The 121,896-nt window shown below is 36.9% G+C and overlaps 2 protein-coding genes across 6 annotated transcripts; one reads left to right on the top strand and one right to left on the bottom strand.

Annotated features, from left to right (window-relative positions):
* The first annotated feature begins 260 nt into the window (after window positions 1-260).
* On the top strand, window positions 261-36,105 carry SERINC1 (serine incorporator 1). Of its 2 annotated transcripts, none has more exons than XM_045865470.3 (10): window positions 261-399; window positions 17,474-17,635; window positions 20,713-20,882; window positions 27,542-27,621; window positions 27,853-27,990; window positions 29,961-30,130; window positions 30,237-30,327; window positions 32,216-32,360; window positions 32,469-32,699; window positions 34,524-36,105. In XM_045865470.3, exons 1-10 carry the CDS (start codon window positions 361-363, stop codon window positions 34,657-34,659), a joined length of 1,362 nt encoding a protein of 453 aa, XP_045721426.1. In that variant the 5' UTR covers window positions 261-360; the 3' UTR covers window positions 34,660-36,105. The 2 variants fall into 2 exon arrangements, with proteins under 2 accessions (XP_045721426.1, XP_045721427.1); XM_045865471.3 differs by lacking the exon at window positions 261-399 and adding an exon at window positions 19,418-19,458 and having other exon boundaries at window positions 17,497-17,635.
* Window positions 32,459-74,638, bottom strand: HSF2 (heat shock transcription factor 2). Of its 4 annotated transcripts, none has more exons than XM_045865469.3 (13): window positions 74,431-74,638; window positions 60,426-60,534; window positions 60,161-60,288; window positions 59,234-59,358; window positions 57,218-57,293; window positions 54,019-54,080; window positions 53,009-53,096; window positions 51,302-51,450; window positions 50,647-50,886; window positions 49,932-50,037; window positions 45,485-45,538; window positions 42,411-42,495; window positions 32,459-39,537 (listed from the first exon to the last, which is right to left on the bottom strand). In XM_045865469.3, exons 1-13 carry the CDS (start codon window positions 74,521-74,523, stop codon window positions 39,533-39,535), a joined length of 1,320 nt encoding a protein of 439 aa, XP_045721425.1. In that variant the 5' UTR covers window positions 74,524-74,638; the 3' UTR covers window positions 32,459-39,532. The 4 variants fall into 4 exon arrangements, with proteins under 4 accessions (XP_045721425.1, XP_064454132.1, XP_045721423.1 ...); XM_045865467.3 differs by lacking the exon at window positions 32,459-39,537 and adding an exon at window positions 40,959-41,969; XM_064598062.1 differs by lacking the exon at window positions 45,485-45,538.
* Window positions 74,639-121,896: the final 47,258 nt, after the last annotated feature.

Genomic DNA, 121,896 nt, shown 5'->3' with positions numbered 1-121,896 from the left:
CACCTCAGCCTCTACTAAACCCAAATTCTAATAAACATTAAGTAATGGTGAGTTTTTCTCACATCGTTTCCTTAATGTGGCAAACTACGGTCAGGCTGCATTAGCCAGAAATTTCCGCCGGGGCGTTAGAGAGCTCCGCTCCGAAACCTGCCTCAAATTCCAAGAACGCGCACGCGCAATCTCAACACGACACCCTCCCCCACCCCACCCAACATGGGCCTCAATGGAAGTGACGCAAAGCTGAGGGGCGGGGTGGGCTATGCGCCGGAAGTGGCTCGCAGATAGTAAATAAGGCCCGAAAGGGCGGAGAGGTGCTGTCTCCATCTTGTCGCCAGCGGCTGCTCCTGCGACGTTGCCGAGATGGGGAACGTCTTGGGACTGTGCTCCATGGCGAGCTGGGTAAGGAGGTTTTTAGTGACCTTCAGGGTGCTAAGCATAGGAGGCGAAGGAGAAGGGAACCCGAGCCGGGCTGGATGCAGTGCGTCGGTAACTTGGTACCCCACCCAACAGGGAGTGCCTTCCGTCCCCATTTTCTCCCTATCTCCCGTGGTCATGCCAACTCAGCTTTAGGGCCCTGAGTCTTGCTAAGAGCTGACAGCCGTGGCCGTGAGGAGCAGTGGAGATGGAAAGAAAACCCTGATGGGAGAAGCAAAGACAAGACAGCTGTAGTTTCCCTCCCCCAACCGTGTTTCGTGAGTAGCTTTCGTGAAAGCTACTCCATATTCTTCCAAGTCCCTTTTTGTTGTTTTTTTTTTTCCTGTGTCTGCGTAGGCCGTCTCTAGAGAGGTTTTAGGCCCATTCCGTGGAGTACCCCATCTCTTCTCGTCCTGTTGCCAGCGACCTCAGAGTCTGCAGCACTGTCATCCTGGGAGGCATGTTGGCCTCTTTGTTCTGTCGGGCTGACTGCACTTAAACGCCCGCTATTTGGGACAGCCTGGCGGTAATATTTACTAATATTAGTAAATATTAGCTCTGTGGCTGGGTCCTCGACCTTCATGCTATGAAGAAATTACTGTATTTCTCAAGCAATAATATATGTATCTGTAAAAGCTGGTCAGTTCAATGGTATTACAAATCTTGTATCTTGACAAAAGTATGCTTCTGTAATCTGAAATTTCATGTTTAATTAGGTGTAGGTTGCATTTTAATTAGATAGCGTCTTTAGAGTGATACCATTTTTCATTATAGTGGTACAATTTCTTTATTCAGGTGGTGCAAATAAACTTCAGTTTAAGATAAGCCCCCCAAAATAGACAACATATTAACATTACAGTTAATAAAGTTATTTGTAATTTTGGGCGAGGTATTTGGGTTAAAATCATATTTCTTTAATCCATGATTTCTAAATTCCACTTCTAACGCTTGTCTGATTTCCCAAATGACTCCATCATATACAGGAGTCAGAATTTTTATTATTTTACATACCTCACTTTTTTTAGAAAGTTCTGATATTGCTTGAACTGTGTTAAATTTTAATAAAATAATACCTGGAGGTTGTTACTTCAGAGATCATTCTCTTGATTATATCTCTTCTTGTAGTTGGACATGGAAACCAAGTATTTTTAATCTCAGTAAGAAAGTGGAGAATCCACTTGAGTCTGTTTAATACAAAAGAGGCACAGTGTAATAAATGTATTACAAAATAATAAATGTTAAAACATTGCTTTCATTTTTTGGGGGGGGAATGTGTGATTTGTGAAGTCAGATTTTGTCCATTTATCAAGTAGGCATGTTCTTTGTATATAGTAAAGACTTAAAAGGAGGGATTCATGTTTCCAGTTTTGTTCTCTCCAGAACCATGGTGAACACCTTTTTTGCCACAAGAATAATTATGGCTGGGGGGGAGAGGGTGTTAAGGATTTTTTTAATATATATGTGTTTTTTTATTTATTATTATTTTTTAAAGATTTTATTTATTTGTCAGCACAAGCAGGGGGAGCGGCAGGCAGAGCAGGCAGAGGGAGAAGCAGGCTCCCCGCTGAGCTAGGAGCCCGATGCAGGACAGGATTCCAGGACCCTGGGATCATGACCTGAGCTGAAGGCAGACATTTAACTGACTGAGCCACCCAGGCATCCCTATATTTATGTGTTTTAAATCAGAAAATCGCTTTAGTGAACAATATGGAAAATTATATTCCTATTAAAGTTCTTACAACTTAGTTCTTCAGCTTTATTAATAGACTAGAAAACTGATAAAATTGACACTGCATTTTAGTCACTGTTAATAACAAGGTATATTGGAAAGGTAGTAACAAGGAGGCAATTTTCTTATCCTCCAATAATTAGATCTCTGGCAGATAGACTAGGTGGCCAAGGTTGATCTTGTGTGCTAGATTATTGTGGCCGGTCTAGGAATTGACTCTGTAGTATGCAGTTCTAGTCATATTTTCCCCTTTCCTTCTTGGTGCTTCTGTCTCCGTGAACTGTTCGATTTTGGTGTAGTTTGTTAGCAGCTGAAGGGGACGTTGCCTTGTAATATATGTCCATTTTTTCAACAGTCTTAATAGTCAGTATGTTTATTTACTTAAAGGTTTTGACAAATTCAAAACTTACTCAAATTTTCAAAAGTATTCAAGTCATTAAATTAGAACAGTTAAACCACATTTAAACAAATCTTATTTTTTACTCAGGTTTTTTGAGGCTTAATCTATTTCTGTAAAGTTTTTTTTCTGATTTATAAAACAGCTGTAGAAAATTTCTGAACTAGGAAAACACATAAAAGAAAAAATACATGTAGTACTGTTGTGCATTGGAGTTTTAATTTTTGAGCTTCTTTGCTAAGTGGCCTAGAATTAGATTGATCATAAATCTTGGTTCATGCGGCTGTCTCTTTGATCAGTGATTACATTAACCACTTAAATATCTGGATCTCCCACCTAATCCTGTAACTACATTACCAGAAATTTATGCCTACTTCAGTGCTTTCACCCCAATCTCAACAATGATATTAATTACTAGAATTGATTTTTTTGAATTATTGGGCTTTATATACAATAACTATCCCCTTTTTTTTGTCCAAGATACTTAATATACTTAAGAAGAAAGAGCTAGTGATTACTGCCTACCTATTTTGTGTCAGCCTCTGCTAGATTTTTATTTTTTAGTACAATGACTTGTCTTTGCAGAAATGATTCATAGGCACTGAACAGTCAAGCATAGCAGAGTACAAAGTTAAAATGTCACAAAAAAAATGCCACCACCAATAACATTCCTTCTCTCAATGTATATATACATGCATGGATGAATGGACAAAAATATATTTTAGGAATGGTAGCATGCTAAACATGTATTTTTAAACAAAGCATTAAATCTATTTTTTCCTGAGTTTAACAAAAGGAAAATAAAAATAAAGGAGCTGTTGAATGTTAAACATTTCTTCATCAGGAGAGTTTCCTAAAAAGATTCATCTAAGGAGATGTTTCTATAGCAGTGGTTCTCAACTGGGCACATTTGGCAATGTCTGCAGGCATTTTTTGCTGTCCATTTTGGGGTAAGAGGTGCTAATAGCATCTAGTAAGTAAAGGCCAGAGATACTACTAAACATTTTACACTGCACAGGATGGCCCCCAGCAACAAAGAATTTTTTGATCCAAGATGTCAGTAGTGCCAGGCTTGAGAAATTCTACTTCATCCTCTTCAATTGGCCAGAGCAAAAAATGAATGAAATAGTCTTATATATAATAGAGTAGACTGTTATATATATAATATATAATAGACTGCTATAAATAGCAGTCTTAACTGCTCTTTAAAAAAGCTTTTAACGAATTCTATCTTTATCTCTACCTTCTGCCTCAGGGAGGCTACCTGGTGCCACCAGTTCTTGATCTGTTTGGGAATTCTACAAATTTTATTGCTTAACTTTTCCTTTGATGGCTTATAATTCAACTTTTTAGGCCTTAAAAGGTCAAAAAGAACAGGAGAAAAAATCCAGAAGTCTGACCTTTTAAGTTTATTCCTAAGTTTGTTCATTTTAAGTGTACTCCTAATTCCTTTATTTTTTTTTATTTTATTGGGAGCGTGGGTAAATTCACATATTTAGTCTGCCATCTTTAACCAGAATCTCTTTGTATATGTGTTATTTTTTATATGTGACCATTGTGTTTTATAACCATAATTATTCTAGTTGTTTAGTCTTAGAACTAAACAAGTCATTCTTGAAGTGTGTTTCGTGGACCCCGTAGCATCAGCATACCAGGAGACTTACCGGAAACACTGACTAAGGCCCAGCACTCTGTTTTAATAAACCCTCCAGGGGCGCCTGGGTGGCTCAGTCGTTAAGCGTCTGCCTTCAGCTCAGGTCATGATCCCAGGGTCCTGGGATCGAGTCCTGCTCCGGGCTCCCTGCTCCGTGGGAAGACTGCTGTTCCCTCTCCGACTCCCCCTGCTTGTGTTCCTGCTCTCGCTATCTCTCAGTCTGTCAAATAAATAAACTCTTGGAAAAAAAAAAAAAAAAAAGCCCTCCAAGTGATTCCGATACCTGCTACATTTTGAGAACCACTGCTCTACACTTTAAGTGGTTTCAAACCTCAAAGCACTTTTTATTTATTTTATTTTATTATTATTATTATTTTTTAAAGATTTTATTTATTTATTTGACAGAGAGAGACACAGCGAGAGAGGGAACACAAGCAGGGGGAGTGGGAGAGGGAGAAGCAGGCTTCCCGCGGAGCAGGGAGCCCGATGGGCGGCTCGATCCCAGGACCCTGAGACCATGACCTGAGCAGAAGGCAGACGCTTAACGACTGAGCCACCCAGGCACCCCCTCAAAGCACTTTTTAACCATGGCTTCTCCCAGTTTTTTTTTTTTTTTAACTTAATGTCCTCTCCTAATTGACTAAGTTTTATAATCCTGATAGATTTTTGAAGAATTCATGGATGCTGAAATATTTATAAATTCTTTTATATATAAAACTATCTTTTACATTTCTGAGAGGCATTGTTTACCAGTTTAATAATATACCCATTTCCTTCAGAACTTAATAGTCTTTTCTGTGAATCCTGTTTTGTCTAACACTGTGGTATCCACTCCCTCCCAACACATCTCACATGTTCTATTGACTTGTTTCCTCTGCCTGGATATCTGAAGAGTTTTTACTTCTCTTTGAAATTAACCAAATATGTCTGACTTTAAATCTTTTATCACATTTTTCATCTAGAAAATAGCGTTCTTTTGGGGCACCTGGGTTAAGTGTCTGCCTTTTGCTCAGGTCATGAGCCCAGGGTCCTGGGATTGGGCCCGGTGTCGGGCTCCCTGCTCGGTGGGGAGTCTGCTTCTCCCTCTGCCTCTCCCCTGGCTTGTGCCTCTCTCACTCACTCTCTCTCAAATAAATAAAATCTTTAAAAAACAAAAAAGAAAGAAAGAAAATAGTGTTCTTTTAGAAATACAGATTCACTTCTTCCTCTAAGGAAGTTTTTCTTGGATTCTATCTTTGAATGTCCTTTTTGTTTATTTAGAGGATTCTCTATTTTAAGGACACCAGTTAACCTTCATAATACATTGTCTTTGTTTTCCTTACATATTATTTTTCCATATTTTTGTCATTTTTTTAGTTGATATAATTTACCTGAAATTCACACTTTGTAATATACAGGTCTGTGAATTTTGAGAAATCCTTTAGTTATGTAACAGCTACAGAACAGTTAGCACCTTAAATTATGTCATCCTAATTCTTGGCAACCCCTGTTTTTTCTGTCTCCAGGGTTCGTTCTTTCCAGAAAGGCATATGAATAAATCATACAAAATATGGCCTTTTGAGTTTGGCTTTTTTTACTGAATATAATTCATTGAGATTTATTCATGTTGTGTGTATTAGTGGTTTGTTCCTTTTTATTTTTGTATAGTATTCCATTGCTTGGATAAACCACAACTTACTATCCATGCATCAGGTGAAGGGCATTTCCAGATTTTGGTGATAAAATAGCTATAAGCATTTCCATAAAGGTACCACAAAGGTTTTTTGTGTGACTCTTAAGTTCTCTTTTGCTTAGGTAAAATATCTAGCAGTGGAATTGCTGAGTAATATGACAAGCATACATTTGACTTGTAAGAAACTAGCAAGCTGGTTTCCAAGATAGCTGTACCAGTTTTCAATCCCAACAAAGAGAGTTGTTAGTACTTGGTATTATGAGTTTATTTGATTTTAGCCATTCTAACGTGTGTGTGGTGGTTATCTCATTATGCTTTCAGTGTGCATTTCCTTAGTAACTGATGATATTGAGCACTTTTTCATGCACTTATTTGCCATCCATATATTTTCTTTCTTAAAATGTTCAAATAATTTGCCCAGTTTTTATTTTGGTTGGTTGGTTTTCTTAAGTTTTAAAAATTCCTTATATATTCTCAGTACAAATCATTTATCAGCTACCTGATTCCCATATATTTTTTTCAAGTCTGTGGCTTATCTTAATTCTCTTCAGGGTGTCTTTCAAATTGCAGAAGTTCTTAATTTTGATGGGACCTAGTTTATCAATTTTCTTTCTTCTGTGGGTCATGCTTTTCATATTGTATCTAAGAAATCCTCAGTTAATTTTGATATATGGTTTGATTGTGGCTTAAGGTTCTTTTTTTTTTTTTTTTTAAGATTTTATTTATTTTATTAGATAGCAGGAGTATGGTAGAGGGAGATGCTGAGCAGGGAGCCTGACCTGGGGCTCAATCCCAGGACTCTGGGATCATGACCTAAGCCAAATGTAGACGCTTAACCTACTGAGCCACCCAGGCGCCCCTTAGGGTTCTTCCAGTTATTTCAGTACTGTTTATTAAAGAGATTGTCCTTCCCATGTTGATTTGCTTTGGCACTTTAATCAAAAACCCTTTTACCATATTTATGTAAGTCTATTCTGAACTTTATTCTGTTTCATCTATTTGTGCCTATACTGTTGCCTAAACCCACCCTATTTTGATTACTGTGGCTTTAAAATTAATCTTGAAGTTAGGTAATGTTGTCTTCCAGTATTGTTGTTTTTCAAAATTCTTTGGGCTATTCTAGTTCCCTCACCTTTCCATATAAATTTTTAAAGCAACTCGTTTATTTCTACCAGCCTCCTACTGGGATTGTGATTGGAATGTGGTTGACTCTATAGACAAGTTTGGAAAGAATTGACATCTTAAAATATTGAGTATTCAATTTATGAGCTCAGTTTTCCTTGCCATTTAAGTCTGATTTGTTTCATCATTGTTTTCTAATTTTCATCATTTGGGATCTAGTACATATTTTGTTAGATTTATACTTTAGTATTTTTGTTGGTTTAATTTCTTTTTTGTTGGTATGCAGGATTATGATTAATATGTGTATAATGACTTTGTATCCTGGGACCTTGTTAAACTCCCTTGTAAATCTAGTAGCATTTTGTAAGTTTTTTGGCATTTTCCATGTAAACAATTATTTGTGAATGGAAAAGTTAACTTTTCCCCTTGCTGTGTATATTTCTTTTCTTTTTCTTGTCTTGTTGTATTGACTAGAATCTCTAGTGTGAAGTTAAGTATCTGTGATGAGAGCAGATATCTTTGCCTTATTTTGAATCTTAGGGGAAATAGACTTTAACCATGAAGTATGGACGGCAGCTGTAGATTTCTTGTAAATGCACTTTATCAAGTTGAGGATAATTGTGTTCTTTCTTTGCAGAAAGTTTTGTTAGATTTATCATGAATGGCTATCGAATTTTGTCAAGTGATTTTCCAGCATCCGTTGAGATGACTGTAAATGATTTTTCTTTAGTCTGTGAATATGGTGAATTGCATTGGTTGATTTTCAAAAGTTCAATCAGCCTTACTTTCCCTGACTAAGCCCTACTTGGTCACAGTGTTTTATATCCTTTTATTTTATTTTATTTTATTTATTTATTTTATTTTTTAAAGATTTTATTTATCTGTAAGAGAGCAAGCGCACAAGCAGGGGGAGCTGCAGGCAGAGGGAGAAGCAGGCTTCCTGCTGAGCAAGGAGCCCAATGGGGGACTCCATCGCAGACCCTGGGACCTTGAGCTGAGCCAAAAGCAGACGCTTAACCAACTGAGCCATCCAGGCATCCCATATAGCCTTTATTTTTAAAGGCTTTTTTTTAGGGGACCTGGGTGGCTCAACTGTCTGACTCTTGATTTCTGCTCAGGTCATGATCTCAGGGTCATGAGATTGAGCCCCATGTGGGGCTCTGCACTAAGCATGGAGTCTGCTTAAGATTCTGTCCCTCTCCCTCTGTCCCCCCCCCCCCCACTTGAACACTCATGTTCTCTCACTTAAAAGGGGGGGGGGCTTTCTTTAGAGTAGTTTTAGGTTCATAGAGAATTGAAAGATAACAAAGATTTCCCATATATCCCCTGAATCTACACATGGATAGTCTCCTTCCTTATCAACATCCCCCACTAGAGTGGTACATTTGTTACAATTAATGAACCTGTGTTGACACATCATAATCATCCAAAGTCTGTAGGTTACATTATGGTTCACTCTTGGTGTTGGACATTCTGTGAGTTTGGGCAAGTGTATAATGACATGTAGCCACCGTTATAGTAGCATACAGAATATTTTCACTGCCCTTTTTACTCTGTGCCTTGCCTATTCATTCCTGTACCCACTCCAGCCACTGATCTTACTGTCTCCACAGTTTTGCCTTTTCCAGAATTTCATAGTCAAAATCATACAAGATGTAGTCTTTTCACATTGCCTTCTTTCAGTTAGTAATACCCATTTAAGGTTTCTCCATGTCTTTTCATGGCCTGAGAACTCCTTTGTTTTCAGCACTAATGTACCATTATTTAGATGTACCACAGTTTATTTGTTCATTCACCTACTAAAGGACATCTTGGTTGCTTCCAGGTTTGGGCAGTTAGGAATAAAGCTGCTATAAACATCCATGTGCAGGCTTTTTGTGTATATGAGTTTTAATATGCATTTTCCATATGCATATGAAATATGTGGAACAGTTTTTCATATGCTTATTTGCCGTCTATATATCGAATTTGGTGAGGTGTCTGTTGACCCATTTTTTAATCTGATTGTTTCTTATTGTGTTTTAAGAGTTCTCTGTGTGTTTTGGATAACAGTCCTTTATGATCAGGTGTGTTTTTTGCAAATATTTTCACACAGTCGGCCTTCCTTTTCATTATTTTGATGTTGACCTTTGCAGAGCAGAATTTTTTAAATTTTAATGAATATCAGTTTATCAGTTATATTTTTGTGAATCATGCTTTTGATGTTGTATCTGAAAAGTCATTGCCACACCCAAAGTCATTTAGATTTTTTCCTGTGTTATCTTGTACTGGTTTATGGTTTTAGGATTTACATTTAGGTTTAAAATCCATTTCGAATTAACTTTGGGAAAGGGTGTGAGATCTGTGTCTGTATGTCTAGATTCATTTTTCTGCATATGAATGCTCAGTTGTTAACAGTACTATTTGTTCAAAAGACCATCTTTGTTTCATTGAATTGCCTTTGCACCTTTGTCAAAGATTAGTTGATTGCATTTATGTGGGGGCTATTTGTGGGCTCACTATTCTTTCTGTTCCTTTGATTTGTCTTTTCTTTTTGACAGTACCATAGTGACCTGTTATTGTTGCTTTATAAGTCTGAAGTCCAGGGACACCTGGGTGGCTCAGTTGGTTAAGCGTCTGCCTTCGGCTCAGGTCATGTTCCCAGCGTCCTGAGATCGAGTCCCACATCGGGTTCCTAGCTCAGTGGGAAGCCTGCTTCTCTCTCTGCCTGCTGCTCTCCCTGCTTGTGCACTCACACGCTCTCTCTCTCTCTCTCTCTCTCTCTCTCTCTCTCGCAAATAAATAAAATCTTTTACTGAGGGTTGCTGGAGTGGGGGGTGGGGTGGGAGGGATGGGGTGACTGGGTGATAGACACTGGGGAGGGTAGGTGCTCTGGTAAGCGCTGTGAATTGTGCAAGACTGTTGAATCTCAGATCTGTACCTCTGAAACAAATAATGCAATATATGTTAAGAAAAAAAAAAGAAGAAGAAGGTAGCGGGAGGGGAAGAATGAAACGGGGGAAATTGGAGGGGTAGACGAACCATGATAGACGATGGACTCTGAAAAACAAACTGAGGGTTCTAGAGGGGAGGGGGGTGGGAGGATGGGTTAGCCTGGTGGTGGGTATTGAGGAGGGCACATTCTGCATGGAGCACTGGGTGTTATGCACAAACAATGAATCATGGAACACTTCATCTAAAACTAATGATGTAATGTATGGGGATTAACATAAGAATAAAAAAATTTAAAAAAAAATAAAATAAAATATTTAAAAAAAAAGTCTTAAGTCTGATAGTGTCAATCCTTCAACTTTGTTCTTCTTCAATATCATATTGGCTATTCTGGGTCTTTTGTCTCTCCATATGAATTTTAGAATCAGTTTGTCAATATCTACACAATAACTTGCTGGGGTTTTGATTGGGATTGCATTGAATCTATAGGTCAGGCTTGAGGGATTGACATCTTAACAACACTGAGTCTTCCTAATCCATGAATGTGGAATATCTGTTCATTTATTTAGTTCTTTTTTTTTTTTTTAAGATTTTATTTATATTTGTCAGAGAGAGCTCAAGCAGGAGGAGTGGTAGACAGAGGGAGAAGCAGGCTCTCTGATGAGCCAAGAGACCGATGCAGGACTCGATCTCAGGACCTGGGATCATGACCTGGGCTGAAGACAAACACTTAACTGACTGAGCCACCCAGGCATCCCTGTTTAGTTCTTTTATTTTGCTTATCAGAATTTTGTGTTTTTTCTCATATTGATCTTGTATGTACTCTGTTAAATTGATACTTAAGTATTTTGGGGTTTTTGTTTGTTTTTGGATGCTAACATAAATGGTAATGTATTTTTAATTTCAAGTTTTACTTTTTCATTGCTGATGTATAGGAAAGCAGTTGACTTCTGTCTGTTAACCTTGTATCCTGCAGCCCTGCTATAATTACTTATTAGTTCTAAGATTTTGTGGGGGTTGTTTTGGTCACTTCTTTTGAAATTTCCATGTAGATGATAATGCCATCTGTGAATGAAGATAATTTTATTTCTTCCTTCCCAATGCATATACCTTTTATTTTCTTTTCTTGTCTTAGTGCAGTAGCTAGAACTTCCAGTACAGTGTTGAAAAGGAAGGATGAGAGGAAACATCCTTGCTTTGTACCTGATATTAATTGGGAAGGCTTCAAGTTTCTCACCATTAAATGTGATAACTGTAGGTGTTTTGTTGGTTTTATTAATCAAGTTGAGGGAGTTCCCCTCTATTCCTAGTTTGAGAGTTTTTATCATGAATGAGGTTGGATTTTGTCAAATATGTTTTCTGGGCATCTACTGATATCATCTTTGTGGACATTAACTGATTTTTTGAATGTTGAACCATTCTTGTATATCAGGGATAAAACCTACTTGGTCATAGTATATAATTTTCATATATTGTTGGATTTGATATGCTAGTATTTCGTTGAGGATTTATGCATCTGTGTTTATGAGAGCTGTTGATTTGTAGTTTTCATTTTTTATAATGTCTTTGGTCTAGTTATATTGTTAAAAGTAATGCTGGTCTCATAAAATGAGTTAGGCAGTCTTCTCTGCTTCTGTCCTCTGAAAGAGATTTCAGAGCACCGGTATTTTGTTTCTTTAAATGTTTAGTAGAGTTCACCAGTGAACTCATCTGGGTCTGGTGCTTTCTGTTTTGGAAGGTTATTAATTATTGACTCAATTTCTTCAACAGATACTGGCTTATTCACATTGCCTATTTCTTGTTGTGTGAGTTTTGGCAGCTTGTGTCTCTCAAGGAATTGATTCGTTTTATCTAGGTTTTCAAATCTGTGGACTGTTGACAATATTGTTTTATTATCCTTTTGATAATAACGTTGTGGTGAGGTATTGAGAAAGGAGAAGTGTTCCACAACCCTATGATTAGGTCTTAGTCATTTATTGAACCTGTGTCTCTGGACTGTGAACTCACAAGTGTCTCTCGGGCTTTTTTTTCCTCCTAGGTGGAAGAGGATGGCTAATTTGGGCTGGAATTGAGTATTTCCCTTTCCCTGCATTATTGTGACACTGATAATACCCCAGCAGGTTAGGGTCTGCTTAACTAGTTTCTCCTTAGCGTAGGCATTGTAAAGAACAGAGTGTTCTGGGTATATTTTTAAATGGTTCCTTTTCCCCTCTGCTGCAAGAAGCATGAAGGAATTTCCACAGTAAGTTCCAGCAATTCTTCAGTTAAAGTTTAGGTTCTCCTTCCTGGGCGTTGGTTCCTAAGTTGACTTCCACTTGGGATTCTCTGCTCTGGTAAGGCACGGCTCCCTGTATTTGCCTATCTGTCTCCAGTCTGGGGGCAGTGATTTACCCCGTATCCTAATCTCTCCTATGGATCCTAAAAGAGTTTTTGATATTTTACTCTGTTCAGCTTTTTACGGGTGAGGACAAGAGTGGTGACTGCCATGCTTCTTGCATGGGCAAACATGTACTAGAAGTCTTCATATATTTTTTACGTTATTGATTTTGAATTGACAAGATACTAGAAAATTATGTTCATGAAGGATATTGGTCTGTTCTTCTATAATGTTTTTGGCTGTAGTGTCAAAGTAATTCTGGCCCACTAGAAAAGAGTTCTGAAGTGTTTTGCCTCTTCAGTTTTAAGTGCTTAATAGAACTCACCCAGTGAAACCATCTATGCCTGGGAAGGTTTGTAACTACAAATTTAATTTTTTAAAATAGTTATAGGGCTACTCTGTGTGATATATATATATATATATATATTTTTTTTTTTTAAGATTTTATTTTTAAGTAATCTTTACACCCAACATGGAGCTTGAACTCACAACCCTGAGATCAAGAGTCACATGCTTTACCGACTGAGCCAACCAGGCTCCAACATTATATATATTTTTTATTGAATGATTTCTGGCAGTGTGGGTTTTTCATAGAGTTTGTCCATTTTACCTAAGGAATTAAATAAAATTGTTCATACTTATCCCTTACAGTTTTTTAATGCTTCTAGGATCTGTATTGGTGTCTCTTCACATTTCCATAATTCATGATTGTGTGTTTACTCTTGCTCTTTTGCACTTTTATATCCTGATCAGTCTCTTTCTCAGTTGTAATGGTCTTCTAAAACTGGTTTCACTGATTTTCTTGTTCTGCTTTTTACTTCCTTGATTTCTCTTCTTTGTTATTTTCTTTATTTTTTGTTTAATTTGCTTATTTGATTTTTTTAAGGTAGAAGCTCAGATTGTTGATTTGAAATCTTTATTTTTGTCTAATCATTTGATACTGTAAATTTCACAAATGTGACATTATTTTCATTTTGTATAATTTCCTTTTGATATCTTTTCCCTGTGGATTGATTAGAAGTCTGTTAAAATTTAGTTTCCAGATGTTTTTTCTGTTACTGATGTCTAAATTCCATTGTGGGCCAAGAATACATGGTGGTCGTTTGATTTGAGACATTTTGTATGTTTATTGCAATTTGAGATTTGTCTTATGGCCAAGAATATGGTCTGTTTTGGTTAAGTGTTCTGTGCATTCTGGAAAACAGTTTGTGCTCTGCTCTGTTTAGATTGAGTATTCCCTAAATGTCACTTAGGCACAATTAATTGATAATATACAAATTTTCTATATCCTTACTGATTTTTGTTTTGCTACTTAATGAGAGAATATAAATGTGAATTTGTTATATTCAGTTTTATTAGTTTCCCCTAATGCATTTTGAAGTTCTCTTACTAAATGTAGAAACATTTAGGATTATAGGTCTCCTCCATGAATATCTCCATGTATGTCCCCTTTTCATTATGAAGTGTTCCTCCTTAACCCTAGTAGAATTCTTTGCTCTGAAATCTATTTTGTCTGGTACTGCTATAGCATGGTATTTGTTTTTTCTTTCTTTCACTTTTAACCTATTTGCATTTTTTTTTTCCTATTTATTTATTTGACAGAGAGAGACACAGCGAAAGAGGGAACACAAGCAGGGGGAGAGGGAGAGGGAGAAGCAGACTCCCAGCTGAGCAGGGAGCCCAGTGCGGGGCTCGATCCCAGGACCCTGGGATCATGACCTGAGCCGAAGGCAGACGCCTAACGACTGAGCCACCCAGGCGCCCCAACCTATTTGCATTTTTATGTTTAAGTAGGATTCTTGTAGAAGAGATAGAATTGGATTTATCTAACAGTCTCTGCCTTTTCATTGGAAGTGTTTATGCCATTTACATTTAGTGTGATTATTATGTTTGGGCTTAAATCAACCATCTTTCTATTTTCTGTTTGTCCTATTATCCCTTTTGTGTAGTTTTTTTTCCCCCCTTATTTTGCATTAATTGGCCATTTTTAGTATTCTTTTATTTCCATTGGCTTACTAGCTATACTTCTTGAATTTCTCAGAGGTCACTTTAGGGTGTATAGTATTCATTTTTAACTTACTACAATCTGTCTTCATGTCCAGTCATACCACTTATTTATAATATTAGAACCTCGCATTAGTGTATAGTTGAATGTCTTCAATGTCTCCTCTTACATACTATTTGCAATCACCATATTTTTTTTCCACCTTCGTTATAACATAGGCCCACAATACATTGCTATTATTTTTGCTTTAAAAGGATAATTATCAGAAGGGCACGTGTTGTGATGAGCACTGGGTGTTATATGCAACTAATGAATGATTGAACACTACATCAAAAACTAATGATTTACTATACAGTGGCTAAGTGAACATAATAAAAAAAGGATAATTATCCTTTAAAGGATTTCCTTATATTTTGCCATTTCCATTGTTCTTCATTCCGTTTGTATAGATAGCTGTCTGGTATAACCTTCCTTCTGTTTGAAGGATTTCCTTCTAACATTTCTGGTAGTTTAGGTCTGCTAGTTTGGGATTCTTGTGTTCTTTTTATGTCTGAAAATGGTTTTATTTTGCATTAGTTTTTGAAAGAGACTTTCACTGAGCATAAAATTTTATCATTTGGTTTTTTTTAAGTGCTTACTTTTGGCTTGCAGTTTTTTAATTAAAATTGATACCTTTCCTTGTTTCTTTTTATATAATATGCCTTAATATTTCTGCCTGCTTTTTAAAGATTTTTCTGCTTATGGTTGTTTTTAAGCAGTTTGTGATGTGAGTTGGTGTGGTTTCCATGTTTTTTTTGCTAGAATTTCATTGAGCTTCTTGAATCTGGGAATTTATAACCTTGATTAAATATGGGAACATTTTGACAATTATTTCCTCAGTAGGACTCTTCTGGTCATCTCCTCTTTTGAGAGTTCCAATTTCATTTACATTAGGCTGCTTCAAATTGTCTACACTGATCTTCTGTTCATTTTTGTCCTAGCATTTTTGTCGCATTTCTTTTGCTGTGTTTTTGGGCTCATTAATCTTTTTTGCGGTGTCTTAGTATTTTTTGGTTTAGTTACTTTATTTTTCATTTCTACAGGTTTGGTATAGATCTTTTATGTTAATCTTCCATGGCTCTCCTTAACATGCTGATGGTTTTTTTTAATCTTGAGAGTATGAAATATAGTTAAAATAACACTTTTATGCCATTATCTGTAATTAAGTCATCTGTGTTATTGGGTTGATTTTGATTTATTTTTCCATTAAAGCTTGTATTTTTCTACTTTCTTGCATAACTATCAAATTTTTATTAGATGTCAGACATTGTAAATTTTACCTTGATGGATGTATTTTAAAAAGATGATATTCTTGGGCAAAGGTGAGTTACTTGAAGAAAATTTGACCTTTTTGATGTTTCCTTTATGTTTTGTTAAGTGAGGCTGGAGCAGCCTTTAATCTTATGGCTGATTTTTTTTCTAAGCAATAGCCTATAACTCACTGCCTCCTGGATTACAAGGTTTTTCCACTATGGCTGGTGGCAATACCAACTCTTCCTACTCCTTGGGTATTTTATTCAAATGCTTGACATGATCAGTGCTTTGCTGAAGATTCAAGTTGAAGCCTCTGCAGATTTCCAGAGCTCACTTTGTAGCTTTCTTCTCTCCAGGATTCTGCCCTGTAAACTCTAGCTGCCTTTACTTCTCTCAGTGACCAACTCTGTTCCAGCTCCCAGCTATCTCCTTAATTCGGGTGGACTGCTGGCCTTTGCTTAGATCCTCTCCCTATATTGGAAGCTCTCCCCAGGCAGAAAGATGGGTCAGTCATGGAGCTCACATCGTTTCCTCTCTCAGAAATTACTGTCCTGCATTTCCTGTTGCTAATTGTCTGAAAAACCATTGTTTTGTTTAATTTTTTTCATTGATGAAGGCAGTAGGATATGTCTGGTCACTATTAACTGCATCTTGACCTAAGTTTATAATAATTATCTCAAGCTTTTTTCTGTTAGTAGTTTTATTTTCAGCCGTGTCTGTTTTGTTCCTTGATAATTATTAAGTTTGACTTTCTCTTTTCATTATCTTATTTTATTCTTTTCCCATTTCATTTTTTAACTTTTCATTTGCTTTTTGTTATATTTCTGTAGTTCAGGTGAAGCACTTGTACAGAATTTCCTTTTCTTACTGAGTTATGTTTTGTTTCAGACTGGATTCTTCAAATGTCTCTTCCTCACCCTTTTTTTTTTTTTCCTTCCCTCTGAGGGTTGTGCTCGCTTATTTATTTATTTATCTATTTATTATTTATTTATTATGCATGCTAGAGTTATGTTTGCATAGTTACCATGACTTTTTTTCTTTCTTTCTTAAGTTTAGTATAAACAGCTTTGTTCCTGTAGTATATTGGTTACTATGGTGTGTATGACTGCTACCATACTCCCTTCCCTTGGTTTCTGAGACTTTTCCCCCAGAGCTATCACTGTAAGACTGGAATATCCTAGTCTGTCCAGCTTTCTGAAGTCTGACAGTATGAGGGAGCTCAGCCTAGGTTATGGTGAGTCCTTGTGAGAACCTTAACGCTTAACCTTTCTGAACTCTTGGCAGATTGCTTTATCAACGTTCATCTCTCCTGGTGAGGGAATTATCTTGTTCCCCTAGTGTAGTTTACTGTGGAGTTCCACTGGAGAAAGTTAGCTAGCCTGAGTTTTTCACTTTTTTCACTACCACCATCTCAGAAGAGGAAAAGATAAGGATGCCAGTTCCCTTCTTTTTCTCTTCTGGGGTGTTTGAGAATTCTCAGAATTTTGTGAATTCACCAGTATCATATTTGGGGGCTAAAGGACAGGAGCCAGAGATGGGCTTGTTATTATTCCAAGGTTTTTTCTTTGTTTGTTTTTGCTGAACTCTTTGCTGCTGGTAATTTTTTTTTTTTACTTTGTTATTTTAACTGATTTGATTTATTTTAACTGATTTAGAGGTCAAGCGCTTTTATGTTTGACTTTGGTCCATCTTTACACAGAAAGTACTAAGTTTTATTTGTGAATAATTATTGTGAACCAAATAGATTTTGTTCCTTGGTAATTGCTTTAACTTCAGTCCTGGGTTGTTTGTTTTGTTTTGTTTTGTTTTGTTTGAGTGGATGAAACAAATTTTCAGTATCATTTTAAACTATACTGATTTTTAATACTCTTTTTCCCAGATTCCATGTTTATGTGGCAGTGCCCCATGTTTGCTGTGTCGATGCTGTCCTAGTGGAAACAACTCTACTGTAACTAGATTGATCTATGCACTTTTCCTGCTTGTTGGAGTGTGTGTAGCTTGTGTAATGTTGATACCGGGAATGGAAGAACAACTGAATAAGGTTAGTTTTGTTTTTGTTTTTTTTTTTAATTGATCAACTGAACCTATAATGAGTATGCTTAAAACCGATTGTTGGGTTTTGGAAATTGTAATGTACAAAGTAAGATAACATGTAATTCCAGTTTTAGTAATCCTCATAATCTTTTAGGAAAGAAAGAATATAAGACTTACATAAGCTTAACTTTTCTGATGGTGGTACAGATAATATGCTGTGGTAATGAAAAATAAGTAATTCTAACCAGTTAAATGTCAGAACTCAGTAGGTCTCATGGAAAAAGCAACATTCTAAGAATGAGTAGAATTTTTGTATGCAGAGATTGAAAAATAGGAAGCAAAATGAGGATAAAGAGCTTGTTGAGCGGAATACGTATACTTTAGGAAGACTGATCTGATAATTAGAAGTCAAGTAGTTAAATGTGGAGGCTCTTTTAATCGTGTAATCAAGAACTGTATAGGGGGCCTGCAATAACTTTTCTGAATATAGAATTAACTGAATCTGGATTTAAATATTGGCAGTGATAGAATCATACATAATACCCAGGTTCTGATTTTAGACAATTAGCAGGAAACTGTTACTGTTAACCGGGGAGGGGAGGTGTTTTATTTTTTAAAAAAAAAATTTCAGGGAGTCAGGTTGTAAAAGGAGATGGATGATTCATTTAGTTTATAAAACATTGACTTAGGGATAGTGCACTACATACATGTGTGAGAAAGTGTGTGTATCTAACAGGAAGTAGAAAACACGGTATGTAACAAAAAAGAAATCCTAGCTAGAGGTGTTTTGGGAATGGAGATGAAAGTTGAAACCATGGCAGCATATGCTGAAGAAGACCATTCAAAGTGTGAAGACTGTAACTTTGACAAAAGCTGTTATTGAAGGGGTTGCTAGAGAAAAGGGAACCTCAGAAGGAACAATGAAAAAGGGTGAAACAAGTGAATGCCCTATTGTGCAGACCTTAGGAAGAAAGTATTTGACAGCCAGTACATCATTAGTGTCTTGAAAAAGTGATTTCTTTAGAGTGCTGGGATCAGAAGTAGGAGAATCAAACAACCGTGAGGAAATGTATCCAGTAGGTATAAACTGCTGATTTGAGAATTTATGTAACAAAGATGGTAGTCTTAGAGGGCAGCTGAGTTAAGGAAAGGATTTTTTAGGATGAGATTTAATCATTTATATTTTGAGAGGGGTTAAAGATATGGGCTTTAATCTGTATGAGGGAGGGAGGGAGAAGGTGATCAAGAGAAGGTGGAGAAGGTGATCAAGAGAAGGTATAGAAGTTGGCTTTCCACCAAGACAAAACAAATGACAACAGATAATTTGAGATTGAGAAAGAATATGGCAGTTGACTTCCATTTTAAAGCACAGTATCTGCTCGATGTTGGCTTTGGGGTAAGGAAAATGAGATTATTATGATTGTGAAAGTAACTGGCATTGCACATGGTAGTTGTGGATGACCAGTTAATGTTACTCAAGTCCTTGGGTATAAGCAAAAGACATACTTGTATGGTTTTGTCATGGATCCAGTTGACCATGGTTATAAATAGTTTAGTTGGTGGATATTAATTCTCAACACCAAATATTTCTGCTTCTCTGCTTTCTGAAGGTCATCAATGGTTTGCATTTCCTAGAGTGCTGTGAGATGTAGGGCCATGTCTCTAGTACTTACTGATCAGTGATTTGTGAGTTGAAGAAATACACATCAGCGTCTGCTTACTGATACAAAATTTCCTTTTTTATCTGTCACAACATGTACATCATTTGAAATGGTGGCTTCCCCAACAGCCTGGACTCCTGAAATGACTATCAGAATCAGTTCTGTACAGGTACAACAGGAAGAACTATGCCTTCGCTGTTTTAAGCCACTGATATTTGGGGGTTGTTACTGAACTAGCCTAACCTGACTAAACTAGGTGGTTGAATTAACTTAATGATGGGAATTCTCCAGGTGTGTCCTGCTCTCATACAAGGGAGTGGGATAATTAAGGATGCCTAGTTGAGTACATGTTGCAAGTGAGTATAGGTAAGTACATACTGCCATAGGGCTTAAACTGGGTTGGAAAGGTGAGATTTAAGTGAGACCAGGAAAGGGTTACAGACCATGTAGGAACTAGCAGAAGGAAGTAGTGCCTCCCCATTAGCTTAAATACAATTGTAAGTTCTTGGTTTTAAAGGCACAAATTGTCATATTTTGGCATATCTGTTTGCTTTAACATTTTCTAGAGGAAATAATTCATCCTCATATGTAGGAGTAGTGTATGTAGTTCTGAGGACTACTCCCATTTGTTTCACTAAAGGTTTTTTGTTTTGTCTTGTTTTGTTTTTTTGTGTTCTGATTCCAGTGTGACTTTCTGTAATGGCCATCAGTCTTTTTCAGATTTGTAAGTTAAAAATAAAATCAGTGCCAGCTATTTGTTAATCCAAATCCATTCATTATCAGAAGTAACACTTGTAGGGATGCCTGGGTGGCTCAGTCAGTTAAGCATCTGCCTTCAGCTCAGGTCATGATCCCAGGGTCCTGGGATTGAGCCCCACATCGGGCTCCCTGCTCAGAGGGGAGCCTGCTTCTCCCTCTCCATCTGCCTCTTCCCTCTGCTCATTCTCTCTCTCTCTGACATACATAAATTCTTAAAAAAAAAAAAAATAACACTTGTAGAATAAGACCTCAAAACTCAAAATATATTTAGGTCACATTGGCTTTGAGAAGCCATCATTGTCCTCTTCAGTATTTAGAAGCTGACTTACTATGTAATTTCTTAAGCTTTTATTGATTGTATTTCTCTCTTATACAGGTAATTCAGCATATCACAGGAGAATGCAAGTTTTAGAAAATTTAGAATAAGTCTGCAGGTCAGAATAAACATCCAGTTTTGGATCAGCATTTGTAGTTTATCATGGGCTCAAAGTAAAAAGAGAGTTAAATGTCTATCTGAGGAAAATGTTCCAGACTTACCTTGCTTACATATTCAGCATAAACTGTAAAGCAAATTTCTGTTTTCTAAACCTTAAACTATTTGATTACCTAGAACTTTCATTTTTACTTGAAAAAATTCTACATCATAAACTCTTTGTTTTTCTAGATTCCTGGATTTTGTGAAAATGAAAAAGGCATTGTTCCTTGTAATATTTTGGTTGGCTATAAAGCTGTGTACCGTCTGTGCTTTGGCTTGGCTATGTTCTATCTTCTCCTCTCTCTCCTAATGATCAAAGTGAAGAGCAGCAGTGATCCAAGAGCTGCAGTGCATAATGGGTATGTCTTTGAATAATACAAAAGTCTGGGTAGCCTTTTCTCCGTTATTTTGAGTTTGTCTAAAGAAACTAAAATAGTTACGCAATTTGCAGGTTTGTTATTCATGAATGACCAGGTAAAAATATAGTCTTGTCTCTACTGAGAATATGAGATTTTAGAAATATAAATATTAAATAGTAGCCTTGGGTTACTTATTGGTATAATCTCTGGTGCATGATGTTTTATAGTTCATCATAAAAAGAGGATCAACCGGGGCACCTGGGCGCCACAGTCAGTTGAGCATCCAACTCTTGGTTTTGGCGCAGGTCATGATCTCAGGGTGAGATTTAGCCCCACCTCGGGCTCCACACTCAGTGTGGAGTCTGCTTGAGATTCTCTCTCCCTCTCGCTCTGTCCATCCTGCTTGTGCATTCTAAATAAATTAATTTAAAAAAAAGGGTCTACCATATCTGTTAACTAATAACGAGGAACTCATTCCTCCTCCTCTTAGCTCTTGGTAGATCAGTCTTACTACATGAAACTGAACTTGGTTACTTAGACCCACAGTGCAACCAAAATGAATAACTAATCCTCAGCAGGGTGATTGATTGTCTAAATGGTTGGTTGTACTAGACAATCTAGAAAGAAACTTCAGGGTCCCTTTTATTAATATCCCTTAATGTAGAGCATCACTTCTGGTACTTAATTTGAATGTTCTGAGTTTTATCTGTTCTTTTTTCCCCATAATTAAATAAAAATTTTTTTGAGTATCTGCTATTGCTTATTTATTATTATGCTACCGAAGACAGGAAGGATGAACAAGTCAAATACAAATATTAGTGAAAAATATGCTGTGACCAGTTGATTTGTTTTGTCCTTGTAGTCATTGGTATTTGTTTATTTGCACTTTTACAAATATATTTATTAAATGTATTTTTAAACACTTCTCAAAATGCATCACAGAATGACTGTGACAATTATTCCCTGAGATAACACTCTAGTCAAAGTAGCATGCATGTAGCACTCTTAAGCACACATGTAACATCTTCGTTACATGTGTTTTCTTTTTAATTGAGATAAAATTAACATATAACATTGTAGATTTAGCATATACAAAGTGTTGATTTCATACATTTGTATATTGCAGTGTGATCGCCATTGTAGGGGAAGCCAACACCTCAGTCATGTCACATAGTTATTATTTCTTTCTTGTGATGAGAATAGTTAGCAACTTTGAAGTCTGTAGTACAGTTTTGCTGCTTATAATCACTCTGCTGTGCATTAGATCTCCAGGACTTATTTACTGGTTGCAAGTTTGTTCCTCTTAATGACATCTTCCAGTTCCGCCCCCCCCCCCCATGTACCCCATACTCTGGTAACCATTTTATTCTCAATTTTTACAAGCTTGGCTTTTTTAGATTGCACATATGAGTGATACCATACGGTATTTGTTTTTCTTTGTCTGGCTTATCTCAGCGCAATGCTTTTGCAGTTCATCTATGTCCTTGCAAATGGCAGGGTTTGCTTCTTTCTCGTGGCTGTATAACATTCCATTGTGTATCTGTACCACAGTTTCTTCATTCATTGACACACACTTAGGTGGTTTTCATATCTTGTGTATTGTGAATAATGCTGTAGTAAACATGGGAGAGCAGGCATCTTTCTGGTATCCTGTTTCCATTTCCTTTGGATATAAAACTAGAAGTGGAACTGCTAGATCATATGATAGTTTCTATTTTTAATTTTTTGAGGAACCTTTATACTGTTTTTCATAGTGGCTGAACTAGTTTCCATTCCCACCAACCGTGCACAAGGGTTTCCTTTTCATGCATCCTTGTCAACCCTTGTTACTTCTTGTCTTCTTAATGATAGCCATTTCATTTTAATAGGTGTGAGATGATACCTCATAATGGCTTTGATTTACATTTCCTAGATGATTAGTGATATTGAGCACCTTTTCATATACCTGTTGGCCATTCGTATGACTTCTCTGGAAAAATATCTGAGTTCCTTTGCCCATCTTTTAATTGGATTTTCTGTTTCTTCTTGATTTAGTCTTGATAGGTTGTACGTTTTTAAGAATTTATCCTTCTGGTTATCCAATTTGTTGACATACAATCCTTCAAGCAGTTTCTTATGAATGTATATATTTTCATAGTATCAGTTGTAATGTCTTCTCTTTTGTTTCTGATTTTGAGTATTCTTTTTTTTTTTTTTAGTCTAGCCAAAGGTTTGTCAGTTTTGTTTATCTTTTTGAAATACCAGCTCTTAGTTTCATTGATCTATGTTTTTTCTGTTCTGAAGCATGTTTATTTCCACTCTGATCTTTGTTATTTCCCTGCTTCTGCTAACTTTGGCCCTCTTTTTTCTGGTCTTTGAGGTATACAGTTAAGGTTATTAGAGATCTTTCTGTTTTCTTAATATATGCATTTATCACTATATATACTTCCTCTAAGAACTGCTTTTGCAGCGTCCTGTATGTTTTATTTATTACGTTGTGTTTCTGTTTTCATTTGTTTAAGAGATAATTTCTCTTTTGATTTCTTTGATCTCTTGGTTTTGCAGGAATGGGTTGTTTAGTTTCCACATGCTTGGAAATTTTCCAGGTTTCCTTTTGTTGATTCTAGTTTCATTCTGTTGTAGTTGGAAAAAATACTTGGTATGATTTCAGTCTTCTTAAATTTGAAAAGACTTTTTTGGGTCCTATCATATAATCTGTTCATACTGGAGAGTGCACTTAAGAAGAATGTATATTCTGTTGCTGTTGGATGGAATGTTCTATATATGTGTTAGGTCCATTTGGCCTAACATACGGTTCAAATCCAGCATTTCCTTGTTGATTTTCTGTCTGGAGGATTTATCCATTGCTGAAAGTGTGGGGTACTGAAGTCTACTACTGTTTAACATCTGTTAGTATTTGCTTAATATATTTCAGCGTTCCGATGTTGGGTTATATTTACAATTTATGTATTTACGATTGTTGTATCTTTGTGGAGAATTGAGTTGGCCCCTTTATCATTATATAACAGCCTTCTTTGTCTCTTGTTACCTTTTTTTTTTTTTTTTTTAAGATTTTATTTATTTGTCCGAGCACAAGCAGGCAGAGCAGGCAGAGGGAGAAGCAGGCTTCCCGCTGAGCAGGGAGCCTGATGCAGGGCTCGATCCCAGGACGCTGGGATCATGACCTGAGCCAAAGGTAGACACTTAACCGGCTGAGCCACCCAGGCATCCCATTGTTACCTTTTTTGTCTTAAAGTTTTTTTTGTTTGATATAGGTATGCTAACCCCACTTTCTTTTGCTTTCCAATTGCATGGAATATCCTTTATTATCCCTTCATTTAGAGCCTGTGAGTGTCCTTAAATCTGAAGTGGGTCTTGTATGCAGCATATAGTTGGGTCTTGGTTTTTTATCCATCTAGCCACACCATGCCTTTTGATTGGTAAATTTAGTATATACACATTTAGGGTAATTATTGATATGTAAGGCCTTAGTAATGTTCTTATTCATTGCTTTCTGGTGGTTCTGTATTTCCATTGTTTCTTTTTTCCTCCATTTCTGCCTGCTTTTGTAAATTGGTGTTCTCTGGTTCTTTTGTTTCCCTTTTTTCTTTTGTGAATCTACTGTAGGTTTTTACTTTGTGGTTACTGTGAGGCTTACATAAAACATCTTTTAGATAAAACAGTCCATTTTAAGCTGATAGCAACTTAACTCCAATTGTATACAAAAGCTCTTATCCATTTACTCCTTCCCTTTTGTAGTTTTGATGTCACAGTTTACCACTTTTTATATTATGTATTAACCTAGTATAGTTTTTTAATACTTCTTATTAAGCTTTATAGTTAAATATTAACATGTCATCATATTATAGAATTAGTTTCCTAGATCTTACTGTATATTTTCACCAGTCTGTTACATACTTTCATACGTTTTCATGTTACTAATTAGCATCTTTTCATTCAAGCTTGAACTTTGACCATTTTTTGCAAGGTAGGTCTATTAGTGGTGAACTCAGCTTTTATTTATCTGGGAAAGTCTTTATTTCTCTTTCATATCTGAAGGATGACTGGTAAATAGAGTATTCTTGGCTGGCAGTTTTTTTCTTCCACAACTTGGAATGTGTCATTCCCCTCTCTCCTGGCCTGTAGAATTTCTGCTGAGAAATCCACTGATAGCTTAGTGGGAGATCATTTGTAGATTAAGATCCTTTTTTCTCTGGCTGCTTTTAAGATTCTCTCTTTTTCTTCCATCTTTCACAGTTTGTGTTTTAGAGAAGGTCTTTTGCATGGAGATAATAGCATAATCTATTTAGAGTTGTGAACTCAGGTGTATAATACTTCCCAAGCTTGGGAAATTCTCCGTTATTTCTTTAAATAAACTTTGCCCCCTTCTTTCTTTCTCTCTCCTCTGGAACGCTAATTATTCTAATGTTCAGATACCATAGATCAAATGGGCTTTCTTCACTCTTTTTCATTCTTTTTTCCTCTGTTCACTGCTATCGGGTTATTTCAAAATTTGTGTTCTCTAGGTTGCTGATTCTGTCCTACATTTGATCTACCCTGCTGCAAGTGCTCGTTTGCATTTTTCATTTCTTTCATCAAATTCTTCGGCTCCAGATGTTGGTTCATTTTTTATGGTTTCTGGCTTTGCTAAATTTCTTGTTTTGTTCATGTATTTTTTTTTCCCGATTTTGTCTTTTTGTGTTTTCTGGTAGCTCATTGAGTTTCCTTAAAGCAGCTGTTTTCTTTATTCACTAGATTGCAAGATTCCGTGCTTTTGAGCTCAGTTGTTGGATTATCATCTTTTGGTGTTGGAATGTTTTCTTGTTTTCATGTTCCCTGTAGTTTTGTGTTGTTGCTTGAGGTAGCAGATACCTCAGGTCTCTACTGGTTGCCCTCAGATGGGGTATACTCTTCTTGATCCTATTAATATATGTCTGGGGTTCTCTGTGATCTTGTATTTATACACTTGCTGCACACTTCTTGCTTCCTTTTGTGGAAGAAATCTTAAGATTTTATGACTTCTCTGCTTCTTAAAACTCACCTTACTGGCTACCGGAACTCTTTTTGTTTCCAGGTGGCGGCAGTACGGCTCAAGTTTGTGGTTTCTCCCTTATCTACAGATCATGGAGCACTCTTATTACTGGATTGGCTCTTTCTGCCACACTTGGGAGCACAAAGAACTGGCGGCCCAGTGGGAGGTGTGGGTTTAGTACTCCAGGTGTTTGGGGTCCCACATAGCCAGCGGAGATATCCTTCGCTGAGGATCTCCCAGAGACTTGTGAACATACTTCCTGCTTAAGTCCTGAATGTAGTTGGCAGAAACTGTGTTCCTTTAATGCTTTTTGACATTCTTAGCTGCTGCTTTCTGCATCTCCTATCTCCCCTTAGTCATGGAGGTCCTGCCTCAGTAATCTGGGTACTTCTGGAAAGAAATGGGTTTCTCCAGAATTGTCCCACAGAGTTGGGGTAGCTGTCACTCACAGCTCTCATTTTGCCCCATGGGAGAGGTTGCTGCCAGATTGTGTCCATACTGTATTGCCGTGGTGTAGGGGCAGTGCTGACAGAGTTCCTCTTCTCTCTGCTGACTGAAACTCATCTCCCCACCCCAACCCCTGATACACACACACGCCATGCAGGAATCTTACCTCAGAAGGGCTAGACTTCTATAAAGTGTCTCCAGTTCATGGGTATTTGCCCACGTCGGCACTGTAGGTTTTCCCCAACTGGGAGAGTCTGGGAGGGGTTAGGGAAGTTTATTGGTTCTGCAGCCCATACCAAAGTCTGTCTGCCTATCACCAAATACACAGGTGTGGAAGACTTTTCCTGGGTCTCTTGGCAAATGTTTCTGGATCTCACATCTTCCACAGAGGCACTTCTGTTGATGGATGCCTAATTAGTTGTTAAAAACAGGGGAACCAAAAAATAGGGACTTTCGCCATCAAGCTGCTGATGTCCTAAAAGCTGGGTTTTTTGTTATCATCACAGTTTTTTTTTTTTTTTTTTTTTTAGATTTTATTTATTTATTTGAGAGAGCGAGAATGAGAGAGAGTACATGAGAGGGGGAGGGTTATCATCACAGTTTTGGATGGAGCATTTATCATGTGTTTGTAAAACTATTCATTTGTACAGTGCACCTTATATTGTCACATATTACCCCATTCTTATTTTTAATTTCTTCTTATTCATGTAAAATTGACATACAGTGTGTTAACATTAGTTTCAGGTGTACAATATAATGATACAACAATTCTTTATATTTCTCAGCATTCATCAAGAGACGTGTACTCTTAATCCCTTTTATCTATTTCACCCACCTCCCCTCTGGCATCCACTAGTTTGTTCTCTGTATTTAAAGTCTGGGGGTTTTTTTTGTTTGTCTTTTCTTTGTTCATTTGTTTTCTTCCTTAAATTCCACATATGAGTGAAATCATATGGTATTTGTGTTTCTCTGACTTATTTCACTTAGCATTATACCCATTCATTATTTAAAATCAACCTGTGAATAGAGAACTGATATTCTCATTTTCTCATAGTGAATTAGTTATAAATCTGTCTTTTCCTAAAACTGTCCTAAACAGTCACATAAACTGTGTTTTTTCAGATGCTCTTAAATGATTTCATATATGAAACTATTTGTTGAGTGAATATTTATTAGTAAACTATATTTCTATTTCTTTTAGATTTTGGTTCTTTAAATTTGCTGCAGCGATTGCTATTATTATTGGGGCTTTCTTCATTCCAGAAGGAACTTTTACAACTGGTAATAAATCTTTTCTTAATTGTGTGATGTTGATGTTTTATAAAGAAACCGACATAATTGTTACCTGGGACTATAACACTACTTGTTTTATTATTATTATTTTTTTTAACCGCAGTTGGCAAAATCAAGGCATTTGTGTAAAACTACTCTCCCTTTCATGTATTGTATGAAGATGAAGTAATAAAAAGTGAACCAGCCACTCAATTGTATGTGTTTTTTTCTTTCTTTCAGTGTGGTTTTATGTAGGCATGGCAGGTGCCTTTTGCTTCATCCTCATACAGCTAGTCTTACTTATTGATTTTGCCCATTCATGGAATGAATCATGGGTTGAAAAAATGGAAGAAGGGAACTCAAGATGTTGGTATGCAGGTAAGCTTTTGTCTTACAAAGCATCTTCAAGATAGATGAACTCTGAAGGTGAGAACATATATGTAGACTATAGGGAAATCAAGATTTTTATGATGTAAGTTTTTGTGAAGAGGTGTTTACTTGAAAAGTTTGTGAGTGGCATCTTATCACATTGTGTCAACAACTTTACTTGTTGAGATAGCTTTTAGGGAATCAATTAGAACATACCCAAGAGCCAGGAAATAATCCAAAATACCTTGAATGGCTAAAACAGATGTTGCAAAGGCTACTGCTGACAGTATGTACTTTTTACAGCCTAATTTCCTATTCTAGAGCAGGTTAAAAATATTAAAGGGACTAGGACTGCTAGAAATAAACAGTGGCATTCATAAACATCAGCATGCAGAAAAAATATGAAAAGCAACTCTAGAACATTTCATTTTATATAAGTAGAAAGATGCCTTTTTGTGTCAGTAACACATAAGGGGATTCTTGTAGTAGTGTGACTGTTTGATTTGTATGATGAGCTTGAGTCCAGTGGTTATACTGCAGAACAGGGATCAGAATTCATTGGCTTGCCCCAGATGATGAAAAGGAGGGAAGAGACTTGGGTTAAGTGCATAGTCAGTCCTTGTGCAAACAGAACTGTAATGAAGACCCTAATTAAGGTGTGCATAGCTGCTGCTCAGTTTCATATAGTAGTTGCCTTGTGGAAATGTGGGCTCAGTATTGCTTAAATTTTTTTCTGATTTCTTTCAAAAGAAGCCATAAATCTAAATTTTTATGTGAAATGATCTGAGTTTCAGCTAAATATTTTCAATCAGATTGAAAGGTATATCCATTGTTATCTGCTAGTCTGGTATTTCTCTCACAGCTAGTTTGTGGTATTTGATCTCGGTGGTTAAAATAGAGTTTAGTATTCAGGGCGCCTGGGTGGCTCAGATGGTTGAGCGTCTGCCTTCGGCTCAGGTCATGATCCCAGGGTCCTGGGATCGAGTCCCGCATCGGGCTTCCCGCTCCTTGGGAGCCTGCTTCTCCCTCTGTTTCTCTCTGTCTCTCATGAATAAATAAATAAAATCTTTAAAAAAAAAAAAAAAGAAAAGAAAAATAACACTAAAAAAAAAAAATAGAGTTTAGTATTCAAAGAAATAAGCTTTAGTCATTTGGGAAATTCACTTTTATAGAACACCTCGTTCTTTAATGCACATCTAATGCAAGAGTTTCTGTTTTGTTCCCTGCTGTATCACCAGTGCTTAGAACTTTGTAGGCATTTAATAAATATTTGTTGGGTGGATCCCGTCAGGCACATCTGCATAAACACCTGTATACTGAGCACATATTAGCACAAAAACAAACACATTGTATGTGTTTTAATTTACCTAGAAGAAACTTGGGTTGTCTTATTAAATAATAATGATTTACTGTTACATAATAAGATATTTTTAAAAGATAATTAGTTAAGGGGTGCCTGGGTGGCTCATTCAGCTATGCGTTGGGACTCTTGATCTCATCTCAGGTCTTGATCTCGTGGTTGTGAGTTCAAGCCCTGTGTTGGGCTCCACACTAGGCATGGAGACTACTTAAAAAAAATATTTTTAAATAAAAAATAAAGATAATTAGTTAATGCAGAAAAGCATTGTTTAGTGGGCTTAGCATGAAGTAAGTTTCCTTTTATTTTTCTGTATTTTGAAAATTATGGCTAATGTATGTGAATGTGTTTGTAATGGAGCTGTTACTATTAATAAAATATTTAATATGTCACCTAACTTACTGTCCTTGAAAATACTATAGTGAGCTATGTGTGAAGACTATAAAATCACTGTGATAAAGTTCAGAAATATTCTTCTCTGCTTTTATAGCCTGCATAATGCTGACAATGGTAGTTGCTTAAAATACATTTTGAATAAAATGATTGTTTTTAAAATGGGCCCTATGCCTAATTCCTAATATTCGTGATAAATTCTAATTGTCCAATTATATTTCTTTCACAGCATTGTTATCAGCTACAGCTCTGAATTATCTGCTGTCTTTAGTTGCTATCGTCCTGTTCTTTGTTTATTATACTCATCCAGCCAGTTGTTCAGAAAATAAAGCATTCATCAGTGTCAACATGCTCCTCTGCCTTGGTGCCTCTGTAATGTCTATACTGCCAAAAATCCAAGTATGATCTTTATAGCATTAGTTTTTATGAAACTTCCATTTTTCTAAGTTTTCCCTAAATCTTGAATGATGTCAGAATATTTATTCGTCTTAATTTTTCTTTGTAGGAATCACAACCAAGATCTGGTTTGTTACAGTCTTCAGTAATCACAGTCTACACAATGTATTTGACATGGTCTGCCATGACCAATGAACCAGGTATGTTTTGTTTGCTTGGGTTCTTTTTAATGAATTCTACAACTTTTTTTTTTTTTCAAAGATGGTCATTTTGAGAAATTAAGCTATTTAAAAAATAAGCCTCTAGGGGTGCCTGGGTGGCTTAGTGGGTTAAGCATCTGGCTCTTGATTATGGCTCAGGTCATTGATCTCATGGATCCTGAGATCATCCCTGGGTCACTCAGCAGAGAGTCTGCTTAAGATCCTTTCTCTCCCTCGGATCCTCTCCCCCCCCCCACCCCCACCTCCCACCCAATGCTCTCTTGCTCTTGCTTTCTTTTCTAAAGTAAATCTTTAAAAAAGAAAAATAAGCCTCTAGAGGAATAAACAGTATGGAAATAATACCATTTTCATGTTTGATGTACTGCTATGTATTTTTTCACTTTGTTTCTTTCACTAATAAATTATAAGAAATTAATGTGAAAGTTATAACAAATACACCTAATTTGTACAGTCGTATTTATGATAGTATATATAGAAAGAAAAGCTATTAAAATGCTCCTTGATTCATTGTTAAGCAGTATAGTTTGTTTTTGTTTTTGTTTTTTTACTAATTAAGATATTTTTGTCTGTGAGTACCTTGCAAGTGAACGTAATTGGGCTTTCTAATGAATCTGTAGGCCAGTTACACTGCATTCCATGAGATTAGAAGCCAATATATATCATTTGGGGTGAAACAAATTAGCGAGAAATTACTGATTTTGAAAAGAAAATGTTCCCTTTCACTTAAGAAAATTATGAAATGTCATCTGAATCTGATTTCAAGTTTATAAACTCAATAGGTACTTTATGAATAGTTGGAGGAAAGCTGTTTTTATTTTTTTTTATTTTTATTTATTTTTTTTAAAGATTTTATTTATTTGAGAGAGAGAGAATGAGAGACAGAGAGCATGAGAGGGAGGAGGGTCAGAGGGAGAAGCAGACTCCCTGCAAGCAGGGAGCCCGACGCAGGACTCGATCCCGGGACTCCAGGATCATGACCCGAGCCAAAGGCAGTCGCTTAACCAACTGAGCCACCCAGGCGCCCCAGGAAAGCTGTTTTTAGTATTAAATAAAGATTATTTTTGTTCAGGTGTTAAGTGGTTAGAAAAAAAAAATTTTATTAATTTGCTTTAGAGCTTACTCTTAATCTGAATAGCTCTAAGATAAGAATCATTTTTTTTTTCTTGTTTGTTTTTTCCCCTAATTAAGGATCGTTTCATTAATAAGATGGTAGTTGATATATCTGGCTTTGTGGGAGAGAAAAACATTTGGGTACTTCAGTGAATACAAACCTTACTTTTTCTTACGAAAGTTAAATACGGATTAGGTCATTAAGAGTTATTTGGACATTTCCACAAAGCATTTGTTAAAATTCTAGTAACTGGTAATTTTATGTATAAGCTACCTTGCTTACATAGCAACATACTTTGACAAGTTTATAAATTTCGTAAAGTCACTGTTGTTCTCTTACAACGTATATTAGGAAAAGCCACTGTATTTTCGTTTAGAACACCTGAATTTTATTCCTAAGTGCACTAGAGTTTTATTATACTTAGGAGAGCTCATCTAAATTTCACCTATTTCTTGATCAGTAGAAAGCTTAATAATATCTCAGTTCTCGAGGTTTAAAATGACATTACTTGTTTTTTCTGGGCACTTCTATAAAATTAGCAGTATGATGTTTAAAAGGTCTCATTATCAATAAATACAGGTTGTTTCAAAGTATTTTTTTCTTATATTTGTACCTTTTTCCTGGAAAATTTTTTGAATATGCAAGGCCATAAAGAGTTAAAAAAAAAAAAAAAAAAAACTGTAACTAGGCCCCCCAAAATAAATTATTTTTTATACTAGTTCTCACATTTTAATTTGACCTTAATTTACATTACAGAAACAAACTGCAACCCAAGTCTACTAAGCATAATTGGGTACAATACAACAAGCACTGTTCCAAAGGAGGGGCAGTCTGTCCAGTGGTGGCATGCTCAAGGAATTATAGGACTGATCCTCTTTTTATTGTGTGTGTTTTATTCAAGGTAAGAAAAATTGTGGATTTTTTTTTTAACAAGAAATCTAGCCATTCATTTAAAAATCATTTTTTTTAAATACCCTTTTTCTTTCTTCCTTAACTGTCTTTTATGCAGCATCCGTACTTCGAACAACAGTCAGGTTAATAAATTGACTCTAACAAGTGATGAATCAACATTAATAGAAGATGGTGGAGCCAGAAGTGATGGATCACTGGAGGATGGAGATGATGCTCATCGAGCTGTAGATAATGAAAGGGATGGTGTTACTTATAGTTATTCCTTCTTTCACTTCATGCTTTTCTTGGCTTCACTCTATATCATGATGACCCTTACCAACTGGTACAGGTAATTATATTTCATGTGCATGTGGAAATTTTGATGCTTTTCATGATTGCATTGCAAAGCATGTGGTATGAAGTACTTTTTATCCTCCAGTGTATTCCAAAATTTACATCTAAATGAATAATGAGATCAGTATGAGAAATGCAGACTTTCCTTCCTTGCTTTGGCATTAATATTGAAATACTTCCAAATCTTGAAGAAATTAAAATCGGAAGCTTCATGAAATTAACACATTTTTTACAGAAATACCATGTTAATAGTTGATTCAACACAATGCTTTATTTTTTTGACACTGTAACCAATCCCTGACATGGTGTAAGATAAATTATCTTTTTCTCTGTTTTGTTCAAACTATTGTTAAAAGCACTTAAGTTTTCAGAATTGAGAAATACATTAATGTAGATTAATATAAAGAATATGGCTACTCTAAAATTGGATCCTTAGAACTCTCTGTAGCTGTAATTTATGCTTTTTTATCACTTTACAATTTATAAATCTTTTTCTGGTAATAGGAAAGTAGTTATTTTGTTTTCAAAAAATTTCTAATTTTGTCAAAATGGTTACTGAGAGATCCAATTTAAGATTCAAGTTGAACTATATGGTTTGGAAAGTTCTGTTTTTAATAATTTTTAAGCAGAATACCCTTCACAACTTGTAAGAGGACTTTGAATATCAGAAAAAGATGTAGAAAAAAGATTATTCTTCATTTTAAGAGCAGACTTTACTGGCATTTACTATTGAAAAATAAGTATTTTTTAAAATTCCTACACTGCAGCATATTAAGTGATAAGAATCCATGTAGTGTTCAGTAATTCACAGCTTTGGCTGTCAGATAATATTAAACGTTAAGACTTCAGATTGGGGCACCTGGCTGGCTCAGAGGAGCATGTGACTCTTGATCTCAGGGTTGTGAGTTTGAGCCCCATGGTGGGTATAAAGATTACTTAAAAACCTTAAAAAAAAAAACCCAAAACTTTAGATGAAAAATATTTTTGGTATGTTTCATTTGCACAAAAAGTAGGTAAATTTGGGATGTATTCTGAATCTCTTAAATCTGAAAAGGCTGAAGGTGGGAGAGCAGTTCCCATATATATACACTTTGAACAGATTATACTTTCTAGAGAGGATAGGATTGAGAAGTCTTTTTCAATCCCTTTTCCCCGGGGGGGAGAAGCAGGCTCCCTGCTGAGGAAGGAGCCCGATGCGGGACTCGATCCCAGGACCCTGGGATCATGACCTGAGCCGAAGGCAGACGTTTAACCGACTGAGCCACCCAGGCGTCCCTAGGATTGATAAGTCTTTTTATAACAGTATCTTACTTATCCAGGCATCACACTCCATTTCTCTGCTATCTCTGACTACTAAGCCAAAAATACAGGTTCCCCCCTACTTTGTTATAGTTTGTATTACGCTACTTCATTTTTCTGACTTATATTAGTACCTGCTTTTGTTAACTGAAGAAACCCAAAGAGAAATTTTGCTTTTAAGAAAAAAGCCATTTACCTTACTCACGTAGGTATTTTGTAAAAGCAGAGTGGCCTAACAAACTTTCAGAAAGTGAGGACCTGTACATAAAGAGCCTCTGAGTATTAGTAAAAGGGCTACTTCAGAGGCCAATGTCCTTTACTCTTTTAAAGGAAACTGATTTTTACCTTCACATTAGCTATTAAAGTAGTATGGCAAGTAGGGCAACAGATTATTAGCTCAGCAATTGTGTATCTGTAATCACAAACTGTATACAAAGAACACCTTTGAAGTAAAGCTAAATAAGTAGCATGATAGCTGATAATCCAACCCTTTCCCTTTCATTTTTTTCTTAAATTTTAGGTACGAGCCTTCTCGTGAGATGAAGAGTCAGTGGACAGCGGTGTGGGTGAAAATCTCTTCTAGCTGGATTGGCATTGTGCTGTATGTTTGGACACTAGTGGCACCACTTGTTCTTACAAATCGTGATTTTGATTGAACGGGACTTCTGGCATGAAAGTCCCACTTTGATCATTGCTTGAGATTAACAGTATTCCCAACTTTTGTAAAGTTGTGTATGTGTGTGCTTCCCATGTAACTTCTCCAGTGTTCTGGCATGAATTAGATTTTATCGCTTGCCATTTTATTCATTGTATTCTTGCCATGCACATTGATACGTGTGTTAGAATGAATTACAAAGGGAGAGATTTAGGAGTCTGGTGGTGAGTTAGGAAAAGTGGACATTGTTAGGTTTATCCTTAGCTCTGTGCCTGTGAAATTAAGAGTAAAAACAAAACTGACAGTTTGATTTTTAAATTGTGCTAGTCCCTAAGCTGTTTTAGAAAGTATAAAAGGAAATGTATGGCTGCCTTTTGAAATATTTGATGCCTTGCCCTACAAGAGACTGCAAAGAACATGGCTGTTGTAAAATTGTATAAACAAGTTGTCTGAAAAATCTTTTCAGGTTTTTCCCTTGATGTGAAGATAAGGAATGTATACAGGTAGGGAGTGTTTGATGGACAACAGTGTAAATTATGATGGAGATTAAGAGACAGAGGCTTCATAGAAAGATTGGTGGTGGTGGGTTACTAATTTGAATACCCAGTTAGGCTGTAATCTTCCCTGGGTAGGGATGGCCTTTCATACCAACATACCAACTTTGTTTTAGCCGTTACAAACACTTGCAAAAGTATAGGTTCAATGGAGATGTTAGGAACTCTGAAGGATTTAGACAAAGCTTTTGAAAAATTCAGGTAATCATGGGTTAGAAGGGGCACTTTGAAAGTTCATTTTGAAAATCAAAGGTGGTAAACTTGACAGGACGAAACTGTAATATACTAAGCCTCAGGAGATACTTAGGTAAAATCTAGTCCAATCCTTCATTTTAAAAATGAAGAAAACTGTAGCTAATCAGTGACCAACCTGGGAAATCCCAAGTTTCCCCAAAATAGCTGGCATTCTTTTGGCATTCTAACTTATATTCAAAATCCATGCATAATAGGTTATACACCTCATTAGTGGTGGATAATTTGTTATGTGATTTGCTGGTGTCCAGCTTGCCTTCTACCCATAAACTGAGGCCAGGAGAATGATGGAATGCTATAGAATATAAACTGCTTATAGTACACTCTACAGTTCAGAAGAGGTTTAAAATGCTTTTGTATTTGCTGCCATCTAATTGAAATATAGTTTATTATAATTACAATTGTTCAACCTGAAAATCAAGCAGTATGACAGTTAACTTAGAAACTTAGTTACTTGTACATGTTATTAGTGTCTTAATCTTAAAAATCTACATTTGCTTCTTTTAAGGTATTTATTAATGTAAATGAGAGAGAACAATTCAACTTAAACTTAATTCCCCAACTTTATTCTGTGTGTTGATACTGTGTTCCATCATTTTGAATGGCTGTGTTCTATCTCCAAATAAATGAATTGAGAGAAAGTGTGTGGTGTATTAATTCTTTAGCAACTCAAATTTAGGTGGCTGTAATACTCAGACCTACTTTTTTTCTCTGTGTATGAAAGAACCTGCTGAAACAGGGTTAACTGTCCATTTGTGTGCTGAAAACCTGAATTGTTTTAAAGGTGGCAGTTACACCCTTTTGGTCCTCTGTAAGTAACCCCTGAAATTGGATCTCAGGTAATTAAAGTGACGTTGTCCTAAAGAGCCTTTAGTAGATGGGCCAGTTTAGTTTGGAGAATATTTTTAATTCATTTGATAAATATTCTATATCTGTGTCCTGTAGGCATTTTTCCTAAGTTGCAAATGGATGCTTTCTGACACAAGATGACATAAAAAAGTCCCTTAACAACAAAAAGTAGTAATGAAGTACTCTATTCCATATGAGTTAGCAAGGGTTAGTGTACTTTATTCAATAATTTAAAATGGTATGATTTCTCCAATATTACAGGCAAGACAATGGCTATGGGCATTTACTCAGAAAAGTCTTATGTTCACACAATCTGTACAAGAATGTTCATTGCTTTATTTGCAATAGCCCAAGCTGGAAACATCCCAAAAGTCCTTCAACTGGTGAATGTTTAAACACACAGTGGTACATCTATACCATGGACTACTAAACAATAAAAGAATGAACTTTTGGTACACAAACAACTTGACTGGATCTCCAAGGAAGTATGCAACTGTATTAAAAAGCCAATCCCAAAAGGTCACATAGAGTATCATTACATTTATTATAATATGCTTTCAGTGATGAAAATAAAGAATCAGTGGTTCTTTGGAACCAGGGATTAGAAGAATCCTTGTGGGTGGGTTAAATGATTAGTTCTGTAAGAAACTGCCATCTTCCAGTGTTTTCACACTATCAATGTATGAACCATTCGGTTTCTTTGCATCCTTGCCAGCATTTGGGGTCACTAATTTTAGCAATTCTGATAGGAATACTGTGTTACCTCATTCTGGTTTTATTTTTTTTTTAAGCAGAGCAGGAATACAAGTAGGGGAGTGGGAGAGGGAGAAGCAGGCTTCCCACTGAGCAGGGAGCCCGACGTGGGGCTCGATCCCAGAACCCTGGGATCATGACCTGAGCTGAAGGCAGACGCTTAACGACTGAGCCACCTAGGCGCCCCTCATTGTGGTTTGTTGTTTTTTTTTTTTTTAAGATTTTATCTATTTGACAGAACACAAGTAGGCACAGCAGCGGGGAGAGGGAGAAGCAGGCTTCCTACTGAGGAAGGAGCCCGATGCAGGGATCGATCCCAGGACCCCGAGATCATGACCTGAGCTGAAGGCAGACCCCCCTCATTGTGGTTTTAATTTGCCTTTCCCAAATGGCTAATGATGTTGAGTATCTCTTCATTTGCTTTTTTGCCATCTATAGGTCCTCAGTAAAATATTCGTGCCTTTTGGCAATTTTGTAACTGGATGGTTTTTTATTGTAATTTGTTGAGTTTTGATTTAATATATTCTAGATACACATCTTTTATCAGATAAATGGTTTGCAAATATTTTCTCCTAGTCTATCTTTGTCTTTCCATCTGAACAGGGTCTTTTGCAGAGCAAAAGTGCTTAATTTTGATGAGCTTCAATTTATCAATTTTTAAAAGACCTAACGTTTTTTCTCTGTTGTAGTTCCTTTATATTAAACTTGTCACTACTTGGCCAGCTCAACACACTTTTTAGTACTGCCCTGTAACAGCTCTGAAAGCATCCCCATTTACTGGGCAGATGCTCCATTCTTACACCCTTGATTTTCTGTGTTCTAAGATGTAAAATAAAGAGAAATTTTTGTTCCTTACTAGGATTCTCCAGAGAAAAAACCAGTAGGATAAATAAATGGTGAAAATGGCACTTCACCCCTGTGGTCTTTCTTACCCCAAACCCATTAACTCCTGTCTAATCATGGGAAAACATGAAATCCAAATGAAGGTCACTCTACAAAATATGATGCCAGTACTCAGGACTGTAAAGGTCTGGTTTATTTGTATTGTAGTTAGTCTGTTTGATACCAATTTCATGAAATTTGTTCATTTTATGGCCTAATATACAACCAATTCTCAAAAAATATTTCATATGTGCTTGAAATGAATAGGCTCTTAATTTTTTTTTTTTAATTTGAAGATTTTTATTTGAGAGAGAGAGCATGAGATGGGGGAGGGTCAGAGGGAGAAGCAGACTCCCTGCTGAGCAGGGAGCTCGACGTGGGACTCGATCCTGGAACTCCAGAATCATGACCTGAGCTGAAGGCAGTCACTTAACTGACTGAGCCACCCAGGCACCCTAGGCTCTAATTCTTAAACGTAACATTCTATGTATGTTCATCACAATGAATATCATTTTGTCATCTTCCCAGTCTGAAGACTTTTCACATTTAAGCCTTTTATCACTTGAGTATACCATCCCTATGAAAAACAAGGTGACACACCCTAAGGGAACATACAGCTGTCCTACGTGATTTCTGGTGGCAATACTTATAACCGGCCCCCCCTTAAGTGAAAGTAAGTTATAAAGCGGATGAAGATGGGGGAGCAGTCTCAAAATTAATGGTCTTCATACTGTGGTACTTGTTTTCCAGACAGTACAGAGACTTCCTCTGGTAAACAAGAGTTTTTAGAGAAATCAGTTTCCAGATCTTCAATTTCCTTATTACTCCTTCCTGAACTTGGATCTGCCTGAAAAGATGCCTTAAGGACATCAAGGCATCGTCCCTCTTAGCAATTACTTCCCACATTTAACAAAGATGTACCTCTTACACATTCTAAATCTTATCAAGGCACTTCGGATAAAATCTCCAACACCCAATAAAGACAAAATTTTAAATACTGGTGAGAAAGAATGACACTAGGGGGAAAAAAATCCTGTTGCAATTTAGGTAGTTTCTGTTTTTTCACTTTCAAGGAATCAAAAGATGATCTAATTAAGTCACCAGCTGGTAAGTCATTAAAAAATAAAATAGTTCTAGTATATAATTCTGAAGGAGTTCAAAGGACTGAGTGATAGTGCTGTAACAAAATTCCATTTTTTTTTAATTATAAAGTTTTTAAGAGTTGTACACTTATGAAAACAAAAAGGAATGAAACTGATGCTCTTACAGTGATAACCTTCACCCTCAGATACAAAAAAATTGGAGAAGTACTCTTCCCCCTGCACCGAGACCTGTTCACTAAAAATGTTATTTCTGATAAAATTTTACTGTTTAATGTCTGCTAGAATTTGAGTATTAGCGAACAGTAAGATCAACCCCCCCCCCCCAAAAAAAATCCAAAGGCAGAACATAGTTTATTCTCCACTCACCTGAAGTCTACAATAGGTGTCCAAGATTGATGGTGGCTCTCTTCTAAGCAGTGATTCGGGAAGCCAAATTTCTTCCTTCTTGTGTGTATACTCAGAAGCCACATACTCCTCTGCATCAGGCTAGTGGAGGGGTAAAAGAGCAAGGAGGATTGCAGAGGGGAGGTTTTCACAGACCAGACCTGGAAGTTCTGTACATCACTTCCAATTTATTTATCAGAATTCAGTTACACAGCCACCCTGTTTACGAGTAGAAATAATCTAACTGCATGACAGAGAAAATGGTTTGGATAATTATACTGTTTTGATGAACTGTGTGTAATTGGCCACAAACTTCTTTAATGCTTAGAATCTTAAGGTTATAGGAAACAATTTCAAATTTAGTTGCAGAGAAGTGTGACAGTATCTTTGATGTATAACTTTCACACATAATAAAAGTAGGATAAAATTCTTGGGAGAAGTGGAATGGATGATGACGGATATCAAATCAATATGGTATTTAGATTCCTTTAGATACATTTTAAAAAGCATATAACTATTTTTAAACTAACAATTTTATTTTTAAGTGGTAGTATTAACAATACCCTAAATTCCTTCCAACTAAAGATGAAAATTTTTAAATTCAACTTAAAAAAGTACTAGAAGGTATTAAATTTTTCAAGATTTTTACAAGACTTCTAAAGCCCCAAAATGTCCCCCAGGAGAAGAAACTTAATCATATTCCACCACACTGAAGAAGAGAAGGGAATAATCTCTAAAGTTCTCTCTCTCAGCCTCTAAATTCTTGTTCTCACTTTAACAACCTCTAGGAAAGTGACCTCTATAGCTTATGTAGAAACTAACTTCTGGGGACTTGAATTAGTTCACCAAGATGCCACTGTCAGAGCCAAATGTTTTAAGATCTGCGAAGGAAGGGTTTCCTCTCTCTCTCTCTCTCTCTCTCTCTGCTAGGCTTTACTTTGAATATTTACATCATAGTAAGAGAAATTCCAGGATATAGAGAGACAGAATATGGCCAAGAGGAAGGCAAAATTTGTAATTACTCATTAAATGGCCCTATAAAATATTCAGATATAAACTGCTCTGCTTCCAGCCTTCTGCCTGAAGGTAAAATTCAACTTGATAAAAGAGGGGCCTGCCTTGCATTATGCCTCTATAAGCCTACTGAGCAACTATTCCAAAGGGAGGAAGTGTTACTGTTTCATCTTCTCTAGGGGCAAAAATTACAGGTCTCTGGGCGGCATCCAATGATAATGTTATCTCATTTGGGACAATGAGAGGCATACTTCTCTTAGTCCTTTATTAGAAATATAGAAAGCAAGCCAATATAATTTTTAACACAGAAGAACTTTAAAACACATTAAGTTTAGAGACCTCTATGTTCCTTCCTTCTTGTAATACACAGTCTATCTTGAGATGAGGCACAAAGATCTTGATGTGACTCAATAATGGACAACAGTTTACAATTAAAGTCTACTTCCTATAAAAAGGAAAAATTTTTACATGTGGTGTCACCTCTAAAGAAGACACATAACAGACACTAGTACGCAACATTCATTATATTTATTTTACTAAATAGTATGGTTCAAAAAAAACACAAACAAATCAGAAAACTTTTACTTAAAACTAGTCCAACGAGATGGATGGGGCTGACACCATCCCATCCCCCTTCTTTTTATGTGTATGGAGCTGGAGCCCTATCTGACAGCAAGCACTCATGTATACTTTGCCTTTCCTTTGAACATGAATGAACTTCTCTAAACAAGAGAGACAAATGAAGTTTTACAAGATACAGGCACTTTATGTTCCCAGTTTTAAAAATAAGCCAAGTGAAAAATATTTGATAAAAGTAACTGGAACAGACAAAGGTTTAAGAGTTTTACCATTAGTTCTAGTGACTTACACTCAATGCAAACAGACAGCATCAAACAAGTAAAACAAACAAAAGTTTAACTGGGGTTAATGGGCATATATGTAAAAAAGAAATCCAAGTTACTACAACTGGAGAAAAATGGCCATTTGAAGCCAACTTAAAGATAATGCCAACAATGTGCATTAAATTCTGTGTACCTACGTAGCCGAGTAACATCTGAAAGCTTTGCAAGAGTGTGTAAGTGAGAAAAGCAAAAGGTGCTTTTGATTCCACAGTATCTGATTAAACAAAACAAAGCAATTTACAAAAAAAAGTACCAAATGATACTTTAAAATAAATAGTTCATCATTTTGATGAATATATACATGTAGAGTCCACTTCTTGGGGATTTAGCTATCTAAAAGTGGCATATCACTATCCAGAGGTGCAGGAGCAAGTTCACATAAATAAAACAGTGTGGCTTCACTAGCTTCGGCTTCAGTCAATGGCTCCAGGCGAACAAGCTTACTCTGGGTTGGCTCTGGATCTAGGCTGCTATCCAGAAGCTCATCAACTTCTATGGGTTTATCTACAGAGGACATAACTTCTGATGATGCTGTACTCCCCTGTTCAACAGTAGAAGCAGGGTTCCCATCGAGGAATGCAAGAAGTGGAAAGGCAGTGTACTGGATAAGCTGCTTATCTATAATAAAGATTAGAAAAATGCTCTTTTATCACCAGCTTTTACAGAGTTCAAGCTGAAGGTGGAAAAAATGGAAACAGCTGTGCATATATGCAATCACGACCCTTATACACCCAAACAAGAGATATGATACTTTGTGTCAGTAAATTTTAAAATGTACTAGTCAGAAGAGTTAAGTCTTTTATTCAACAACTAAGAGAGTTCTTTCAGTTCTCCTAAAGTTAAATTAAAAAAAAAAAAAAAAACTTAAAGAACTAGTACCTCACCAATTTAATTTTTTCTATAAGCTGAAACCTTGATACATTATGCATAGAACTGAGAACAGTACATTCTGTGTTCAATTGTTAAGTATGGCAAAGACTTTTCTTGGCTCACATTAGTTTCTATGTAGTACTCTTAATTTTAAAAATCTGTAAAAGCTAATACTACATTTATACCTACCTGTTTTGGGTTTAGATTTTCTTCCCTCTTCTGAAACTGGCTGAACTACATTGTTCTTGGTAGTTTCTAATCCTTTATTCTCAGACTAAAAGAGAAAAAATAATATAAAAAATACTTGTTTCACATTTTATATATTCCTAAAAATAGCAAAAAATTAAAAAAAAAAACTGGTACAGTATGTGAATATTGGTATATTATCTGAAATAAAGGGGAAAGGGGAGCACCAGGAAAGATGAACTAGAGAGAGAAAGAGATTTGAATAGGTAAGACTGGTTAAGACCGGTTAAGAAAACTATTGCTATCATCAGTGGCTGAAACAAAGAACCTAAACTAGGATGACAGTTAAATATGAAAAGAGGGGGCATTTCAAAAGAACAGACAGAATTTGTTACAGGTAAAAGATGGGAATGAATCAAAGATGGCTGGTTTCAATCTTTAATCAATTAAACGCAAACAGTTTTGATTAAAAGTGTGTATTATTCATTTCTCTTCACTCACAAACAGAATACTTAGCATAAGTGAACATATTTAGAGTAGCTCAGGATGACATGGTGATATCCTTAAAACTATTATTTCTGTATTTGGAAGCCTCAAAGTGGAGGTGAAGTTTCTTCAATTCCTTTTTGAGACCCTTTCAAGTTCTTTTCTGTCATTTAAATTGCTTCTTTGAACCAGTCTTCTCTCCTCACATCTGATTGTAAAGGGGATTAAACCTTTAATGCTGTTTAGTTCTTCAGTGCTCTTTTCAAAGATGTTCAAACTGAGGTGCTGAGGTTCACAATTTTCCCTAAATAGCTTTAAGTCCCAGACACTTGCATGCTCGTTAAGTATATACGGTGTAAAAAACATACTAATTCCTATGATTCCCCTGATATTCATCATAAAATGAAGCAGTGCAAGTTTCCAGATTCAGAAATAATGGCCCCAAGATATAATAAACTAAACCTTTCCAAAAATGTACATAAAAACATTTCTGATTTAGCAATCGCAATAAACAAACATTAATGCAATAATACCATCATTATTTTTTACTTTTTAAAATAGGCAGTTTTCAAGGATGCCACTGTTATTCTAAAACATATGAGAACCAGGATGACAAAGGGGATTCATCTCCCGTACAAATTCTTATTCATTAGTAGTGACCACTTAGATGGCTCTACTACTAAAGAGTACAAGTATATCCTGATTTATTAGAAAAAAAGTGTTGTAATCTATGTTAATACAATACTTGTCATGAGCAAGGGAATGACAGCTGATGTGCCAATTATTTGAAAACATTAATCTAGATTTTAGAACTATAATGAAAAGTCATTTTCTTTTTATAGCACTATAGAACAATATGCAATTTGCTGTTTAACTGTATTCCTGAAAACTGTAATAATTAAGCTATTGGTTTTGGAATAGAGAGGATAATCCAAGAATAAAGAATGATTCAATGTGTAGCAATAAACAGTGTAGCACATTCACTAAATGAATGCATGATATGGGTTCATTTACCTTAAGACCTAACATTTAATAATACCATATTTACTGAAACCCAGTGTGTTGAGGTGATCCATAGAAACTTACAATATAAATCCAGGCAAACTGTGGTCCACACGCCAAATTCAGCATGCTGCCTGTTTTTGTAAATAAAGTTTTACTGAAGCACAGCCACACTCGTTCTTTTACGTATTGTCTACGGCTGCTGTTGCACTACAATTACAGTGTTAAGTAGCTGTGACAGAGAACATATGGCCTGCAAAACTCAAAGTGTTTACCAACTGGCCTTTTTATAAAAAGTATGCTAACCCGATAAAAATTATCCAAATATTCGGGTCGCCTGGGTGGCTCAGTCGTTAAGCGTCTGCTTTCGGCTCAGGTCATGATCCCAGGGTCCTGGGATCGAGCCCCGCATCGGGCTCCCCGCTCTGCAGGAGGCCTGCTTCTCCCTCTCCCACTCCCCCGCTTGTGTTCCCTCTCTCGCTGTGTCTCTCTCTGTCAAATAAATAAATAAAATCTTAAAAAAAAAAATTTCAGGTGTTATTTACTTAAAAAAAAAATCCAAATATTCAATGTATAATCAACTTGTTAATTCAAAAACTCACAAATTCTTTCAACTCTAAGTTACCCAGGCTGGAAATTTGAGTATGTAGAAAATCTGGTCAGGCTATCCTCACACATGACATTAGAAAAATTCTACCCCCTCACTCTAATCACTTATATCTAAGTGTTCATTTTTAGACGACAAAGAACAAAAACCAAAATAAAATTTTAAATTCACTAATCTAGAACCTGTACAAATTTCAGAGGACTTGATTTACACCTTTGTATTCAATAAAAAAATAGGATTGAACAGTTTGGTATAAATGCAAGATAAACAGAGTATACACCTATTGTAAAAACACCTATCGTATAAGCTATATACAAAGTAATAGAATGATTCTAATCACTTGCTCTTAACAATGTCAGATTGTCCTTATTACTCATTAAAAACCAGTTCTAAAGAATTTCCTGTCAACATTTGCTAATCCCAACTGGAACTAGGAAAATAACAAAACCATTACTTTAAAAAAAAAAAGTCCAAAATCCATACTTCATCATTTCAACTTGCCGTACCTACAATTAGTACAAATTAGTTCAAATCCCTGAGCTTTTATGGCATGCTAATAAAATGAAGGAACTTATTTAAGAATATGGGTACCAGTGAATTTCCAATAAAAAATGCTGAGCTGCTTATAGAAGGAGTAAGAATGTAAACTGAAGCACATAAAACATGAAGAAATAATATTTTAATAATTTATTTCAGTGATACACCTGAACATGCCAAGTTTAAGTCAGCTGATCTCCCAGCACTTTGAGGGCTCATTTCGTACTGATAGTTAATCAAACAGTTGCCTGAAGAACTGGGCAATGACTCACCCCATAACCAAAAGCTATTTTTTCATCTAGAATTTTACTATCTTGATCACACATATAAGGTAAGAATACAAAATGCTTTTTGTAACTGGGAGTGATACTGCTCTCTACTTACTAGGACTTTTTTTTCAGATTCTTACAGCTATGGGTCCTGAGCAACATGAATTAAAACTTACTTTTGTATTATTGATGTAATCTGTGGGATTCATCTGCACAGAACTAGTGAAAAGCTGAAAGACCAAACAAGAAAGATGATAAGTTTAAAAAATATTAAAAAAGAATTAACTGTGTGTTCAAAATTTTTATACAGCCATGTTGGGTGAAGAGATGTAGCTCCTGCACTAGGAAGTTTTCATACAGTAAAACAGTTTGAAAGAGAAAAGCAGGAAAGCAGAAAGAAAAACATACAAAAGCGGAGCAAGCTAGCCCATGCATCAGCTGCTGAAAGAATTTCTCTATAAAACACTGAGGCAAATCACTTAAGACAAAGAGTGGTTTGCCCAACTTCTCCTCTCCTTCATTTCCTTATTATTTTCTCTCTAAATGCCTTTGGCTTTAAGTGGCACCCAGGACCAAGTTCCTAGCCCTGACAGTAAGCCTTCACTGCTAATTATGTGAGAAATTTATAGAATCTGCTCTATGACGGTGGCTCCTAAATTACACCTCAAACAGAGCCCTCTGACCAAACGGCATACCTCCTTGTTGGTTTTCACCTCACCTAGCAACAGAAGACGTAAATGCTAAGACCACTGCTTACTGCATGCCTCAGTCCAGCCAGTTTACAGACATAACTTTTAAGTCATAAGCTTCATTCATTCCGTAAGGATTTATTGAGCATCTAAGAAATAACTGATATCATGAAGAATACAAGATGAAGACACTATTCCTGCTCTCTAGGAGCTTACAATCTAAAAGAAAAGAACAATACCAAATAGCAGTATATCAGATACAATCCATTATTATAATACTAATGGATGGTGGGCGTCAAAAGTACTAAGAAGAAAAAGGAGAAAATCGTGTGTGTGCATGGATGCACGCGCACGCACACGCACACACACAAAGATGAAACAAAAAGTCTTGATGAAGCTATCCAACACATATCAGTCACTGAAGAATGGTTAGGACTTGGAAAGGAGAGAATGGAGGGAAGAATAAGTTATAACATTAGCAATAATAGAGAAGGAATGATTGGGGGGAGGGGAGGTAAGTTCTAGCAGTAGACAAGATGATCAGTCCAAATAACATAAAAGTTCTGAGTGGAATAGTAAGTTATATGTGTAAAGTTCAAGAAGTAAAGCCAAGGCCGGTCAGAGCATAAGGCCACATTCTGTCAGCAGTAAGAGCCTTGGAAAAGGCCTGAGCAAGGAAATACAGTGATGAAAGCATTTTAGGAGAATGAACACACCAAATGGTTACCAGGCTAGAACGAAATGCAGATAGATCACTCCTCCACAGTCTCTAGACATTTGATTCCTCTCCTTAAAGTTCCATTTTCAAAAAAAAAAGTTCCACTTTCATGATAGCCCTAAAAATATCCCCAGCTCTTTTCTTTTGTTAATTTCCCCCCTTTCATACTATCTACTAATCCATGAAAAGGAAGAGACTCAGATCCTTTAGAGTAGATAGCTTACATGACCGCCAATCTAATCTCTGCCAAGTTCAGCTTGTCACTGCCTCTGAGACCTGACCAGATTTTGTCCCTACTGAAAGTGGTATCTGTAGAGTATAAGCTCCTCACTCCTTCTTTGCCCCATCCAATGTCACCCACTAAATCAGGGATAATGGGGCGCCTGGGTGGCTCAGTCGTTAAGCATCTGCCTTTGGCTCGGGTCATGATCCCAGAGTTCTGGGATCGAGCCTTCCATCGGGCTCCCTGCTCGGCGGGAGGCCTGCTTCTCCTTCTCCCACTCCCCCTGCTTGTGTTCCCTCTCTCGCTGGGTCTCTCTCTGTCAAATAAATAAATAAAATCTTTAAAAAACAGTAATAATAAATCAGGGATACCTTCACAGAAGATGCACAGTGTGAAGCAGAAAAAAGTAGACCATACATGAGGAGTTGACACAGTTGGTTGAATCCTAAAGCCAGGCCTCTCCTGCTGACTCTACAGTCACTTAGAACTGAACTCTGCAGAGAACCCATGAACTCAGCATACCTATTCATGTTCTTACCATCTTTGCCATCTCAGAGAACAAGGCAACCTATGGGTGATTTTTACAATCAGCATAATTCAAGGATGAAATAATGAAGGTCTTAGATGAGGGAGGCAACAGAAAGGGATGATCTGTGAGTGCTATTTTTGAAAATACACAGGACTTGATGAACAGTGAGCTAAAGATAAGGAAACCAAAATGACTCAGTGATTACCCTCCTGGAAGTCTGATACCACTACAGAAAATAAGAAAGCTGAGAAGTGTAGCTCATTTAGAGAACAAAGAGAAGTTTGGGGTTAAACACAAATAATCTAAGGCAAGATCTTAACTGATGATCCCAAAGGCATGGAATTAGAATTCAAGCAAAGTTTACTTTAAAAAACTATTAAGAGCTGGAGATATAAATTTGAGAGCAATCCTATAAGCCAAAATCCCTTCACAGAGGAAGGATAGAAAAAGAAGAGACATAGAATAAAAAGATAAAAGAATGGGTACCTTGGGGGGGTACTCACAGATAGGAAACAGGAAAAAGAAAAGCTCTTAGAGTAAACAGAGAATAGTTAGGAAGACAGGAAAAAAAACAAAGAAGTTCAGTGCCTCTAAAATCAACAGAAGTTCCACTGTCAAAAATAACCAGTATTAAAAATAATAGCACTAATTATTTATAATCCCCACAAGAGCCCTTCATATTAGGTATTAGCCACATTTAACAAATGGGGAAACTAGGCAAGAGAAGTGAACTTTCCCAAAGTTAAATAGCTAGTAAGTGACATGAGCCAAACGAAACCCAAATCTGTCAATTCAAAACAAACCTACTAGCCCAACGGCTTGATTTTTAAAAAAACTGTAGCCTACTCACTATGGATAAACCAAGGCAGCACAGGCTTACAGTAAATAAGCAAGACAATGCAGGGTTTCAAAAGAAATATAGAGTAAAAATAAACTAACAAAGCCACTCATTCCTAAAGTTTTGTAGTACAAGAATTAGAGAAGCAAAATGGTAAATGATCAGAGCAACACATCAAATGTTTAAGATGGAGATCTGTATTCACTGAAGCGAGATGGGAAAGATCAAGGACAGAGACAGAAAAACAGAGAGGCAGAGGGCAGGTGTACAAATAAGCTTAAAAGAGAAAGTAAGCACTTCCTCTAAGAAAAAAGAAGATGAGATTCCACAGCTTATGAGAAAACCAGGGCATGGTGATTATCCTCTGTGAATAGGGAAGAGTGGGCTAGATCAGGTCTTGAGGACAGACAAGTATAAATGTTCCAAGGTTAAATTAAAATAATCTAATTGAAGACTGAAAGGATTTGTAGAGGATCAGAATTACAGAATTTTATTTCCTTCTTATGACCTAAGGGACAGCTATTCTAAAAGGTCCCTCAATTCAAGGTGGGGACAAAGACTGACAGAATCAAGAAGGGCTGACGAATTACTATTAACAAATTAAAGTAGGTCATTAACATGGATGTTGAATTCACTTAGGATGATAACATAGGCCAGTATGGAAAGGAAATCTTCAAAGAAAGTGAAATACATCCTGTAATATACTGATGATTTGGAAAGGATAATCAAATCATGGATATTGACAAAGACTGAGAGGCAGATGGGTAAGGTGGTAAATTAATAAGACTGAAGAGTAGGAAAGGACTAATTCCTTTTAGCCTCACTGAGAAGCTCTTAAAAGGACAAGACTACAGAATATTTTGATGTGAGAGAGCTGCATTTTAAGGCAGAAAATGCAAAAAAAAAAAAAAAAAAAGGAGCAACAAAACTTTTCAGGATAGAGAAACATATTTACAACAGAAAATGGAAATCATGGAGAGAACAATATTCATCTGGATGGGACCATTCATCTGGATGGGACTAAGCCACATAAGGGAGAGAGGAGTGGTAGGAGCAAGAGGGAAGAGAGCAAGAAAGATAGTGCCAGAAATGGCAGATAAGGATTCACAGTGCAGATTAACACTGGAGTCATGTTCATGTAGGTGGTGGTGGGGACTGGAACAGAATAACCTTAGGACTCAGGACATAAAACTTTTAAAAATATAGCAAATATAATAAAATATAATTCATTTGAGTGGAAAACATTAATTCCCAAAGTATCAAAAAGTGTCTCCATGCTGTTTCCTGCCCAAGTAACTCTATTACTTAATTTCCACCAATTTCTATTCAGTGACAATTTATTCTAGAGCAAAACAAATACGGCAACAAGTCCAGAGAAGACCTGGATTTAGTAGTACTGTTGAACAGAATTGATACGTTGCTATAGGAGGATTAACTGAATTGCTATTCAGAAATGGGTAGTGATCACTGTCCTGAACCCATCTGCTCATTGTTTCTGATAAACAAAATCATTTAAAAAAAGAAAATGCAAAAACATGAGAATACAAAAAATGATGTACTGATTTATAAACAATATACGTAAATACACAAACTGCCAGTACAGCAAAGATTATTCAAAGTACCTACATCAACCAGGAGATCTGGGTCTATGCTAAACTGTCTTCCTGACAGCATGGCTTGGAAGTCCTCTAAGCTGCAATCAATACTGTCAAGATAATCCAACAGCTCAACCCTGAGGAAAATAAGATTAAAAAAATATATCAAATATTAGGTTTCCTTGTTTTTACATTTAAAATCACATTACAAAATTCTTAACCTTAAGAGATCCTATTCAGTATTTGAGATTCCTGAAAATGTGGTTAACTGAGAACTCACAGCCTTTATACAAAACTTTAGTATTTATAGAAAATAGATTGTGCAACACGGTCTGATTTATCTTTTCTCCTCTACACTATAAATTATAAAATGTTTAACTTATTACTGATTAATGCTACTAATTTCTGGTTTCCTTATCCTATAAAGTAAGTCCCTTAGTGGAGATTATGTTATTCCACAGTCCTGATAAAAACACAAAATACACATACACACACGCTTTATGGACATTTAAAACAAGTATCTCATTAAAGAAATCTAAGGAATTGCCAAGAAAATCTCAAGACTGCTCCTGGGATGATTAAATCCTTCTCAAAAAAACATTTGCAGAGCTCAGCCCTGACCAAAAGAAAGAAAGATAGATTACATGGGTTCATAACCTGAAAGGAAGATCATTCAAAGAGAACAGAACATGTGAAGTAAACAAAGAAAGCAAATAAACTCAGATAACATCTACATGAGCACTCACTTTCCCAAAAGATTGATGTTATCATTTAAAATGGAATCCATCATGGTCACAGGATCTTCTGTGGTCAGACTAGATGAGCCATTTAGCTGGACAGCACTAGACATAAGAGGACTGGTGCCATCACTGCCTGAACTTAGGGATTCTCTGGCTGGTTCATTCTGATCTCCACTCTGAATGACAGGTGCATACTCATCTTCATTGTCATCTTCAACAATGACAATATCAGGGTACTGGCTACAGCTAAATCAGCAATATGAGAAAGAACCAATTACATTTTCAAATGCATTCAATAAATTCATTCTGTCCATTCATTCTCCATGGAAGCTTTCTCCCCAAAACGCATATTAAAAAGCTTAAATTTCCTTGGGTGAGTAGCTTAACCACAAATATTGATTCATCCTGTGATACGAGACCACAAAGGATGAATTAAAGATGTTTAACTCCAAAACTAAAAAATCAGAATTCTCATTACTTTTTGTTGGAAGTCTTTTTGCTGAGGGGAGAACATCTGGTTAAATAATTTGGCTTTTTCAGTTTAATAATCCAAATATGAGTTACAGAGTAGTTTATCATACAGTGAAGTGGTTTTGAACTTAGCTCTTTGATAACAAAAGTAACCAATATTTTCACAAATTTTACTTCATAATTTCCTTACTTGGAGGGATCAGATATAACATCCTCATTAGTTTCTGGAATAACTGGGATATTTTCTTCATCTGCGTTATCATCAGTTACATCATAAATAATGATGTCATCTGAAATCCGCTCCCTTGCCTTTAAACCTTCAGTCCTACTGTGTGGAACCTAAAAAAAATCAGAGAAAAAATATATCAAAAATTGAAATTATATTGACTACCAAACAATATACCATTTAAAAAGTGCTAATTGGAGACCCATAGTTTACTAAATGTTAAGGAAACAATTTAGCTATGTCCTCTGCCCTAAGAGGACTCACAGTAATTGGTATTCGTATGAATTCACAAAGGTATGAGGTGTGTTGCTTTATTCTACTTAACTATTTCTTTTACTGTAAGGAATCTTGAAGGTGGCATGCCTCAGAATGATTCCATGGAAAGATCTTCACATTTTAAAGTACTTTTTATATCCAAAGGGTTAAAAAAAAAAAGTCTTAAAACTTCACCAGGAATTTCAAGCATAACCAGATGGCCACTGTGCTGATGAGAATAAACCGTATGTCAAATAGTGAAGCTACTCTATTTGACATATGGTTTATTCTTTCTTATTAAATGCTTTCATTAATAGGAAATGCTTTCATTAATAGAAAAAAAAACTATTACAAGTATTCCACAGTTAAAAGTCAGCCTGAATTTTTAGCAATAATTTTTTTTTATTCTGCCACAGATATATTCAGATCATAGGTACCTAAATAAAAAAATATTCAATTCGCTAAAGCAAATTAAACTATTATAATGCAAAAATCCATAAATCTCAACAGTAGATAAATCTGAGGTAAAATATGTAAAGGACTTAAAAATATATAAATCCAGTTAAATTAAGAAATCTTCACCCATTTACATTGAGTCTTCAATCCTAAAAACACAATAGTTAGGTAAACTTACTTAGAAACAGTAGTGGGAAGAAAAACCTGATATTAACTCTGATTTGCTCAAGAAAAAAAATCTTGGTACTTTAATAACAAATCTGAAGCAGTATTTGGAATGTAGCAATGACAATCATCTATTAAAAGAAGTGTAGACTCTGGACTGAACTGATTTGCCAACTGTTTAAGTTTGACAAATGATCCAGAGAGTCCACGACAAAAATAAAGGTAAACAAAAATGTTTTGCAACTGCTAAAAAGTCTAAGTCTACGCAGTTTATAATAAAAGTTGGAAACAACTTAAAATAACCAATGGAAAAATGCGTAGTTACATTATCATAATATTCAATTGATATCAGGTAGTAGTTCAGATGATCTAAATCTGTTTAAATCTCAAAAGCAAAACCAAATGAAAAAGTCACAATGCAAAATGGTATCACTTATATGAAGTATGAGATACACAGAAAACAATACAAATACTGTTCATGAATTCACACATATAAAATGACCATGGGGATGATAAATACTAATTCAAGATAATGATTATCTAGGAGAGACTGAAGAGGCAAAAAACAAACTTGGGAACAGGCAACTAAAACAATTATATTTGTAATAGTTTATTTCTTAAAATAATCTAAAGCAAATAATAAAATGTCATGATTAGATAAAACTGGAGCATGAGCACTTAGATTATTATTCACTGAACTTTGAATGCAAATTTTGAATGCATGAAATACTGCATATTGTAATAAAAACTGGTCTGAGATAACAAATATAAAATAGAATTTAAACAAAAAATTACTTTATGATGGTGATTATCAGCTGGTTCTTTGACTATATGCTGAAACAGATTCTTCTTTTGGGCTCCATTAGTGTTTAGAAGTAGAGGCCTGAAAATCAGAATATATTCATGAAATTCAGTGAAGCAAACATAAGAAATTTCAACTGCTTCTAATATTTTACCCTCCCACGAACATACACACTTTAATAATAAAAGATTTCAGTTAGTGATACACAATGAACTCTTAAAAATGGTCACATCTTAGGAACAGAAACTAGGAGATGACTGTGTCTAGGGCTTTGATTTCACCATTCTTTTGTACTATTTTTGTTAAAATAAATACAATAAACTACTCTCTCTGGATATACTTCATTGCTGACTGAACTGTATCACTCTTTATGAACTGTACTTACATAGTAAAAAGTAGATGATATAAGAACTAGTTTGTGGAAGCTGACTTAAGGCCATAGCATAAGGTGTAACCATAACCAAGCTTTGCTACAACTTTAGTCTTACAAGATAAGTTTTTTCTCCCTCCAACTATTCCTTTGTCCACTATCCTTCTTAAGCTTTAGTTGTGACAATGGCAGTTACTAACACTTGCCGGTATCACAAGCCATAGTCAATAGATAGGTTTTTAAATTCCTTATTAGTGGATTAAACATGAGAGATCAAGTAAAAAGTTTTTGATTTTTTTCAATATATGACCTTCTTTTAAGAGTTTCCCTCACACAAGCCTTCTAATGTTACATTAAACTGCTATTGTGAATAAAAATGGATTCCTTATTAACTACGTATGTGTCTGTAAAGTGACCATTTAGGCTATCCTTGTCTCTGAAAAACATTAGCAAGATGACAGCAGGAAGAAATAACACTACTTTTGAAATGCTGAGAGTATAATTTAACAAGGAAGGACTGTTCATCTGGGACAACAGACATACTAAGCAAATGTAGGCCATGCATGGTTAAACACTAAAATGTTTAGTTGTCCATGAATAGGTCAAACGAAGTGTTTTACAACAAAAACTTACCTTTTACGTTTTAAACTCACAAGTTGGTTATTCTGAACCAATGTAACAATAAATTGGACAATCTAAAAGGAAAATATAAACAAAAAATTTTCCATCATAGACTCCTCTAATTCTTTAGTCCATATTACAAGTCTTAAAAAATTAATTCAAATACTACATATTTTCTATTCTAAGTCACATAATTTCTCACACGTTAACAAATTTGCAATCTCGGTGCATCTTACAATTGTTATATAAAGAAATAATCAGTTTCCAGGCAGAAGAATAACCTGTCATAAAATAAAAGTTGCAGCTACCTAGGATACCAAGATGCCTAAGACATTCATCTATCCATCCACCCACCCATCCATATATCTACCCAATACTCAGCTCAGTTACTTGTTTTGATGCTAAGAATCAAGCATGCCCGGATACAGATCCCAAGTATGTACCAAAAAGAAAAAAAAAAAAAAAAAAAGTGACAGGCAACATTTTTCTTAACCCAGGTAATACAATTTGAGGCAAAAGAGACTGCCAGCTCTTTCAGAAGAGAGCATAAAATTTTCAAGCTAGGAAAAGCTTCTTGGCTTATTCTAGAAAAATTATTGCTTAATAAAAATACTGTCATGGGTGGCTCAGTTGGTTAAACACCTGCCTTCAGCTCAGGTCATGATCCCAGGATCCTAGGATCGAGTCCACATTGGGCTCCTTGCTCAGCGGAGAGTCTACCTCTGCCCCTCCCCCTGGCTCACTCTCTCTCCCTGTCTCTCTGACAAATAAATAAAAGTTTTAAAAAAGAATATTGTCATGAAATATTTAATTATACAGCAACAGAAATAAACCCCAAAATATAGTAACTAGAGGTTATCCAAAAATAAATTCACAATTTTAAAGTTAGAATACATATACTTTTTTCAAATAAACAATGAACAGATTTTGTTTTGGATGGTTTTGCTCTTAAACATCCAAGATACCCATGCGGCCAATCAAGAGAAGCTGGTTTAATCTTCAGAGCTGGATTAAATTTAAAAGGAAAGAACTACTAAGCTGATCAAGACATGCAAACAATCTTTCATATTTTATGTATTTCATATTAAGTGTTTCTTAAAGTGTGGTCCATGGACCAGCAGTATTAGCCCAGGAACATATTAGACACACAAATTCTCAACCCCACTCTGGAATTGCTGAATCTGAAATTCTGAGGACAGGATCCAGCAATGTATGTTTAGCAAGTCCTCCAGGTGATATTGATGTGAATGTGAGAATCACTGGCTTAGGGTATGCCTTGAAATTTATTGTCATCTTTCTGAAGAAGCTAAAAAGGTGAGGATCATATGGTGAACTATGAAAAGCAGTATATCACTGAGAGGCTATAAATAAAGACCAAAAGGGACTGGAGGACTATTTAGGCTCTTTGCAGAAAAGTCAAACAGCATTAGAGTCATGAAAAGGAAATTAGCCACTAAACTGTTTATTCAAAAGAAAACGTTGACTGACGGCTGATGAAAAGACAAATTTAAGCTTAAAGGTATCTATGAAATAATTTGGCTTCAGTTACTTTTGTTAATTTATAAATGTTACAGAAAAATTCTAAAAACATTAGTGGTTGAATTTATAAGAACATGAAGCACTGGCTAAATTTCTCCTGAAATTTGTTCTACATATTAGTTCTCTTATGACAATTCTGCATCACGCTATACAAAGCTTCCTTCCTGAAGGAAAAGATAAGACCTCTAACATTTACGGCATCTAACTTCTGGACCTGACAAGTTCTATTAACAGGTACTATTATCCTATCCTGTAACAAGTACCTATACTAGGTAACTCACATACACTATTCCAACTAATCCAAGGCCAAGGAGTAAAATGACAGACGTATGAAGCAATTCCAGGAATAGAGAAAAGATCATCAGCTATCACTATGCATTATAAAAATCCCTAGAGCTCCACCAAACCACATATATTCAAACTCAAATTTGAACAGACAGAATGTTAGCTTTCATGAAAAACTGAAATGTTATATAAGTATTTTACCAACTTTTTTTGCTTTTAGGAAAAAAATTATATAGTATTATAAGTCAATATTTAACTATAAAACATTGTTTTCTGGAAAAGTTGAGAAGACTTTTTTAAAATAAAGTACAGGTTTAATAAAGTACACCTATCGTTTTAAATCAGGTATTCTTAACAGGGCTGCATGCTAGAATCAGCTCTGGAAGTTGTGAAAATACATGCACTTGGACTAAACACTTAGAACTGAATTCTACATTCAACCTTCACTTGCATACTGATTTGAAAAGAAAAAAAAAAAAAAAAAAACAGTGTATCTATTTTGACTACAGGCCAAAGACTGCAACCATTCATCTCTGTTCTAAGCCTGCTCCACTAGACCCAGATCCTGTCATAACCCTATTTTTAGCTAAAGGCATCTCAGCACAAACCAAGTGAAGTACTCCCACCCTTCCTCCCCCCACAAAAACCTGTTGCTTAAACTTAAGAGTCTAGTTTACTCATGAGCAAAAAATAGCTGCCTTAATTACTTTTATGTTTCAAGTCTTATTAACATATGAAAGCTGATATGAAAAGACCAAATCACAAGGACACAAGGCAACTGAGAGATTTTCAGTTCCCCAGTAATTTTCAGCTCAGATACTAAAATCTACAATTTATTTTACAACACACTACTTTAACTGCTTTTCCGTAGAGACTAATAATGGCATACACTGATAACTAATCTTTTTGAACTCATAATTTGGTCAACTGATTTGAAAATTTTAGTCATTTGTCTTCCAAGACCATATCTATGCCTTTTCAAGTAAAAAAAAAAAAATAGTAAAAACAATAACAACAAACCCACACAGTAAGGCTGTCATTCATAGTAAAAAATGTAAAGAAACTGGTAGCTTTCTTTCTATTATGTTCCTAAAAATAAAGCATCTTTAAAGTTGTTGTATCAGGCTAAAGGTCACTTACTAAAAGCTAATGAGACTCAAGCTGAGGGTACGGAATAACAATATTTAGCTAATGAGAAATGTTTCTTATTAAAAAGAAAATACAACGGTTGACCTAATTTGTTTGATTTCATAGTTTCACTACTATATGTAAACCTAATATCTAATATATAATAGCTCAATCACTATTCAACAGAGGCTTTTTTGGGTCACAAATGGTACACAAATTAAACAAAGGCAGATTATGGTCATGAGGGAAAAAAGCTTACCTTTCGAATAACTTGTTGCTGTTGTGCGTGTTTTGCTCGTAATTCTGACACCTCCTTCCATAGAGACTCATTCTCACTATGTTATCATTTTTTAAAAAACAAAATAAAATTTAGTCAGAAAGCCAGACCTCAATAACTTTAATTAAGAATACCAGAGAACTTTGCTATATATTTTCATGAAATTGGAAAAACTCTGGTTCAATTACATAAAATGACAACTATCTTGATACAACTCCAGAATCATCCCTTCATAACTACAGTACTTTCTACTCATGGCAATATAAACACAAAAATGTAAAACTCATGCCTATATCCATATAGTAGCAAGCAATTTACTTCTCTGACAATGTGGTTCATTACTTCTTGTTTAAAAAATAAACACCTTTCAACTATGGCTACCAAGTAAATTTAGGACTTGCGCTTAGAAAAGAATTCTTAAAGGAAGTGACATTTACCCAGCACTACCTATGCTCCAGGGATTATGCTAAGCATTTTATGTGTACTTCTTATTTAAACTTCTATAAAATCAGTCAAGAAAGGAATTATTTATTTTATAGAGGAGGACAATGAGACCCAAGAATTGAGAGGACTTGCCTAAGATCACACGGATTATTTGTAGTAAGTGTTGAAGTCGATCTAAAAGTCGATCAGGTCCTAAAACTGTCTATCTTAAAATCTGTTTCAAACATACAAAAACACTAAAAAAAGTTTTTTAAAGCATGTCTAAATATATGACAAACCAATAACTTGCCTAGTAATAACAGTTTCTTTTCCTTCATTAACTTTAATTGAAATTGCACTGTTATTAAATGTTAGCAGCAACGATAACACTGAGAAGGCATGAAAGATAATTCACCTATCAAATACTTTAATTTTTGCTCTTGTTAATTTCCATAATATCCATCTTCCTCAAGCCAAACTCTTACAAAAGGGACTTCTGTATCTTACATATAGAAGATCTTGAAAATAAAACTTTAATACTTACTGAATAACTAGGGTATTTTCTCTGACTCAGATATTGAAAGATAATACTATCATCTGCCTACTAAACATTAAGTAGAATGGTTACCTCTAAAACTTACAGGATGAATCTGGGATCCCATTCCTTAAGGGCTAAACCTGAGATTCAAGGAATTGGGTCAAAGGGCACCTCAGGAGACACAAGATACATACAGTAAACTGGCATAAGTGATTACATAAAATATGCAAAATGGGACAGCTTAAAATTAAGCCTTATTCAAAAAGGGAATCAAAGTTCAAGGTTACTCTTTTAATGAAGACACTTAAGACAGCTAAACTAATGTCCCACATTTGAAATGGGAGAGAGAATCCATAAAATAACTACTCTCAAGACCTCAGCCCCTATTAGGATAAGAGAAAATCCCAACTACTTACTAAGAAAAGTACACATCTACTCTGTATACAAGTTGTTACTGTCTCAACTAATGGTGCCGAGAACTGCAATAAAGCAAAAGCATGTTTCTATAATAAAAGTTTTGAATAACACTTTACCACATCTAGGTAAGATAAATACCAAGTAAGGCAAGTCTCTTGCATCCTTTTTCCCTATTTTTTATGTCCTATTTTTTCCTAAGAGATAGGTCACATAGAAAAGTTTTATAAAACCACCATAAAGAATATATGAGTAACATATGTAGTGTTTTTTAATGGCTTGTATGCCCTCATGTGTGTGAACATTGTATGAAAGCTAACCTAAGTAGAATCGTATTTTCTACATTGATTTAAAGATCTATTGTTTCATCAGTGGGACTTGTGCATCAAACTGTTTTAACTGCCCAGATTTATAAATTCTTTTGAATACTGTCAAGAAAATATAATACTGAGCTAAAGTCAAGGGCTACAAATCAAAACTAAAGGGAACCAATACTTAGAGAAAAATGACCTTTTACCTTGGCTTCAACAATGTAATCTAAGTACTTAAAGCACTAACCTTCAACCCCCAACACACACATACCAACCCCTATATTAAGATTATATTTGGAAATAATATTTTACCTTTTTAATTCAGAAAGCCTGGACTCAATAGTTTCTTGTTTTATTTGAACCTTCTGAGCACTACTTATAATTTTTGTTAAATCTTCCTGACGAATCTTATTTTCTTCTGGTTTTGAAGATGAAACCTTTTGAAAGCAAATTTAGGAAATCAAATACTAAACACCAAGTTTTTAATTCAAAATTTCCCTATTGTGTTTTGTAGCCCATTCAGGAACTCAGATTTAGTTCCAAAAAGCCTAGGACAGGATTCTATAAAAAGAATAAACTTCAAGACAGAATAAGAAATAATCTTTTTTTTTTTTTTTTTTTTTTAATGTGGAGAAGTTTACACAAGCAGGAACAACTTAGGGACTTTTTTTCATTCTCTTTCACCAAACTCACTGTAATTTCCCCAAGCTTCTTTATTATCACATTCCACGTTTAATTAAATTTATGCAGTAACAGCTGCACACTAGGCCGTTTTCTTTCATGGCCCATTACTCTTTTATCCCCTTTTTGTGGATTTAGTAAAAATACTTTATTTCAGCAAAAGATACCATTCATTAAAAAATGTATTATTAAATGCTTACTATATGCAAGGGACTTATTCTCAGTATCGGATATTCAGCAGTGAACTACAGAAAAAGCCCTCCAAGGGAGTCAACATTCTAACAGGAGCTAATATTTTTTAAGCTAAATTGGAAGGAGTGAGCCATCCCAATATGGATGATTCCTCACCCTCAGTCAGAATGTAAACATTTTCCTTCCCTCTAGGAAAGAAAAAATATAAAATAGAAGGACATAATTAAAGCTTTATTAGTCTAAGTCATCCCAACAGGGAATACCTGTGTATTTCTGTACATTCTTAATTTCAACAGGTGAAATATTGTGTTGGCCAAGTATGCTATATGGTAATGCCTTAAATAAATCACATTAATAATAGCTCACCTTCCTTTTAATGTTCTCCAACAAGTCATCCTGGCCTTGTTTGAAGTAAGGATGCTGAAATTCAACAGGACCATCTCGTTCCTGCTTTACAATTCCGGAGTCAATATGCACAACCTTACGGAAACCATCTGAAAAAGATTAAAAATTTAGATGACTAAAACAGACAAAAAGCAAAAGTTTCCCTTTTCTTTATCAACCTAATGGGAAACATGGTTTAATCAGTGGCTGATAACCGTACTCCAAATAAACTATTGCCCGTACTCACACATATTCAGTTGCCTCACAAAGCTTGCCATATTATTGTGCTTGAAATATTTGGGAAGAATTTCTTTTGCAAATCTTTGTTCATCCAAAACCAGAAAACTCTGGCCATTCTGAAAAAGAGAGAAAAAGTCAACTGAAGTCCTCTTAGGTGATACAATATGAACCCCAAAACTGGGCAGTCTTTCCATGATACTTTTAGATCCACATTTTATTCCTATTAACAGCAACAAGAAACAAACTATAATTAATTGCCAAACTGTAATTAAGCTTTTTGATGTCAACCTCAGAAGTTCAGAAGTATGTCTAAAACCAAAAGCTGCATCATACACTATGGTGAAATATTAGAATTTCCATTAAATCAGAAACAAGAAAAGAAATACTGTAAGTAAGCAACATAATTATTTAACACTGTTTTAAAACCAATGCAATTAGACAAAAATAGACAAAATTTAAGAGGAAGTTATATTTATCATTATTTGCAACAGACATATCTTTGCACAATCAACTGAAAAACTAAAAAAAAGTTTCAATAAAATATCAGGTTAATAATTAATATTTAAAGTCACTAGTGTTTTTCCTATAAAAAAAAATTTGAAACTTACTATAATACAGTATCAAAACAGCATGGTACTGGCATAAACACAGAGAGACAGACCAATGGAACAGAATAAAGAACCGCCAAATACACCCTTACATAGAAGGTCCAAAGATTTTTGACAAGAGTACCAAGACCATTCAAAGGGGAAAGGAGAGTTTTCAACAAACAATGCTGGGAAAAATGGATTCTCACATGCAAAGGAACAAAATTTACCTTACACCATATATAAAAATTAATTCAAAATGGATCAAAGACCTAAACGTAAATGCTAAAATTATAAAAATAGTAGAAGAAAACATAAGGAGGAAAAGCTTCATGACACTGGATTTGGCAATGATTTCTTCGTTAACATCAAAGGCACAGGCAACAAAAGCAAAAACAGACCACTGATGCTACCTCAAACTTAAAAACTTGTGCAAAGAACACTATCAATAGAGTGAAAAGGCAACCCACAGAATAAGAGAAAATATTTGCAAACTGTTTAACTGATAAGGGGTTAATATCCATAATAAAGAACTTCTACAACTCAACAACAAAAAAGAAACAACCCAATAAGAAATGGGCAAAGGACTTAAACATTTTTCCAAAGAACATATACAAATGGCTAATAAACGCATTAAAAATGCCTAACATATCACTAACCATTAGGGAAATGAAAACCAAAACCACAATCACCACTTCATACCCCTTAGGATGGGAATTATTATTTTTTTTTTTAAAGATTTTATTTATTTATTTGAGACAGAGAGAATGAGAGAGACAGAGAGCACATGAGAGGGGGGAGGGTCAGAGGGAGAAGCAGGCTCCCCGCCGAGCAGGGAGCCTGATGTGGGACTCGATCCCGGGACTCCAGGATCATGACCTGAGCCGAAGGCAGTCGCTTAACCAACTGAGCCACCCAGGCGCCCGGATGGGAATTATTTTTAAAAAACACCAAATAAATTGAAAATAAGTGTTGGAGGAATTGGAGAAATTAGAACATTGCTGGTGGAAATGTAAAAAATAGTGCAGCTGCTATGGAAAACAGTATGGTGGTTCCTCAAAAAACTAAACACGGAATTACTATATAATCCTGCAATTCTATTTCTATGTATAATCCCAGAGAACTGGGCAGGTACTCAAAAAAATATTTGTATACCTATGTTCATAGTAGCATTATCTGCAATAGTCAAAAAGTGGAAGCAACACAAATGTCCACTGACAGATGAACAGATAAACAAAATTTGGAATATACACACAATGAGTACTCAACCTTAAAAAGAAAGGAAATTCTGTCAGGTGCTACAACATGGATGAACTTTAAAGACATTATGCTAGGTGAAATACACTAGCCACAAAAGGACAAATACTGCACTATTCTACTTATATGAGGTATTTAGAATAGTCTAATTCACAGAGACAGAAACAGAATGGTTATTAGGGGCTAGGAGGAAGGAGGACTTGGAAGCTATTGTCTAATGAGTATGAGATTTCAGTATGGAAAGGTGCAAAACATTTTGGAGAGAGATGGTAGCGATGGCTGCATAATAATGTAAATGTACCTAATGCCACTGAACTGTATACTTAAAACTGGGTAAAATGGTTAATTTTATGTTAGGCATATTTTACCATAACAATTTAAAACTAAAGTAGAATAAAAGATTCCAATAATAGAAAAAATATCACATATCTAAAGATAAATCTTAAAAATATACAGGACATTTAAGAGAATATTAAACTATAGAGGGACAAATATAGTACTGTAAAGCTGTCAATTCTAATTAACCAATATATTCACAATAAATTCTCAAAAAAATTTCTGGACAGGAGGTGAAGAGATGCTAACACAACCAAATATTAGGGATCAAGTGTAGTATCTGTTCTTATCAGTTTAAAGCTCACTTGTAAAATAATTATGTAACAATAGGCAAGAAAATACTAAAAACAATGAAAAAAGAGGTGTTAACCCTATCCTATAAAAGTGGTAAAATTATAGTGTTTACAAAGTTTCGTACTAAAGAAGGGATAGTAAAAAATAAATAGATTAGAGAGGCAGAAGCAGCAGCAAATCTATCTGAGAATTTTTAACAGGTAATAAGTACATGTAACATTCAAATCAGGGGGGAAAATGAGGAGAAAAAAGATTATTAGTTCATGAACTCTCCATTTGGAAAGCAAAAAGCAAAAGCTCAATGCTAACTCACTGCTCAATCACTCTTTACAACCGACCTTTGGAAGTATGACATAAACCTAGAAGTCATACTGGTAAGTGGTAAGAATTTATATTTATTCATGGAAGCTGCTAGCTGCCTACCCTATTTCCAAATTCCTCTACTTACCTTTTTTATTTTTGTAATTTTAAAACTAAAATAGCGTATTTTATTTTATTTTTTTAAAGATTTTATTTATTTTTTAGAGAGCGAGCGAGAGAGAAACAGCATGAGAGGGGAGAGGGTCAGAGGGAGAAGCAGACCCCCCGCTGAGCCGGGAGCCGGATGTGGGACTCGATCCCAGGACCCCGGGATCACGACCTGAGCCGAAGGCAGACGCTTAACCATCTGAGCCACCCAGGCGCCCTAAAATAGCGTATTTTAAAGGTGTACAGCATGATTTAATATATTTACATAAAGGACTACTACAGTCAAGCTAATTAACATTCCATCTCCATCAAGCTAAAAAGCTTCTGTAGAGCAAAGAAAACAACAAAATAAAAAGAAAACCTAACAGAATAAGACTATTTGCAAGCAATATATCGAATAAGGGATTAATAATCCAAATATGTAAGGAACACATACAACTCAACAGCCAGAAAAAAAAAAAAAAAAAGACACCGATTAAAAAAGAACCCAAATATGGGGCGCCTGGGTGGCTCAGTTGGTTAAGCGACTGCCTTCAGCTCAGGTCATGGTCCCAGAGTTCTGGGATCGAGCCCCGCATCGGGCTCCCTGCTCGGCAGGAAGCCTGCTTCTCTCTTTCCCACTCCCCCTGCTTGTGTTCCCTCTCACTGTCTCTCTCTCTCTGTCAAATAAATAAATAAAATCTTTAAAAAAAAAAAAAAAAAAGAACCCAAATAGACATTTTTCCAAAGATACAGAAATGGCCAACAGGTGTATGAAAAGGTGCTCAACATCACTAATCATCAGGGAAATGGAAATCAAAACCACAATGAGGTACTCACTTCATATCTGTTAGGATGGCAATTATTAAAAAAATAAAAAATAACAAGTGTTGGCGAGGATGTAGGGAAAAGGGAACTTTCATATACTGTTTGTGGTAATGTAAATCAGTATAGCCCTTACGGAAAACAGCATGAAGGTTCCTCAAAAAAATAAAAAATAGAACTACCACATGATCCAGCTACCCCTTTCTTGGGTATACATCCAAAGGAAATTAAATCAGTATTTCACAGAGGTATCTATGCTCCCATGTTCATTGCAGCATGATTCACAATAGCCAAGATATGAAAACAACCTAAGCGTCCCTCAATGGAAGAATAAAGAAACTGTGATACACAAACACACAATGGAACATCATTTAGCCTTAAAAACAAAGAGATCCATTTGCAAAAACTTTCTTACTAACAGAACAACCACAATTCTGTTTGATGCTGCAACTACATTTCTCAGTCCCCCTAACAGAGGCAGCCGAAAACACACCTGGCAATTAAGATATAAATAGAATGGACCGAGTAGGGCTTCCAGAAAAGCTTCTAAAAGGGTAAAGATCCAAATTTCAAACCCCTATATCCCATATCCCTACTTGGAACTTGAAGCTAATGAGTAGAACTTCAACCACCACTGATGTGGAGAAACTAAGTATGGCTGCAAAGACCAAAACATATCTTCAGACTTAAAAAGAAAATACATCTCTATTCTATTTAAACCATTGTTTGGATTTCTTTTTTTTTTTTAAGATTTTATTATTTCACAGAGAGAAAGAGAGAGAACAAGCAGGGGGAGCAGCAGGCAGAAGGAGAAGCAGACTCCCCGCTGAGCAGGGAGCCCGATGCAATACATGGCCTGATCCCAGGGTCCCCAGATCATGACCTGAGCCAAAGGCAGATGATTAACCAACTGAGCCACGCAGGTGCCCCTATTGTTTGGAATTCTATTATTTGTGTCTGAAACTAAACCTAACTCAGAGTTATTACAAAAATTCAATTAAGGCAATTAACATAAAAATATTTTAAATATTTATGACAACTGCAGTAATTAAAAATTTTTAACAAATCAGTAAGATGAAAAACCCAATGTAAAATTTAGAAGAGGCCCAATCTCATTATAATTGAATGTTCAGAAAAAAACAAAAACAAATAACGATTTTCACTTATTTAGGCTGGAAAAATTTTAAAAGTCTGATGATAATCAGAGTTGGTTAGTAGGTAATAACTATTAAAATTTAAAATGTATGTTTTTCCTATCTTAAAAAAAACCGTCCCTTTATCTTACTTCCCTCTCAATCTACCCACCCCATTTGTCTTTTCCTTCGCTGCAAAATTTAACAAATATTTCAAAGCCCCCTTCTCTAATTTAGTACCATCTACATATTCTTGCTAAAAATTGGGTTTCGTTCTCCCTCAGTCTACTCAAACCGTTTTTCTCTAAAATGTCAAATGCTAAATTCAATGCCTTCTTTTCAGTCCTGATCTTCCCACACCTCTCTGTGGCATTTCATTTGGCACTACTGACAATCCCCTCCCTAAATACTGTTTTGGCTCTGAAACTATATACTATTGGGTCTCTTTCTCATATTTTCTTCCAGTTGTATTCATCTATTAAGAGGTAGTGTTTTTTAGATTTCTATCCTTGATCATGACACCTTATACACTCTTTCCTTAGGCAATCTCATCCACACCAGTGTATCTAACTACTGACTGTATTACGTATGATGATTTATTATCTATGATCACATCTACATCCCTGCCCTGACCATCGCAAATTTCACATTTAAATTTTTCAATTGTTAACATTTTTACATAATGTTATTTAATTCACTATGTTCTCAACTATTGTCTATTTCAAATCCACCTTCCTACTCACCAAAGTCAACTTTTTTCCTGTATCCTCTCTCCTGGCATGCCGTCTCCCCTCTAACTATGACACCAACAAGAAAAAGATAAATTTAAAAAACTCTCAATTTTAACAGCTGATAACTTAAGGGGGAAATATGAAAAAATTCCTTTTAAAAATAAGAAAAAGGGATCCCATGATCACTACTTCAATTTGACACCCTGAGGGCTTAGCCACTGCAGAAAAAAAAAAAAAAGGTATAAAGTTCTGAAAGAACAGAACTATCATTCACAAATGCACGGATGTACACTTAGACACCCCAAATCAGTAAAATGATTGGTTCACTGCTTTATCATCAACATACAAATGTTATTTGTATTTCTAACTACCAGCTACAGCCAGAAATGTGATTTTAACTAACGGATACCACTTACAACATCTTAAGATACCTAGGAAGAAAATCTAACAAACGTGCAAGACCTAATTACCAAAAAAATATAAAACTTTGTTAAACAAATTGAATTTAAAAACATGCCTCATTTATGGGAATATTCAACATCATAAAGACATCCATTTTCCCTAATCTGATTTATAATTTCAATGCAATTCCAATTAAAATCCCAGTAAGTTTTTTTAATGGAATTTGATTTTAAAACATATACAGAAGAGCAAAGACCAACAATAGTCAAGGTATTCCTGAAGGATAAGCTGTCCTCCCAAAAGCAAGACATTATAAAGCTGCAGTAATTAGGACATATGATAAGGGCAAAAAAAACAAAAACAAAACTGTTCAGTGGAATGCAATAGAGAACCTAGAAACAAAAATCGAAACATCTACCTGTAATTTTGCTGTAAGACAGAGGGAGCAATACACATCACCATGTAAAGAAGGAAGCATTCAATGAAGGAGCTAGGACAACTGAATATTTATATGGAAAACAATGAAACTGGATTCCTCACACCACACACAAAAATCAATTCCAGATGAATTAAAGACTTACACATAAAATGCAAACTTTTAAAACTTTCAGAAAAAAAGAAGAGAAATAGAAAAGTATTTTTCTCTCCCTGGGGAAGAGGTAAAACATCCTGAAGAAACAAAAAGCATGAACAAAAAAGATGAATATATTATACTAAAATTAAAAACTTGTATTAATCAAAAGGAAAAGGTAAGTCTCAAACTGGGAGAAGACATAAGCAATACACAGACCCAAAGAACGGATATACAGAATATAAAAGGAATTCCTACAAATATTAAAAGACAAAGCCACCCAATAGAAAAATGGCCAAATATTTCACAGAATAGGAAACACATATGGCGAATAAATACGAAAAGATGTTTGAGCACATTACTAATCAGGGAAATATAAATTAACACCTCACTGAGATAATACTTTACATCTACTAGATTGGTAAAAAATTAAGAAGAATGGTAATATCAAGTTTTGAAGATGTGGATTAATGGAAAATCTCATGCTTGGCTAACAGGAGTATAAAATCATTTAATCTCTTTGGAAAACAATTTGAACTATCTTCAGGCTGAACAGTTCATACCCTATTTTCCAGCAAGTCCAATCTTCAATGTAAGTATATAGACCTTAAATTCCTGCTTATATACACCAGGAGAAGTATATAAGAATATTCGTAACAGCAGTTGACACAGTTTATCATCTTCTATTTTTTGAACCATTTTTTTCCATTAACTTCTATGACCTCACTCCCCTCTTTTTCCTCCTGTTGCATTGTTTCTTCTCAGTCTCCTTTGCTAGCTTTTTCTTATTCTCATATGCCCTCTAAAAATCAGACTGGCCTTTCAGCTTCTTCTATCTTCATTTGTCTCCCTAGATGATCTCATCCAGTCCCATGGCTTTACCACTCATAAGCTCCAAACTCCACCCTGAATGCCAGTGTCTTATATGCAAACATCCTGTTCAACATTTCCACTTGGATGTCTTGGGAGTGTAGAAGTCATTCAGGCTGTTCAAAAATATTCCTGTTCTCCTTCCTAGCACTGAACTTCCCCACTTCCTCTGAAATTAGGCATAGTCATTTGACCAAGTGTGGTCAATGAAACGTAAGCTAAACAAAACAATTTTCAAGTAACACTACTGTCCACTGTAATCTCAAAGTTAATATAGGCCAAACAATCTCCACCTGAATTTCTCTGAATACTCCCCCATCTGAGCAACTGGTGTCATCATTTATTTTGTTGTTCAGGCCAAATCTGAGTCATTCTTAATTCTTCTGTCTTTCCTGCAACTCCAGACAATTTATTAGTAAGTTCTACTGCTTTACCTTTAAAGTAAATATCAAATCCAACAACTTTTCATCATCCCCATTGCAAATACACTAGTCTCAGCCACACTATTTTCAATAACATAGTGGAAAACTGTGATAATCTACAAACTAGTTCCCTAGATTTCCAGTCTCCTTACCACAGCCCTAAGGCCCTACACCATCTGCTCCTGCCCACTCTGACCTCAATCTTACATTCTACAGATACTCTAACCACATGGGCCTTCCCCAATCACATGAACAAGCCATGTTCAAGGCCTTTACATTTGCCATTCCCCCTTGCCTGGCCCATCCTTTCAAATTGTTCAGATCTCTGCTCAAACATCTCCTCAGAGAGGCTTTCCTTATCACTCCACCTAAAATACCCACAAATCCCAGTCATTTTATGTGCTAGTTCATCAATTTATTGCTCCAAATTCATTCCTCATTGTCTGCTTTGCAAATATAGAGCTGGGTCCCTTAAATATCTTTTTCTAGATGGCATGGTGATAAGCTTTGTCAACAGAAGACACTAGAGAGATATTACAAGAGAAGGGGGTTCTCCTTCCTATTTCCTGGTTCTTTAACAATGGCCAGGTTCCTCCAGTGCAGGCAGGTTCTCCAGCACCTAGCTCTTGCAGTACGGAAGGTCAGCAGCGCAAGGCCAACATTCTCTCTCCCTTTGGAAGTTTCAAATCAGAGTATATCTGACAAGACATGTCCCCATGAACAACTATCAAGGGTGCTCTAGAACAAGGGCTGATAAACCTTTTCTTAAGGCATTAGACAGTAAATACTTTGGGCTTGCAGATCATAAGGTCATAATACTGCCATTGTAGCAAGAAAGCAGTTATAAACAATATATAAATAGATTGTGCATTTATTCACTTATTTATTTTAAACTTTATTTACAGAACAGATGACTGGCCCCTGGGCCATGGTTTGCCAATCCCTGCCTTAGAAGGTATATTTCTCCACAAGCTCTGAAGGATGAACTTCCATAAGTTCCACCAGTGTGGCACCAGTGCCTTCTTTGCCATTAAGTGAGATGTGATCATACTTTTTATAACTGCCAGTCTTATCTATATTCTTTTTTTTTTTTTAAGATTTTATTTATTTATTTGAGAGAGAGAGAATGAGAGACAGAGAGCATGAGAGGGAAGAGGGCAGAGGGGGAAGCAGACCCCCCACTGAGCAGGGAGCCCAATGTGGTACTCGATCTCGGGACTCCAGGATCATGACCTGAGCCGAAGGCAGTCGCTTAACCAACTGAGCCACCCAGGCGCCCCAGTCGTATCTATATTCTTTAGAGTTTTTACTCCAATCCCCCTGATATAGTAATTCTACTAAACTTTCCTTGTTTAAATGTTTAAAAACAGTTCTTTCCTTCTTTTACACTATGTGACATCTGTCTCCTAATTGGACCCTGATCTCGCTCTTTACCCTGCTTTATTTTCTTTATGGTACTAACCACTAACTGAAATTATATTATCTGTGTTTGCTTACTTTTTTTTTTTTTTAAGATTTTATTTTTTATTTATTTATTTGAGAGAGAGAGAATGAGAGACAGAGAGCATGAGAGGGAGGAGGGTCAGAGGGAGAAGCAGACTCCCTGCCGAGCAGGGAGCCCGATGTGGGACTCGATCCCGGGACTCCAGGATCATGACCTGAGCCGAAAGCAGTCGCTTAACCAACTGAGCCACCCAGGCGCCCCTGTGTTTGCTTACTTTTTAATTACCAGTGTCCTCCTCTAGAATATAAGCTCTATGAAGCCACTCTGTTCACTACTGAATGAATTCCTAGTACCTCGGACACAACATATTCATGATAAATACCTGTGAGTGATCAAATAAATGAACTGTTGGCCACAGTGGACCAAAATATCTTTTTAGAAGTTCAACTCTTGAATTATATCAAATGAAATGATGAATGCCCCTTGCTTATATCTGCACATGCTCTCCCTCTTATACAACCCCCATTCACTCATATTCTGTGTCTCTGCTTATAGTTTCCTTCAGTCTCCACTCTAAAATTAGTAGATAACCTCTGAGTGCAAAAATTCCACCTTACTGCCATTTAAACCTGTGAGGCTCAAGCAATACAATACAGAACTCTCCCAACACATTCCACAAGGAGCAGAAAGCCACTACTGAGTGAGGTGGGAGAGATGGGTAGCTTCTTTTTAGGTTTTACCCATAAAGGTTGGCAAGCTTCCAAATAGTAACAGTTGTTACTGCTTGAACTGGTAGTAAGTTAAAAACATCCAAAATAATCTTACTAATAATTTTTTCAGTCCCATTACTTTAAAACATTTTTCATAATAGAAATCTGTTACTTTTTTTAAAACAGTCCATAACTTCTTAATGTTCACCAATCATTCCTTCTGAGTCTCTCATTCTCTCTTATGTATACAAATAAAAAATACTAGTCGTCAATGAATCTTTCAACATTTCTGTAGGCTCATCTAAGGTGGATTTTACTCCTATTCTGCCACAGTTGTGGCTTGTTTTTACTTGAGAATAGTGTAATAATGCAATGGTTGCTGGGAAGTTCAAAATGATACCCAAATACCAAGTTCTGGATGCTCAAATTCATCCAGAATAGCTAGAAAGCACTAGACCAATACTGGTTTTGCTCCATTTCCTTATTTCCTGATTTGTCTCTGCTGATTTCAGAGGGATAGAGAAATAGAAAATGTCAAAGGGCATAAAAAGGTGGACCAGATAGGTATGAGGTCTTTTTTTTTTTTTAAGATTTTATATATTTATTTGTCCGAGAGAGAACATGGGCAGGGGAGTGGCCAGCAGAGGGAGAAGCAGGCTCCCCGCTGAGCAAGGAGCCTGATGTGGGACTCAATCCCAGGACCCTGGGATCATGACCTGAGCCAAAGGCAGCTGCTTAACCGACTGAACCACCCAGGCATCCCCCCTTTTTTTTTAAGTAGGCCCCACGCCCAGGATGGAGTTCAGTGTGCAGCTTGAACTCACAACCCTAAGATGAAGACCTGAACTGAGATCAAGAGTTGGATGCTTAACCGACGGAGCCACCCAGGCAGCCAGTATGAGGTCTTTAGTGGAAATCATTTCTTGGTCTTCTCAAACAATCTGAAGAACAGAGACAAAGGTAATAACACTAACAAAACAATGACCTCCAGTTCTTTCCTGCTTTTGTAACTACTTAACTTCAACATACACTATCAAATTTCAGTTAACAGTAAAGGCTGTTCCTCACTATCAATGGCAAGAACTTGCAACTTCCACAACCTCTTGTTCCTGAATATCAGGTTTCTGCAGTTGCTTCCAAGTTAAACTGGTACCTTCTGTTTAGGACTCGGTTACACTTAAAACAGCTTTAGGTAGTCCAACAGTATTCTCTCTGTCCCTGATTCTGGCAATTGACTGCCTACCAGAGCCAAAGTAGCTATAGGAAATGTAAAAACAAAAAAGAAAGAAAAAGAAACTTTTCAGGGGAGAATATGGGAAAAAAATAAAATATGTACAAATGTTTTAAAGACACTCTGGATCTAAAGACATTTCTGTTGTTTGAATCAATAACATATTTAGTATAATTTTGATTGCTCAGAATATTACATTTCTATAATCATGAGAATGGGGGTGTTATTTCATTTTTCTTCATTTTTGTCATACTACAGGTTTCAAGAAAAACTAGTCATATAAGTAAGTCTTCAGGAATATTAAGCCAAGATTTTCAAACTGCAGTTGGTTTTTTCCCCTTACCCTACACTCAAGCTAGAGGAGTAAATTATTTTCCACAAGTGAAAAAAAAATTGCATAAAAAATTGCCTGGTTTCCAAAACATCTGCTGCTTCTAAAAGGTCTTAATATGATTTTCACTCAGATAGTATAAATGCTAAATTACCTCAACAGAAATTCAGCAAAATCTATTTGAAGGAAACCAGAAACAACCATAAATAGCAACTTCTAAAAGATGACAGTAACTTGCTTTGTTTTTTCCATTTAACATCATTGTTTAATATTTAGAATTTTACCTTTCATTTCATTGTTAACACTGCTTCTGGAAAAATCTGTGGGAAAGTAATAGAGACAGACTTCCTAAGCAACCAAGCTAAGCCCTAGACAACATTAATCCAGAATTGTTCACAGACTTGCAAAAGGGTAACATTTTGATATAACACTAAATATTGTACCATCCTATATTAAGTGAAGTGCTGATGACGGAAGACTGATCTGGGAGGTCTGAAATTTACGTTAACATGCGTCCCACCTCCAATAATGGCTAGCTTTGTAATTATGGATAAGAAATCTAACCTAAGCCTCAAATCCTCATCTATACAATGATGAGGCTAAAGTGGATTATCTCTAAGATTCTTTTCAGGCATAATTCTTTATCATTCCCACCATTTCCATTACATATTCTAAGGATTTCATTGATTCATCAGACATTTATTAAATACCTACTGTGTCCTTGGCACAGGCATGGTATCCGCCCTCAATGAAGTTATATTTCAACTGTCCCATTATGTAGTAGAAAATGAGTAAAACATAAGCTTAGACTGAATAATAGGATAAAAAAGAATTATTTTTAAATGGCCATACAAGCCAAAAAGGTATGATAAAATCAGCTTGGGTGGGGGAGAGACTCTCAGTCCAATCTCTAACATGAATACAAGGCTGAGTAACAGCAGACTGTGCTGATCCATCCCTGTCAACTTTTAATCCTTCTGACTGATGAAAAGCATGAGACATCTGTTTATTTTTAAGTGTATGCTGGCGGCTGGCTTATTTTCACTTTTCTTTGTACAACTGTACAGAATTCATCAAACGCTTAATACACACCATCCAGCTGATGATACTGACCTTCAAGAAAATTAAGTCCTAGGGGGGGTATAAAAAAATGAACAAATGACAGTAATATGAGAAAGAATATGGTGTTACAGTTGCCGAAAACTTCATGTACTCAATACAGTGCTCCCTCTTAAGATTAAAAGTAAGTAAAACTGAGAGCTCCTACAATAGGAAAGGAAACGAAAAGAAAGGGAGAAAGAGAGGAGGTAACATTTACTCAGCACTTAACAGGTGCCAGGCACTGTGAGGGTAGTTTTCACTTACTCTTCTCCAGCCCTCTAAACAAGGAAATATCCCAAACAGATGATCATCTACAGTAAGAAAAATCCACCCCACTTCACAAAATGATTCCAACAGCCTGAGAGTGCATTTGAATGCAAATGCACTGTTTATGTAATAACTATTCTGCTTAGAATCTTAGTATTTGGAACTAGAGGAGTCTTGGATCACCCAGGCAACCCATTCATCTTAAGGACGATGAAACTCAGGGGAGACAAGATAAGGAGCTTGACCGAAGTCATCCCTGTTTAGTGGCAGAGTTGGGATCAAACCAATAATCAAGGCATCATATACCACTCTCCCAGCACCTGTTCAGTGAAATTTAGTGATTCATTTTGGCTTCTAAGTTACTGAACACCTATTAGAGCACTTTTATTAAAATAATCATAAAAATCCGTTTCTACAAATGGCTCAGCATTTCCAAAGAATGATGTACCATATTCTACATAAAATTCCGAGACCTATTGGTAACCAGTAACCTGCGTTTCCTGCGTTTGAACATTTGCCTATATTCCTGACTGCTCTCCTCATAAAGATTCAGGTGCAAAGCGGAGTGTGTTTTTTAGAGAATCAGGTCGCTGAGGTAAAGGTTTCCCAGACAAACCCCCGCGCCCAGGGCTGCCTATGCACTCAGCGATTCGTAAGCCGCGAGCCCGGAGGGAGGACGAAGAATGAGTGTGCAGTAACGTGGCTCCCCGTGCCCTCGGCTCGTCGGCCGCCTTCGTCCTGCCGGGCCGGTTCCGAACGCCGACGGGGCCGGACCGTTACGGGCCCTCCCGGGCCGCGGGGCCCGGTGCGGACCGCCCCTCCCCCACCGCGGCCTGAGCCAGCGCCGCTGGCCGGGACCCCCGCGGCTCCCCGCGCGAACAATACAAGGAGTCCCTAGCGAGCCTGAACGCCGGGGCCCGCGCCACCCCGCCACCCCGCGCCGCGGGCCTCGCAGAAGGCATCAAGTCGCAGGCCGCGAGAGACAACCCCACGGGAGCGAGAGAGAAGGCGGTTAGTCAGGGGGTTCGGAGGCCGCCGTGCCCTCACCCGTACCTGACTCCAGGTGATGAACTCGTTAGTGTGGGTTTCCTCCACAAGCGTCCACAGCTTGCTGAGGAAAGCCGGCACGTTCGAACTCTGCTTCATTGTTAACGAGACGCAGGGATTCCAAATTCTACACCCGAACACGGCGGCGGCGGTAGCGGCGGCGCTGGCGGCGGCGGCGGCGGCGGCGGCGGCGGCGGCTGCTGCTCCGGGAGAACGCCCACAACGCAGGCGCAGGAGCAATCGGGCCCCGCCCCCCCAGGCTCGCCGAGCGCGCAGCGAGGCGGGGTGGACCGGCGGCCGCACATGATGGACAAGTCTCGGCGTTCGGCCCGTGCGCGCTCGTCCCGCGCTGGTTCCGTTTCCGACCAATCCCAGGCGCGGACCGCACGACAAAGAGAAGCGATAGGATGCTGCGACGAGGTGGGGGTGGGAGCAAAGGGGGCGCTGCCTTCTCATTCGCCTTTTATACAGGAGCCGTCACTGTAGCGGACCTTAGGCTTAGTGGACTGTGTTTGGTTGTTTCACGTGGAAACCGCTTTGGGTTTCTGAGCTGTGGCTGGGGGGCTACAGAAAGTCCTCAGGGGTATTTCAGCCATCAGTTTGGCCGGCAAAGTGTGGTTTGGGCCAGTCAGGAGGAAGTATAATAATTCACATGGAGGGTGGGAGGAGGGTAGGGAAGCAGCTTTCAAACATGATGCTAGGCCCCAATTTGAAACTGTCTTAAAAATAGTAAACCCTGCCCTTAAATTTTCATTAGGAGAAAATGGTTCCATTACAATACGTTTATCAAAAAGAGGAATTTAAATATTAACTCACTCTTAATTAAGTATGTACTACAGTGAACCAGGAACGGCAATAGGCACCTTACACGCTGTTTTTAATTCAACAGTGAATGCCAACTGTATGCCTAGCATAAAAAGACATAGTTTCACTTGCACTCTTTTAATAAATTAAAAAAATTATTTGTGCATATACTTAACAAGTATATTCTTGTTTCCCAGAGATTGTCTGATATAGTGGGGGGAAAAAATTGGACAAGGAGTCAGCATATCTGAATTTAAACCCAGCTTCAAGGACACTTCAGTGGATATTAAATTACACTGGTTCTGTGTAATTTAGAGTAATCCCTTATTCTGTCTGTGTAATCCCTTCCCTATTTCCTCATTGGGAATAAGACTACCCCTCTTTTTACCCATGTAAGATAATATTAATAGGTGTAGCAATATAAAATATTGTACAAAATTAAACTTTTTTTTTTTTGCAAAAGTCAGCATGTGAATGCAAGAATTTACAAAGAAGTCAGAGATAACATTTTATACAAAATTCACCACAGGATTGGTTTATTTCCTGGGTGCATGTAAAATAATAAATAAAAAAATTAAATACAGGCAATTTCCAGTGAGCAAATATTTATTGAATAGTGACATCGTGTTCAGCCCTCGTCTGCTTGCTGAAGCAAAATCAGATATATGGCAGGACACATCCAATATATCTGCATTGAAGAACTAATATTTGAGAGCACTTATATATGTCTAGGGTTTTATATATATTATCTCTCCTAATTCTCACAACAACCCAACAAAGCTGATCTTATCATCCCATTTTTCCAGTGAAGATTCTGAGGCCCAAAAGTGAATTAATTTACCTGTAATGCAGCTAGTAAATGAGAGAGGGAATTTACACCCAGGGTTTATTAAGCTCAAAAGCCTGTGCTCTTTCCATTGCGTGATGATGACACCACCTCAATGTTTAAGATGTTTATATTCTAACTCGAGAAACAAGATAAACACAATGACCAGCAATTATTAATTTTTTTAGAAAAAGCTAAATTGACGCATTAAAAATACTAGGAAAGTTTAGAAAGGGTTAAGTAAATTAAGGTAGTAAGAGAAGACGTCTTGGAGGATGGTGACCTTAAGTTGGGTCTTGAAGTACAGTTGCATTGGGATAGCTGAAAGGAAGACAACAGTGAGCAGAAATGGGAGGCTAATGAGCATGATCTGTCTATGGAGGGTAACAGCTCAGAAGGTAAGATTGGTAGTGTCTGAGGGGAAAATATGGCCTACTTTCATGGCATTGTATTATTTCCATCTAAAAAAAAAAAAAAGATGTGTTTAGATACAAGGAGAAACTACTCTTTGGGCATTGGACCTGTGCAGTTATAGGCTCTTGAGTTAGTAGGGCTCTGTACCTCAAACGCTTGGTTTAACTGCTCTTCTGTCACTGTCTTGAAATTCTTCATTTTTCAACAAGGCACACTGCATTTTAATTCTGCATTGAGCACTGCAAGTTCTGTAGCTGGTCTGCTTTCAGTATATTGCATCTCATAGACCAATGGTTCTCAAACTTAAACATGCATCCAAGTCACTTGGAGGGGGGACACTGTCAGTATAAAAGATAAACAGGTATCATGTAGATAGTATTTATCCACTCATGAAGCCAGCTAAGGGGATAAGTTATTAACCAGGAAACCCGGTGATGTGACGAGGAAATAGATGGTGTGTCTAAAATCACATGGCTTTGGAATTGAAACCATGTTTTTTGTACTCGGAAACAGACATTTTTCCCCTTATACCAGTGTGCCTCAAACTTTAGCCTATGTCAGAATTGCCGGGAGGGCTTCTGAAAAAACAGATTTCTGCTTTTCTTCCCACTGCACTCAGTAGGTCTGGGGTTCAGGCTAAGAATATGTATTTCTCACAAGTTCCCAGATGATGCAGATACTGCTGACCCTGAGAACCACCGTTCTAGAGAAAAAATTAGTAAACTGACCTTCCTTTGCTAACGTGTACAGACTTGTTACTCACCCTTCACCTCTTAACACAATCCAGATGTTCCAGAATAATTTAAACTACTGTGTTTTCTTTTGCGTGAACTTAATTCTTAATATTTATTGTAATTATTAAACTTTTTGAAAACTTTAAGTACTGACTAGAGACATTTTGGGGGGAAGAGAAAATTATTATTGACCCATTTGCACTTGTATGGCACTCAGTTATAAAACTGAGAAGGGAGGAAAACCAAATCAAACTAATTCACAGTTATTTGCCACCTACAAATCCCATAAATATAGGAAGAAACAGATTTGACCCGATGCCCACAATTTTGAAATGTTTACAATATTAGAGGATAAAAATGTCACTTTCTTAAAGTGAATTGCCTCCTGTTGACTCCAAATTTTAAAAGTTAAAACATTTCCATGGCTCATATCCAGTCTGAGTGTAAGATTTAGAAGATCTAGAATAACATTAGAAAATATGAGTGACCTAGGCTTTTACTTAGGAAACAGAAAAGCATATTGTGGAACACTTTGATGCTTCAAAGCCTCTGATTCAGATTGTACAAATTCTATCTGATCAATTATGCAAAACTAGTTGGAATCAGCAGTACAAGCAGAACACTATTTTTATTTTATTTTTTTTTTAAAGATTTTATTTATTTATTTGAGACAGAGAGAATGAGAGACAGAGAGCATGAGAGGGAGGAGGGTCAGAGGGAGAAGCAGACTCCCCGCCGAGCAGGGAGCCCGATGCGGGACTCGATCCCAGGACTCCAGGATCATGACCTGAGCCAAAGGCAGTCGCTTAACCAACTGAGCCACCCAGGCGCCCAGAACACTAACTTTTAAAGATTATTTTCAGAATAGCCTGATAGAAACCAAAGGTGAACTGCACAGAGGTTTTCATCTACGTCCTATCTGGACAAAGTGTTGAGTTTCTTCAATTTTGGAATGACCCAGGCGTCCTTAGGCAAAATTACTAGACACCTCCAAGTCCTAGAGGCTTATACATAAAATGTGAGTGAAAATACCTGTTATACACCTTCACAGAGTGGTTTTGAGGATCAGATAAATTACTTCTTCCTCCAGCCCGCCTCATAATCTTGAGATATATTTCTGAAGCAAAAATCTGAAAAGGTTACTTCCTGACTTAAAAACAGTCAGTAGCTTCCCATAAATTTCAAAATAAATTCAAACTCCTTAAGATGGCATAAAAGACCTTTTATGCTCTGATGCCACCTATCATTCCAGTCATTGGCTACCACTCTTCACCTTACTCCTACCCTTCGCCACACCCAACTGCTTGATACCCTACTGGTCATGTTCTTTCACACTTCTACATATTTCCACAAGCTGTCGCTTCTGTGTGGAAGCAAATTCTTCTACCCCATTATACCTCACATTTCTCCTTAACCTTCAAGGTCAAGTACAATTCCATACAGAAGTCATCTCTTTTATGAAACTTCCTGGAGACCTTTATTATAGCACTTATTACATCATATTGTAATTATTTACATGTATTTTTTCACACTAGACAATGAAACTTCAACATAAAGACTATGTCCTCTTTATATTTATTTTCATCTGCAATGGCTATCACAGTGTCTTGTACATGTTCAACTCTCAATAAATATTTGTTGAGTTAATCAATGAATACATGAACAGATGAGTGTTAAGACCATTTAGTTTTCCATGGTTCCCAAATTTGGGGTTAGTTGCTCCTCTCATATGCTTCCATAGCATATGGAACTTGGCCCTCATGGTTAGACCACACTGCTGTTGCTCATTTACTTCTGAGCAGCTCTCACTGGCCTGGAAGATTGTGCTTACAATGTTCACTGTTGTATCCTTAGCAGCAAACATAGTCCTAATAATATAGGAACTGTTCAATAAATATTTGCTCAGTGAGTAATTTTAGCTTTTGAAACCCTTTGGATAGAATGTACTCTACCTAATAGTAAGGAGACTCCTTAAAACTTATTAGGTCTCAGTCCGTGTGAACTTAGTTGTTAAGAGAAGAGAATGAAGAGAAGGACAACTTAAGGATAGCTCAACTGAGAGGCATGTGATTGAGGAGCGATTAGTGGAGCAAATATCAGAATCCTGAAAATGCCAGACATTAATGGAATGTTATAGTCCCAGGCTTGAGGTCATTTGTCTTTGAAACAAACAACACTTTGGTAACAATGGCAAAATGCTTAAAGACCATATAGTAGGCTTTTGAATAAGTAGAGAGCTAAAAAAAAATTTGTGAAAGTTAATTTCTTAAAATTTTTAAGTAGATCAAAGAAGAAACTTCTTTTTTTGAAGGCTACAGCTTAGGTGCCCAGACCCTGACTGAATAAGCCTTTTAAGTAGGATGTGTGTTAGTACCACTTGTAGCAGACTGGGGCTAGGACTGCTCTACATGAAACTTCCACTGTATGCCATATTTGCTAAAATCTGACCCATCACCCCACAAAGGTGGTAAGTCCAGGTTTGCACAGGACTTTCCACTTTAGTACTGAAAGTCCTAAGCCACAGGTACTCCCTCAGGCCCAGGCAAACCAGGATTGTTGGTCACACTAACTCTAGCCTCTTCCAGTTATTGACGTTGGACGGGAAGCAGGGATGGACTCATCAAGCTAAGCCAAATAACTTAGATAGCAGCCAGTGCAGATGAATGATCTCAAATTTGAATGCAGTTCTTACTTAGCCTTTCTGGAAGCAGGGTGACAGTACTATTTCACAGGTATCCCAACAGCTAGGTGGTAAATAGAAGGACTCAGGTATTCCGCAAATCAATATCCCAATGGAGGCCCACACCCTGAAGAGAGACATTGATAGGAAAGAAAACTTAGGGCCAGAAAACTTAAAAAGACCAGAAGCAATAGAAAAATGTAGTAGATTAGCAACATGGTCTGTGATAGAAGAAGCCTTCCATTATTTCTAATAGCGTCATGCCAGGGCTCCATTCCCATTCCCCTGGGACTGGTCTTGCTCCAAGTAGAAGTAGTGGCTCAGATGGGTGTTTGGACTTCATCTTTCTAGACAACGGGGTTTAAATGATCATTGCATTCAGATCATTTGATGGTAGAGATCGAGCCCCTTCAACAATTCGATGAGCTGGGTTATATGGCTTGAGTATGGAAATCTACTCATACCTAGGCTTCAGTTAGGAGGTGACCACTGTCATGGATATGTACCATGATCTGAGAGGTGTGTAGGGAGAGGTGGCAATGACTGGAACACTTCTAACCTCTTTAACGTTTAGCCGAGTACTATGAGCAGCATCCAGGGACCAGCTGAAAAGGGAGAATTCTTTTCTAGTGTATGTGCTCACAGTGTGGTTAGAATAGATAGAATTGGAATGACTTCAGACCTTCAAGAGAAAAATCTGGCGTTGTTTGAATCAAGGACTTGCAAGAACACATTGAAGAACTGCTAATTAATGGCAGGACTCTTACTTATAAAGATCTTATATATGAGGATTATCACATTTGCTATAATTTACTTTAAAATACTGCTGTTTAAAAAGGGGTCTATAGTGTGATGATTCATTGTAATCTAACCCTAGGGGCAGTTAGTTAGCATTTAAAATACCCTAATTAGGAATGCATACTCCAAGGGTGGTTAGTTAGCACTTGAAAGACCAATCAAAAGCCTACTCCCTGAAGACTTTGTCTTAATTTTATTTTTTTCTTCTACACCACACATTTTGTTAATTAGGCTAACGGATGTGGAAGTGATTTTTCCTTGGTAAAATGAAGTTCAGGATATGTGTACTGGCTAGATACAGTGTATTGGCTTTCTCCACTCTTGACTAACCTAGGCTTGGGGATATCTTGAGCCAGAGCCTATGCCCTTCTCTAGGTACCCTAATCTTAGGATTCTCATAGGTCCTGTATTCAGAGGGCTTTCCTGGTCAGTCCTGGAGATTTGGGTAGCCTGGGTCAAAGTAAAAATGGAGGACCACACACATATTTTAGAACACTTAAAGATCACACATCAAGTTAACAAACTGTTAAATATGTTCTCTCTTCCTACCCTGATGAACATCTTCATAATAACAAATTTGAAAGATATGTATAAAGCTATAGTTTTATAAGACACTAAGTTGACAAAATATCCAAAAAGACCAAATTTAATTATTATTGTCTGGCATTCTGTTGGTTGGGAAGTGGTGTCTTAGATGACCAATAAAATAAATACATAGATAATTCAAAATTATCATATGCTTATACTATAAAATTGTGTTTTCTTGCCTTTATTTCACCAGAATCATTGGTTAGGTTGCTATCAAGACTTGCACATGATCAGTGTTCTATTGATGGTAATGATCAAAGTATTAAAAATATAATCATTTTCAAAGAACAATTATAGCTAAAATCCAAATTTGAATATATTTCATAAAATATTATTTAAAATAAGTGTAAAAATTGAAAAATTAAACTTATATTAATATATTTAGGTTATAAAATACTAAGAATTATATAATAAAATTTAAAATTAAATATAAGCTAAAATTAATACATTTTAAATTTTAAATGGTTCCCCCTTTTGGCTATTGTAACACTGCTGTGAACATTGCTGCACATACATAATTTTATGCATTTTGCTTTTCTGGCTTGACAATGCACGTTGGAAATTCTTTCAAGTCTACTGAGGTAGCTATAATTTACTTCTTTTAGTGACTCCATAGTATTCCATGGTGTGTGTGAAGCACAATATATTCAGCCATTCTGCTACTTACTGGTGGGCATCCGCTTTGTTTCAAGCCCTTCATTTATTTATTTATTTCATTCTGAAAGATGCTGCAAAAAAAAAAAAAAAATCCTTAAACATGTCTTTAAATACTCATGCTTTTATTTTCCAGATTAGTGAATACAGATTTTCCTATATAATTTGCATGGTAAATCTACACTTCCTATTATTGTACTGGTATATAAAAAGAAAGTCCTGCTGATTAAAAAGCCCCGCGTTTGAGCTAACAGAATGCTATTGTGTATGTATCCAACACTATGACGCTTCCTAGCAACCAGAAATGTAAACATCATGCTTCTATGGCAATAGAAAACGTTTAAGCTTTATAGAGAAGGATCTAATATTTGGTGCTACCGGGAGTTTTGACTATTAGATAGAAGTTAAAGGAGTACCTTTATTCTTTGGTATTTTCACAATAAATTAATGCAAAGCCAGAAAACTATACATTTTATTACACATGATTTTACAGGCACTGGTGGCTGAAGATATGCTGCTTCTGGGCTTGTTTAGTTCTAGTTTACTTTGCACTGGATTAAACTCATCATTGTCAGTAATGATCTCCTCTAGTCCTTGTCAGCTATGCAGAAAGAGTAAAGGAAAGGAACTAGTGTCATGAAGGTATTTACTGAAATGGAGACCTAGAGAGGTTTGATCACATTTTCATACGTTCACAATCCGTATGATACATATTCAGCTGTTTGATTTGGAACTTTGTTTACTTTACAGCATATGTCTTTCCACCACCTTGTTTAGGATTTACCCTTTGAGGACCCTAAAGGAATTCAAACCAAATGCGGTATCCCAAGTCTCCTACCTGGTGTGCCTGGAGTGAGTGCTTGGCTTTTCCAATCAATAGTGACAGTCTTCCCTTTTGACTCTCTGTACTCCTCTAGACCCTATAACTGGGATTCAGCCATAGTTTCCTGATTTGCACTCCAGTTCTGATGCTAGGTCCAGGGCCCTGGCTTGAATGCCCACCATGTAGGCTGGGCTGCTCCCTTAGTCCTCAAAGTAAGACTCAATGATAATAAGTAAAGAAAGTGCAATCAAGGTCTGCATTTCCCATGATGACTGCTTTGATTCTTTTTGAAAATACAAAAATCTGCAATAAATAAAACAAGCACAAGCAAAAACATGTTTGGTTCTCCTACTTTGCCTAGTGCTTAGTTGCATCATTGGGTGCTCTGGTCCCAAGCCTTGCTTCAACCAGATAGATCGTTTAGATCTTGATGCTAGGTGTTATGGTCTGGATTGTGTCCTCCCTCCCTCCCCTACCTCAGGCCACACAATTTGTATGTTGAAATTTTAACTCCCAGTACTTCAGAATGTGACTGTTTGGAGATTGGGCCCTTAAAGAGGTAACTAATGAAGTCATGTGGATGGTTCCTAATCCAGTATGACTGGTGTCCTTATAACAAGGGATTAGGACACAGACAACACATAGGGAGAGGAGCAAGCATTTGAGGACATAGTGAGAAGGTGGCCATCTGCAACTCTAGGAGAGAGGTCTCAGAAGAAACCAACCCCACAGCATTGCTCTTGCATTTCTTGCCTCCAGAACTGTGAGAAAATTAATTTCTGTTGCTTAAGATCTTTAGTCTGTGACATTTTCTTATGGCAGCCTTAACAAACTAATATCTAGGTGAGCATTGCAGCAGACCAGCTATTCCTTGGCTTCCTTTTTTGGGCATCAGTGCCAGCCTATGTAGGGAAGAAATTCACCGTACCCATTGAATACTGTGATAAGATCTGTTGACTAGCCACTCCCATCTGGGCCTCAGCCAGGCTCCCTGTCCTGCCATGATTCTACCTATCCACCCCTCCTCCCTTGCACACTGGCATTGTTGGAAGTCTTGCAACTGAGATGCTAATGTGCTCTCTGCCTGAGATTTGTAAACTTTAGCTGCACCGAAAACTCAGGTCATCCAAAAAATCCAACCATTCTGCATATTAAAGCAATGTTAATCAAAATATTTACTAACCTAGTTGATTTATTACTGGATACACTGATACATACATTTTAAAGGCTATTAATATTTTTATCTTAATATCAAAACTCTGTGATGATATAATAAGGTATTACTCTAAGCCTAGGTGAATAGATAATTATTTCTCTCTATTAGAATTATAGTTTAGTCCATGATATTTATCATTAACTAGAAAAGTTTTAAGGAATATGCCATTTTTAATATCTAAGAAGAAAAAAATTAATCATCAGTATTTTAAAAGTAGTCAAATCATTTTTACCCTTTGCTAGCCTCCTTACTTTTAAATTATTTTTAAATAGTTTTTATATGGCTTTATGCTATTTATTTTTAACTGCAAATATACATCGAAACATGTTACTACTCTGCTCAAAATTCTGCAAAGGCTTCCTCTCTCCCTTTAAGTAAAAGCCAACAAGCTCAGGGCACCTGGGTGGCTTAGTTGGCTAAGCATCTGACACTTGATTTTGGCTTAGGTCATGATCTTAGGGTCCTGGGATCCAGCAGGGAGCCTGCTTGTCTCTCTCTCCCTCTGCCCTTCCCCCTGCTCTCTCTTTCTCTCCCTCTCTCTCTCTCTCTCTCTCACTCTCAAATAAACAAATCTAAAAAAAAAAAAAAGCCAACAAGCTCATCTCTTACTACTCTCATTTCTTTCCAGATGTACTGGACTCCTTACTGCTCTTCAAACACATCAGGAACACTTTGCCTCAGGGTCTTTGCACAAACAGCTTCTTTGCCTGGAATGCATTTTCCTCAGTATCTCAGAGCTAACTCCCTACTCTCAAGTATTTGCTCAAAGGCCGTCTTTTCTATGAGGACCATCCTGACCAGCCTATTTAAAATTGCAACAATTTCTTACCACCACCCTTTCATGCATCCTTAATCCCTTTTATTAGGGCAAGGATTTTTTTTTTCCTATTCTTTCCTTATTTGCAAGGGCAAGGATCTTTGCTTTCTCACTGATATATCCCAAGATCCTAGAGGAATGCCTGGCACATTATAGGTACTCAGTAAAAATTTATGAAAAATGAATAAATGAATGCATTAGAGGAACAAATTTTTAGATAACACTCTATCAACTAAGTTAATAACCAGAGCTGGCTAAAGGACTTGACATAAAGGCAAACTCTGTTTAATGATGCCTTAACCCTACTCCAAGTTATTAAAGAAATGGCTCACTCATGGGGTCAAGAAAAAATATAGGCTGATCCTTAAAAACAGGAAATAAAAATCAAAGTACCTTATTGTTCTCATGAACTTTGTTCCCTCAATAAATATGTGTCCAACATTTTCCATACCATCTGTAAAATAAAAGTATTTGTCTCATTATTGAAGACTTAGAATATTAATATGTTTTGAGACTTTGCAATAAACTTGCAGGAATCAAAACTTTTATATCAATTAAATTTTTTATTATTATTTATTTATTTGACAAAGAGAGACACAGCGAGAGAGGGAACACAAGCAGGGGGAGTGGGAGAGGGAGAAGCAGGCTTCCCGCCGAGCAGGGAGCCCGATGCGGGGCTGGATCCCAGGATCCCGGGATCATGACCTGAGCCAAAGGCAGATGCTTAACGACTGAACCACCCAGGCGTCCCAAATCAATTAAATTTCGACATTATATAGTTCTTGCTAGCTTTCCTTGGATGACTCTAGAAATATGCCTTTTGATTTTTTATTCTTACTTTATTTGTATCTCCATAATTGTTTAGTCGAAAAATAACATTTTTTCTCCATTTATCTTACTTCTATAACTAAAGATGTTATAGAAGAAAGATTCTTGAACAATGTGGGGGTTGGGGGACTGACCCCCTGTGTAGTCGAAAATCCATGTATAACTTTGACTCCACAAAGCTTAACTACTACTAGCCTACTGTTGACTAAAAGCCTTACCAATAATGGAAACAGTTGATTAATACATATTTTGTATGTTATATGTATTATATACTGTATTCTTACAGTAAAGTAAGCTAGAGAAAAGAAAATGTTATTAAGAAAATCAAAAGGATGGGCACCTGGGTGGCTCAGTCGTTAAGCGTCTGCCTTTGGCTCAGGTCATGATCCCAGCAAGTGGGGGATTGAGTCCTGCATCCTCTGTCCTCCAGGTCCCTGCTCAGCGGGGAACCTGCTTCTCCCTCTCCCACTCCCCCGGCTTGTGTTCCCTCTCTCGCTGTCTCTGTCAAATAAATAAATAAAAAATCTTAAAAAAAAAAAAAAAGAAAATCAAAGGGAGAGAAAATATATGTACAGTACTGTACTGTACTGAAAAAAATTTGCTTGTAAGTGGGGCCGTGTAGTTCAAATCCACGTTAAGGGTCAATTGTACTTGGAATTTTGTAGACACGGATCTGGACCCTAGCTCTGTCATTATTATTGACATGGATCTCTTTGAGCCTCAATCATTTAAAAGATCTCATAAGGTTGTTGTGAGAATTTAGTTAAATAATGAATTCATTGTGGTTAAATTGGTATGTAATAGTAAATGTCCAAGAAATGTCCCCTGATACTGTCAAATAACTCCCAAAGAGTAAAATACAGTTTGTTTTTTTGAGCAGTTCTTAGATATCTCCCAAGCTTATTTATAATTTTCAATTTCCACTAACAAATGAGCAGGCTTATATTTCATACTAGTTACTTATTCACTTGTAAGATACGGAATGCATTGATTAGTTTAGCTAATGTTTCTTTGAGTCTTATTAGGTGTCCTCAATCATATTAGTTCCGTAAAGCAAGCAAGTATACAAAGCTTTGTGATCACACAAAATGAAAATACACAAAGTAATTACAGAGTAATTAAATATTAACTAGGTAACACGAACAAGGAGTACAGTGAAGTAAAAGATCAGAGAGGGTTGGAGAGATTAGAAAAAACTTCATGGAAAGAGTACAGGGCATTTGAGTTGTCCTCAATTAACCCTTAATATAACAAAAACACCAACAAGAAGAAACACTTTTACAGCACTTAATATGTTTCAGGAACAGTTATAAGTACTTTACATTTATTAACTCATTTAATTCTCACAACCCAATGAATTGAGTACTCTTTTTACCTATTTTACAACAGAAAAAAGATAAAAAAGGATGAGAATTGGTAATTGCGATATTCAGTCTTTCCCATCGAGAATACAGAAAGGTGGGAGAGGTTTACCAAAAGGCGGAGCCTATTATGAATATTGCAGAGGGACCACTTTATTGTCTGACAAATAACGTACAAAATTCCCAGCTATTCTTTTACATACCCCCCCACGATTAAATCATTCCCTCTTTCACCTCATGTTATTGTTCATAACAATATGAATTGTTACACTCCTCAGTGACACTCATTGATACCCTTCCATTCCTCAAGACTCCTCACAGAGGCTGTCTCCTTATAAAGAGTTTCACATTAATCCTGTATCCCCAGAGAAAAATATTATATTTTTCTGATGGTACTGATATTACACTGCTTTCTTTTTTTTTTATTATGTTATGTTAATCACCATACATTACATCATTAGTTTTTGATGGAGTTTTCCATGATTCATTGTTTGCGTATAACACCCAGTGCTCCATTCAATACGTGCCCTCCTTAATACCCATTACCGGGTTAACCTGTCCCCCACCCCCTCCCCTCTAGAACCCTCAGTTTGTTTTTCAGGGTCCATCGTCTCTCATGGTTCATCTCCCCCTCCGATTTCCCCCCTGCTTTCATATTTATTTGTGTCTATTATTATGTCATGGGCAACAGAAGAGAGGAATCATGTTTTTTTTTTTTTTTTTCATTTTCATCTTCCTTATTCATTCCTCCTTGCCACCCCCCCCCAGGTGCCTTGTAAGTGTCTTATATAGTGTAGGCATCTGTCAAGCATTTATAAAATAAGTAAACTAGTGAAAAAAGTCACAGATACTGTTCTTCCTGCAACACAGAAGTGGAAAAGAGGTAGCTTTGTAATAAATGTGAAAAAAGAGAGAGAAAAAAAATTTCTTGAGAAGATGGCTAAGATTATAGAATAAGGGAATTTTATGGATGGAAAAAAACCAGATGAGTGAGAAAAAATTATTAAAAAGAAATGAAAAAGCAATAAAAACAGAAGTTGAAATAAAATGTGATTGGAGCAAGAGATAGAGTAAAACTAGGCAAGAATAATTGGGAGACATTTGGAGAGAAGTTGTAGAAATGAAAGAAAAATGGAAGTAAAATTCAAAGAAAAGAAAATATATGAAAAAAATAAGCGAGAAAAACATGAGACAGTAGGAAAGAGATAGTGAAAAGGAATTTAAACATGGCTTCATTTGTGGGAGTAAGTCTGTAACTGGGCCACCCTAAAAACTCTTTGTAGAAGTCAGATTTGTTTTGGCTTAATTCCCTACCCCAGACAGAAAATCTTCAGGTAAAGAGCCCTGAATCTTTGCACTAATTGATGGTACTCATACCAGGAATTATAGAGGTGCTGAAATATTTGAAAATGGTGTTTCCAGAGTATTTAAAAAATAAATTGACAATAAGATCTTTCCTTCATTACATTTGTCCCAGAAATAATATTTGGCAACAATAGGCACCATTAAAGACAGTTGACCTTTTTATACTACTTTTAAGAAATCTCCCAATTATTTCGAATGAATATGCTTTGCACACCCTCATGGTGCAGAGTTTTTGCATATGCATGCTTCTGAGAAGTTCAAGCGGGGTTAGGCTGTGGTGAAATTAGCTAGACTCTCTGACGCTAACCTTCTGGCCTGCCCCTTCAGCTCCCTCTGCTGTTCACGCTGCGTTACTGCTGGACCTGTAGATGCATGCACTATTTTTGGACGCTGAGCTAAAAACAAAGACCACAGAAAGAGACCGCACTTATAAAAAAATATATCTACTAGAGAAATTTGAATCTCATCTTAAGAAGCCCCCAACTGGTGTTTAATATGATTAATTTCTTAAGTTCCACTCTCCCAGCACTAGAATTTCTTATTCTTAGCAAAACTATATCACTGAATATACTTCAGAGTTGTATTCCCGAGGATCAGATTTTTTTCCCCTTGGTTAATATAAGTTTTCTTTTCTTTTCTTTCTTTTTTAAATAAAAATGAAGGATAGTTAACATATTATGTCAGTTTTCTTTAAATTAATGATAAGAAATGAATGCACAGTAAATGATTTTATTGGCGATATGATTTTTTTTTGAAGTGTCTAGATGATGTTAAAGGCATATGATTTCTCTGAGTTATTTCAATGACTCATTGGGAACAATAGAATTTTGGAACACTTTTATAGTATGGTTCATATTTATTTAAATATTTCTAAAAAGTTATTTTCTTAAATTTAAAAAGTGTGGTCATTTCTGAGTTCTTAGGAAACCATTTCAGCATTATATTTATAATAATGAATACATTGTATTTATGACATGTATTACAATAATGACTACGTTATAGAGATCAACAAATTTTGATTTCTGAAATATCTATGTTCATGGTCACCAAGCCACTGAGTATGAAATACCTCCAACAGGGATAAGCAAGCACTGTAGGGCCATAGCATACTAAAGCTTAGGCAGGGCAACTAGTACAAAGGGAGAGAAGAAAATAAAAGAGAAAAAGAGATGGGGGAGGGGCGGGAATGAAAGAAAGTGAAGGAGAAAAAGAAAGGAACAATCATGTACCAGAGCAAAGAGGAGTAGAGCACCCAAACACTGTTGCCCAAAAAATCACAGAAGGATGAGAATTTGGCTTGATAGCACTCACATTAATCCTTTAATTCAATTTGACCTTATCTAGGTTTTTACTAGTTTATAGCAAAGCTTAAAAATTCATTGTGTAAGTTTAAATTTGGCATCTCGAAGCTTTGGAATTGGATTTATTTAATGGTAAAACATGATTTTTAAAGTTATTTGAACAAGTAATTTTTTGTTATCGAAGCAGTAAATATCCTTGTTAAAAGAAGTAAAATAAAGGATAAATATGAAAATTAAGAGCCCTATGGTTCCTGTCCCCATCTCCAACGGATGGTATTAGTCATCAAAAGCATCAAATATGTATTTATTCACTTGTATGTGGCACTCACAAGGTATTATAAGGGATTTACATATATTAGCTCACATAATCCTCACCACAAACACCATGAAATACCATTATCATTCTCATTTTACAGATGAGGAAATAGGCACTGTGGGGTTAAGGAACTTAGCTCTCTCACAGCTAGTAAATCTCTAAGATATCTCCAAAGTGTGCTTTATTCCTAAATGTGTCAGTTTTAGATATTCTTTATTGACTTCTTGCAATGATAGCTGAGAATTTAGCTTATTTTTACCAAACTTTCCAACATCTGCCTGTCTCCAAATGTATTTTTATCAAGAATTTGATCTTCTATGCCATAGCTTTAGTTTAGTTGAGGTAGTATAACTTTTTTTTACTACCTTTATTTGTTGTTTCTCCAACTATAGAGAGTATCTTTTGTCTCCATTCTGTAAAACATAGGCAGTAGCCCTCTTCATTCCTTCAATTCTATTTTCCCTTCCATCTTCACCCTTTGTCACTGTACTTTTGCTTTTATTGAAGTTCACACCTCTTACATTCTACCCTAAAACCATAATACTTTCATACATTATCCGTAAGTTGATTCTACAATATGAAATTCAATAGACACTGAAAATGCTATTGTGATTGTGTAAATACTGATCCCTGGAAAGTCAAATTAAGCATTACATTTATATTTCTTTTAAGTGGTTTCCTCCTTCCTTCCTTCCTTCCTTCCTTCCTTCCTTCCTTCCTTCCTTCCTTCTTTCCTTCCTTCCTTCCTTCTTTCCTTCCTTCCTTCCTTCCTTCCTTCCTTCCTTCCTTCCTTCCTTCCTTCCTTCCTTCCTTCCTTCCTTCCTTCCTAAAGATTTTATTTATTTGACAGTGAGAGAGAGACAGCGAGAGAGGGAACACAAGCAAGGGGAGTGGGAGAGAGAGAAGCAGGCTTCCTGCTGAGCAGGTAGCCCAATGCAGGGCTCTATCCCAGGACTCTGGGATCATGACCTGAGCCGAAGGCAAACGCTTAACGACTGAGCCACCCAGGCACCCCCAAGTAGTTTCTTTCTTGTGGAATTTCTAATTGGTGTCTTTTTTTCCTTGAATCATTTGTCATTATTACGTATTAAATTTTGTTCAAACTTCCTATCATACAGCCTATGATATTGTGGACCTTTTTACCACCGAGTTCTTTTGCTTGGAGCTCTTCTTCCTGTATGACTTGCTGTTCTGGTCATCCTGGAACTCACCTTCACTGCTCTTCTGAGTAGGATTCACTGTTTCCTAGCATTTTCTTCTTTCTTGGCTTTTCCTTCCTTTCTTTTGTTGGGAGTATATCCTAAAGGAATTTCATCAGAAAGCTCCATGGTAGCTAAACTTTCTGGTGGCTTATATGTCTGAAAATATTTCTTTTTTCTGCCCTCACATTTGATGACTGGTTTTACTCTACACAGATTTTTAGGTGGAAAATCATTTTCCGTCAGAATTTTGAAAGCATTCTTCTATTGTTTTCTATCATCTAGTACTGTGATAATTTTGATGGTAGTTTGTATTTTGTTCCTTTTTAAGGAACTTGCTTTTATTTTCACACTGGAAAATTTAAATATATTGTTTTTATTTATTGTTTTGTTATACAATGATATGGCTCAGCGTATATCTTTCTTTTATTTATTGAGCCAGACACATCATGCACTCTTTCAATTTGACTTTCACTGAAATATTTCAGCTGTAGAAGATTTTTTCTATGATGATGATTATTATTTATTACTATTATTCCCTCCCTTCCATAATCTCTGTTCCCTCTAAGGTCAGACATCTTAGAGTAATCATCTCTGATATTTTCCACTTCTTATCTTGTAGTTGTTATTCCATAAAATTTTTAGTGTTCATATTTTAATTTGGCACATATTTTAATTTAACACATTTGATTTCTGGTTTTTAATTTTTAATGCCATCCTGTTCTTGTTTGTTTGTTTTTTTAAAGATTTATTTACTTATTTTGGTGGGGGTGGGAGGCCTGGCAGAGGGAAAGAATCTCAAGCAGACTCCCTGCTGAGTGAGGAGCCCCATGATGCAGGGTTCAATCCTACGACCCTAAGATCATGACCCTGAGATGACGACCTGAGCCAAAATCAAGAGTCCGGACAGTCAACCCATTGAGCCACCTGGGCGCCCCTTATATTATATAGTATCTTCTTGAATGTCTCTGAATATCTTCTTGAATATCTGAAGATACACTAAGTAGTATTGTTTAAAGATCCCTCTGTTGATGAGTTACCTATATTTTTCCTGGAGTCATTTTTGCTTATTTTGATCTTTCTTATTCGTATTGCAGGTTTTTCCTCAGAAAAGGTTTTTCCTTGCCTGTCCATTTACTTTTCTGAGGTAATAGAAAAGCTGAGTGAGTGACTGCCAGAGGCAGTGACTGCATGGGCAAGCTTTGTTTTAAGGTGTGTGGGTGGGGAACTGAACATTGTAATTTGGGACTCTTAAATGTCAGAGTTCCAACTCCCACACAAGCTGCCTTACTTCTTCCCAAGCAATGTTTTCAATTATTATAGAGAGGAATGGCTGCTTTTACTCCTCCCTTCCTTCCTTCCTCCCTCCCTCCTTCCCTCCCTCCCTTCCTTCCTTCCTTCTTTCTTTCCTCCTTTCCTTCCTCCCTCTCTCCTTCCCTCCCCATTCTTTCTTTCTTTTTTCCTTTCTTTCACCCAGAGCTGTGATGAAGGAAAATGCTAGGTGTGGGACCTTCTGAGAAAGATGTTGGGTGACAGAGAAAGGTATGGATGGAGAAAACATGTTTTGTCTGAACTCTTTCAATGAATCTCTCCATTTTTAACCTGTGCCTCACTTCTACTCTTCCTTGTAGTTGGCACTTCAGAGTTAGTTCTCAGTCCTCTGGATTCCACTGGGCAGATTAACTTCCTATGTAGCCCTTTCAGTGTGTATACTTTATAGCATCTTTCTTTACTTTATCAGTCACTGGTTCATTATCTGCTTTCAGTCTTCCCCAAATTTGTTGAAATCATTTGTGGATTGTCCTGCTTTCATTCTCTTTTTCATTGTTTCTTTATACCATTTCTGTATATACCTCTACTATTATTTTCACTGAGTCTTGAGCAAGAGAGGAGATAAACATTGTCTTTCATCTGATTTTTTTTTCTTGTAATGAAGATAGAAAGGGCCATTGTCATTCATGACTTCATTTGCTCATCCAATAAATATTTATTAAGTCCTTATTAATTCTATGCCATGCACTGAAAATAGAATGATAAGCAAGACCAGAGTTTTTCTGTGCTCATGGGGATGCCAAAGGGGGCGGATAAGAGGGGGCCTGGCCTAATCTCAGGGGGCAGTTTCCTTGAGAAAGTGAGTTTGAATTGAGATGTAAGGGGTAACTGAGAATGAGATATATTACAATAGAGTGGGAGGAATAATGTTCTTGGAAGAAAGCATCTTTTATACAAAGTTCCAGGGTTGGAAAAGAGAATGGTGCTTAGAAGAACTGAGAGAATTCGGGTGGCTACAGCATGGAGGACAAAGAGCACGGAAGAGCCAGGTTATGAGAGGGGTAAGCAGGTACTGGCCATATGAGATGGAAGAATCGGGGCCTTCTTAGGTAGCCTCAGAGCTGGAGCCTCCATCCCTAGGAGCACTGGGAAGGCAATGAAGGTTTTAAGAGGGTTTGGGGGAGGGGGTGGGAACAATGTGAAAAAAAATGGTCTGGCTGTTGTGTGTTGAACCGAGTATAGGCATTAGTGATGAAGGGAGATGAGCTTGGAAATTATGATAATTGCCCAAGCCAGAAATGTTGGCTGTTTGAAGATAGAATTGCAGGAGTGGAGATGGACAGGAGTAAACAGATTGGAGAGTCATTTAGAGGCTAAATCAATGGTCTGGACAATGGATTAGATTTGGAAAGAGAGGGAGAGGCAGTTTTCAAAGATAACTTTCAAATTTCATGGTGCCTTAGCCCAAACCAAGGAGAACTGCAGGAGAAGCAAGTTTGGCGGTAAAGAATATAATGGCTCTGAACATGCTGAGTTGAAATGTCCTTGAGACGGAAAAATAGAAATTCTGATTTGGCTTTTGAATATATAGATGTGAGAGCTGTATTACAGGTATTACCTTGGAGTCAATGGCATTTAACTATTAACTAAGACTTTATTATTGAATGAGACTAATTAGGAAGAAAGATCATATAGGGAGAAGAAACGAAGGCATAGAGTTTTAGTTCTGATTAAGTGCTTTCAATATAGGATTTTAAGAGTAAGGAGCCTCTTCCCATTTAAAAAAAAATGTATTTGTAAGTCATAGAAACAATTATTTTTAGAAAATAAGTAGAATATCTGCTATATAGAGTTGTATATTAAAAATACTTATTCATAGAAGGTAGTGTAACTATTAATTCAGCTTACTCAGCTACAATAATGCTATGAGACCCAGAAAGATATTTGGTAAACATTTTGGTGATGAGGTTCAATTCTTTCCCCTTCTCTTTTGGGAATAAAACATTTAGGTTTGAAAGTTTTTATAATCTACCTTTCAGTTGCCCTTTTAGGAATACAGATTTTTTTTTTTTTTTAATTGAGAACTAAAGAGAGAGGTTTTTCCTTGTTGTTTAAGCTACTCTTTGGTAACACAGTGTTAACATTTAATTTAATTTAATTTTTTAAAATTTTTTATTTTTTAAAGATTTTATTTACTTATTTGACAGAGAGAGAGACAGCGAGAGAGGGAACACAAGCAGGGGGAGTGGGAGAAGGAGAAGCAGGCTTCCTGCTGAGCAAGGAGCCTGATGTGGGACTCGATCCCAGGACACTGGGATCATGACCTGAGCAGAAGGCAGATGCTTAACCAACTGAGCCACCCAGGTCCCCCTCCCTTTTTAAAAAGATTTTATTTATTTATTGTGTTACATTTAATTTTAAATAAATAGGCTTGGTTTAATGTTAAAGAAGATCTAGCTTTAGGCTCTCTAATTTACTAAGAGAAATTGGAGTTTAAATTATATTCAAGAAAAAATTTTAAGTAATTGCAAGTATAAATATCCATGCTAGATTCCAACTGGCATCTGACTTCATCATTGGAAGTCACGACTACTGAAAATCATCTCAGGCAGGTGAAAATAGTTTCTATTTTATAATTCATGGTGAGACTGTTCAATGGGAGTGTTTATGTTCAGGATAAATTTTACATATTTCCTCTAGGTGGTGCACAAGGCACAGTTATGTTGAAAAATCAATAGGAACTACCTAAAGCCTTTCTATTTTATCCTGCATTTGAATAAAATCAAATCTCTTTTGTTTACCTACTATAATTTAATAATTGAGATGATATTGTTTCATATTTTTGAGATATTGACATGTATACAATAATTGCTTGAAGTACAATAAAACTCAGGTGTGATTTTTTTCTTGATATTGGAATAAAATTATTTTTTAGCCTTTAATGAAGAAAATTTTGATATATCATATCTATTTCTTTTAGTTATTTCAAGTGAAGGATAAATATCCAAATATTAAAACCATCATCAACCATACAACTAGCAACGTAGAATGAAAAATAGGTCTACATCCAAGTACTTCAGATTAGCTATTGGAGGTTATGTACTGCTGCCATGCCTTCATATACATCAAACAATTCCCATTTCTTCCCTAACATCAATGAAAGGAACAGGAAATCTGAATGCAGTGGCATAATACATTTTGGATTATCTTTCCCCTTGTTTGTGGCATAGGACAGAAGTCACCACAAGAGTGCAGGGCAGGCTTTTTGTAGGAAATAGTATGGCAGTGGATTGATAAGCACTGGTCTGGTATAGCTGGACAGTATCATTTTCTAGGGGTTCATTTGAGTTTTAATAGTCTTTAAAACTTAGATTGCTTTTCTAAAATAAGTAGTCATGTTCAAATAACCCTGAAGTCTTCCTTTATTACATCTGAGTAATTATTTAAGGTTGTATTTTTTTCTTCTAAATCGCTAATTGACTTAGAAGTTTAAGACTATAATTAAAGCCCATGTTTCTCAAACTATTATCTTCTTTCTTCTTCTCTTCATAATGGTAGATAATGCAGTGCATTTTTAGCAAATATAAGGTATCAGTATTAGCATGATAAACATTTCTTGGGAACCCTGCGATTTCAGGATCTAGTATTTCAAGAAAGGCTTTTCTAAAGCCCAAATATGTAGTGTAGACAGTAAGTAAAATACCTCTGGAGTTCAGAGTTTTGTTGAGACCTCATGTAAGAAGGAAGGTCTTAACCTGGGCCTTGAAAAACAGGATGAACAAAGGCTCAGAGGAAGAAATTCCTCTTTTCCCCTTCAGTTTCTTCCTCTTTATTATCTTCTGAATCAATTTTAAATTACAAAAAGAAATGCATACTAATACAAAAGAAAGTCAAAAATTAAAAAATGTGTAGTGTAAAAAAGAAAATTCCCCCTCCTTGTCCCCAGATCTCTCTAACACATTCTCTAGAGGCAGTCATTATTAACAGTTAGGTGTGGACATAGGGATATTTTAATCCATAAATATTTATATATTTTGCATCAATGAGATTTAACCACATGTCTATTCTGCAAATTGTCCTTTTTTATTTTTGCTATTTACAAAAAGATTTATTAAGGCTCTAGGGGTTCTGGGAGAGGATCCTTCCTTGCCTCATCCAGATTCTGGTGTCTCCTGGAGTTTCTTGGGGCTACTTCATGCCAATCTCTGGCTGTGTCTTCCTGTGGTCTTCTCCTCTTCCCCCTGTGTCTTCTGTGCTTCTGTTTCCTATAAGGAGACCTGTTACTGGATTTAGGGCCCACCTGGACAATCCAGGAGGATCTCTTGAGATCCTTAATTATATCTGCAATAACCCATCTCCTAAGTAAGGAAAAAAAATGAGACTACAGGGTTACGTTAGCATGTTATAACAATTCTACTCTTCTTTATACAACATCTGTAGCCTTCTTAAACTTCTAACATCATTCAATCTTCTAGTAAGAGCTGCATAATCTTTATATTCGATATTGCTTTTTCTGTGAATGAAGAGAGAATACTTATGTTTTAAAAAATCTTTTTATTTTGAAATAATTATATATTCATGAGAAATGGTAAAGATATGTACAGGGATGTTCCCTGCATCCTTCACCCACCATTCCCCAAAGTTAACATCTATAGTACAGTATCAAACCAGGAGATTGCATTGGTACAATCCACAGAACTAATTCCGATTTTAACAGTTACATATGCACTGAGATGTGTGAGTATGCGTGTGTACTTCGTGCAATTTGACCATGTGTATCTGCCTGTAGTTCCTACCACAATAAGATTAGAACTGTTCCATTACCACAAGACTCCCTCATGCTACTCTCTTTACAGCTACAACCCCAATCCCTAACTCCTGGCAATCACTAATCTGCTCTTCAACTCTATAATTTTATTTTTTCATAATGTTATATAAATGGAATTAAATAGTATGTAACCTTTTAAGATTGTCTTTTTAAAAACTCAGCATAATTCCCTTGAGATTCATTGAAGTTAGTGCAACAATTGATTTTTGCACTTAACATTATATCAGAAACATCTGTTAATACATACAGATGAATCATATATATTTACACACATATGTACACAATACATATATTTACAAAAGCACAGTATGCCATTGTATAGATGCATCATACTTTATTTAGCTGGTTACTTATTTCTTGTTTGACATTTGGGTTGTTTCTTAGGTATTATTTTTAATAGCACAACAATGTTTAATAAATAAATTTGTATGTATATATATATTTGCTTACTTGTGTTAGAGTATCTATAACACAAGTGCTTAGAGTTACAAGGGATGATTTTTATATATTTTTTTAAAGATTTATTTATTTATTTTAGGGGCAGGAGAGGCAGAGAGAGAGAGGGAACGACAGTCTTAAGCAGACTCTGTGCTGAGTGTGGAGCCCGACCCCGGGGCTCAATGGGCTCGATCTCATGACCCTGAGATCATGACCTGAGCCAAAATCAGGAGTGGCGTTCAGCCAACTGCACCACCCAGGCACCCTGCCTTTTACATTTTTTGATAGAAATAGCCCTCCAAACACTGAAGTACTTTTTGTTGTTAAGGAATTAGAGCACCTATTTTCCCATGTTTTTATTAACACCTTAAAATTTTGTCTTTGCTTATCTGCTGGATTAAAAATTGTATTTCACTGTTTAAATTAATATACCTTTAATTGTGAGTAAAGATAAGCCCATTTTTAAAATACTATTGGTTGTTTGTATTTCACATACAAGAAAAAAATGTGAACGTATATTCAGGGAGTGATGAGCAAGCAGTTTGTCTGGAGCTGAGTCTTTGGGGATTAGAGATGTAGGGGTCAGATTGTGACATAAAAATGTGGAATTTAGTCTAAAGACTGATGAATCATTGAGGAGTTTGTGAAAAGTCAGTATGTAGTGTGTCAAAATTGGGTAACTAAAAATGGGAATTCACTTAAGGTATTACTGTGGTACTTCAAAGTCTAAAATGTTGAGGGCCTATGCTAGGCATGATAGTAGTCCTGAAAAGATTAAGGAGAGGGACATTTTCAAGGAAGAAAAAACAGGAGATACTCACTGAACAGATTCTGCAAGAGAGTGAACTCCCAGATTGATGTTGTGATCTAGTGTGTACGTGTAAAATGATACACTTTATAGAAGAAAGAAAATGTAGATGCTAAGGACTGGGTGGAGGTATTTTATGTTAGACATTATAAGTGAAATAGCAAATATTACTTGTAGCGCTCACCACGTGCTAGCACCACAGACATGAGTTTATATATGGTGATGCTCTAAGTACTTTAAGATTACTGGTATTTTGTACTATGTCTAAAGTAATTGGAATTTTGGAGAGGGTGATGGGAGAAAAGGGTAAGATACGGTTGTCATGGATTAAATAAGATACGAGAAAGTTAAGGGTTCCCAAGTCAGGCAGGCCTAGGTTTCAGTTCCGACTTGACATCTTTTCAGTTTTGTGATCTCAAGCAATGTTTAACTCCTAAGCTTTAGAGGTCTTCTCTCTAAAACAGACCTACAGTCGACCCTTTGAACTGCACATGTCCATTTACACGTGGCTTTTGAAATACGTTTCTTTTGTTGCTGTTGTTGTTTTGCTGTAAAAAGCTTTATTTCCATTTGGTCCAGGGCCTGAAAGAAGGCTCCAGGGTCATTAAAAAGCTGCTCAGTGGCTGAAGGGAGAGGCTCAGGCAGAAGCCCTACCACCAGGGGAATGCCAGAGGCGCCCCTCAAGGCCCGCTGGGCTCTGGCGGCTCCTAATTCCTGCTCGACGACCGTGAGCCGTCGGAGAGAGACCGGCCCAGGCCAGCCTCAGGGCAGACTGGGGCGGCCGCCATCTTCCTGACGCTTTCCACCTCTCATCCGGAAGTGGCTCTTCCGGAAGTCCGGCGTGGGGTCTGGCTGCCTCGGCAGAACCCCGGGCGTGCAGATCCCAAGCGCCCGGGACGGGTTCTTGTCCAGGACCGTGGCGGCTGCCGGGCGTCCTGGGTTTTACCCACTCGTCTTGGGGCGGCTTCTGCACGCCCGGGAAGAGGGCGCGGTTTCCCAGCTGGTTTTGCATTTCGGGAGAGCCGAGAGGCCTCCCGTTTCTCCTCAGTCAACTCCGGAGGAAGCGGCCGGCGACCTCCAGAGCCACATGATCACGCTGCAAACCGAGGCCCAGAGAGAGGTAGGGGTAGGAGCCCCGCAGGTGCGTGTTGTCGCTGGAATAATTCCCATGAATCTGGGGCGCATGGTCGATGGCAATGAGGAGCTAAGCGCACAAAAACAGAACAAAACCCAAAACCAAAAACCAGTGTTGGCTGGTCCTAGAGGCGGGGGATGGCTGCGAGGATGGCTTTGGAGGTTGGGCCTGGAAAGGTTGGAGGGTGGTCCGAGGCTGGAAGAAGGGGTGGCCTCGGGTTTGTTCCGTCCAAACACTGTTAAAGCAAGAGACAGATCTGTGGGCCCACGGGTTGCACTGCCTTTATGTGGATTTTTTACAATACAGTACTGTAAATGAATTTTCCTTATGATTTTCTTAGTAACATTTTCTTTTTCTAGCTTAAGAATAACACTGTATAATACATATAACATATAAAACGTGTTAATCGATTCTTTAGGTTATTGGTAAGGCTTCCCATCAACAGTAGCCTATTAGCAAATTTTTGGGGAATCAAAAGTTATGCATGGATTTTTGTCTGCATGTGGTGGGTGCCCCTAACCCCTGTGTTGTTCAAGGGTCAACTGTAATAACAGTGATAGTAATTATCTCAAAGAACTGGTACATCAAATGAAATAGCCTGTGTAAGAGTGCTCAGCATCGGTCCTTGCATGTAGTAAACACTCAATATCTTAATTATTATGTTTATTATTATAATTATGATTGGACAAAATTGTGTAAGTGTTTTCAGTCCTACCCCTCCAATATCCCCTGAAGAGGATTTTGGTTGTGTTCACTTAGCTTCCTTGCCTTTACCACCTTTCAGAGGAATTTGGACATTTCCAGAAAGGATATTACATTTTCGTAATGTCAAGTGAGGACAGTAGGTACAGATATGGAAAGGAAAAAGCCAGTGGGCTGATCCATAGGGAAAAAAGTCATGGATGTTCCAGATGACATCCCTCAGGAAGTCGCAGTCTGTGGGGGAAGGTTTGGAACATCAGGTGCAAAGGCAAATAAAAAGAGAACCAAGAATGAGAGGAGGCAGGAAAAAAAAAAAATCTTGGGTTAAGAAACTGGGGGTTTGGGGACTGAGAGTTTCTGGAAATCTGGTGGGAGCAGTGAAATTGAGAAGAAGAAAGGGATTCTACTTTATTATTGTATATATGCATTTGGATCTTCTTTTCATGTTCTTTGATGGATTAAAGTAAAATATTTAAGTCAGAAACTTACATTCTGTTGTACACTGTGTCCCACTGATGTTACTATTAGTGCTGCCAGGCAGGAGACAGTAGGGTAATTGGCAGAGACCTTCCTCCATGCCCTTTCTTTGTGTATGTTAACTCAGAACATAGCTCCTGGCACATAGGATGTACCAAGTAAGTGCTTGTAAAGCTGAAAAAGTAGTGACATCAGGCTGAGCTCTGCTTTCACACTGTTTTTGTGTTTTTTTTTTTTTAACAGCAACACCATCATTTTTCAGATTCCTCTCCTGCCCCCCAAAATAAAATGTTTGGTGTCATCTGTGAAGTTTTCTTCCTTTTACCAACCTGGTACCAATCATCACCCAATCCTATCCACACTTATTCGGTAAACTCTTCTTTAATCCACCTATGTTAATGCTTTTCCAGGGGTCACACTCAAATATCTGCTTGGGTTAGGAGGGTAACAGAGCTGTCTGGTGTGAGGCAACAGGGTGTTGGTTGGGCTTTTAGAGCCAGAGTTTGGGGTTTGGAGAAGAGCAGTATGTAACATCAATCTGAATCTTTCCTTTGAATTCCGATTCAATTGAGATAGACAAAGAAGTCTAGCTGAGGAGGATCTAAATGTTAGTTTTATTATTGCCAGAATTGTTAGGACACTTGGGTAATGTGGCAGAGTTACTGAACTCCATCAATACCGAATCCCATAAATACACAGACTTTCCCACCCACAGGCCTGTCTGGATTCTGGCAGGCCTCTTCCGCTGGGGCAGAGTTGTAACATTTCAGTTGTGTTAAGGATAGAGGATAATGTGTACTCTCTGCAGGCAAATTGTTCCCATAAAGGAGGAGGGGCAGGGAAGGATCTCAGCTCTGCTTGATTTCAGCTCTGCTTTTCTGGTTCCTGTTCCCAAATTCATCAATGAATACATGGAGTTTCCTGTTACCTCTATTTGCCAAATTCCATGGAGTCATTGTTTTTGTTGCTTTTAACCCTTGGGTTTAACCATTAAGCCTTCTATGGTCAGTCAGGATTGTGGCCCTCCTTTCTAGGGGACCAGATAAGCTTTTGAGACAGCTTCCCTTTTTATGAGGCCACTCCCTTCCTACCAATTGCTGTGCCTCCTCTACCATACTAGTTATCGGTGTAGATTTAGCACCTGAAATAAATTGGACCAGTGCAATAATTAAAGTAACATTTTGTAACCAAGGCTGACCATAATGTCCAAAATCACTTGTCAGTTTTGCGATAAGATTGAATGCAAACATTAAGACACTTTGGTAATAAACTGCCATCAGCACAAAGATGTCCCAAACTTGAATATAAATGTCTTCCAATTACAATATTTCAGGGAGATTCCAACGACTTGAAATCTCAAATCAAATTATATTGCTAAAATTTAATTAAAATCAAAGGACTTTAAGTCTTCCCAAATTTCAGATTCTCTCTCTGGTGCCTGGTTAGAGTCAGGTTCTTTTAGCTTCTGTGGTCAGTTTTTCACTAAAATGCAGGTAGTTCCTTCAGTTGTGTTACTTACCATTGCTTTTAAAAAAAGTGTCCAAAGATTTAATAGAACAAGAGATGATCTGAACACCAACCCCACACCCACCTAATTTAGAAAATAGGTCAATTCCAATCTCGCAGAGCAGAAATCCCAATGAAAGTGTGTTCTCAGGACCCTGTATTTAGTGTTGCTAAAGTTCCAGTAGTATTTGAGAGAAAGAAGTTAGGTGGAGGTATTTTTCTCAGTTCAGACTTGCTGTGATTCCCATCCATGATTACAGTTTCAGATCTATGATCAGGGAATTTGAGAGCCTGAGAGCTCTCCTAGCAAGAGTTAATTTTGGCATTATCCGATGACCAGAATCGGGGAGGGGAAGCTATCCGTGTACTCTGTATTTATTTCCTGTATGCTTAGAAATGGGTGGTGGCCCATGGGTCTCATCTGAGGTGTTTTCCTTTTCCTTTTACATATTTATACCCTTTCAATTTCCAATTTAATTTTTCTCTTTGAATCTTTTGCTTCTGGCACTCAAGAGCTTAATGAGTGTGGACTCTGTCTATAGACATAGCCATCCAGTATCTTGTGAGCAGGCATTTTTAACCCTGTACCTGTTCTTTTCTTTTTCTTTTTTTTTTCTTTTTTAAGATTTTATTTATTTATTTGACAGAGAGAGACACAGTGAGAGAGGGAACACAAGCCCGGGAGTGGGAGAGGGAGAAGGAGGCTCCCCGCAGAGCAGGGAGCCCGATGCGGGACTCGATCCCAGGACCCTGAGATCATGACCTGAGCTGAAGGCAGTCGCTTAACCAACTGAGCCACCCAGGCGCCCTGTTCTTTTCTTTTAATATGAAGTGCCTAATACCAGGAACTTGCTGTAAGGAAGTTACTCCTTAGCACCTACCTGAGAGTCGCTCTAATAGATTTCTGAACCAAAGTTCCCTTTGGTAATTCTGAAAACTGTGTCCCTAGGGGCCTGCTCTTTAAGGCATTGTTCTTGGTTTTTAAATGTTCCAGGTCTTGAGTAGCATTATTTTCTCCCACATCATTTTCTGTAGCTGTAGGATATTTGTCTCTACCTTCACTTTTCTCTACTGTCCTGTTAAATCTTTAGAGAAGCTCAACTGAATTTTTAATCAGCTTTTTAAATTGTTTCCTTTCCTTCTTTTAGCACCGTTTGCTTGCTATAAATGCTTTTTCCCCCTTTAATTTATTCTTTGTATTTCTACCCATTCCTCCAGATTATGTGTAGATGCTGATAGTGGGATAATGGGATTCTGGGACTATTAAAACCGTTGCTTGTCAAATATATCTTGTCCAATTTATACATTTTTTAAAAAAAGATTTTATTTATTTATTTGACAGATAGAGACACAGCAAGAGAGGGAACACAAGCAGGGGGAGTGGGAGAGGGAGAAGCAGGCTTCCCACTGAGCAGGGAGCCCAATGAGGGGCTCGATCCCAGGACCCTGGGATCATGACCTGAGCTGAAGGCAGACGCTTAATGACTGAGCCACCCAGGCGCCCCCCAATTTATACATTTTGAATTGGATAATCCCATCTGGGAGATACTCTACTTTCAGAGCAAGTATCACTCTGAAACTCACTTAATAATTCTTGTTGTACTTTTATGATGATCCTGACTTTCTCCCCTCAAATCTATGCAGATTTTTATTTTAACAACTTAGTATTGCTTTCCTAAGCTTAGGAAGTTGTTTAGGGTTGTTTCCCAACTACTTTGACAGTGGACTATATATTTGCAGTTTGAGAAGCCGCCTGTTGATAGTTTCCAGGATCCTGGTCTCCGTAGGGGAATCATTTCTTTTGGTTTTTGAGATTTTACCTCTGTCTTCCTCTCTCAGATGTTGTTAGGCCCTAGTAGCCATTAGATCTCTCTCTCTATTTCTCCTCTTTTATTTTTTCCTAATGCATTCTTTAACAACAAACAATCCTGGATCCTGGATGCGTGTTTTTTTTTTTTTCCCTTTTTATGTTTCTATTGTGGCCTTCAGAATCTCGTTTTCTCCATTATATTTGTCTATCCTTTTTTTCTGTATTTCAGTTTTCGCTGGTGAAGATGTCTCTCTTCCTCTAGCTTAGATTGTCTCTTCTTTTATTTGTGTCCAATTTTCTTTTTTTTTTTTTTTAAAGATTTTATTTATTTGACAGAGAGAGACACAGCGAGAGAGGGAACACAAGCAGGGGGAGTGGGAGAGGGAGAAGCAGGCTTCCCGCCGAGCAGGGAGCCCGATGCGGGGCTCCATCCCAGGACCCTGGGATCATGACCTGAGCCGAAGGCAGACGCTTAACGACTGAGCCACCCAGGTGCCCCTGTGTCCAATTTTCTACCAGAAAAATGAGTTTGAAGAGGCAAATTTGAGTCAGATTTTAGAAGGCCTTGAATATAAATCCTATTCTATAGATTAATGTGGCTGCATATTAGAATTACCTGGGGAACCTTATTTTTATTTTTTAATTTTTTTTAAAGATTTTATTTATTTATTTGACAGAGAGAGACACAATGAGAGAGGGAACACAAGCAGGGGGAGTGGGAGAGGGAGAAGCAGGCTTCCCACTGAGCAGGGAGCCCGACGTGGGGCTCGATCCCAGGACCCCGGGACCATGACCTGAGCTGAAGGCAGACGCTTAACGACTGAGCCACCCAGGCGCCCCTACCTGGGGAACTTTAAAAAATCCAATATTCAGACCCTGTGGGCACCTCAGTCATGGAGCAGCCTTTGGCGGTCTCCTCTGCCAATGGGCTCTGTGACCCAGTGTCCCTGTTCCTGCCACCTGTGATCACGCCCCGAGGCCTGTGGGAGGTGGGGGGTGTCACCGGTGAGGTTGCCACCAGGTCACAAGTGACACCACAGCAGCCATCCCCTCCAGAGGTTCACTCTAGCACTGCCTGGGTTCCACTCCCAGTAACAGTTCCTGCGGAAGTGCAGAGTACCCTGGGGAAGCCATCCCTCACCACCCTGTCTCCCCAAGGCCCTCTGGGGTCATGGGTGGGCACGCTTCTTTTTGGGGAAGTCTACTGTCCCATCATGGCTACAGTGTTGGGAGTCCGCAGAACTCTTGGAATCTTCCCAGGCCACCAGAGGCACGGTCGGTCACCTGTGACTTGGCTCTGGAAGCTATGAGGAAGCAGCCTGGTGACCTGCCTGGCAAAGCCAGCACCAGGCCCCAATCCTAAGTGGCCACTACCTGGCTTCAGTAAGTGCTAGGCTTGCCTGAGCTCCTCCCCTCTGCCACCCCCGCCCTCCCTGTAGACCAGGCAGGCTGCAGCAAGCAGAAGCAGTGGGGCTCTTTTATATCAAAACAGCAAAACACCAACAAGGAAGTTGAGAGAACTCCACTCTTTACTATCCAAGCCACATGCAAGCCTTCTTGACACCCTGTAACCATGTGTCATACCAAGTGGAAAATAAACTCCAAGCAGCCAGTAAAACAGAACAAAACAAAACAACACAACAACGTTTAGGGCACCCTGTCAGAGATTCTGACTTAATTGATATGATGGAGACTGGACATGGGTGTTTTTAAATTCTAATTCTCAAGAACTGTGAAGGGTTTGAAATTTTACTCTGATAGCTAAAAAGTTAGTTTCAAGGATGCTGGTATAAAACCTGAGATTCCTTTGTCAGAGAGAGAGGACAGTTTATGACTCAGAGAATATCAGAAGCCAGAGTATCAGCATTTTTTTTTGCTGATTCCTTGAGTTCTCATTCCCATAAGGTGATACAAATGACATCTGTACACATAGCAGGTTTCATTATGGGAGAGGATTAATGAATTTAGGGGACCAGAATATTCTATACTGGAAAGTAGCATGCCTCCCTTTTGCTCCAGAGGGAGAGACACTGTATCTATCTTCTATGTAAACATCCTTGAAAATAATAATCTAAAACAAAGGGAGTCAGTGCTTTGTTTCACACCATGAGCAAAATGTGATAGGCCTATGGGAAATTGACTCCCAAAAGAGTTGAGACTGTTTCTGTAGACAAAGGGGAATCCTAAAATTGTTTTAAGCAGGTAAATAAAGGAAGTGCTTTAAAAAATACAGAAATTTTTACCAGGAAAGAATTAAAGCAGAGTAACAGCTTGGAAACTGTTATACTAATTCATGCAAAAGTTGAAAAAGGCTTTGTCCAGGTGGTGGTAGAAGACAGGGACTGAAATTTTAAAGAAAAATTGATAAGCATGGATTATTGATTATATACAAGGGGAGAAAGATAGTGACAGTGGAAACAGTTTTCTTTGTGGAAAAGTTAATTTTTATTTCTTTAATAGGCTGTTCAGGTTGTCAATTTCTTCTTAAGTGAGCTTTGGTAGTTTCTATTTTTTAAGGAATTTATCCATTTCATCTAATTTGTTGAATTTATGAGCATAAAGTTGTTCATTAGCCAGACAGATGTGTGTATAAAAATCATTGTACATTGGTTTTAAACCGATGAAAATATAAAAGATTTCTCTTCCCACTAATAATACTCTTTTTCTTTTCCCTTTCTTCTTTCCTTTTTTTCTCTCTTTTGCTCTTCTTTCTTGTCTTCCCACATCTCCCTATGCATAGGGGGGCATAGGGAAAAGTGCCTTCAACTTTGGAATTGTTCTGACTTCCCATCAACAATTATTTATTGAACACCTACTGTGTGCTTGGCACTGTTTTGGAGCTGAGGGTACATTAGTGAATTATATGGTCTGCCCTGATTGAGATAATATTCAAGTGAATGAAGATATTATTTGATCTCTGAACTCAGGTTTCCTCATTTCTAAAATGGAACTTTCCTAAAATCAGGGTATTGTTACTTAATGAGGTAATGAATGTTAAGTTCCTGGCACATAATATGTACTCATGAAATGTTACCTATTATTATTATTATCATTATATTCTTTTTGGTCTGTAAGCTTTTGCGTTTTTTTTTTTTTTTTTTGAAATTTGCTAAATTCCAGGTAGAGTGGCCAGCAGTCTGAAGTTCCTTGGTAACATATACAGTTGTATGCTGCTCATTAGTTGCTTATTTTTTTATAAATATTTTATTTATTCATTATTCATTTGAAAGAGAGAAAGAGAGTACAAGTGGAGGGGAGAAGCAAAGGGAGAGGGAAAAACAGACTCCCCCTCTGAGCAGGGAGCCCGACACAGGCCTTTCCCAGGACCTGGAGATCATAACCTGAGCTGAAGGCAGATGCTTAACCGTCTGAGCCACCCAGGCGTCCCTCATTAGTTACTTTCTTGAGCTTCCCAAGCAGGAGACTCAAAATCACCTGTTGAAAATTGATTAGCCTTTTCTAAGAAGTTCTTTGAGGATGACATTTTTCTTCTGAATGTATGAAAAACACATTTCCCTCTCTTTACCTCAATGTATGCTTGGTCTTTTTGCCTCATTTGTCACCTTTGACAATGTGTCTGGTTTCTGTAGGTAATGTACTTGGTAGAGTAGCCACTGGGTACAAGCTGCAAAATTTCTGTTTTAAGCCAGAGAATTTTATATGTGGTTTCTATCCTGTGGTACATTCAAACCAAAGGGTGTTGTGAACATGAGGAGAAGGCACAGGAAGAGGTTAGCATGTTGCAGATTTTTCTTTATTCGTCTATATTAATTTCACTGCATAATAGCAATATGAATGCCAAACAAAATAATTTCTGTTGATTTATGCAGTTCTTATGAATCACTTTGCTTTTGGTCTGGAGCCCTACAACAGCTACCTGAGGTATGGTCTATGATAACCACTCAGAAATGTGCTGCCTAGCAGGCTGCCATGCTTAAATAATCTAGTTTTGTTATTTTACTCAGCAGTAATGTGGCTTTGAGGGATATTAATCCAGTGCCAAACACTCTTTTCTAAACTAAAGCAAAGTTCAGAGTCTTAAAGGAGTAGACATCTCACTTTAAGAGGCTTCTGATTATTGAATGTTATGTGGATTATTGCTGTCTCTGTATGATAAAGGAGCAACCAACACTTTTATTCTTACTATAATCAGAAAGTGATTTTTAGATTGAAAGTAGAAGACTTTTTCTAAAATTGTCATGTGTGACTGAGGTTTTTGGTAACCAAATATATGACTATATATTTGGAACTAATGCATATAGCTAACTTTTGGGTTTTTGGAGGGACCACGAAGATTATTCAAGCTAGATAGTTCACTTGATGACAAATTGATTTCAATAAGGTCAATATTACCTCTCTCCATGTGCTAGTTAGCTTCACACAGAAACACATACTGTTCCTTCGCCACAGGCTTTATTCAGGTCTCTGGTTAGCTGTTCCTTATATACTTGTCAAAAATTGAAGATTGGAGTAAATACATTTATTAATGGAAATCAACTTGAATTTGCTTCTTATGATAGTTCTTTGGAATTTCATCTGTGAAATCATCTTATCACTAAACTATCCCTTCTAGTAGGGAAATGTGGTAGAAAATAAGAGCGCAAGTAAGTACCTATTCATTGAAGCACTGAATAGTTTGGGGAGTTTTCTACATTACTTAGAAGAGTTTGTTGTATGTGCATCAGTAATATTTTAATAAAAAAAATCACAATGTTTTCACAAGATAGCCCGTTAAAATAATTATATAAGTATTTTCTCTCTAGCTATCAGTAAATGCAACTAAATGAGCTTACAAAATCTTTTTAGTAATGCAGTACATCACTGTCTAATTCACATATTCGGTTGATCGTGGGCAGTTACTAGCAGTAGTGCAGTGCTATGGAGAGAGAATGGGTTTTGGAGTTAGAAAAATTTGGGTTTGAAATCTCATTTCCCCGTTTGCCCACTGTCTGAGCCATGATAGTCTTTTACTAATAGAAAGTCAATAATATATACTTCCTAAGATTGCTGTAAATATTGTATTTAATGCCCTCAGCATCAAAATGGGAACATAGTAGTTGTTCAATAAATTAGGTTACTTTTCCTCCTGAGATTTTCAGAAGGGTAGCAAGGGGGATTGACCTATGCCTGGACTTTTTGCTATTACCATGAATATTTATGAGATTAAAGCTGTAAGAAATAAAATCATCTATGCTTCTGTAACTTACAGATGGAGAAAACATCTAACAGAGACAGTAATTTCTAATGTTGGATATAAATGTGAAATATCTTCTTACTTTCATTAGCTCAGAAGTCTATATCCATTTTCCTCAAAGCAAAGCAAAGGGAACAACTCTTCATTTTGTTAATTTTATTAAAAACCTTGTTATTTTTATCTCTTTATTTTATTTAAAGATGCATACACAAAAGGATTTTAAACAAAAAAGAGTACCCACTCAGTGTAGCTGAGAAACCCAAGCAAGCCCCAGCTTTATCTTTATTGATATATTTCTGTTAAGGGCTTGGGAGTTCAGATATTCAAATTTTTCTTCTTCCTGTCTCATTATGCCTCGTCTTCTTTGGGATTGCTATAGAAAGTAGCAAAGAGAGAGGACAGGAATACATTGACCTGGATTCTGAATCCTCATTCTCTCCTGCAAAACATTTTTTTCACCATCTCTTGATTTATTTCCATGTCAAGCATCCAATAAGTGCTTTGCACAAAAACCATGCTAGCTTTGAAGTGCTTAAATTAGTGTTTTGGTTTTTAGTGGGGAAGAATAAAATTCATGTGGGTTGTTGCTGGAACAAGTTGTGCATTTGAGACTCGGGAATTCCACAGTGATTTTTATCTTTTTTTTTTTTTTTTTTGTAACAACTATCAGAGTTGGGATATTTCATTTGTGCTGTTTATCTTTAAAAGGAATTGAAATTTGTACACAAAATGAGTTTGTAGCTTGTTAGAGCATCAATGTTGGCGACCTAGAATATAGAATTATTCTTTTGAAATAGTAATAAATCAGTGCTTTACAATCTAATTAGTTCTGTGCTCCTGGGAAATCTTAAAGTTCTAACTTCTTACAAGAACAGCATGAAACTTCTCCTTGATGATAAGAGTTCCCCAAGAACATTACTAAGGTGACAGTGTATTTGAGCTGTATCTATTTTTTCATTTTGATAGTTACTCAGCATCATTTAGATTCCTTATGTCCTTCAAACTGGTAATGTTATTTCTCTCTTGTTTGAATTTAATTTTTTTTAGTGAATTGCTTCAGTGGCTATTATATTTCACCCTAGGAGTATCTCCATTTTTCAGGTGAAAATGAATCATCTGTATCTTGTAAATGAAGCTTAGTAAGAGGGTAGGAAGGAGGCACGGATGATAGGATGATATATATATGTATGTTAAAGATCAAAACACAAATTATTGTATACAATACAAATACAAAATTAAATTTGATCTCAGCACTGGGACCACAGCTAAGGAATAAAGAAACTTGTGGTAAATGAAACCTTGAGCTAGAAGATGTAACATTTGGCTTCTCGTCTTAAATCTGCCACCAATTTGCTATATGATTCTGAGTACTTACCTCTCTGGGTTCAGTTTTCCTTATCTGTAAAATTACTGTGTGTTCCACAAGACTTTTTCCCCCACTTTAACGTTATGATCTGGGTTTGATACCAGTACCATCAAACTACCTGGTGGAAATAAGCCCAGAAACATCCCTGGCTACAAAAGATTTAGTTTGAAATGCTACTAGAAACTAGGATAGAAAACAAGAGTCAAGGTATACTTGCATGTGGAAGTCAGATACCCTGATAGGACTCAGGAGGGAACATATGACCAAGGACAAGGTAAGCCAGAGGTTTCAAAGTCTGAGAAGTTTGAACCTATGGGACTCACAAGAGCCGTAAGTGTAGGGCAAGTGAATAGAAGACTAGATTTAAGGCAGTAGCTACAAGAAAACTTCAGGGTTTGCCTCCCAATCCCTTCTATACTCCCTGTTGGGGCAATATTCAAATCCAATTATGTCTGGTTTAGAAACTGAAGAAAGAGAAAGGACAGCAGGAATATATTGATGATGTAAACTGAATCTAGGTAAAGAAGAAGGCAGAATAATCCTTACATATGTAAATCAAATCAGTTTTCCCTGACATATGAGACACTTTCTTATATGTCATTGAATTTAAGCATGACTTGATATCTAAGGTCACATAGTGTGAACCATACTTAACTTCATTAATTTTCCTGTGAGGATCACTTAATTTTTAAAAAGCACTGTTGATTGAATGACATAAATGTTTTGAGCCTCCACATCTCTGAAACTAGGAACATAAACTAGAAATTTGACATCTCCACAAAAATGGAAGGATTCATTCCCACTGAGTTTTCTTTTCTCAGGATCTATAGGTATGCAAGACATAACAGGAAATATAGATATGATTTTATAAATAAAAAGTGAAAGCAAAGGATCCAGTTCCTAAGCAAAAAGATATTGAAATACTTATTAGATACATCCACTTAAAGATCATGCCATCATCCCATCTTCTGAACTCCCCTCTCTCCTACTCTGTAGCCTCTTTTTTATTTCTTATGTATTTCAGGCATCAACCTTAAAACTAAACAAAACAAACAAACAAACAAAAAAATCATCCTTTCTCTTTTTCTCTCTCTGGTCTTTTGTAACCAGGCAGGTTCTAAGCCCTGTTGATTCGCGGTCTAAAATGTATCTAACATCTAATTTTTTTCCCACTCCTGTTGCCTTCCTAATCAGCTCCCTACCCACACTCCCCAAGCTGCCATTGCCTTCTTCTTTTTTTTTTTTTTGATTTATTTATTTATTTATATGAGACAGAGAGAGAGAGAGACAGAGAGAGAGAGACAGAGAGATAAGCAGAGGGAGGGGCAGAGGGAGAGGGAAAAGCAGACACCCCCCACCACCACCACTGAGCAGGGAGACTGACATGGGGCTTGATCCCAGGACCCTGAGATCATGATCTGAGCTGAAGTCAGACACTTAACCTCAGACACTTACCTGAATGAGCCACTCACTCAGGTACCCCTGCCACTGCCTTCTTAACTTATTCTTACTGTATTCTAATTCACTTGCAACTTCCATACATCCCTTTATTTTCTCATTCTGAATTTTATGTTTTGAAAAGTTCTAATGATAAACTGCATTTGTAAGTGGGCAGGGTACTTAGTTAATTTATGTTTTATAAGTCTAAGATACATAATATGTAACTACAATAAAAGTTTTGTCCACATGTGATAATCAGCATAACCACACCAAGCAAATATGCTCTTTTAGCATCCTGTACAGTCCTCCATTTGTGAACCAGGCATCTTGGGGCTTCAGGCTGCATACCCCTGTCCTAATCCTTTTGAGTGAAATACTAAAACTCCATTATGTCTAGGGACACCACATAATATATTGTTCAAACTGGAGCATTTTGGACAGTGAAAAGCAGGGGTATCAGTACTTATAATTAAGCTTAGACAGTGGTGTAAACTAGGACCGTCCCAGGCAAAATGGGAAGTAAGATCATTCTAGTCATGTTGCTCCCTTCTATAACCTCAGTGTCTTCCTCCACCTATGAATAGAACTAAATCTTTTTTAACTTGGCATTGAGGAACTTCATATTAACTCCTTATGTCTTTCTGATGGGTGAATTCACTGATCCTGTCACGTTCTTTGCTTAAACTTTTCACCCTTGTTACCCTCTTCCTGGAATGTCATTCCCTCACCACTTCATCTGTTTAATCCCTACACAGCTTTTAAAGTACAGTTTATCTCTCCAGTTTCCCATGAAGCTCCCCAACTTTAGTTATTGTGATTAACTACTCTTCTCTCTCAACTCTTAAGTACTGGTCGGTCACTTGGCCCATTCATGCAGTCTTGCACTGATAAGAGATTTTTAGGTTTAATTATCTGATATCTTTCAAATGGATTTCAGATTCCCCAAAGGCACCTTTCCTATCTTATACTTCCTTTTGGTACTTCAGGGTCTTCTTTTACCCTTTCTTCCCACTGTTATTAACTAGACACTGGTTACCCTCCAAGGAGCTCTGGAGGTGATGTCAAAATGAAGGAAAGGATTCTAAAGGCCAGAGACTGAAGAAAGAATCTTTACGTGAGATGAGAAATATGGAGGCTGGAGAGGTAGACAAAACTACAAACGTCATGCATGCACCAGTAGCTAATAGAAGGGATTGGAGTGGGGCGTCATGAAAGGTGGGTCATGGAAAAGAGAGAGAGTAGAGGTTGGGAACATCATGGGAGAAGTTGGGAGGCATGGCAGCAGTAGAATTCTGAATATTGTCTAGACTTGGAAATTTGGTGTTCAAAATGGCCTGCAGTCCAGGAGCTTATTAGAAATGTAGATCCATAGGACCACTCTGGACAGCAGGCTGAGTCAGAAACTTCATATTAATGAGCTCCCTAGGAGATTCCTTTGAGAAGCACTGGCCTGCAACATCCACTTGTCTTTGCACACAGATTTTATTGTGTGGCTGTGCATGAGTGGATCTCCCTGAGTTGAATATTGAGGGGTAATACTCAGGATATCCAGTAATAAAGATGGGTAGAGTAAGTGCTGGTTTGAAATCTAATTTATTTTCCTATTGGTTTCTTAGGGCTTCAGATGACAGTGTAGTCTGTACAGACTTTCACAAAGGTGGGAATGAAGGAGATTTGAGCTCTGTGTGTATTAGAATAATATTTCTCAGATAAGAAACTGTGACTTAGTAAGAATTGGGTGGAGGAGAATAATCGAAATAATCTAATTATAGAAGAACCAGAGTTTTCAAGTGTCTGTTCATGTCATTAGGATCTGTAAGGTTTTTGACCTCAAATATCTTCTTGCCAGTTTTAAGTGCTTCAGGACAGGAAAACAGTTGGCCATCTGGTTTTACTAAACACTTTCTCACGTACAAGGACAAAATGTATTACTTGGAGCAGCTGAGAAGTGCACTGTTGGAAGAATTTAGGACACTTCTCTATACAAACTATTTCTCAAGGATGAAGAGCTTGGCCTGTATCAAAAATTAAAGGAATTTCTGTTGGGAGTACTTCTGATTCTTTCTTCATATGTTTCAGTTTTCTGTAGATGGTGTCAAAAATAAGCATTTATTTGAACTAGAGAAGGTATCTCACAGTATGAGCTACACATAGCCCCTTGCCCACCCTTCCTTTAATGGAACAGAAAACTTTGCTATCTAAATCTTTGTTAAGAGAATTCTGTTATATATATATTTTTTGTTATTTTCATTATTGAATTAGAGATGACACCTGGCTAGTTAGAATTCTGTTTAAGAAAAAAATAAAATCACATATTGAAAAAGATTAATGATAAACTTCTGATAAAACACTAACTATATTGTTCTGTAGAAAAAAGGCAACATAAAAAAACAGAAAATAACAAAATTCTGTATATTGTGCTAAACACATTATTTTCACCATAGATACAAGCTCAGAAACACAAAAACCTTTCAACATTGCTAATTTTATACTTTTATACTAATTGTATACTAAGTATACTTTATACTTATCCCCCCATGATTTGATCTAACTTGTCTCCAGCAGATGTCATTTTTCTCAGTAATCCTTGTACATAGGGTGCTTTGTCAAAGAGTGCTTTGATCACAGTTATTAGTAAAACAAAAATACAAGATCAAAACTATGAATTTATATCTAGGGAGGATAGATTCAAACAGATGTCAGCTAGCATATATATTTGTTCAGCCAAAGGCAAGATTACTCAGCAAATATTTAGTAGATTGTATTTCTTGATTTTTTTGTATTTGATCCATTTGTTTGTTTAATAATTTGCTCTTGAGGCAGCATCATACAGGCTTTGTCAAAATATGAACCATTGCAAAATATTAACCAATTACTAATTTTATATATAATGTAACAGGAAGAGCAGGATATTTAAACTGGGAATCAAGAGAACTGGTGAAAAATGGTAACGTGATGTCCTCAAATTCACTAGGATTGGGGTAGATTATTTATAGAGAATTTTTGACTTCAAAAACTTCTTACACTTGTAATTCTCTTTAGATAATTTATTTTAAGCCAGAGATAATGAAATAAAGAGGCAACAAAAACCAAAACGTTTACAAAACCAAACATGTTGCATATAGTACACCCCAAAGCTTGTGTAGAGTGGGATTGCATGCATCCTATCCTCTGGCGCCTCCCCATCCCTGCTCCTGGTACCCAGGGTGCCCACCTTAACTCCTTTGCAGTTTTCTTCTCATGTGTCAGGCCGTTCTCAAGGAGCCATGCAAGTTAAGGGATGCACATTCCTTGTGTAAGTGGAATCATTCTTACTTTGCCCATGGATCCTATACCTATCCTAGGGCAGTGTGCAGAAGGCAGGAGTGTGGTCAACATTATTGCATTATTTTAAGATGTGTTGTTCTACATTCATACTATAACATTCTGACTACTAAATTTAACATGACCAGTATATTAATTGTTGTTTACATTTCCCACATACTCGGGATAAGACTGTATTTGTGGTTGTCTTGTGCACTTACAGTTTGAGAAGATGATTAGCAACCTTTGGAATCATTGGAAGCCAGTATCTACAGGCAGCATGAGGGATAATTCAGTGATTCAGAGATAGTGGGAAAGTAGAAAGAGGTTTTCTGTCTGCTGCTCTTCTAAAATATTTTAGGCTTATTTGAATGAAATCAACACTACATGAATTCCACTCTCTCATTCAATTCAGGCTCCTTGTAATGGATATTTGCCTCATTTTTTTGAGGGGCTGCAGGGCTGACCAACATCTGATGTCTCTTATATTCTTGGAGTTCCCCTATAATTAGTCTGGGAGAGAGGCAGAGCCCATCTTGCATAAGATAGAGGCTGAGAAAGCTTGATGTTTGCTTTCCCAGGGTTCCTTTCATCTAGGATCTGAGCACATAACCTATATTCCACCAATCAGACAAATGTGTCCTCCTCCAGCTTTGAATAAAAGTTATTTTTTTTTAAGATCTTATTTATTTGAGAGAGAGAGAGAGCACAAGCAGGTGGAGGGGCAGAGGGAGAGGGAGAAACAGACTCCCCACCGAGCAGGGAGTCTGATGCGGGGCTCGATCCCAGGACCCTGGAATCATGACCCGAGCTGAGGGCAGATGCTTAACCGACTGAGCCACCCAGGCATCCCGGAAGGTATTGATTCCAAAGAGCAGACACTGGAGAAAATCCATTTTGGTGATGGCCGGTGGCAGCAGTAGCGGCAGTAATACCAAGTTTTTAGGGCCAGTGCGAGAAGCAGTGGCAGAGCGGCTCTTGACATTCAGCATAAGTAGTAGGAAGCAGCAGTAACTTCTCTGGATTGGTTTTGTGGAATGGCTTGGCCATGGTTCTTTGCCCTCATTTGCACCTGTTCTTTAACTCACAGAACTGTGAGTAACCTTTCCACTTTCCAAGAAATTCTCTTTTTTCTAAAATAATCGTCAGTTTATGTTGTTTGAAATTATAAACCCTGATTGAAGAGTGTCCCATACCCCTCTGTTTATTCTACTTTGTTCTTATGCTGGAGCCCTTCCCTAATTTTCTTTTCCTTTAAGGCCTCCTTTGATGCCCCTCTTATCCTGACTTTCCTTTGTCCTCTTCTCTGATCTCCCCTCCTAGTGGGAGATGGGAGCAAACAGTGTGATAAGCCTTGCTGTCACACATTTTACCTTGAGAACTAGCCCTGCTCTCACCTGGATGTGACTGTTTCTTGCATCTAGGTCATTGAATGATGTGTGAAGCAGAAGCCACTATATCTGAATAAAGCTTATCCACAGGTTTTGTGATGATGTTTCATTTACATTCTGTGACAATTTCATTACTTGCTATGGGGAGATTTTGCCATGCAAATGCCGTGCATCTATTTTTAGGTCATTTCCTTTGTTGAACTGTTTCATGGTTCAGCTTCAGTTGTTCAGAGACATGCAGTCCTAGAATGCTTTAATTTTATTGACATTCCCCCCCCCACCCTTGCCTGAAAATTTCTGGGAAATTAAAGATTGTTAATGTAAGAGGCCTAACTCCTGATGCTTTCAATTTCAGTACATGTCCTGGTTTGTTCCAACCAGAATTCTAACTAATTTGGAATTATGGAAAAGTTATTATGCTGACATTTAAACTCATTTGGTGGTAAATGTGGTGAAGCTCTCTTTAAATACCATGAGGAAGAAAAGTAGTAACAAAAATCATTTTATGGGTTTTCAGTTATTTTTTTCTAAAGCAGTAATGGTGACACATTTTGAACACTGAAAAACAGAATGTCACCTTCAAAGTTAGACCCTAGGCAGTCAGTTTGAGTAGTAAATCTTGTTCTAACACCAGCAAAAACAATTGCTTTCTTTTTATTTATTTAGTTATATATTTTTTTAACAATTTGTTTTCTTTTTAAATCCAGATGCAGAGTTAGTAATGTATACTATATTGTCATATGCAGAAATCATGGACTTCTACATAAAGAGACCCATTGGAGCAGTTGTACAACTCATAGCGTGAAAATGAAGCAGCAACTCAGGGAGAAAGCTTCACTCAAATATTTTTTTTTTTTTTTTAAGAGAAAGTCATTATATAGGCCATTAGAGTGGCTCTTTAGTTATCCAGTGAAAAACATGGTGAGGAGGGTATATTTTCTATTGCTGCTGTAACAAATTACCACAAATTTGGGGGCTTAAACAACACAAATTATTATCTTGCAGTTCTATAGGGTAGAAGTCTGGCACAAGTCATGGGGCTAAAATCAAGTTGTTAGCTGGGTTACGTTCCTTTCTGGAGGCTCTAGGGCAAAATCTGTTTCCTTGTCTTTTTTTAGTTTCTAGAGACTGTTCACATTCCTTAGATCCTGGCTTCCATCTTCCATCTTCAGAGCCAGCAACACGGTATCTCCATAACAAGTCTTTAAGAGTCACATCTTTGACTCTGAGTTATGCTTCTATTTTTAAGAAATCTTGTGATTACATTAGATCCACCTAGATAATCTCCCTATTTTAAGGTCAACTGATGAGCAAACTTAATCCATCTGCAAACTTAATTCGTCTTTGCCATATAATGTAACATTTCACAGGCTCCAGGGATTAGGACACAGACATCTTTGGGGAGGGGGCATACATAATTGTTCTTACCATAATGGGAGATGATGATATGTAGCTATGAGAAAACAGGTGGAAATGCTAGAGCCACAAAGTATAATTCTTTGGGGGAACCCTAGAAATACAGTGAAGATGGCCCAGGGTCCTGCTCTACAAAGTCTGCTCCATGGGGCAGCGCACGGGCATCACCTGGAGCTTGGTAGAGAGCAGACTCTTGGGCCCTACCACAGACCTACTGATCCCAGACTTAGAGTTTAGCAAGATCCTCAGGTGAGATTCATATGCATATTAATGTGTGAGAAGCAAGGTTCTAGGAGAGGGACTCTATTTCCTTCCTTCAACTCGAAAAGCTTCAGTTGTATCTGCTTCAGTTATGGACTACTGCTAAGTTTTCACTTGAAGAATTTGAAAGGGAACTGAAAGGAGTTTGAAAGTCACTGCTGTTTGGGAGGCAAAGGATCCTCCTCTCAGTCATTGCTGCTCTCACTCTTAAGTCCGTTATTAACTTCCTGCTTCCATAAGAATCAGAATTTTCTTTGGAGGGGGAAGAGTGGGAGATGAAAAGTGACAGAAAATGTAGATTGTTTAATTTTTAGAAGATGAAAAGAAGGATATTGAGAAGAATAGACGTCAAACGATAATCTCAGTCTCTAGCAAAAGTATAGAATGGAGTAGTAAAACAAATGTGAGTACTTTGGAGAATTTTGGAGAATTGTGACATCATAAGGATTCAAAATGAGTTCACCAAGAACATGGCATAAAAAATTTTATGTCCTTTTGTAGTAGAGTTGCTAATATGGCAAATCAGGAGAATATGTGCACAACATATCTTAATTTTTGTTTGTGAATCAATTGGTCAAATGTAAGGTGAATGATAGAATTGATAAATTCTGGGGTGCCTGGGTGGCTCAGTCGGTTAAGCATATGTCTCTTGGTTTCAGCTCAGGTCATGATCTCAAGGTCATGAGATTGAGCCTTGAGTTGGGCTCCATGCTCAGCGCAGAGTCTGCTTGTCCTTCTCCTTCTGCTCCTCCCCCTGCGCTTTCTCTCTCTCATAAATAAATGAAATCTTAAAAAAAAAAGAAGTGATAAAATCTTATCTGGTTAAAAACATTGTATCTAAGGTGTGTTGCATGATGATTTACAGAGAGCAGAGAGGTAGAAGGCTCACCATAGGTATCTATCCTTTACTGTGTTACTCATTTTTATAAAAGCCACCTAGGAAGATGAGAGATCCAAGTTTTTTTTTTTTCCCCCCCTAATCTCTCCTTTAAAGGAATAGCAGATAGAGTATACAGTTTTGATAACCAGAATTAAAACTATCATTCCTAAAGGGAATGCTGTGATTAAAGTTACAGTGAACTTCATCAGTGTTGAAGGTCAGTTTCTCTACACATCAGTAGACAAGAGTTAGTGATCTGCTTGGAGAAACACAAATGCAGGAGAGCTGGGATTTTAACTGATTATATGTTTCCCATGAGCTAATAGTTTAATGCAGCCAAATGAGGGCAGGGACTGCTTGATTTTGAATCCCCAAGGCCTAGCCTAAACCAAGCACTTAGTAGGTACTTGGTAAATGTTTGCTGAATGCATAATTATTGAATTATAGAAAAGCTAGCATTTTGTCCGGTTACAGTAATAGAAGTTTATAAAGTATAAGGTGATTCATTCCTAACATATTACATATGCTTCTGAGTACCACGTTTTTAGACTCAGAGTGACAAAATACTATGCAGGAGAAAAAACTGGAAACTTGAAGAAAAAATGAAAACTGTGTCCTGTGGGGAATGTTATTAGTGGAACAAAGAAGAAAAAGGGAAGATTTTAAATAGGCATTATTTTAACATCCTTATGTAAACATGAGGACAGGCTTGTTATTATAATAGGCTGGTAAAGAGCAAATGTAGCCAAGCTACAAAGTTGTAAATTGTAGTTTAATATAAGAATTTTCTAACCAACTAGGCTGTCAACTGATGGAATGGGCCTCCTTTGACAGTGAGGCATTTCCTATCACTGGAGGCTAAATGACCATTGGTCAGGTAGACTGGATAAAGGAGTCTTCATGGCATGGAAGGATTCCTTAAAAAGATTTCTGATTCTCAAGCTCTTTAGGGCATGGGCTGCAGATTTTTGTTTTTAATCTACTAACCTATTCAGGAAATATTTATTGACTTGGCATTTATTAGTTTTAAGGAGTTAATATCTCTTAGTTTGCTTCTGTAAATTTGAATGAACCAAAGTAAGAGAAGATAAAGGGATCAGAGCATAAAGAATTGGAAGGAACAGGACTCTTCAAGTCATTAAGGAGATCCAGGAATTTCTAGTTAATTCCTAGTTGCTAAATTTCTATGCTGTCTTCTTATTAATTTCTCTCCTACAGTAAATAAATGAAAAATTTAGAGATGCTAATTAAGCAGAATTTCTCTGGGTTTCTTTTAATTTTTAGCAATCACAATAGATTTGTATGATTGGAAAAAATGTTGTTCAGTCATTCACTCATATCTCTTACTTTGAGGAATAAAAGACATTTAAGAGATATCCCCTAAAACATGGGGACCGAACACTTAACCTTGTAATAGAAAAGTAAATATTTTAAATTCATAGATATAAGGATCACTGTCATTAGAAGTGTTCTGTTGTTATTCAGGGACATGCTTTACTTTTGATGTGACTTGATAATTAAAACATTACCTCTGCAACAGAATGACTTCCTGAAGGAGCCATGTGGATTCAGAGAGACTGGCAAGTACGCTGGTAGTATGCTAGGGTAGTATGCTAAGTATGCAATAGTGGCAAAAATCTCTTGAAAGGAGATGAGAAGTAATGGAGTCAAGGTTTTCTAGGTACATTGCAATCTCTAATCACCTTCATATTAAATCAAAGAGTAAAAGTTTCGTACCACAATCAGACAACATAAAGTTTTGGAAGAGTTCTTGGTGAAAAAATTGCTGCAAAAATACTTAGAAAAACTAAACAGAAACAGTTGAATTTATGTTTGTCATAACTTTTCTCCTCCTACTTGTCCCTGGTAAATTTGAGGACAAAGCCAGTGTTCTGGTTAAACAAAGAGATTGTTCTGGGCATGACAATGTGAAATAAAAGATTTTCTGTCTAATTCTTCCCATATGTTGAACAAACTAAGTTTATTGTTTAGAATACTTTGATGGGGCAAAAAGTTAATGAAGTAAAAACAAGTAATGAATCCAGTAAATTCATTATAATTCTGAATCTCCCATTGTCATATGTTGCTATTAGTTCTTCCATTGCCCTTTCTCTATGGTAGGACTTACATGTCATGTTCATGTATAACTATACCCAATTTTTTTTCTAAAAACAAAGTTTTTTTCAGGTTGCCATTTTTTGAACATTTTCTCTTTATTATCAGTTAAAAATATGTTACCTGATATGTTAGAAGAATATATGTAACATATGTATATGAGTTCTAAGGTATAATGATATAATGCACACCAAGGAATCTGTCATTGAATTAAAAAATGTTACCCATGTTTTACATTTAAACTGGGTGCTTGCTTTTTCTCCTATCCTCTTGATTCTCCCCTCTATCCTGAGAGTCAACACAGAGATATATCATTCTCTTGCCTTAAATTAAAAAAAAAAAATTGTATGTATGCCTAAACAATACAACATTTTTGCTTGTCTTGAGCTATAAAATTTGTGTCATA

The sequence above is a fragment of the Mirounga angustirostris genome, unplaced genomic scaffold (assembly GCF_029215605.1).
Source record: "Mirounga angustirostris isolate CCGP_5_RB_7025 unplaced genomic scaffold, mMirAng1.0.hap1 SCAF_8, whole genome shotgun sequence".
Classification (NCBI taxonomy): domain Eukaryota; kingdom Metazoa; phylum Chordata; class Mammalia; order Carnivora; family Phocidae; genus Mirounga; species Mirounga angustirostris.
Note: the sequence above shows the minus strand (reverse complement) of the source record. Positions and strands in the feature narration are given on the sequence as shown.

Bases quoted from the DNA above. Each gene is read 5' to 3' on its own strand.
- SERINC1 (XM_045865470.3), top strand. From the start codon at position 361: ATGGGGAACGTCTTGGGACTGTGCTCCATGGCGAGCTGG. The intron at 400-17,473 runs GTAAGGAGGTTT...TCTTTTTCCCAG, and splicing joins TGTGCTCCATGGCGAGCTGG to ATTCCATGTTTATGTGGCAG. The intron at 32,700-34,523 runs GTAATTATATTT...CTTAAATTTTAG, and splicing joins ACCCTTACCAACTGGTACAG to GTACGAGCCTTCTCGTGAGA.
- HSF2 (XM_045865467.3), bottom strand. From the start codon at position 74,523: ATGAAGCAGAGTTCGAACGTGCCGGCTTTCCTCAGCAAGCTGTGGACG. The intron at 59,359-60,160 runs GTGAGCTATTAT...TGCTTTCAAAAG, and splicing joins TGGAGAACATTAAAAGGAAG to GTTTCATCTTCAAAACCAGA. The intron at 50,887-51,301 runs GTAAGGAAATTA...TTGCTGATTTAG, and splicing joins GTTATATCTGATCCCTCCAA to CTGTAGCCAGTACCCTGATA.